We start from the raw sequence: 136,614 nt of genomic DNA on the forward strand, positions 1-136,614 counted from the left end.
CCACACGCCAGTATTACATTTCCAACTGCACCCATCGTATTAGTGCGTCATTCATTTCATGAATAAAAATAATCAACTTAAAGGCATCTTCATAGTTTATATCCCTGCCTGATTTGTGCCAGACATACCCTCATTCAGACACTCACACATGCATACAGACATACATATATACATTTACACACACAACGTATAAACAGTACCACACTCAGTGTGTTTCCACTGAACAGCAAATTATTCACCTCCCTCCTTGTGAACAGGTAACTCCAGCAAAATCTAGGAGGTAGATGAGAAAATCTTTACAAACCTTTACAAACTTAGTCTGTCTTTTTTTTTTTTTTTCCTTTCTTTCTTCTCCTTTGCCTCTGCTAAGTCCCTCTGTATTGAGTTGAGTAGCCAAAACACTAGTGGCCTGTTGCTAAAATAAAGGGAGCTTTGACAGCTGTCCTGAGCTTCCACAGGTACAGACAGTTAGTGACTTTACTGTACAGCATCAGAAACTGAACAGCGCAGGATGTCTCTACAAGCCTGGATGCCAACAGGACCATGATATAATTGTGGAGGAGTGACTCTGCACATCAGACGGGGTTTTACGCCACAGCAACAGCCGTTCTAGAACATTCCACCCACAGCCTGGCAATTTCTACAGGAGGCTGAGATTACACTTCCATTGCTATTCAATATAAAACACTCCTCATTCATCTACAGATTTTTCACATTATAAGAGAATTGTCAACACACTGGTATAACAAGCATTATACAGTATATTCTCAGATCCCAAAAAAAGCAGCAGATTACAACACTGAAAAAGGCCTGGACTTATTTACATAACCATACTCACATATTTGGGCACATAAGTGTCTATACAAATCTCTGTACAGGTAGAAATATACAATTTGCCACGAGAGACAGAGAGAGAGAGAGAGAGAGATTAGGCCATGAATCGTGCGTTCAAGACTTTGTTTTTATGAAAGTGGGTTTTTAATCAAGTCTAAAATGAGGCAACATTTAAGATACTGAGGCTGAAGCACTGGGAGAGAGATTCTAAAGAGGCACAAAAGGGAGGCACTGGTTCACATTCCTGAACTACTGAAACACACTCCTACAGCAGGAGGCGTTCACACAGCCACCTACGCACACACACAAATACACACTCTCTTCAATCCATACATACCCCTCCTCTCTCACACTAACCCCAAATTAAACCCTTACAGAAACTATGCAGCTTGCAACACTCAACCTACTCACTCTCTTTCACACACACCTCATTCTCCCTTGTGTCACGGCCAGAGAATAGGGATTCTCCCACTCTGTCCTCTACTCCCCTTTAGAATGGAGAAAGCACCATTTTGACAAAGCGTTATTACTCATTCATTCCCCTCTGTAGTCAAAAATAAGCTGTTCTCAATACAGGAAACATTTCTCTAAAGTTGAATCATGCGTGTTATAGAGCAGATTTGGTGGTTGACTCTGAGTCAGTCCAGAGAGAGAGAGAAAGCAGACAGAGGTGACAGACGGCTACCATAAGGCCTGTCAGGTGTGGGATGCCTTCAGAAATGCTTTTACAAAAACTAGCACGCAAAAACAACTCGGACGCTTCCCAACCGCACAAAATAATCTTACAAAAATAAATAAATATAAAACAGTGACCTCACATCAAGAACAGCATGGGGTCTGAATGAATAGCAAATAACGGATTTTTTTTTGTTGTTTTTTTCTGTGTGTTTTTGCTTATGTGATTTTTTTTCTTTGCCTGTTCTTTTTTTTTTTTTTTTTTTTTTAAGAAAGGATATTCATTGGTTTGAGTCGTACATGCAGCAGTGCACGTGTGTGTGTGTGTGGGCTACATGGTCTTGTAGGCCAGATAGTCTTGCATGCAGGCGGGGATGGAGAGGTTATAGACCTGCTGCGTGGACAGGACTCTGCGGACAGCCATTCGACACAGGTGCTGTAGGCTGGCAATGCTGCGTGGACACTCCCAGAAATGCACGCTGCCGTCTCGGGACCTGCAGAGGGAGAAAATAAATAGATAAAAATTAAACAAACAGTACGCGAGAAAGGTAAACAGAAGTCCAGGACCTTGTGGATATTTGATATTTACATATGGGCAGGACGGGGCTGTTTGCACAGTAACAGCACCGTGCCCCGTCTCTCCACTTGGCCTTGTGACAGAGTGCAGTGACTACAGCCCAGCAGGCAGGGCAGGGACATTACCCAAGTCATTTTAACCATTCCCAATAATACTTCATGTTAGAGAGAATTGTGATTTTTATTCTTATATACACCAGTTCAAAAAGCATACACATCAGAAAAGGCTTCTATTCATGACGACACACAGACAGACGGACAGCTCAGTCAGAAGTAACATTCGGGTGAAAGCAATGTAACTGAAGGAGCCCTGACTGGCAGAAAAAGCTAGAATAAACTGGGAGAAAAAAATGGGAGCAAGCCTGTACAATGGGTGCGGCCCACCTAACTGTATGCAAACCATTACTCAGGAAAAAAAAAAAACCTGTCTATGTGGAGAACCATGCAGAACTGGTTCTCCTCTCACGGCTGTATCTCTTCTATGAATAGATACAAGTGAGAAGGAAACAGCCAAGTTTGGCAGAAGGCAGAACTTTTCACACATCTCAAAGATCTGAGAGGAGTCTGAGAGAAGTGACACCTTTTTTTTTTTCTTAAGTGCCACTCACTGAGTGATATACAAAGGAGAGAAACTGCAAACAAACAAACAAAGATGGACATTTTGGTGTATGTTTCTATGGACGAAGGTGTGAGTGATAGAGAGACAGACAGACCAAAACTGCATTAAGAGAGAAAGAGAGAGAGAGAGAAAGAGAAAGAGAGAGAGAGAGAGAAAGAGAGAGAGAGAGAGAGAGAGAAAGAGACCTACCCAGCAGCCAGGGTGCTTCCGTCCGTGGAGAAAGCACAGCAGAGTCCATTCGTGAGAGGGGCAATGGCCTGAGGAGACTTCTCATCGATGCACCAAAACCGCACCAGCCTACAAACACAGCAGAGTTTTAACAGTTCACAGATAGGTCTCAATTTATCATCCATTTACTGTTAACAAAAAAAACTGCAGAAATGAAAAATGTTTGTCTTACAAAACTTAAAAAAGATTATGACAACATTTTAAGTCAGACTTGCTGTAGATGAGTCAGAGATACTTTTTTTTCTGTCAGCCATTTTGTAACACACAAACTGCCTCATTCTTCCCAAGCACAGCAGAAAAAAAAACACACACCCTGAGCAGACTCAGGCACTGACCAATCAGGACGCGAGGCTCGGCTTGGCTACACAGAGGCCTGGGCGCCTCCCAATGATTAATGGGAGTCATGTGAGAGGCATGTGATCTCCCCAATGGGAGATCCAGCAACAAAAGACACACTCCCCTCATGAACCCTTTTCAGCCCTCTGCTTTCTAACTAAACACATTACTACAACAGAAGGCAGCTCCGCTTACCCTGACCAGCCGTCTATCAGCACAACACACTCACACTGAAACAGGTCGCTAGGTCAGCATGTTAGAACATCAAAACGATAGGAATTAGTTATCCACCAGTCAGATGTGTAAGCATACCTGTCATCGGTAACGCTAGCGATGTGGCGCCCGTCGTGGCTGAACGCTACTGAACGAACCCAGCGGTCGTTTGCACCGCCTGCGAATATGGGGGAGGGTGGGGGGAAGAGATGCCTGGAGGGGGAGGAGGTGGGGGAGGGGGCAGACAGAGGTGATAAGACATCTGTATAGACCTTTACACAAGGTCAATATTCCTGCTCCGCATGCACACACAAAGGAACAGTTTGATAAAAAAAAGTGCTTTCAAAGACAAAATCAAAAGGACAGAACAGGAATGCAAGAGAGAGAGAGAGAGACAGAATAAGAAGAAAGAAGAGAGACAGAGAGAGTGATATCAATAGAACAGATGGGAGAATAAAAGCCCTCTCACCCCAGCTCCAGTAGCACAGTGCCAACGTGAGGGTCCCAGACTATGACGCGGGTGTCATAGGAGGCAGTGACCAGCAGGGCGCCGTCAGGTGAGAACTCACAGGACACCACATCATTGTGGTGACCCTCCAGCTTACGAATCAACGTGTACTTATCCATATCCCACAGGAAGACCTGCCAAAGCAAGACAAGCAAGGTTATAGCACTATGACTGAGCATGCTCCAAACACAGACACACAGACAGCTCCCACAGTAAGCCAAATACGGAAAATCAAAATAATACCACAAATCAGGCAATGAGATTTAAACTGGAATTTAACACCAACATCAATTAATGCTCAGTGTCATTTAATAATTACAAACAAACCAAAGGAAAATTCAGCACATGCTTCTCAAACAGCAAGGCTTAGCTAAAAATGCAAGTCACAAGCCACTGTTTTGGTCTTTACCAAGTTGGTAACATTTATAAAGAGTTTGTTAAATATTTAAATTACGTAATGTAAAATTAAAAAAAACAATAGTTCTCTATTACATGTGTAGCTTTAAACTTAAAATGATAAAGCTGAAATACTACAAATTAAGAATTATACATTGGTTTACACAAAATAACTAAAAATGCTACATTTCTTTTTATTTCCATGAATTACTTCAAAAAGTGGAAAAGAAATATATATGTATATATATATACAAACAGGTAGTAACTTAAGGTAACAATATGTTACTCCACTGGTATCCCCTTTCAGAGTTTTAGTTCACTTGTGTTTACAATAGGTTTCCACCGCCGGCGGAAGCCTACGAAGAGAGACTGCAAGAGAAGAGAACATTTGATGGCCAAAAGGTTGACGCCTTTGGCAAACACAAAAAAAAAACAGGAACATGTGACAAAAGAGGACACTCTTTCATTCAAACTCAGCCAAAGGTGTAGCTAAGGCTAATTTGCTCCAGCACGACGCATGGCATTCAGAAACATGCTTAACACAGCTAACCAAATTTCTGTTTTCATATTAAACAAGTAAAGCAGAAAAGCTGTACATTGATTGTTCAGAAGATTGCTAGAATTATTTGAACCATTGAGTCCGACTATGATAACTCATCTGGTCTTTAAGCTTTTTGGATTCTAATGATCTCTACTCATTTGTGTGTTTTTCACCACGTTCTTGCTCTTTTCATAAACACAAGCCCTAGTAACATTGCACTGGAGCAAAACACATATTTCCACTAGAGTCGCTAAATGTCGTGCTACAAATTAAGTTAATGTAAAAGACAGCGTGAGTTTTGGGGGCTGCGACATCGGTCTCTACATTTCTTCCATTTTCTCTTCATAAAAACAGCACCATGAGACGAAAGGGCTATTTAATGCTCCAGACCGCTGTCAGAGTTCAAACCTCCATGTGAACGACTCGCTCATGACAACGATGCGGCGGAGTACTGCGCGTGGCAGAAGCCTTTTGTAGTTTTTTTTTAAGTTTCTTATTTTAGCGGAATGGTTTTGCACCTGGTCAATCAGGTATTCGTCTTCTCACTGGCGCAGTCGGCGAGGAACTGCCTAGCGGGGCGCCGGAGCAGTGTGTGCGTCTTATTTGACTAGGGGTGAACTAAGGTTGGCTGGGTTCGGTCATCTGGAAAAGATTATTGCCACACAGAGATATTCTATTAACCTTCAATTTTTCTCCACCAAAATGTATACCGTCACCTGGAATGGTGCGACCTATAGCTTTGGCTGATTATGGAGCTATGGGGAGTTAGCTAAAAAGACACGTACGGTTGGACGGCACTGGCTAACTTACGGTGGGGAAAAAAACAGACGTTATGCAGTCTGTCGAGAGCACAAAGAGCCCTTTCATTTCTCATGTAATGTGCCCACAATGCGGCTGATCCTTTCCTGGCTAACTCCATTACAAAAGAGAGAAAGAGAGAGAAACAAACAAGACCCGCCGCAGTTCTGAATGCTTTGGGCGTCGAGAGCTAGCTATGAGTTAGAGTTACGGGCGGCTGTCTGATCTAATGACTCTTGTTGTGTGCACAGAGGAGGAGACACAAATGGACTGAAGTCCTGTTAAACTGACAGAGGAGAATAGGGATGGGGGGGGGGGGGGCAGGCAGGGTGAGGGATGGTGGTGCGACCGCTAATTAAAAATACTGATGACAGACAGGAAAGAGGTTGGGGGGGGGGGGGGGGTGGGATGGGGGAGGGGCTCACTGCCAGATAAAGTCAACTCCTAAAAGTTATCACATTTTCTCCACTTTTTCTCTCCTAACTGAAGAAGAAAAAATGAAAAAAAAAAGAGAGGAAGAACTGCGACAGCGGAGGTAGACAGACATGGAGCAGCAACCTACGTACAGGAGGGCCCCTTTATGCAGCCAGGAGCAAGTGATGCCCCTGCAACGCGGGCACGGGCATGGGCACGGGCACATGTGCGTCCAGCTGGGGGCGCGATGGCTGCCGTGCCCCACCATCTGCACCGGCTGCTCAAAGTCAGCGCGGCGCTTCCCTCAATACCACTCACACACAGAGCTCTGCCATCACCTGGGACAGGGAAAGCAAGACACTTATGGACATAACACAACCTAACAGTACAACCTCTACAGTCTGTTCATGGAGGGGGGTGGGGGGTTAACTAACTCTTTTCGTTGTGTTTATAGAGTGAAATAATCTTGATTTCTTTCTTTCTTTCTTTTTTAAGAGTATTGCTGTGAATGTGAAATAAAAGTTTGTATCAAGCTGTTTTCAGGGCACAAATGCTGAATGGTTGAATGGACTTTGCGTGCTGGTCACTATAGCAACCATTCTACACCCCAAAACAAACAAATATAGCAGGACGTCAGCAGTTTCCAAGAAACCACCAAGCTTTTCCTTTGATCTTTTCAGACTAGTTATGGTAGATATGACAGAAAGCTGTCATTATGTTTTCACTGGTTCAGAACAAGGAATGTCAGTTATTTAGGGCTAAAATGAAGACATGCATAAGAAGGTTGTGACACCCACTTTTCAGCCTTTGTAAAGTTACTAATGATTAGAATGGGTGGATTTTAAAATGAGGGAACAGGAATTAACTCAACTGCAATGCCATGGTCAGTGCATCTGTGTACACTACATGCATATTGTCCATCAGTCAGCTAGCTAACATTTCCACAAACAAAGACCAAAAAAAAAAAAAACTTAAAAAAAAGAAAAAAGACTCTATAGGCAGGGTTCCATAGATTACAATGACACCGAGCAGTATGTCAATACAATTCATTTACACTCTGATTGATTGGTCACTGCAGAACTAGACACAAGCAATAGCACACAGAGCAGCAAACACAGTTTGAAAGAGAGAGAATAAAGGAACGTGTGATGCGTACCGCTTTTCCCGCGCCCACTGAACACAGAATGGAGGAGTCTGGAGAGAAGGCACTGCAGTAAACCCAGTTCTGATGTCCCCGCAGCACTTTGACCATATTACCTACACAACAATAAACAAACCCTTATTACACAGGACAACAAGTGCACACCTCTGGACCTGTATGTGGGCTTCATTTCTCTGACAACTTTTCATTTCTCTTACTCTTACTGAAGTGTTGGTTTCAGAGGATGGCTCTAGCCCCTAACTCACGGTGTACATGCTTTAACACATGGGGAAATGAGAAATCAACCTGACGCGTCTTTCTCAAAGTGCACTTTACGATCTCTGTCTGACATTCCAGATATTTTTGGTGAAAACTTGGCCTGTATTGTGATTTGCTTACACATAACAGTGTCACATTCATTCTGTCTGTGTCAGATATGCGGGGGATTCACGGCAGACGGAGCATGGATCATGTGAGGCGGGCGGCTGTGTAGGAGAGACGGGTATTGTTTGAGACCCAAACAGAACGGACGTAAACACTCCACTGGATTCTGAGCTAGAGCACATGAAAACACCCAGATCCAACAACGTGGGCCGTTGTGTTTGCCCTGTTTTCCTGAGCAAGTCCAAGTTTCCAGGCATAAAGGTCATATTTTGTAGAATGAGACACTTTCACATCTCAGCTCTCCAGACCTAGGCTTCATTCTGTATATGTACTGTGTGTTCTCTCAGCCTCACACGTATATTATAGATAAAATAGACAGTAGTCATAACCCCACCCCCTGAAGAATGCATTTATTTGTATATTCTTACCATCGTCTTTGAGGTCCCAGACCCGTAGTGTCTTGTCTCTGGAGGCAGAGACTAATACTAGACTGCCGTCTGGGGCAAATGTGAGGTCCCGAACAATCTCTGTGTGATCCATCAGGTTCAGCAAAAGCTTTCCTAAAAAAAGAGAGAGAAAAACAAACAGCTGACATTTAAGTGACAAAGACAGGTAAATATGTAAAATATACACATACATCAATCTATCTGCTTGAGGCGCAGCATCTGCAAATATCTATTGCCAATTGCGTCATATAACTGATATGAGTAATTTTGGGGCTCCAGATGGCTATGAGCATGTTGGGTGTTGCATGTGTTTGATATCAGTGCCAGAACCAACAACAAAGTGTTAGCAGAGTCTACTGCTGTGCTCTACTTCCCTCAGCAGGATAGAGAGAGAGAAAATGCAGAGGTGAAGAGTTTGACCATGGCAGAGAGACAGAGAGAGAGAGAGAGAGGGAGAGAGACAGACTGTGAGGGTGAGAAAACAGGCCATAGAGACACTGTTACAGAAAATCTCCTTGGGAAAAAAAAACTGCACAAAGCAAACAAAAAAGGCACTTCAGTGCGAGGTGAAAAACAGCTCTTATGACCCAGAGAGTAGCTCTACTTATACACCTAAGCTTAGACACAAAGAGAGGAAAGAGAGCCAAGAGCAGATTAAAGACACTAATCCAAACTAATTCCCTGTCATGCACGCTTTTGTTCAAACATCTCCATTCATTTGTCTTAATGCGGCCTGTCAAAACACATCTGAAGGATATTCACTCCCTGTGCCAATTACAGGTGTGTGTACCACGCGTTAAATAAATGATCAAATCCTTAAGATACACTAACCAAGCAAGATGAAAGACAGTTTTATGCCCATTATGTTGCTCTCGTTTGAGAAGCTCTCATTTTGGCTGACATAAGCTCACAAGCCCTGAGGCTCGACCAGGAGATAAAATAGCAGGTGGGCGGGATCCATTTCACCGCTGTAACCCAGATTCAGCTGTCTGGCAGTAGCCAATGGCAGAGCAGGTGAAGGGGACCAGCCTCCCTTGCAAAAATCTCCCAGAGATTCAATCCATGTTCAACACAACTGGCAAGCAAGTATTAGCCTGCCCAAGAGCTGCCAGCTTTCTGTTTCTGCAAGCGAGCAAAGCAAAGTGAAGCCCCAAACAGAGCAGGACCTGTAGTCTGTGCAAAGAGTAAAAACACCACAATATTATATATCCCACCAAAAATAAAGCAATGAATTTTTTACCATGTTCTCTCTTTGTGTGTGAGGACAAAATGGGCGGTGGGGTGGGGGTAGAGGGGGGGGGTTGAGTTCAGTGGGTTGAAAAGGTGCAGTGATGGTCCAGTGAATGTTAAAGGGCACTGTCTACTGTGGGACAGTGCACTGACAACACAGCAGAGGATAAGTCAGGCCACGCACATCGGAAAGGTCGACGTCCATGGTAGGCAGCCTCAGAGCAAACACTATGCTCAGGTACATCAAGAGAAAGTGGGTAAAAAAAAAAAACAACAAAAAAAACCCCAAACCAAATCAAGAGGAAAATGGTTTGCGTCTGCTTGGACGTCAGCAGTTTATGTAACCCAGTGTTTGGGAGGAGAAAATGGGTGCCAGCATAAGGGCTGGAAAACAGGAAGCCAGCGCGCAGGGGTGTTGAAGGCAGAGGAGAAAAAAAAGAAGGGCTAGAGTCAGAGTGACCTTGTTTCACTTCAACTAAAAAACAGACAGTGTTCTCTTCACTCAGTTATTACAGAGTCATGTTCTCATCGTTTGCGCACTGAGAGGACATGGCTTGGCAGACAGAGGCACAAACAAGCAAACAACAAAATCTTTATTAGGGGTTTGTTACAGAGATTACACAGCAAACCAGAGGACTCTGTCATAGGAACGGGGCGCGTGACCCAACAACCGACATGACAACATTTTTCCTCAATGCTGGTATTGTAAGCAGAGTTCTGCAACAAACTGGGCAGCAAATCATAACAGCGTTCATTTGGGATTAGCCCCTTTTCCTCTAATGCACGGATCACTTCAACTAAGAAAAAGGGAAACACCCAAAACTACCTCCTGCATAGGCCACAAGAGCCCAACTGCAGTGCTGCTATGGCAGCTAGACAATGTCACAGCAGATTAGATTAGTGAGCAATGACGGATTAGATTAGGATTATTCTCAAATCCACAAAATGCAGATTCCAGATTGGATCTGTTTAACGAAATATCAGTAATTTTTTGTATTTGCCAGTAGATGGGCTACAGACGACCTCACCTGTGTAAACGTCCCAGATCTTGATGCGTCCATTGTTCAGGCCCGTGGCCAGCAGTAGCTGATCCTGCCCAAACTTGAAGCGGTGCCATTCGATGTTGACACAACGACTCTGCTTCTCGGGAACCGAGGAGCCGAAGGCCAGGCCCCACACAATGTCCCCGCAGTCGATGGTGTGTTCGCGCAGCTCACCCGTCGACAGCTGCCCGTCACTGTTCTGTCGAGACAGACGCCGCGGCCCCGCTCCAGGCGAACGCTCCTCCTTTCCCACAGTGCTGAGGGAGAGAGACCAGAGTTCAGTAAGGCCAGAGACATGACTGGTATGAAAAGCATGGCTGAGTAATGACACAGAAATGATACACTGTATATGTAACACCGTACAGAACAGAGGAGAGAGAGAGAGAGAGAGAGACAAAGAGAGAGAAAGCCTTAAGCATTACCTCAAAAAAGAGAGATAAAGCCTTAAGCATTACCTCAAAAAGAGAGAGAGAGAGAGAGAGAGAGAGAGAGAAAATGGGTTGAGAGTGACAGCTAATATAGTGCAACAATTAAACAGAGCTGGTAATAACTGCTATCGACGTGTCATGTGACAGAGCTCCCTTCTTCTTTCCTTAAAGAGGAAAGAGTTAAAAGGCAAAAAGAGAGTTGGAGTGGCTGTTGAGCTTGTTCACAATGCTGTGTTGTTTGAGAGTCTCTCACAGGGCATTACCATGCGGCCAGTGGGCACGCAGCGGGGACGGGCAGCTGATAATGCGTGCCACGTGGCCCCGGGCAGCCTTCACACACACAGTGGTCGCTTTATGCTCTTACTGGGAGAAGAGAGAGAAAATAAACTTCTGACAAATTCCACAGCCAGATAAACACAATCAGGCCTGGAGCAGTGTCTAAGGAGACCTCCAGCTTTCCATGCAGAGATGTAGCGGACGAAATGGAAAACGTTCAGTCAGCAAAAAATAAATAAAGCAGTTAGGAAAATAAATCTAATTCTGATGTTTTTAAATGTCCCATGTCCCAAATGCCTGCTAAGGGCTCTGAATCTAATTATTTAAAAACCCTGAAGATAATACTTTTCAATGCTGAGACAGCCATCTTTTTCCTAAGTTTTTATAGAAACAAATTTTTTTCCCCCCAGAATTAATTCAATTACTTTGCCAACAGATGAGAACTGGCAGCACCCTGTTTTCCAGTGGACAAAGACACAGTGCTTAAAGGCACTGTTTTCTGTAGCAGAACAATACAGTATCTGATGGGATAACAGCCTCATCACTGTTGACAAGCATTGAACCACCTTCCGCAGACTGTTTTGATCACAAGCCTCAGAGACAGGTTGAATTCAGCACAGAGGCAGAGTAACCCTACTGAAAAGAAAAAAAAAAAAGAACACTTCCTCCTTTTTATTCAGTCCACAGGTGGTTTGTTTTGTTCTGTCATACCATGGAGAGTCACTGCCCCTTAAATTAAAGATTATACTGAGGATTACAGATTAAACCAGAATTCATGTCGGTTCTTTCCTTTTTTGACTGTTTTTGCAACACACCTGACTGCATACTGCCACTGTATGTTTCCATAAAACTTCAGAATCTGTTTAATGTATAACATGAGGAGAGTTACTGTTGTTGTTTTTTTTTTAAACTATCGTCACTAGGGACTTGGAGACCATGCACATTGAGCACTGTTGCCCAACTTGAACCCAGTCAAAGATGTTACGCGGCAGATGTGCTGACCCTGGAGCTTCTGAGCCAAAGTGAAGCCGTGTGTCTCATTGTGCAGGGCTGAATCTGTGCTAGTCACAGTGAGATGCCTGTCTTGGTCCTCTATAGTGCCTTTTCAGGCTGTGCGGTAAAACGAGATGTCTGGTGGGAACGTTTTTGTCATTGCTGTAAAGGCCTGAACTCTTGGCACCTTGATCACACGCACATCGAGCAAATACCTGGCAAGATCCAGCACACACAACAACACGTTCCACTGTTTGCGGCCGTATCATGAATTAGACCCACACATTTAATGCAGTAACAGTATGTGTGGGCTGAAAGAGAAAACTAAATGGTTCACTGTATCTTTCCTGGGGGCACAGAACACTGCACATGTGTGTGTGTGGGGGGGGGGGGGGGGGGGGGGCGCTTAAACTGTGCAGATTAGGGGGTCTGCAGGTGCAGGAACAGAAATTGCTTCAGTAGAAAACTCAGAAGTTATACTCACAAGTTGGCCAAGCATTTTGCCCATGGTACGAGCCTCACAATCCGATGCCCTTGTGACCAAGCGAAATAGGAACCATCTGGCGCGAATGCCACAGTCCAGGTTTCCCGCCCGGATTTTTGGTCAAAGGGAGCAGCTGGAGCTAAGAGTTCACCTATGAACTTAGCTTTACCTGTGAAGAGGAGGTGACAGGTTACACAAACTTCGAAGTGGACTCCTAAATTCAAACTCCAGCATTCAACATAACAATCAAACAGGAAATTGAGGGGGAAATAAAAGCACCAACAACCACCACCACACGGATATTTAAATCTTTGCACACGCTGCACGACGTTAACAGTTTGAATTATTTATTAAACTGTGTGACCAGATGAAAAAAAAGGTCTGTAAGCCGTGCATTTCTTACCCTGCCTGACTTTATGTATAAGTGTGTCTTTGATAATGACAGCAAGTTAACAGCCAACTTTTTTAAGTGATTCTATTTTATAACTATAGAATGACAATAAACCTGTGTTCACTACCAACAGCGCTAAGAGATAAAGCAATGGACACGTTTTCCGTGAGTTAATCATTGACGCTTCTGCATATGGACTGTTTTCATAGATTGCTATTACGTCTGACTCATACTGCACCAATCCCACCAATGACGAGAGACGCTGGTGGTCGAGTGTGGGGGAGGGTGGAAGTAGGACATGCACAAAGTAACCTATTCCTAAGAAACGAGCAGAGTCGACTGAGTGGTATGGAAAAAATGGTATAAATAATGCAAATAGCGCAATGGGACCTATAAAAGCAGGAAAAAGTGAACTACGGATGCTAAATCTCAAATGCCGCCTAACTACCACACGAACACTAATGACAGCTAAAATACCCAGTTAGTGCTATAGGCAACTGATGTTAACGAAGATGTTGCTAACTAGTCAGTTACCCGAGAAAAAAAACCCAAAACAGCCTTTGAGAACGGGTTTGAAAAAATGACTCACGTCTAAATGGAATGCAAACATCTAGAACCACAGACGATGTATAAAAATATTACACGGAGATAAAATAACGTGTAGACAGCCAAACCCCTCCCCCCCACAACGCAACATGCTTATAAACACTGTACAGAAACGAAAAAAAAACAGGAACTCACCTATTTCATTTTCATTAACAAAATCTGGGAAGCTTGCCATCTAAATAGAACCGAGTTTCTTAAAACAACGTCTTCTAAGTTAACTAAAAAGATGTTTCAACAGTTGAAGAAAAACAGCAAGAAAATTCGCGTTACGTTGGTTAGTCAGACGTTCGGAATGCGATGAACCACACGTAGCCTGCTATGAAGCAACCAAACAGGCGTATGACAAATGTGATATATATGTATGTATTCAAAATTTAAAATCTAAGTTTCTACAAAAAGCGTGTGTAGTGCCTTGAAATGTGTTTTTAAAAAAGCAGTTCACCAAAACTAACGCGCAAACGTTTGTCTATGATTATCGTCGTGTTCTCTGACTCAATATCCGACTCCTACGTTCGAATGCTGTTTAATATAATGGCCGCTAGATCACTGGTAGCTGTGGTTTCAGAGTAGAAGGAGGGTTTATATACGTCATCGTAGTTTCCTAGGGAATAAAAGGGCGCCTCCCAATGAATTTGAAGGCTCGCTATGTACGTGGCTGTAATAAGACCGAAAATATGGATAAAAAAAGGTGAATGACTGAACTGACTCAGCGTTGCCAATCAACAGATGTGCCCTCTTATATGTTGTTTCAAATGACAAGAGGTTCTCATAGATAAAGAGGTGGACTGGTTGTTCAATGCTGTTATCAAATATTTTCTCGGAATCCCAGGAAGAGGTTATCGCCTCAATATTTTTGCGAATTCAGTATGCTCCAAGAAAGTTAAGAAAGTATTAAACGTCAAAAATCATTAAACATAACAGTTAAAACTGAAAGTTTATTAACTTTTCCAAGCAGGTGGAATCCATTCAATCCATGTTCAAATGACTGATTCGAAAAGAGGAGTTGAGACAAGTCACGTAAGCCACGTAACTTCCCTGATGACAAAGAACGATGTGGTCCGATCTGCCAGTGGCTATATTTCACATCTAGGATGTTTGTGTCATTCCTCCTACATTAAATCACAAGATTGTTTGCTCTGGAAGTATACGCTACTAGGACACTGATACAAGACATACAAATCAATGGACACGCAAAGGATTATCAGTTATCAGCATTATCAGTTATTTTGTGATAGTTCTTAGGTGATGATTATTACACTTATTACAGCATGTATTCCTATTGTGCTCATATTTGGATCTATTAACCACCGGACCGCACGTGCTAATATGTTTTTCGTGGAATTTTGTCTCTTTATCCTGTTCTCACACAATAAAACAACAATACAAAAACACTGAGAACATTTAGAACAGCGCTGTGCATTGGAGCAACAGAGCAATCGTCAATAGGTAAACAATTTTTTCGCTCTAAATAGTAAGCAAAAGGACTTCAAATGCAGCTAAAATTCAATGAACACAACGGCTCCGAAAAGTACACACACACTTTGAGGCAACTTTGATGGCCGATAACTTTCCATCTACTTCTCGAAAAGGGCGCTGCACTACTTTCGTATAATGTCCTCTGCTAGACTGAGATGTTTCATTTCTTTTATTTGATTAAGTACAATTTGTCATTTAACTTTAAGAACAACATTAGAACTGTCTTCACCCGTTATGAGATGAAATAGATAAATAAGTGAAAATGAAAATATATGAATAAACAACTGGGCGGATGAAGTCTTCACAGACTGTTGGCACAGAGACCCCTGCCTGTCCAAATTTTATAAATCTGAGCATAACAACTTGCTGCTCCCTATCGGTGTTATAGTGTAAAGAGCACTGCGAACACAGATGTATTGTACCTATTTTGGTGGTGCTGGCATATGTGAAACAACTGCATATTCACAGATACATCTAAGTTATTCTATTTTCCAAGATCATATAAAATAATTTGTTGCTTGAAAGAAAAATCTGGACTGAGAAATATTCTTAAGGGTGGCCAAATACAGTAACCCGGCATATTCTCGAAATATCCCAACTTGTTTTAGCGTCTGCTACGATGTAAATGTCTTAAAGTTCTCTTTATATTTACTATGAAACGATACTATTACCTGTTTTATTAAACCTGACTGTTTTAAACCCGTACACAGTTAGTATGATCCTGTAATGTTTTGATCCACAACAGCAAGGTCAAACACCGTAAAATGTCAAGTCATAACATCATCTGAAACGACTCCGCCTAGTTTCGTTTCAGTGTATTTGTTTTCGTGATAATACAGACAAATGAAGACTTTCTTTATTCAGAAGAGGAAAACATATCGTCAGTGGGCTTCATGCATACAAAAATTTAATTTTGCATGCAATATGACGCAGTTTTTAGGTCGCCAAACAAAACATGTAATTAAACAGGGACGCGTCTTTGGAGTACAATGAATGCTATGTTAAATAAACCGACGTTTGTTTGTTTGTTTTTTAACTATATGTGGGTTAGAAAATTTACATTGCTTTGGACAACATTACAACTTAATGAATTGTACATAACTTCAGAGAATGCAGAAGCCTTGAAACGTCGGGCCATAAAAAAACAAAATCTTTTCAGCTCTGTTTTCAAAGCTGTAGGCTACTTGCTTAATTTCACAGGACTGACAGAAATTATATACTCAGAAATCCCCTGTGAAGATAAAATACATTACCTACATTTTCTACAATTCACAGAAAAGTAATTAGGCCTGATGTAATATTTACCTAAGACCTCTCAATGAAACCATCTACACATTTGAATAATTTAGACTGTGGGAAGCTAATTGAATCACCAGTTCTGGACAAGTTTGTCCGAGGTTGAGCAAAACCACAGTGGATCAAAGGATGGTCCTGGCACTCCTGCTTCTGAGACAGTGTTCTCACGATCGTAGGCTGTCTGTGGGATCAGACTGGAGTCTACAGCCGTATGCCTGCAAAGAGAGATTCTGACACATGGAACAGGCCCTGGACATTGGAAACTGAGTGTAAATATATGAGTACTGTGACGGATCGGACCCTATTATGATGTGTGAAATGATCAATGTACTGTTTCTGATTTCTAAAGATGGCCGTCCTTTAGTCATTTGCTCCATGGTAATGTTTAATTATTAAAGGGAGTGTCCCTAGCAGATTTAGTTTTATTGTTTTCTCTGCTTCTTATTCTCACCCAGTATTATTGCCAGAGAGGGGATTCATGGCATTAGAAGTGATATATCAACCTAATGTGTTAGCTTGGACAACGAAAGCTAAAACAAACCCTAATGTTGGCTGAGACTCTTTCACTGTGACTGGATCACATAATCATGAATGAACTTTACTGAGAACTTCTCGTGTCTGTTAAATCTTATATTACGCAGCTTACCATGGCATACACAGCCTGAGGTCCACCAGGTGCCGCAGCAGTGTGTGAATCTATGAGGACATTTCCTTTTCATTCATAACAGAGGTCAAAGAGAGACATAGCTGTGGTTGTTTCATTATTCTGCTACGAGTTCATGCTCTCATTAAAACAAAACAAGATGAAAACAAAACAAAAGAAGCACATCATCAGATGCTTCATTGTTATCGCATTCAGTAAAACTAAAGGGATCATATGTTATGATTAGTTCATGTTTACGGATCAGAACCGATAGCGTGGAATGAAGGTGTTCGATTTCATTGTCTGACTTCTAAGCAGTGTCAGCCATAACTGTTTGATTGACAGGTTTTGATAACGAGGTGAACATCAGCCCAAGCAGCCCTCTCCTCCAGCTGAAGCAGTCATAGCCCATAAGGGATTCATCATTAGTGTCAATCTGTTAGCCAGCAGGAGTCAGTGGTGTGCAGAGACACTCTAAGCTGTTTTTAGTCAGAGGAGTAAAGACTTTCAGTCTTCAACTCTTCCTCTTTGTCTGAAGCATGGGGAAGAACAGGAAATATAGTGCAAAGTGTGGGAGTTAACCCATATGAGTCAAATATACCCAAAGCCAAACCATAAACAGTTTTTCAAGAAGGTTCCAAACATTTGTAGGAGTTTAAGATGAGGGCTTTGCACTGCTGTTGTTGAGTCCAGTTCCTTCCGTTTTTCCTCAAAAACATGTTTGTGCTCTTTGTCCTCTAATACCTTCAGACCGCTTCGTAGTAGCAGCTTCCGGAATATCATTGTTCCAGAGGCCTTGTCTATGACGAGCAGCTTGACCTGCACGAACAGCAGGGAGAAGAAGGCAGGGAGAGAGACAGAGAGAGAAAGAGAGAGAGAGAGAGGGGGGAATAAGCAGGAGGAGGGAGCATGAAAAAGGGTGTGCAATGGAAAGGAGCCATAACAGTGAGGATGACGGAGTGAGAGGTCTGGGGAAAAATTTTGACTACCCTTTTTCAAATCTCAGAGGATCACAGTGACACATTTAAAACTCCCACCTATTCAAATCTACAAATCTAAGTCCTGTCACGAACCTACCTTAGCCAGGTCCTGGTGGGTTTCTTTGGCAATCAACTCAGTGACTGACTTCAGTTTCCCCTCAGTCTTCACAGACAGACCTGTCCTTTGGTTAGGGAGCTGCTTAAACATCTTAAGTGCCTTGGCATCTGGGTTTTCAGGCACTTTTTTCCCCCCCTCAAAGCACCCTCTGCCATTTTCACTAGTACTTCATCACTGGACCTACTGTCGATCATTTTTTTCAGGCTGGTTGCTGGATAGGTATCCAATTTTCTTAACTTCATAAACAACCATTGTTACACACAAATTGCTATGTTAACATATCTGGCACACAGTGTTTCTGAACTTTTGAGGACTCTGATAGCGCTTTTCCACTAGGACGGTGCTGGTGCCCGTGCCCGTCAGAGTCAGGATCAATTGTGAGACTCTGGGAAGGTGACTAGGTACATCTCTATAGATATAACTGATTTTGCAGCGCGGGATGTTTCACCTGGACCAAAACAAATGGCATTCCTCCAGACGAACTCGAGTGGAAATGTAGCAGTAAAAAAAGAAAAGAAACAGACGAACTCAAGTGGAAATGTAGCAGTAAAAAAAGAAAAGAAACAGACGAACTCGAGTGGAAATGTAGCAGTAAAAAAAGAAAAGAAACAGACGAACTCGAGTGGAAATGGAGCAGTAAAAAAAGAAAAGAAACAGACGAACTCGAGTGTAGCAGTAAAAAAAGAAAAGAAACAGACGAACTCGAGTGGAAATGGAGCAGTAAAAAAAGAAAAGAAACAGACGAACTCGAGTGTAGCAGTAAAAAAAGAAAAGAAACAGACGAACTCGAGTGGAAATGGAGCAGTAAAAAAAGAAAAGAAACAGACGAACTCGAGTGTAGCAGTAAAAAAAGAAAAGAAACAGACGAACTCGAGTGAAAATGTAGCAGTAAAAAAAGAAAAGAAACAGACGAACTCGAGTGGAAATGTAGCAGTAAAAAAAGAAAAGAAACAGACGAACTCGAGTGGAAATGGAGCAGTAAAAAGAGAAAAGAAACAGACGAACTCGAGTGTAGCAGTAAAAAAAGAAAAGAAACAGACGAACTCGAGTGGAAATGGAGCAGTAAAAAAAGAAAAGAAACAGACGAACTCGAGTGTAGCAGTAAAAAAAGAAAAGAAACAGACGAACTCGAGTGAAAATGTAGCAGTAAAAAAAGAAAAGAAACAGACGAACTCGAGTGGAAATGTAGCAGTAAAAAAAGAAAAGAAACAGACAAACTAGAGTGGAAATGGAGCAGTAAAAAAAGAAAAGAAACAGACAAACTCGAGTGGAAATGGAGCAGTAAAAAAAGAAAAGAAACAGACGAACTCGAGTGGAAATGGAGCAGTAAAAAAAGAAAAGAAACAGACGAACTCGAGTGTAGCAGTAAAAAAAGAAAAGAAACAGACGAACTCGAGTGGAAATGTAGCAGTAAAAAAAGAAAAGAAACAGACGAACTCGAGTGGAAATGGAGCAGTAAAAAAAGAAAAGAAACAGACGAACTCGAGTGGAAATGGAGCAGTAAAAAAAGAAAAGAAACAGACGAACTCGAGTGGAAATGGAGCAGTAAAAAAAGAAAAGAAACAGACGAACTCGAGTGGAAATGGAGCAGTAAAAAAAGAAAAGAGACGGATGTGGCCGTAGAAACGAGAGATTCTCTACACCAGACGTCCACTGCGCCGTGTCCCTGTGGACTACTATTACTATTATTATTATTATAATTTATTATTTTCATTGTTGCTGTTATAATGCGTAAACTCCACTGCAATGGAATTGAGTTTGACACAGAGATACAGAACAGGATAAGAGCATTATGATTCAAATGTGCTTTGGCTGTTGAGGCGGGTGCTTCCCTTGACTGTCAGGCGTGTATGTATGTCTGTAAACACAGTGTATTGACTACAATTCTTTACTCCAAGAACATCTGCCTGTCCCCAAACTGACAGAAGAGCTACGACATGTTAAGGATGGAGCAATCTTTTCTGAAGGTGCTATCTGCATCAGGGACATAAAACGAAGAAAACAAGCTGACATGACTTAATGGTGACTGGTAAACCACACAGACGCAATGAAGACTGGGTCCACAGCTTGTATAAACATTTTTTTTAATATTTCATTTGCAATCCATTAAAGGGTTTAAATCAGGGACTCAAGGCATCATAGTTAAAAACAAAGGACATACGCACCAGTGGTTCTGCCTGGTTTGGATTTTAGTTTTCAGTAAATTTCAGCACTGTTCTCTGCACAAGTCAGAGGCTGCCCAAACTAGGAGTAAAAACAACTGAAAAGTTAATATTAGTCCAAAGGAAAACTATGAGCAAACTGGAAAAAGGTCCCTTTGGTAAATAGGGATTTTTAAGGAGTAAAATATGAAATAAAGAAAAAAAACTGAAAATGAATACTGTGTCTATTTTTTTTTACATGTGAAACCATATATTAACAAATAGGTATGATACAGTAATTTTAATAGCAATCAAATATAGGTACAATAATTCTTGGCTCATCAAGAGGCTGTGGTAAGAGAACTACACAGTCCATCATGTTTCTTCCAGCCTGGGCGGAGACTGTTCCTATTGAACCTTGGATTGGCTGGCTCTGGGGTTAGAGGGGAGGAGCCACTGAGCTATAAGGCCCACTAGCCATGGGTCATTCTGATGTCACCATGGAAACCCGAACAGGTGAGGGTCTGGAAGGATCTGCAAGGCAAAATAAAGATAGTGTTCTTCAACAAATGTTCCACAGCAGTAAAAAAAATTACATTATTCACTTCACAAGCAACTCTGTATCCACTCCTTCATCAAATATTAATGTGACAGAAATGGCAGAGAAATATCTCTGGGAGAAAGTCAGAAAGGCTCTTTTGACCCCTGAACACACTTTATATCTTCTGCTACCTTAACACACTTTACATCTTCTGCTGGTAAATGGAGCCATGTAACAGCAGAAGATCTACAGTGTGTTAAGGGATACGATGTGCTTTGATGCAGTGTGTTAAGGGGAATCATGTGGTTTAACACAGTGTGTTAAGGTGAATGATGTGGTTTGATTCAGTGTGTTAAGGGATACAATGTGCTTTGATTCAGTATGTTAAGGGATATGATGTGCTTTGATACAGTGTGTTAAGGGGAATCATGTGGTTTAACACAGTGTGTTAAGGTGAATGATGTGGTTTGATTCAGTGTGTTAAGGGATATGATGTGCTTTGATACAGTTTGTTATGAGGAATGATGCGGTTTGATACAGTGTGTTAAGGTGAATGATGTGCTTTGATTCAGTGTGTTAAGGGGAATGATGTGCTTTGATTCAGTGTGTCAGTGCGTTAAGGGGAATGATGTGCTTTGATTCAGTGTGTTAATGGAGACGATGTGCTTTGATTCAGTGAAGGCACAGACTCTGACCATGACAATGTTTCTGAGTGGGACTCCTCCTCTTCCTGAGCTGCCAGTCTTCTGAGCTGGCTGTCTTCCTCTGCAAACATGCACAGATCCACGCTTCAGTTAGCTCTGAGCACTACTCAGTTTACACACATGAAAGAAGCCAAACACACCAGACAAAGCTAGAGGGGGTCCTCAGAGACATGACATATGACTCTTATAAGATTCACTGACTCCATTTATCCATCAGAGTGTCAGCGTATCTGGATCAGAAATATTACAGTATTCTGGGAGGTAGAGTTAAAAAGACTATTACCACATGGATTCCCCTCGACGTCATCCAAAAGGTTGGCAGTGGAGTTGGCAGTGCCAAGTCTGAGAGAATGATCATAGGAAACAAAATCCCCCACTCAGTGCCTCACAGTAAATAACTTATTATAAATGAAGAAAGAAGAGTCAGTGGCAGCGAGTGGAACAGAAAAGATGGGAATGATGGTAGACAGATGGAGTGTAAGACAGGTGGAGTGTAAGACAGGTAAAGACAAGTGGAGGAAGCTTTGGGCTTTAGTAACAACACTGTGCAGGATAAAAGAAAAAAAAAGCAACACTGAGAATAGAGGACAGCTTTCCTCAGCTGCTTTCTGTGATCAGAGGATCTGTGAAATAAAATAATGCATCTCAACCTATTTTTGCTCCATGACCTTTTCTCTTTCAATACTTGTCTCATTCACCTCAGAGCTGGACACTGGGATCAAATGGAGAGGGTATTAAGTCATTGCTTAGTTGGCTCATTGTTGCTTAAAAAAAAGGGTAAAATCACTGTTCTCCATTTTACGGGAACAAACTAATTTAAGAAGGATACGAATGATGCCTCAGCAGTGTTCTTCTTTTTGACTTCCTCCTCTTTGTCTTTTCAGAGAAAGTTCTGGCAATTTCAAATAGCTTCTTTCTTGTTGCTGTGTATATTCGAACACAAAACAATCATTACTATAAGCTCACATCCAGAATCTGATTTGAGAGTGTGTGTGTGTGTATGTAAATTTAATTTCTTGGGGAGGATATCTTACATTTCCCCATGTGCTTCAGTTTGTCTCGGAATAATGCATCATCTGAGACGGCAGTGCCCCCCTCCAAATGTTCTCCTATATCATTTAAAAAAATGAAAGCCAGCCAGACAGACACACAGAGAAATAGGGTTATGAGGAAATGGCATTTAAACACAGTTCAAAGTTGTAATTATGACATGAATTAAACTTCTGACTATGGTCTCAATCCATTGAGGGTCTGCTCTGTCCATGGCTACTAACTCATCTGATAAACACAAAGAGCATAAAAAAATAAATAAAATTACACTTACATGTTCTTGCACACACACACACACACACATATATGCAAAGAAGCACCTGAATGACATGTACCTGCAGTGGAGTTCTCCATGCTAGCTGACTTAGATTTCTTTGACTCGTATTTCAAACGATCTGAAAACAGAGAGAGTCTGTGAGTGGAGGCAGGCTGCAGATGACCGTGTATTCTGACACTTTTCCATTTCCATACATCACAAACATGTAACATGCACTAAACTGCACTACAGGCCAGGAAAATTGTACATAACATTATCTTTAGAACAGACCATGTTGAGATTACCAACCCCTTCAAACATTATAGACATGTCCTGTTTTTTTCCTACAGTCACACCCCAGGCTCAGTGTCTATATAAGCCTTTCTCCACTAAAGCTTTAACTTAGTACTTCAGCGATGAATGGACATAGGCCAGTTTGTGGGTCACAGTCTAGATGTATAGAAACATGAAGTGTTACGCGTGCAGGAGGCGGACAGGCCATTTCCCTGTCTTTTCATTCTCTACCTCTCTCCAGCGCCATGAGGAACTCGCGGTTACGCTGCAGCTCCTTCATAAACTCTTCATTCTGTAAGAAGAGGGCAATTCGCTCGTCTTCCAGGTACTGCTTCAGCTTCCGCTCCTGTTCTGTGGCCCCCGATGACCCCACGCTCCCCGTGGCCCCCCTGCTCAGCTCTGAGGGGCCCTGCAGGGCTGGAGCATGCCGTGTCACGGAGGACAGCGAGGAAGAGGAGGACAACGAAGGCTGAGACAGACTGCTCGGCGGGCTCTGGAGAGGGGACAGGGATGACAGATGGAGTTTAGAAGGTGACAGTTTAATTTAAAATAGTTGTTTGGACGTGGGAATGACGGTGTTGTTGGCATGACAACCAAGCAGGGCCCCGAAACAATCATAAAACTTGAATGACAACTCACACTGTTCTGACAAGATTTAGCAGTTATGGTGTAAATGACAGCAAGATTGCATAAAATTAGCGTGGAAAAAATATATATCACAAACCACATGGTTTTGTGTGACATAACTAAACAAGTATTTTAACCTATTAATGCTGTTAACCCTGACTATTGGTCAAATAAGCATCACAAGAGTTGAGACTACTGGAAGATTCTGAAATTCTACCACTCTACCTGTATACTGTCCAGCTGCTGAGGCAAGATCCGGAGGAAGTCGTCAGGCAGGTTACCTAGTAACGGTGGGTTCCAGTTCCTGTAGCTTCGGACCTGCTGGTGACCTACAGCTTCGAACCTGTGGGGGGGGGGCATGGAATTTGGAACATGAAGGTCAGACGGCGATTTAATGAAACAGTATCACAGAGGCATCATATTCACTTCCCATCTCACATGAGTCATTATCCTTCCTGTGAATAGTGGGCTGGGGCAGGTACAGAAATAGGCGCCTAATGAGTGAGACTCACAGGACATCATGTCCTTGGCACCAGACTAATTAAATTACATTGCTGTTTTTTTTTTTAATCCTCTGGTCATAGTGTATTGGGCATTTGAGATTACTGAATTACAGTATGCTTTATTCTCACATTCACAGACGGACAACAACAGCTGAGCAGGGACACTAGGTGTAGATTCTGTAGTTCTAAATTACAAACACTAGGTGGCGCATGGAGAGCAAATGACTTCACATCACCACAGCTCCTCCTGAAATCTCCTTTCATTAAAGAGTACAGGGCACATAGCACTCAAGGACTTCATCACTACGGTTTCACAAGCTAAAAGCGCTGACAACAGAATTTTACAGCAATTAAGACTGAGTAAACTATGCGATGAAGCCAGCTATAGCTCGCCAGGCTGTACCTAGGGGGAGGAGTGGGTGGAGCATCGGGGTACTTCCTGTCGTATATATGCATGTCATAGGTGGGCGGAGAATAGACAGGAGGCGGCTCTTCATCCGAACTGTCTGGCTCAAGGGTCCTCTCCAGAATCTGAGAACAAAATAATATATTAAAAAAATATCAGGAGTGTATACAAAGGAGACAGTCAGCAGAGAACAATTTCTTTCACAAAATCATAGAGGCGAAACTTAATCTTAAGTGTCAGAGAGAGATTAGACACAGACTCTGATTTGATTAATTCAAACAAAGAATTTCTGAATAAAACAAAATAACAGCAAAAATGGCAAACTAATCTTCCATGTATAGCCAAGTGGATGCATCAGAGACAGAGATAAGTTCATACTGTATGAATTTTCATGTTGACATCATACCTCCTGTGTAAGATAAGAAACCAGTATCTGTTTGCATAGCTGCTTCCCTCTGAGGACACAGTCAGTTCAGGGTTTAGGAGCTTTTTTGTCTTCATGGTCAAGTAAAATGATGCAAAACAACACTGACATGGGTTTTTCCATACACAATAATCCTCAAGTGGAAATTCATTAATACTACACAGAGTAAACAAACCTATACATATATATATGTGTGTGTGTGTGTGTGTGTGTGTCTATGTATATGTATGTATGCAAATACACACACACACACACACACACACACACACAGAGTTAGTGCATTAGGGTGAGTGCTTATTTGATTGCAGACTGAATATGAGCCACTGCTCAATATTCTTATCAGTCTGTGGGGAAAGCTTCTCTCCACCTCTGCGCAAAACCACATCCATTAGACGTGTCTGAGAGCACATGGCAAAACGTGCATATCGATAGAGAGCTCTCTAACATTAGTGAAGCCTCGTCTGAACTACCAGTCAGTGGAGCAATCATACATCATAAAAGACCGTTTACTGGCAATACACTTCACTCCAGACTGATTGCCCACAATATTCAGCTACATAGTAATTGTATCTCCTCAAAACCAAAGCAGCTGTTCAGCTTTCCAAACAAACGTTAATATTGAAAAGCAGTCTTTCCTTCAGCAAAATGAATTATTACATACCATGATGTTCATATTTGGAAAAAAAAACCTTGCTCAAGTAGGCCTTTGAAACGATCAAAGTTCCTAGCATCTGACAAGCATTTCTTTTTAATGAGAATTTACCCATTATTACAGTCATAACTGCATTAAAATAAGATTTATCACGACTAGAACCCACAACAGGCCAGAGGTCACCCTGTCAAACATCTAATCACACTTATCACAGACTTGGTGTTTAACAAAAAAAAAAAAAAGGAAATGAGTTAATATCCTGTGTGGGGGAAAGAAAAGGAACACGTGTAAAGGAATCTGAGATTAGATGGTTTGCAGGGGGAAGCAAAAATGTCAGTTCTGAGTGAACGACCCTCAGCTGTTTAAAGGTAATACTGAACATAACATTGAGGTTAACTTTGAGGAAACACACTGAATACTGCACATTCTACATGCACTTTAAGCATGTCAAGGTAAGTCAGCCTTCAGAGTGTAACACTGCAATAATACCTGTCTCACATTCAAGCGATACTTTACATATGAAAAATCCTGTCAAGACCTGCTTGCACGAGATGAGGTCACTTCTAACAAAACAGTGGAAGCTGTTTAAAGAAAAAAGGGCAGAAAAAAGACAAAGAAAGATAATGATGATGGATGATGACAGTTAGGCTGTGTGTGTGTGAACTCTGACCTCCGGGGGGATGCTGTCGTCTGAGTCGGAGCTGTCGTCTGACCCCTGACCGTCGATGCTCATCTGTAGGAGCTGGTCGATGGTGGCGTCCACGGCGCCATTGTTGGAGCGCAGCACACACTCGATCACGTCGTAGTCCATGCTGGGGAACATGGTCTTAAAGTCCTCCATGGCCTGGTTAAACTCCAGCCGTCGCACCTGCCTGTTGGGCCTGCTGTTGTTGAGCTCTCCGGCGGTGGAGCCCCCGCTGCCTCCGCCTCCGCCCCCGCCCCCTCCCACTCTCCGTGAGCCCCCATTGTTATTGCTGCGTCGAAACAGGCTGGTCATCGCCACAGGTGACCCTCAACACCACCCCTGAAAAACTGTGACCCTCTGGACTTTCACGCTCCCGGAAGGAATCCAAACTTCCTGTTCCCTCTTGCTCTCTGTACAGTTCCTTGGATTGTTCCCCAAGCACGCAAGCCTCTCCAGGTATCTCACTCTCTCATTGTAGCCAACACGTGCTAGTCCGCTGGAGTAAGAGAGGGAATTTCTTTCTCTTCTTCTGCTTGGTGTTCAGCTGCATCCAACACGACAGTAGAGCTGCCAACGCAAGGGGGAGAAAAAAAGTAGAAAAAGAGCTGAAGTCCCAAAGGATTTATGAATCAGGATGTGGGGACCAGTGTCTCAGCATGTTGGTAAGCTGCACTGATCGACCTGAAAGAAAACAAAAAAAAGACAAAGATTAACACCAAGCACCACAGACAAAAACCCACTTGCTTTTTCATATTGAACTTTTCTAATGATGTGTCTCATTAAAGGACAAACATTTCAGAGTTCACCATTTTCACCGCGGTTCCAACACCGGCGATATCCCTTACGTTATTCCATTTAACATCCCTGTGAACTGTCCCGAAAGAAATGAAAAAAGGGTGAAGGGTCACTTTCTGACTTTCAGAGGAAAAAGCAGGATATCTTTCCTAAGCAGAAGATCCTGAGGAGTTTTTAGAGAAAGAGACCTCTCAGGAGCTTTCATGGTGAGACAAGAGCGTGTGTATCATGCGGAACATCCGGCCAAGGGTACGCCATCAACTGTCAAATTCCTCCTGCCCCCAAAACCCATGTGCCACAACTGCTTTGCGGTGCCATCCCAATCGTTTGCACTGACACATGGAATCTCAATGTCCGAGCAGGGGCTGGGCTGGAATTTAGTTTTCACGCGAGGCAGGATGACTCCAGGAATCACAGTTGTTTCCGAGAACTACGGACATGACACGGCATCACTTGGTGTTCCGGATAAAAAAAAAAGAGACCAGCACTCAGTTAACAGAGCCCGTTAACAGAGACGAGCTGAGATTACCTCCAACGTCATGAAACAAGGCTGCATCTGTGCTAATCACTGCCCCTGTAACCGCTGGTTAGTGCACAGGGTCAAGGAGTGAAAGCAGCCGTTGGCAGTGATTTCTGCTCTGGTCCACAGCCTGTTTCTCTCTAACATTTTACTCATAAACTCTCATTGTCTATGTGAACATGAAGGTCCACTACAGTAAGTGTCTATCTGGCTACCAAGTAAGCAATAATGGCAAATGAAACATGACATTAACATATGTATGCACAGACAATGTTTGTGCTGCAATCTTGTTAAAAAACAAAAAACAAACAAATGAAAAAAACAAAACAAAACAAGATTTGGGGTAGAACATAATGTGTCTAGTTTACGGCATATTTGGGCAGGTGCCATGTAGAACAGTTCCATGGCAAGCTTCCAGTTTAAAATACAGCATTACAGGCTGCAAATTCAGTACCAATAGTGCATCAATACAGTGCACTGAGACTATGCCTAATAAAAATCACTGTGTTGGAAGACACAGATACGGACGAGACAGTCGAGTCAGTGCACAAGCACAAGCAACTGTGACCTAAAAACATCACCAGTATCAGCAGATGCTGCAGCAGAAAGCTATATTTACCCTGTAACACCTCCAAACATAAACATCAGTGCATCCCCAGACATTCTGTTAACCTGAATCCAGTCTCAGGTGCCTCTCACACAGAAAACTCACGTTACCTCCAGCGTCTGAAGGGAAGTTCCCTCCGCAACTCTGACAGAATGAGGGATCGAGGAACAAGTTGTCTCCAGAACCAGACGCCTAGGATTCTCTTTCAGGACAGCTTTCCGTTATAATGATGCAAATGATCCCCTTAATTCTGAACATGCTTGAACCTATCGCAAAAGACTGCAACTTCCCTGAAAAATTCTGGCCTCTCTCTCTCTCTCTCTCTCTCTCGGGCTCTCTCTCTCTCCCCCCTACATTCCTCCCTCCCTCCGCTTGTCTTTCAGTGCTGGGTGGAGAAATCCCGGTTCTGGGAGAACAATACGGACAGCAGAGCAGTGGCCGGACCCACATGGCACTGCCAGGACCCAGACTGCCACACACGGGAATTCGCTCTCACCAGCCTAACGTTGGCATGGCAATATTATGTTTTGTAAACGAGAGGCATCGTCCTGCTGCAACATTAAAGTCTGTAAGAGTCTAACAGGTTGAGGTTAAAAAGTTTCGTGTTAGGTGGTTTTTTTGAGTTACTGGGTTCTGCAGGAGACATTTGCCCATGAGGCATGTAGTTTGAGAACTTTTTTTTGTTGCATCAAAGGGCATTGTCAAGCAGCCTCCGTGAACTGGAGCCTTGTGTTCTGCATCTAATTAATCATTCAGCGTGGTCGCTATGATCTCCTGGCAACGCATTAAGATCTGTTTTGGAAGGCAGGCTTCCAAATCAAGAGTCAACTTGAATGATCACACTTTTCAAGCAGTGTTCAGTGACCACTAATTCCAAAGAAAGCATCCATTTATATGAACTTGTTTTAATTTCAGGTCCATATTAAAAAACAGATAAAAAAAAAAATTACCATTTAGGGCTAATGAGAATGCACTTCATATGATTTCCTACTGTTTTATTTCTTTCTAAGCAATTTGGAGCATCAGGTTTATGCTTGACAAACATTAATTTCATTGGAAACCTCCGTTTAAAAAATAAATAAATAAAAACACACACACGATCAGTGAGGTTTTTCCAGCGCTGAATATAAGGATTCCGTGCAGGTTTGTGAAATGACTGAAAGACTCCAGGTGACTGCTACGCCCCAGGCTGTAGGGACTCACCTCTGATAATGCTCTACAGGCAGTCAGAGTGTATGCAACACAAAGGTGACATAGCTATATTTATTCCTCGTGTCATATAGGAATAACACCAGAGGACACAGAAACTTCTTGAAAAACACGGGTGAACGTGTGGCAGTGAGCGCACTCAGCACTGAGAGCCAAGCCTGTGCTAAAAGCCTGTGTTCCCTTAGCAGCCTGTTTGTGCATTCCTCACAGTTATTTTCATGGCGCTATATTAATCTGCATTAGAGATCCAGCTATATTTAGCCCTGGAATCCAGAGCCCTTTTGTGTCATTCTGCTGTGGCCACTTACCCTGCACATGGCAAAGGGATACTCTGCTCAACAGATTGGCCTATACTGTTCCGACAAACCCAGTGTGACAGGGAAAAGCCCCTATTAATAAAGAATAACAGTTTTAAAATTTTAAAACACACAGGTGAGGCAGCTACACAGGTCGTACAAAGCGCTTGGACGATAAGACAAGTTGAGAGTTAAGTGCCAGGCTCTGAAGTCATTGGGAATAAACGCACTTATGTCACCAGTGGAATCCCCCTGTCACATCCTCTCTCAACATCCAGGTCCCAAAGTCTCCATGATAACAAGTCTAATCAGTCCACCTGGACCATGTCCTGTGTTGACTACAGCTTATAAACAAGCGCCAGTTCTCATCACTGCAAACTAAACCCAACTGTAGAAGTTATGTTAACGATAAAATAAAAAAAATAAATGAGACACATGAACCATAGAAAAATAGAGTTTCGGTCACAGATAAAAGAAGAGCTGATCATTGGTCAGACCAAGCTGATGAGATTTATTAATATGATCTTTTTGCAGAAATGGTAGCCAATGAATAAGCATGTCTTCCAAATTACCCAAAAATTGTCTGGGTACCAAGAAGGCCTAACTATGAATGTAGCCTATGCAGTAAATTAACATGCTCCTGATGAAATGATGAACTAACCCCTGAACATGCCCTGGAGAAAACCTAGATCCCTCCACTAAACCACAGGAGGCCAATTCTTTTCTCACTGAGTCAAAATGCAGGAACCTTAAGGGAAGTCATGTAATTCTAGGTGTCTTCTCCTGTCGCCTGCCCCATACTAAGAAATTCACTCTGGAAAAAAAGGCCATTTTCAGCCTGTCAAATCACGTCTGCTCTGGAGTGGTAGTTAAGCTACGCTGACCCCATGAAAACACTCCCTAAATGAAGTTCCTGACTGTCTGACGGGAAATGCCGAGGACACTGAGGAGCTTTAGCGCATCCAGCCAGCGTATTGGATAACGACTGACATGCTGGGCCAATCAGAGAGAGCAGGAACACTTTCCAGGCCCCCTCTGAGGCAGAGCTCTCTCTGTTCCAGCACATGATATGAATTAGAGGTGGAGAAAAATCACATCCTGTCAACAGCATGGCAGCAGGCCAACAGACAACCAGATGTTGCAGTGCTTAAAAAACATCTTTAGAAAATCTGACTTTGAAAGCCACTGCACCCAGTAACACCATTAACCAACTCATTCTACCAGCAAGGAGACTAGTAAAAACAAAGTCTCAGTTCCCAGGTGTAGTAAAAACATCTCCGCTTGTATTTTATTTTTTATTGACTGAAATGTTTTATTAATAGAAAAAAACAGCACACCCCAGGCAGGGAATGACCCCGTCTCAAACTTAAAGCCACAGTGAAAGCATTGTATTCTCCTACATTACAGCAGGATCAGTTACAGTTTATAAGAGTTAAGATGATATGATGCGGTAGACCTCTGAGACCACTCAGTTTCACAAGCACATGCATTAGAAACATATTGTATTATGTCTATTCTTAAACACACAGAAACACATATAGTTTGTTCAGGGTTGATATGATATTGGCTCTAAAATACATAAGAGAATGCTATCTGTTTCTTCTTTCCTCTGTTTGAGTATTAACCCCATATCTCTCCACTCATTCATCCTCCAAATTTTCACTCTGGCGCCAGCTAAAGTGGGACTCTCTGGCTACAGACAGGACATTAATTCTGCTCCCTCAGCACAAAAAAAGTCAGATGTCTTGTTTTGACAGCTGATAAAGGCTAGAGAGCACACTTTTAAGGCCTGTTTTCACTAGAGTGTTTTCCAAGCCTAGGACTTCCAACCTTTTGTTTCAAGTGGGAAGATAGACACTGGCTGAGTGAAAGTCATATTATGTTGTTTCACTCATTGGGCACAAGTGAATGAATAGAATATTATGACAACCAATAAATGATTATCAGCAAGCTTGATCGTTATCAAACAATATTGCTGATAACTGATCCACATGCTTATATCAGACACTGGCAAATTACGTTTTTAACTTACACCACAGAGACATTTGACAATAAATGTCATATGTCAGGACTTGAAATTAAATGCAAAAACAAACTTTTCAAAAATCTGCATTTAATATCAAAGGATAGCATACACACCACCAGAAACCATATGTTCAAGTAGACACTTATTGTGGGACACAATGTCTGCCTGAAGAGGTAAACAAAACAGATCGTTATATTCATGCCCACAGTGTGGCGCTGTTTTGAGTTCAGAAGAGAGACAGCAAAGCAGCAGTGCATAACACCTGCAATGAAGCCCTGTCACAGTCAGTGTTGTCAAATTAGCAGCTTTGTTTACTCCCCTGTGGCAACATTTAGTGTATTTGGTGACTGTTTGGAGACCTAGCTAAAGCTAAAGCACATAGAGACAGAGGGAACTAAAACCACAGTACACAGTATATAGGCACACTTACAGGCAAGGAGAAGAAGCGTCAGGACTAGAGGTCTAATTAGCTAGCTAGCCTTAGATGCTCAGATGTGAGCCTGAAGTTAACTACCATCTAACATAGGAATTCCGACATGCAACAGAAACATTTGGTACTCCCTTTTTGAGATTGCAGTTATACATGACAGGTGTTATTAAATATATATGACATGCTATAGTAATTAGAGAGATTCATGGATATCTGCCTGCTACATCCTTGAAACCAGCGTAGACACACACAACTCGGGTGCTTTACGAGGAGATAGCTAATTTCTGTCTATCTATGTCTGTGTGAGTGTCTGTTGTATTACTCTACGCCCTCTGGACAAATAAACATGGCAGTCACTCAGTCACTTTGCTTTTTAATTCTACTTTTCATGCTGTGTGGATTACTTCTTGTGACCGGGACTGAGGTTTGGAATGGTGATTGCTCCATTCACGCCAGGGAACATCTGCTTGCGCTAAACTAGCTGAAGCCTATGTGGTTCGCAAACGTTGATTTCAGTTGGATCGTAACTGAGATAAGGAGGCACAGAGGAGTATGCAAAGGTGGAGACAGGACTCGGTTGAAGAAATGGTGCTTCAAACCGTGTCTGACATCAATCATTAGGGGAGATGTGAGGTCCCTCTGTAATAAGACAGATGAACTTGCCACTCTCATCAAACCACAGAGTGTTTCGTATCGGCGGCGTAATGTGTTTTACAGAAACCTGGCTAAACATTAACATCCTGGACGCTACAGTTACAGCGGCTGGATTTCATCTGATTCATATCGGCAGAGACTCAAGTAATTCTGGCAATCGGGGGGCGAGCAATTCTTGTGAACAACAGGCGGTTCAATACAGACCACTGCGCTGTAAAGACACAGACTTGTAATCTGGACGCTAAACTGATAGGAGTTGGTTTACAACCATACTGTTTACCAAGGGAATTTTCTGTGTATACTGGTGCCTGTGTATGTTGTGCCATCTGCCAATTATAGACCCGACCTGTGACAAGATCCACCAAATATTGTGAGACTTCTCATAGCTTCTGTGGCAATATCTGGGGATTTTAATCAAGCCTCACTTTCATCCAAACTGATCAACTATGACCAGTTTGTTAAGTGTCGAACAAGGGACCACAGGACACTGGATCTGCTTTTTGCCAATGTGAAGGAATTGCCTGGTCCCTGTGCCAAAGCATAGATGGCCCATTGGCCTTAATGACGACAGACAAGTTGCACTAACCTCACGTGTCACGAGCACCATGGAGAGAGACCGGCACTTGCCAATCTCAAGCCCCTTGTGAAACCTTGGCAGGGACCCATTACAGTTCACCTACCAGGAGAGCACTGGTGTTGACGCCAACATCTACCTGCTTCACAGGGCATACTACCACCCAGGAAAGGCTGGATATACTTTGAGGATCAAGTTTTTGTTTTTTGTTTTTCCCCTTGAGCTTTCAACACTGCCCAGCTGACCAAGCAAGGGAGTAACCTAAGGTAGAGGTTACAGTGGTTTTTGGATACTAGAATATTTCATTAACAGGCCCTAGTACATGAAGCTGAGGGACTGTATATTGGACTGGGTGATTAACCCCCAGGGCACTATGCTGTCTCCCTTTCTGTTCACTCAATTCAGCTCTGACTTCAAATACAATACTGAGTCCTGTCACCTACGGGAATACTCTGATAACTCAGTCACTGTAGGATGTATTATGAAGGAAGGGCAGAGAAGATGAGCACTGGGACCAAGCATTGAAATTCAGTGTATAGTACAGGTGGAACCACTCGAAGATGCAGGAGATGGTTGTAGACTTCAGGGCAAGAGATGCAGAGACACTGCACGAACTGATTAGGAAAGTTAGCTAAGTCATATGGCTCTGCTTAGACTCACTGGAGACAGTGGTGGAGGAACGAACGGTGACTAAACCGCTGCACTTTCAGACTTAACGGCACTTTTCCCCTGATCCAAAACTTGGCTAAAGGTGGTATCTTTTTATGATTGTATAACGTACTGCACTGTACAGCGCTGCTTTGTAGTGTGTTGTATTGCACTGTGTATATTGTATTGTTTAGTGGAAGCATATGGCAGCTTTGTATTACATTGTACAGTGTATGCTGTACTGTGTCTAGTGAACATCGGTCCATATATTGCATATTGTATATCACGTAGCATATATTGTATGGTATATATTAAACTATCTGTTGTATGCTATTGTCCCAATTTCCTGTCTTTATGTACATTTTCATGCCAGGGCACAAAAGAATGAATCTTGTCTTATCTTATCCAACATTGTATGACATGACGGCGTCATGGAACAAGCTATCAACTTGTAGCAATTTTTCCAACAGACAATGGCAACTTTCCTCAGAAGATAGTTGGTGACATGTTTCAGTGAGGTAGTTTCAAATACTAAGTTGGTAATCAATTCATGTTAAAAGGGAAAACGGAGAGAGAACGAACAGAATATTTTTTAAACTTTATATTGAGGAAATACTCATGGGTTTTGTTCTTCAGGGCCAAAGTTAACATACTGTTTGAAAACTAAAAAGTAGCCTACATAGGCTGAATGGATAACAACAAAAACGTCATTTATGGGACTTACGACCATACCAGACTTATGAATGGCTGTAGCCTTCAGGACGGGAAAAGTTTTCGTTTCATGCATTAAAGTTTACTTTCTTTTTATTATGGGCCAGTGTCTTTCACTGTGCCACTGAAAGCCTATTATGATAACTGTAAAACAGAAAAGTGACATTTATTTCACTGGAGCACCATGGGAAATTTGCCCAAAGAAATTGCTTGATATGACATTTGTAAAACCAGCAGCCAAGTTTCCAAATTAACATTACATAGGAATGAAATGACTTCAGCATTAGCATTGGTACTGCTATTCATACTGGTGTTTGAGAGCACCACAACTTGATGAACTACTGAACAGTGAATTAGTGGACAGTGGACATTTGTTCTTTATCACAAGCTTGTTCTAGCCAGGCATACAGATTTGTGCCTGAGATATTTCTTATGCAACCTCTGTGAAAAAGTACTACAACTATTTTATCTCAAAACTGGGATTATATCCAATACTCAGAGAGTCAGTTTAAGTGTAGCCTGACATTGTGTGTACGGGCCACGGGTACTCTCTCCATACACAAGTTGAGCCCACAGTCGCATAGAACCAAGGCCTGTCATGCCATTTGTCAAAGTGAGAATGATAACAAATGAGAAAATAGCAGATAAAGTTCCCTGAAAAGAGAGAAGTGAGAAGAGACTCCCCACATTGGAGGAAGAGAGAGAGGAAAAAACATGGAGTTAAGGGAAGTCTCCTAATCATGGAGTCAACGGAACTTCACTACTGATTTCAAAAGTGTTTACTCAGATCAGTGCGAAATGATACTTTCAGTGAAAGGATTAATCACAAAGTCTGCTCTACATAAATGATAATTTACTCAAAGGACTGTACAAGTTTTGCACAAAATGACGTAGTGACACAAAGACACACACTACCCCCCCCCCCCCAAAACACAAAGTTTATAATACAACAGGCTTCTGTTCAACCACCAGCGGTTAGTCTTTTTTTTTCTACTGCTTTGTTTTCCACCTACTGCTTAAAGCAAAATATACAAAACGTGAAACTCGTGAAAATAAAAAGAAGCTGAGTAACAACATTTAAAGTTACCATGACAACTCTTCCCTTCAGCCATATCTGCTCAACAGTATTTCTTGTGATGAACTGAACACGAAGGAGGTTTTTTTTTTCTAATTTAAGCAAATCTTGCAAACGTTGTTCACTTTAATATAATTTGAATAGCAAAAAAGATAGTGTGAACCTCCAACCACCACTAACAGTATTAGTCTTCACACTAAGGATACCAGGTGAGCCATACAAGAGACCAAAAAGCCAAATGGGGCCAAACAACACCTGGACAAAATAGCAAAAATACCAAACAATACATTAATAAGCAGTTGGATAACCCCATGCCTTCAGATGAGCCCCAGTCCATCCTGGAATCACTTCTGGAGAAGCCGGGACAGGCCTTTGTCATCAACCCAATCTTCAAGAATCCATTTTTCAATCCAATAGTGATCTGTATTGGGGTGTTCACGTCTTTTGATTTCAGCAACATTTTGGGGTAACTATTTTTGCACCACAGGGTGTGCCTGGTGGCCTAAGATGGCTTTGTGTTGCTTGGCAAGAATTCTACTATGTAGTGTAATAACTGCAGCCAATGCCTGTGCTATAACTGATCTGCTGGCATGTTTGGTTGCTGGGAACAGCAGTGTGGGTTAGAGGTTTGGTTTTCTCCAAACATGCAACAACCAAGGCACAGGAGGAAAAAAAAGAGCAAAACACAACTCATGAAGGCCACACAGTCCTCCAGTTGGGTTTTGTGCTTATAGCGGTTAAGCTTTCTTGCTCCAGTTTTAGTTTGACTGTATTTCCAAACAGCAGCTCTACCATGAGTATCAAGTTTGAGAAGCTTAAGACAAAACAGCTTTCCTCAAGACTGTGTTACAAAATCATACATTCGGTTTTCTTTTTTTTTTCTACCAAGTGCTCTTTTTTGTTTAGTGCTTCCATTATAGCATCTACCCTAGTATTGGAAAATGTTCTTTTTTTTCCTACTGAGAGTCTCTTCCACACATTTTGGTACAGGCTGGCACATTGTGAAGTCTTGGCAGCCACACCAGAGAAAGCCAACAGCCAAGCCAACCCACAACAGCCCTGTAAGTCAATCAGGCCTTCTGCTCTTTCCAGCCGCCGCCTCCCTGTGAATGAAGGGTGAAATTACACAACCAAATGTGTGAAAGTCTGCATGACGCTGCCCACGTAGGAGTCGAAGGATGGCTCTTCCGTATACTCAGCTGACTCATTGGGCTTTCCACTGAATCATTTATCAGGCTAATCAAAATAAAAACACTTATAAACAATATGATTCAGCAGACACCCTGAATTTAACCAGCATAGTAATCTCCCAACCCTTCGTGACCACCCAAACCCCCCATTGAAATATCGAGGCTCGACATTTTGTAGCAGTCCCTACATTGCAGTGTCTTGCAGTACCTCTCTGCTGTTCAGTATCTGGTGGGAGGCCTGTATTGGAAAATTTGATGGAATGCCTCATTTGGGAATGGCACCTTGTTCCTGCTGAGGCAAACATACAGCCAGTCTAGATATGACTGTGGGGGTGGTAACAGATCTAACGCACTGAGAAAGCAGTAATACAGTCATCCTTCCTGCTCCCTGCTGACCTGGTTCCACAGAAAACAGGGAGAGGGGGAGGGAGGGAAAAGGCAGGGGTGGTGAGAGAGAACCAGAGAGCTCAGAAGGGGTAGACTGATTTCAGGAGCCTGACTGGAGAGCCTGGTGTGTCCAGAGAGGCTCCAGACCAGCTCCCTGGTGGATCTGCTGGCGCCTGCGCTGTAAAGCTAATAAGCACGGTAATGATTGCAGCAGACCCTTACCAGGCCATCTGCCACTTAAGCACCAGAGGCCTGCTTGACTCCCCTGGGAAGCAGATTCAAATACACAGGGCTTTCAAATGGTTCAATAGCACCGGCACCAGCTTAAAAAAAAAAAGAAAGAAAAAAAGAAACCCTTTCATACTCTGCTGAAATAGGAAGGTAACAAACGAGGAGAAGACTAAGATCCTTGCATGTTTTCAATATCAGGCTACATACTTAGACTCATTTTCTTTATTGGTCAGTTTTTAAACGATTCCTCTAAACAGTGGCTATTTCAGCCACACAGCGATTACAGACAGTAACAAGGGGGAAAAAATAACCTGTAGCCTGTATATGAGAAACACGCCGTGGGAGGATGAATAAACAAGGTATGGATTTTTAAGATTATCCAGACACAGTGTTCCCATTCCTGAGGGGATTAGGGGTCTTTTTTTATGAGGGACATCTGATGACCCCCTGATTGGTGAGGGGTACACAGGGAGGGGAGAGAACAAGGGAACGGACCCACTAGGGCCATTTGCCTTCCGTGGACAGGCCAAAAATGAGGTCAGATGCCATGTGCAAATGAAGACTCTTCAAAGGAGAAGGGAGTAGCTCCAGCTGTCTGACAAGCAATTCTCCAGTAGACCTTCGCCATCTTTATTACAAACTCAAATGGGTAAAGGAAGCCTTGACAATATGGCTGCCAATAAATTGACTCTGCTCTGTGATCTTGGGGAGTGTGTTGCTAAAAACGCTCTTTAATTCATAGTCTCTGCTTTCAAAACGTCATGTCAAATTTCCACGCAATTAAGAACACAGCTCTGTTTTGTGTGCTAGTGCTCTCTGTTTGAAACCCCCCCCCCCCCCCCCCCAAACAATCTTAGGTTCTTATAGATGCACTGTTCTTTGTTCCTTTAATTAATCCTACAGTATACCCAAAGAGCAGTCAATTTCCATCTAATTTGTTCTTAGCTCAGTTCACTGATAAAGCAACTCTACAGCAGTGGCTACATGGTAGTGATGAAGACAGCAAAGACAAAAGACACAGGCAAAGCCTTAGCACATCATTGTTTAGGGAGGGACATCTGATACATTACAGAGGATGTAAGATTTGAAAGAGCATAGAGGATATGATAGACGCAGTTATTTTATTAAAATAATTAAATATAGCTAAGCAAGGTGCTCAGTTGATCACAGAAATATCTGACTATCTATTCAGTTACTAAAGGTCTAGCTTTCTGTCAAGAGAAACTGTGCTACTCCCAGTCAGTCACACAACTGTTTTGTCTGGGTGAGAATTACACGATGTCAGTGCATGATGCTCTAAAAGTGAATATAATGGGGTTGGTGAATCAAAGAATATCCCCTTGAATTTCTTAAGGCAATTGTGGTCCGCTTGGAAAAAAAATATTTATTTGTTTGTTTCAAGCCTTCGGGTGAGATTTGTGGTCAGTTTTGTTAGCGTTATTATCCGCAGCGGTGCCTCAGAGTTTATCCTAGTCCTCCTACACATAGCATATGTAAATATGAATAAAATACCGGGTCTTTAAAACTAAAAGGGCAAAATGGTACTATATTTGCTTTTAAGTGTTCTTGCACTCAGTTTTACACTTAGACAACGCTACTTTGCGTACTGTGACAAGCCCTATAAATACAGCGTACAGTTCCACTAATACATGAATGGTCATTAGAAAGCGACAGTACACGACGCAGCTTTTCGTCTCAATGAGAAAACTTTGACCTCACATAGTCTAAGTGAAGTTTTCACGGAGAGTTATCCACTTTGATCAAATTGGTCCGCTATGTGGCTGAGTTAGCTTGGAAGACAAGCGCCTGTCAGGTAGCTTACGTTAACCAACTGGCGTTCACCAGCCGTCTGAAAATAATTGTGTTGGTGCCAAAATATAAACAATTTCGCGTTAAACAAAGACTTTTCCAAAACAGCACAGTATAACACGGTGTTAGTCAACGCAATATCAGATTAACTAAGCTCTTTATTTAGTCAGCTGAGAACTGTTTTCAGGACAACTTGCCGGAGAAGGCCGCACCAATTCCCAACATTCCAAGATAACATGCGTTTAAAAAATTCCCAACAGATTCCCAGACACACTGAGGATTCCCTGGGGTGAGTTACAACACATCTCTGCAAACTAAGGAAATAAATCGCAATCCAGCGATATTCAGATTGGAACAAGAAGGAGATTTGTTAAACTGCAACAATGTTACGCTTATTTTAAAAGTCGCCGTGAATGTGTTGTTAGCAAGCTAGCTCGGCATGTATGTTCAAAACAAGGCTACTTACTCCGGTGGACAGCTAGCGACCAGCTCACTCGAGACCGCGGTTCCAATCCGGTATGTTTTTCAGTTTATCGTGTATCCAACATAACAAACTACACGAATGATTACTAATCAAGAGATTCTGGACTTCGACATGTCTGGTTTTAATCTGTTCAGTTCACCTTGTGTAGGAAGATAAATGCCTCATCGCACAGACCTCAAAGAGGGGCAGACTACATTGTGTGGCGACTGCTGGATAAATCAAAGAGATGGGAAAAAATCTGTCACGGCCAGATATGTTGAGAGAAGGAAGGGAACAAAGAACCCGACAGCTTCCTAGCGGAGAGATAGATGAAATGCATCTGTTGTGGTGAAAATTCCACAATCCCATTCTTCGTAGGCACTGCGCATGAAATACATGTTCTGTATATGTTTCATTCCGTCGTGGGGGTGTTCTATGAACGTTCTCTATTTTTTAATTTAAAAAAATTACCGTCTAGTGTATAGAAATAATAAAGTCAATTGAGCGTCTAAAGAAATGGGAAGTCCATAGTATCATAATTATCATCTCTTGCGGGACTTAGGCCTACAGTCCAAATCCGTGTTCTGACTGTATTTTTGCTCTCTCCTCTCCTCCTCTGTTGACTCTCAGTAGATAAGTTAATTTGCATGAAAGCTGGATGTGATTGCGTATTCTTAGTTTTCGCGTATTTTCCCTGTTAGGCATGACCATTCTGCATTATACTTGATTTTGGTGAAGTACCAAGCCCCTGAAATTGACCAACAAAATTTACATTGCTGGACGCAGCTTGAAATGTCAAGACTTTATAACAGAATGAGAGACAAAATACAACCAAGAAAGAATTTAGACTTCTAAGTTTTTCGGTTTAACATTGCCAGATAGTTGATGTTTGTTGATGCCAATAAAATGAAAGTCTCATAGGACTCTGAATAGCTGAAGGACTGTGTTCCTTAAGACCGTCGCAGCGATGAATAGCTTCATTATACTCCATATGCCAATGTGACAACAAACGCTGAGCAGGGCACGAAGCAGCTGCCAGGCTCCAACATTCCTGTACTGAAAAGATCAGCAGAGCTTATTCAGATTCACATCCATACAACAACCGGCAGTCAGACCATTCGCTTTACACACATTATGACTAAAACTGGTGTGGTTTCACTAGAGTTTCCTCAAGTTCTCTCACAGAATAGCCTCTCCGTCAACACGTCTGAGTTTAAAATGTTCAATAAAAACACGAAAAGAGAAAGTTATGCACCTTCCAAGACACTGCTTTTGACACCATTCACTCTGAGCTGATTTTAGTTAAAGTGGGCAGGCCACTGAGACAGTGACTCGTTTCTGTGCCACAGACTCCTACTGATGTCTGATAACTTACATCTGTCTCACTCACTCACTCATTTTCAAAGCCGCTTACCCTAATTAGGGTCGTGGGGGGTGCTGGAGCCTATCCCATTGTTCATTGGGCTAAAGGCAGGGAAACACCCTGGACAGGTCGCCAGTCCATCACAGGGCTGACACACAGACAAACACACATTCATACCTAGGGGCAATTTAGTGTCTCCAATTCACCTAGGCTGCATGTCTTTGGACTGTGGGAGGAAACCGGAGCTCCCAGTGGAGCACGTGCAAACTCCACACAGAAAGGATCCCGGCCGCCCGGCCAGGAATCGAACCGAACTTACATCTGATTTCCATAAACTCCTCTTGGTGAAGTATCATCTCTGATCCAGGACCTGTTAACCCCTTGGTGCGTGTCGACAGCATGCCAGCTGCTTGCTAAGCAATGTCTCGGTCCAAATTTCACAAATAACATCCTTTCTTTTTTCTTTCCAAAGCCACATAAGACTACACTCAAAATGTAACCAGTGGGTTATGCTAATACAGCAGCAGTTCTGGTCAGACTATCTATGCCTGTCCTACTTTTTCTCCATAGATGGAAGGCAAGGAGATCAGGCTCCTTAGGGAATGTTGGAAATGAACAAATGGGAAGATTGCACCACTCCAGGGATAAGAGGTCCTTTGGACACAGTCTGGTACCCATCTTTAAACCATTTACTGGCCAGTCTGGTACTCATCTTTAAACCATTTACTGGCCAGTCTGGTACTCATCTTTAAACCATTTACTGGCCAGTCTGGTACCCATCTTTAAACCATTTAGTGGCCAGTCTGGTACCCATCTTTAAACCATTTACTGGCCAGTCTGGTACTCATCTTTAAACCATTTACTGGCCAGTCTGGTACTCATCTTTAAACCATTTACTGGCCAGTCTGGTACTCATCTTTAAACCATATCTGGGCCAGTCTGGTACTCATCTTTAAACCATTTACCCATCTTTAAACCATATCTGGGCCAGTCTGGTACTCATCTTTAAACCATTTACTGGCCAGTCTGGTACCCATCTTTAAACCATATCTGGGCCAGTGTGGTACTCATCTTTAAACCATATACGGGCCAGTCTGGCAGGAGTCATGTTTTATATTTATCTTTTATTTAGACAAACCAAATAAAAGGCACATAAAACATATGTTTACATATTTATTCTTGACAGACATACATTTTAAAAAAATGTAGGAATGTTTTACCTTTCTAACAAAAAGCCTAGTCTTCATATATACAAAATTACCATTGTTAATGTTCTAATACAAAAAGATTTATAAAAGGTTATCTTTTTTTTCTTTTTTTTTTTGTCTTGCACTTATCTATTGTAACTACCACATCCTCTGAACTGTAAAGTTTTGTACAAAGATATACATTCATTGGCCTTCACACAAGAGTCCAAGAGTTGCCAATTTCTCCAATGAGATAAATGGAAGAGATTCTGATTTCATTTTCCAATCTGCACCTGAACAGAAAAATAAATGCCTTTACCTTTTTTCTGTAGAGAAATCATTAAACGTGTTTTGTTAAATGTTCTGAGATTATGCACAAAAAGGTGTGGCTTCAACAAACAACACTTTGTTGTTTAAAAAAAAAGAAAGAAAGAAAGAAACAAACTAAAAAAAAAAAAACAAGCATTCTTGAGTTCTGAATTCAAAGGAGAAAATAATGTTTACATTTGCTACAGCCAAGCAGATTTAAATTCCTCCTCCAGACACTGGAAGGCTTGTGAAGGCTATCATCACTGAGTACTGTACCTCTGTCTCAACAAAAATAATTAAGTGTCTCCATTTCCTCGCATTTGGGCACAGCAGTGCCACTACTGTGGAAGGACAGACAGACACGAACCACAAGCACACTCCAAAAACCTAATGTCTTAGTGTTTTCTGCCAAAAAATTCAGTCACATTCTTCAAATTCCAGTTTTCCAAGCTCGGCCAAGACAGAATGTCTCTGCTCAACGGGCAACACTGGGGGAAAAAAAATAAAAACTAAAGAAGGCTCATTTGTTGCTTAGGTCAATATGTCATTCAAGCTCAGGAAACATTCCATAATGCAACATCCATGCAAGAATCAAACTGCTGCAAATCAAAACTGGGGAAAACATTGTGCAGGGCAGGCAGGTTCAGGACCTCTTCAACATCTCCACTGATGAGAGCTTGTCACACACGCTGAGACCTCATTCCAAACAGTCCCAAGGAAGTCATGACATCACACTGTGAGTACAGACAAGCTCTGCTATAAGTGCTTCCTGGAATTCCTGACTTAATGGACACGCTGAAGAGAAGAGCCGTGATAAAAAAAAAAAAAAAAAGAATTAAACAGGGACTAGAAAAGTAGCCAGCTTCCATCATATCCAGCGGGCAAAATGGACTGGAAACATTCCCAATGTTCCCAACAGTAAAGTTGTGTTAGGCTGTTTCGTATTTCACGCTCCGGTCATTCCAAAACTGTGAAACGAGAGAGCAGGAAGGAGAGCAGGCTGTTGCTTTTGGTGTCCAATCCTTCAGTGTATGAATATAACACACACACACACACACACACAGACTCAGCCTACGCATTCACAAACTGGAGGGGAGAGGGGGTAAAAATGTTGCTACTGCAGTCACCCTGATAATACACCCTTGAGAGCGGTTTTGGTAAAACGGGGATCAGGAGAAACCAAGACATATGCAAGATATGCTAAGAACTGTGTAGCTTTATGTTTTTTTTCTGTTTAGGTTTCGTTTTTGTTTTCCTGTGATGGACGGCCATATCAGACAAAGTTCTTAAACCTCTAAACAGTCAGGGACCTCTGGGGTGATGTCTTTTAAAAGAATATGAGGAAAAAATAAGAAAATAAAAACAAAACTATCAGGTATTAAATACTTAAACATGATTAAGTTTACAGTAATGTTCAGAGGAGCATTGTGTTAGGCATGATACAACCTTTACATAAAATCAGATGATCAGGCTATCCTCAGCAGAGTTCCTGAGTACAATTCCATTCAGTTAGAGTCCTCTTCTTTCAGTAAGGGGGGTGGGACTATGTACGGGGGGAGGATAATAATTCTTACAAAACTAAATGCTCTTAATATATGATGGAAGTTCATGACGAAAACAGTTACCGTGGCGATCGCTCTCTCTCTTGCTCTCTCTGTGTTTTACCTGTTGGCCACTAGGTGGCCACAGCATATAAACGTAAACCAGGCTTTGCACCCAACTTTTAAAAAAATTTCATCTTTGATAATACTGACGTGCTTAGAATTTTAACCAAAGGGATATGTGTTCAGTGCAAGACTCCTGTAAGTTCACTACTGAGATGTCTGATAACCACTAAGATAAAAGCATATCCCAACTATTTCAAAACAAAAAACAAAAACAAAACAAAAAACCCCCCAAGAAATAATCTCGTTCTCCTACTATGAAAATTGACCATTCTACTAAACAGCTACAAACAAAGTGGCAGTCATTCATTTAAAGTATGGCCACTTAAACAAGCCTTAAAAACAATGCTCCCACACGGAAGCCTCATGTCCCTTTTGTTTACCTTGATTCATTAAACTGCATTAAAAAAACTACCCAATACTGATTAGCAAGCTACATAAACAAAAACAAAAAAAAAGGAATTCACACTTTTTTTGTGTGAGCCTTTAAACCATTAATACCAGCAATGCACACTTTAAGATGGGGAATTTCACTCCACATGTCAAACGGGATCTTGGCAAATGTCTTCTGATAGTAGCAAAAAGGCCGTGACCTTTTATTCAAGTTGGGCGCCTACTCAGTGCATCCTGCGTTTCCTTATCTCATTGTCTTTTTCCGCACTTCACCGACGTCTTCGGCAGCCCACAGCCAAGCACCCTTTTGCCACGCTTCCTCCCGCTCCTGACCTCCTCTACCACCAATGCCCTTCTCTGCACTACCCCTTCTTTGCCATCTTCACAACCAGATCCACAAAGGAAGACGAAACCAAGAAGAGAAATGTGTAAAGAGAAAAAAAAAAAGGAAAAAAAAAGGGGGGGGGGGGTGGAGGGAGGTCCAGAAAGATGATGAGAGGTTTGGGGGGGGGCACGCCGTCACATTCTACCAGGGTGGGGAGGAGGGCAGGACCTGGGAGAGAAAGGGCATGCTCTCCATGGGTCTCATGGCGATGTTGAGGGGTCCGGTGATGTTCATGGGCATTGGCGTGGTGATGGCCACTGGGTGGGCGATGTTCATGGTTGCTGTGGCGGGGATGTTGACGGAGGCAATGTTGACAGGCGTGGTGATGGTGACAGGGTGCTGGAGGTTGACGGGCGTAGTGATGTTGACTGTGTTGGTGGCGATGGTGACGGGGTTACTGGCGTTGCCACGATTAAGGGCAGTAGTGTTGGTGGCGGAGGCAGTGACGGGTGTTGCCGCGGCTGTGTTGCACAGGTTGTTAGAGTCTGAAAGAGACAATGAAGAACAACAACAAATAAAATTTAACTTCAGTTCCATTACTATCAACTCATCCCTCATATACTGCAGATAGACTATTTCTCTATTTCTCTCTATTTGTCTCTGTTTGTGCTCTCTTTTGTTCCTGTTTGAATTGTCTCCTACATTTGACACCAAATGTCATTCTTTCCATAACGGATCTGTTAACAAGGACATTAATGTAGAGAACTCTGTGTGACTGTGGGAATATTCTAGCAAATTGACGTTCCCTCAGCAGAGCAGCCATGATGTTTACAGACCTTACTGATACATTATGCTGCTGTGTGTGACATGTGCTTTCTCACATTCAGTACACTGTCAAACAAGCTGCATTACAAACGGACAGTTGTGGTCATGAAGTCCACATATGTAGAAAGTGTGAGAGACAAGAACCACCAACCCTATAATGAGACATGCAAACTATTTCAAGTGGTTTCCCAGCAATTCTTCCACACATCCCAACTCACCTTACAATGGGAAAGCAGGGTTTACAGTGTCAGGACAATGAAGAAAACTAACTGTTTTCTAAATTCAGGTAAAGGCTGTGTTACTGAAATTCTGATAGAATTGATCCCAAAAGAATTCCCTGAACATCTCTTGTCCGAGTATGGTTACAATGCAGAGAACGAAAATTCAAAACTACGACAAGGTCACTGTGACTGGTCTGCAGACATTTAAAAAGACACAAGAGATTTTACGGACGACTATAGCCATGAGAAGACAGACCGCGGGGGAAAAAAAAAAAAAAAAAGACAGCAAAAAAAAAGATGATCGAGAGATAAACAAGCAAGACCAAGAATGGGAACAGCAAAATGCCAGTGGTTTGCTGCTAAACTGAGCTTTCTGTCAAATAAGGTATCTAAATAAAGAAAACCTTGAATCAGGTAGATCAAGATAAACCAAAGCAAGGATTTCGACAACATGTGACTGAACACATGAACGTTGGCTGAAGGATGAAGGGATACCAGTGGAGACTCAGATGAAGGGATACCAGTGTTTGGTCAACGGGACGTCACGGTGCCAGACAGGATGCCCACCTTGGCGTCTGTCAGTGTGGGGGTTCCTGGTTTGAGGCGAGCGACGCGTGCAGAGGCCGAGGGGTGGCGGTGGTGGAGGTGGAGGAGGAAGAGGAGGTGGTGGGAGGAGGTGCGAAGGCTGGCGTACCTTTGTTACAGGAGGAGTTGAAGCTGGCCTGCCCGTGTGTCTTTAAATGGCTGGTGATGTAGGCGGCACTCAGCATCTTGCCGCAGATGTTGCAGGTGACCTTCCCCTCGTGTCGGATCATGTGGGAACGGAGTCTGTCTTTGGTGGCAAAAGCGGACGTGCATGCCTGCAGGGGGAGGGACAGAAGATTAGGTCACTAGTGTGTTTGTGTGTGTGTGTGATCTCCCTCACTACTGTCATAAAGAATGGTGAAATACTGCCCTGAAAACTGCAGCCAGTGAGAAACAGAGACTGCACTGTTCATGCCCCAGACAGTGACACAGACGTTTGCATCCCTACATTACACACTAACCCAAGGGGAGTCTGAGAGAGAGAAATACACAGAAATGACAAGGAAACCTCCTACCGTTACTTGGCATTTGAAGGGTCGCTCTGTGGAATGAACGTGCTTCACATGACAGCTTAGATGATCTGGCCTGTGGAGAGAACACAAACAAGGAAACACGCCTTTCATCATGGCACTTCAGACCTTCTACATAGTCATGTCCAGTTACGGAGCACAGTTTATTACTGCCAGCAGACCTTAAAGAGGAAGACTCCCAAAAAGAAACAATGGACTAGTCTGCTCACAATCTCTCTAGGGGCATCCTAGACAGGCTTTGTAGACCATGAAAATACTGGGAGTGCTATCACAGCGTATAGAGACTCTGCTAAAAAAAAAAAAATCAATCTTCAACACAACTTGGGACTTAAAGAAATCCTCTGTCTAGAATGCAGAGTTACACCCTGTTCTCTAGGCTTACAGTGTGAAAGCATTGGGCACTGAGTGAATACCCGAGAGGTCATTGACTCCTGGAGAGAGAGAGCACAAACCATAAAATTATGAAACAGATGATACCTTGTACCTTTTTTGTGACCCTAACGGAGCTAGCTCCACCCACCTGGAGAAGCCCTTCCCACAGACAGAACAGATGTAAGGTTTGTGCACGCCGCCATCGTGCGAGCGCACATGATAAGTCATGCGGTCTTTCCTCTTGAATCGCTGCTGGCAGATGGGGCACTCGAACGGTTTCTCGTCGGAGTGAGACAGCTTGTGTCGGTTGAGGTGGTAGACATCGCGGAAGGCCTTGCCGCACATCTCGCACGGGTGGTTCTTCTTTACGGGCTTCGGCGGTTTCTTGGGGACACTGGGCTGCGGCGGGATGGCCGACATGATACCGGCGGCCGTGGTGGTGGAGGTGGTTCCCGTGGTGAGGATGCCAGCGATGGTGGAGATGTAGGAGGGGTTAGTGTTGTTCTCCCGCGGCACCGTGGAAATGAGGGGCACCATGGTGGGCGCCGTGGGTGTCTTCTTGGGCCGTGACACCATCTTGATGCCCGTGTGGCAGGACTCATGCCGCCGCAAGTGGTAACTGTCCCGAAAAGCTTTGTTGCAGTAGCCGCAGATGAACGGCGTCTTGGACTTGGGCTCCTTCTTCACCACGGCAACCGGGACCGGGCCCCCGCCACCTCCCCCTCCTCTACCACCCCCCGCCACACTGGCCACATTGTCCTTGAGGAGGTCGGCGGCACTGACCGGGGGCTTCTGGTCCAACTGGATAGGTAACACAGGCTTCTGGTCCTGGGGCTCGACCCCAGAGTTGAGCAGCGGAAGCAGGCTGTTCTGGGGCACCTGGTGCTGATGATGAAGGGCTTCATTGGCCTGCTGGATGGGTAACACAGGCACATAGATTCAAACACATAGATTCAAATACACACAAACTATATAAAGGGCACATATCTAATAAAAAAAAAAAGGAGAGAGATCAAAGTAAGTCTGCTTTGTCATCTTGGAGGTCGCTAGAAAAGGAAGATGAAATTATAAAATCGAACTTGACATTTCGAAATTTCAGTGACAGTGACATTTTTGCAATTTTCATGTTGAATTCATTGAGTGAGTCATTTCAGGATGTTCCGATTTTGTTTTGACTCTATTCTGAGTCATCACGTGGTTCTCATACATGCTGATGGTGGTAAAACAGATCTCGGTGTTACTCATTTTGCTCCCTTCATTTGTGCACTGTGGTATTTTCTCTTATTCCCCTTTTCAGAAATGATAATGTCAGATCATTTTGAACTGGGAGAAAAACAAGCCTGATGGTGAAATGCGTTCGTCAGTTTCCCGTACAGACAGAAAAGGACAATAGGCCAATGACAATATTTAACAGCAAATTAACTTGTCAGTGGCTTGTTTCAGACTCTATAAATGTGAAGAATGTTTTCAAACATGGATTTGAACATCTTAACAGAGGTTATAAATAAATAAATAAATAAACCCTCCCAAAACTCGATCAGTCCGACACGCAACGGATTTCAGTGGAGCAGATCATTCTGTTCTGAAACAGGCTTTTGTGCTTATCGACACACATTCGCACCAGCCACCGGTTGACCTTGAAAAATTAATCTTCTGCACATCCCTAACATGACTAAGGCTCCATCAGCGTGTGCTTTCGCATTGCCTTTTTTCTTTAAACACCAACGGTAAAAAAAAAAAAAAAGAAAAACGGAAGACAGGTTAGGGCCAGTGAGATCACGGGGTGGCGGTGCTATTGGAGACGATGAGGTAGATGACCTGCTGTCCCTGCCACCAGCGGTAGATCTCTATCAGAAATAGAAAGTGACTCATTTCCTGAGCATGCCTGCAACTCCGACAACAAGAGCAGAGCTGGCGGTGACTTAGCCGAGGGGACCCGAGGGTTTGTGTTTAGCGAGGTGCGGAGAGACTAATGAACCATGGCAGAGCAGAGAACAGCACTTTATCTTCCAAACCAGGTGCAGCCTGTGCAAGGCCAGACCCCACACTGAGCTGGGACCAGGAGACCAGGCAGGTATATAGGTTAGAAACTGTTCTCTGAGTTTGACATGACACAACCAAACACATGACTGTGCCTTTATGTCTGCTTCTGACAATCGGACTCAAATGCTCAGAGAAACTCACTCAAACCTTAATTATGAGAGGAACGCACACCTTGGAGCTTAGCAGGACTCTCACTGAGCCATTAAGTGGAATGGGTCATTCCAGTGGATTCGCATCCAACACACTCAGCCAGCCTAAGTGTGTTGGATGTGTCAGTGGTATCTCTCTGCAATGAGAGGAAAGCTTTCTGAGAGCAGGCTGAGGAAAGGTCTGCCTCACCCCTCTGCGTGTCACCATGACCTGTACACACATCTGCTCTTCTCCGAGACAGAGCAGGGGGTCAGAGGGCGGCGTGGAAGCACATCACGTCACACAGAGGGAGGGGGAGAGAGAGTGTGTCAGCATGATGCAGAGAGAAAGAGAGAGTAGTCTCAGGCCAGAGGAAATGCATGACACTCCCAAAGAGGTGAGTGTGCCACAGGCCACAGGCCACAAACAAACAGCTCCAGATAAAACTACTAGAGCTATAACAATTCCAAATGTTGCTGTACAATTAACTGTCCCAGAAATAGTTGTGATTAACAATATAATTGTCTCTTTCGGTCAAATTTAAAAAAATATTTATTTATTATTTTTCAAACAAATTAAAGTTCTGAATAAATCTAAGGATACATCTTCTGGTTTTTCACTGTTATGTGACCCAGATAATGTAATAACAGGCTACTGTCCATTTACCGAATGCAGTGTTAAACTGATGCTGTAGCGACTTTTTTCACCAACACTACATGAAAACTCCAGTGAAAACCAAACGTGTCAGTTTAATGCTATGGGCTTTTCTCAAAGGTACAACACCGCTTCTCACAAAACTGCCCAATTCTGTTTGGATTTTTAACGTTCGAAAGCTGACTTGACTTCACAACTGTAAATCAATGTGGCCGGGGCGTCCTCTGATAGGATACCTACTGCTCTGTCGCACTACAGGGTGCACGCAGGCATTGGAAACGTGTTTGATGGATGCAAACAAAAGTGTGATCACGCTTTGACCCATCTCATTAAGAAAAAAAAATAAAAACTTTAACCGCAGTTCAACAAAGGAACCGCGATCACGTCAGAAAATAATTGTTAAAGGCCTAACGACTACCAAGCCTCTGTACGCTTTGTCTCCATCAAAATGGTTTTCTTATTAAAGTCCAATAAAAAGCTTCTTTTCACATTAAAACCAGCACAAAGTGAGAGGTATGTCCTAATAGACAGCCAACGTGTACCATTAACATGATAAGGGATGATTTGCAGTTCTCTAACCAGCGTATTAAACCATTACCACAGAGAGACACATTATCTCTTCACCACAATCTCCACATGAGAAACACATTCACGTCAGAGAGTGTAACTCACAGTCGACTGCCTGCAATCCTATCGCGAAAATCCTTCTCAAAGCAGCACCATGTACCTTTACCACAAATAAAGAGTCTGGAATGAGAGGGAATCCAATTCTCACCACCACTCTGGCCTCAGCATCAACATCCCTGACTTCTCATTCTTTCTTTTTCCATCATCACGTGTCCAATTTGCATACTTTCATGGAATTAAGTGTGTGAGTAGCCAGAGGGGAGTGTGGGAAAAGAGGAGCTGACAAGGCATGACTTGGGAGAAGTAGAAACAAGCCAAAACAGAAGGCTAAAACAAGAGCAGCCAAAAGCAGAGACTACCGCTAAAAAGCTCCATTCAGCAGCTGCTGTCATTGTGTGACTGCTCATGGACGGCCTCCACACACAGCAGGGGCTGGGTCATACGAGAATCTAGCTCTGTGTCGCTCACAGAAAAATAAACTCACACCACATTCAACAAATCACTCTGCTCTGCTGCTTACACCTGCTAAAAAACCCCAGCCAATGATAATAAACCATATTTCTCCTCTAAGGCTAGCACAGCTAACACATAGCGGTAGGCTCTTTTAAAGCTCTTTCATGGAGAACATTAACCTTAGCAGTTGTGTGTGCTAACCAGACCTTGTGGGGTGGCTCTGCAAACAGTTCTTCTCTAGTGTGTTGGTCTCTAGTGTGTTGGCTTAAGGGCTTTGTTATTAGGCGTTAGCTACAGGGAGCAGATCAGACCTTTTACTGCAATTAGCACTTAGCAGTCTGGCAAAAACAACGTGTATGAGTGCACGAGAGAGTGACGTAAACAGCGAGTGTGTCTGAGAGCTATCATTTGGGACAGAGTGTTGATATCAATCAGTGTAGTAGTGTGAGGGGAAAGGCAGTGTGTGCCAGAGACTAAGTTCACACAGTAAGAGTGTGTGTGTGTGTGTGTGTGTGTGTGTGTGTGTGAGACTGTGAAGCAGTCAGACGTTTGGTGAGAGACAGCGGCAGGGTTGCCTGCTGTGCTTTCACGCCGTTCTGATGATTTTGACAGAAATACGTTCTGATGGCTGAGGTCACATGTAACTAAATAACTGGTCTGCTGAGAAGGGCATGGAAAACAACAGCACAAATACACTGGTACAGGCCAGAGAACCAGAGGAAGCAAAAAACTGCATCTTCGCATGGAGGAAAAGCTGAACCAAGAAAATGACCCTCTGACAGACCCTCTTGTGCTTTGTGATTCTAAAACCTGAATCTTTTTCTTTTCAGAAAACAAAACTGGTGTTCAGCTTTACCTACAAGATGACCACTCACTGAACATTGTTCATTTTTCTGTTTGTCATACAAATACCTAATACAAAAAAAAGGTTTCTTCAGCAAAGCAGCAACCTAAAAGTTAACATCAAGTCATAGCCAGCAAGCACTTCTCTCCACTTTGACATTCAGCTGGGGAAAAAACACATGGGTGTATATATATACACATATGCAGGCTTAACATCATTCAGACACAGGCTGATATTTTACCTGTGGCCCTGCTATGAAACACAGGAACATGGAAGCACAAATGCGTGACAAAGTGCATTAAAAGCAGCATGTGTGCCTCTTTTTTTGGGCTCAAAATATTTTCCATGTCAGCCACTTTCAGACTAGCAGCTTAATCCCATGCCCACTGAGGAGCCATAATTCACTGTAGCGTAATTCTCCCTCCTCTAACTCAGGTCCATGGAATTTCAGTGATGGCACATTCACTCTGCTGTCAATCTAGTGGTGACTAAAATCAATGTTTTCTGGTTACAAGTGTACTAACTCACTTCTGATGTTTGGTTTCAGTAACTGAGAGATATCAGTGGAAACACTCGGCTGTCTGTAGCGCCGGCAGAAGAAAAGAGTTCCTCGAATCGGTTTCTCCTCCTCAACCTGAGAGAGGATTAGGAGAGGCCTGTTGGGAAGTGTGCGATCCTGCGTTTCATGACAGAAAACTCCCACGCCAGCAGAACAATGACGGGAGATGCACTAAACCACAGTATTCATTGGATGCTTTGTAACAAGGAGTGAGTGGAGCTGTTTCTGAAGTCTCTGACCGTGCTTGGGCAGAGATAGCATAGACGACACCTCTGTGATTCCCCTACACATGAAACTGAAAGGCAGAACATCTGCACAGCAGTGAGAGACAAAAACCATATTACAGATGGCATTCATACCAGAGAAATCAGTTTTGTTTTTAAATACAATATAAAGGGTCATGTTTTCTTTGAGAATGAATGCAGAGAGATCAGTTGGGAGACATTTTAAAGTTAAGACTCAAAGCCTTCAAGGGAAAAAAAAACAAAACACAAAAAACAATCCAATGCTGTGACATTCTACAATTGGTGCATTCCTATCGATCATTTGAAACAGTCATTAAAATTGGCTAAGCCAATTACAAAGTAACATATAGCCTATATCAAAACACAACACTGGTCCAAAACATTGCTTGGTTGCCAAGCTGATGGAACAATTTGTTTATTTTGCTGATATGCATAGTTTAGCCAATGCTGTATTGTGTTCAACTAGGCAAGACACATCTTGGTTAGATCATCACACCCTCACTCACACACGCGCCATATGTCTGTCTGTCTATCCTCTGTACCAACAAATATCTGTTTTCTCGAGTATACATGTGCAGTACATCTTTTTACTGAAGGACCATATGACCGAGATACTGTGAGGACAAATGAGTTCTTTGATCTTTTCGATTGTGTTACTGTGTTGTGTGTCTTATCCAAACTGTTTTTAAATTCTTGCGTGTGTGCAGATGCTTTGAGAATCCTTGTGGTACACTTTGCTTGGACAGCATGGTGGGAACATTCTCCTGTTCTGCTTTTTCACCATATTTTAAACCGTTTATTCTAAAGAGTGCCTATCAGTCTACTGCTTGATCAACCTGATCTCAGCCCATCTAAAAGAAGGACATTTTTAACAGTACACAGGACTGAACAAAGCAGCTGTCCGAGAGTCAATTTTCTGGTTTGGATCGCAAAAGAGAACATTAGATTATTTGGGTATTGGTAGACGTGTGCAATGACGGTCCTTACAATGAGTATCATCTTATACAAAATGTAGAACTATTATGCCGGCAAGTCAATCAGGCATGCTGATATACCTTAACTAGGTTCTTCACTCCACAGTCTAAGAAAACACTTTTCAGTCCGTCCCAATATCCAATTATCTTTCACGTGTAGCGCAGAGAGAATGTACCTGATATCTTAAGATCGAAGTAAACTTTTAGTCTATAATCCTATAGGCAGGGCAGCAGTTCAGAGAGCTGAGCTATGCCGCTGAACCCGGCAATTACCATTTATCCTGCCGTCCCGAGGTGTGTGGTCTGCAGAAAATGCGTTGTCGTCTACCTTCATTAAATTCGACCACTTGTTTTTGTTATTGGCAACGTTGCTACTGAAGAACACGGAGCGAAACCTACTTCAAAGTGCCCTGGCAGCTTCGAGGTTCTGTCTTGCCAAATTTTTAGCTAGCTGGGCCATTAGCAAACGAACAGTGTAAACTTTTCAGGGACAGGAATACCGGGAGCTCTGGATAAATACGGAACTACTTGGAGGAATAGCTCATATTTATACACAGATAATGTGTATAAAGCTCAAGTAGATTACACAGTGTGATCTAGCCGATGGGAACATATATTCTTCCATGTCACCTAGCTAGCTATCTGGTTAGCTGAACGGATCTGAAAACAGGTTTGAGTAAAGACGACACTCGCTTTCATTAAGAAGAGCTTCGTGACGGTTTTGTAGTTTCCTTAGAAATATGCACATAGCAATAGGCCATGTGCAAGTGTATTGTCTGCAATACCTGAAGTACTCCAGATAGGGCCTCAAACAGTTGTAGTCCGGATTCCATGTTGAACCCGCGCAGACAGGTTACATATTTTTGAATTCCAGGGAAAGGGGAGGGAAAGTTAAAGAGGCAAAAAATGTTGCTGGCTAACTAAACTTGCTGCCCCTTTTTCCATGCAACTCTTCCATGTGCACAAACGCCGTTAAACATGTGACTAAGTAGTGCTGTACTGGTTACTGCATTCAGGTCATGTTTATCACAGAAAAACTTCAGTAGCCAAATCAGTTACTGTTGTAAACTGTAAATGCGACCTTTGTTTTCATTGTTTTCATTACTTTCTTGCAGCAAATTTAAACAACTGCCAGTGTAACGCCCCTAATATCAAAATTTTTTTATCCTGGCCTAAAGTGAATAATTTGTTTGAGTTAGTACAAGAAAAAAAGAGCGTACGAAAGAAAAACACAGAAATCAGATCCCCCCCCCAGCAAAGCGTCACCCCTATACATCACAGCTGGAAGTCTGTGGCTGATGTAGCTAGCATAGCAATTTGCTAAACTTGCTAGCTAATGTATGCTAGCTTGCTAACTGGCTAGCAACCATTGTTTTGCTGAGATAGCTTTACATAAATTTATCATAATAAAACATAAAATGATCAAGATATAACAAGACTTGGAGTTACGATTTATGTCGACCAGCTACGGTTTGTTAACAGTTTGCTTACCTGAAATAAGAATGTACTCCAACTCGGCTCCATTGCTACACTTAAAAATCTGCAGGAAACCTACAAGAAATCTACAACAAAGCAGCCAAACATGGCAGCTGCTACAACTTCCTGTAACCCTTAGGACTAAACCATTCATTTGAGAATTGGTACAATTTGATATTAGGACACTTTGACCGTTAAAAAGGATTTTGTAAATTCACGCTCAAATCACAACTTATTGGACGAATTTGTTTCCTCATAGGAAATCAACTGAGGGATGAAAAGAAAATGCGCAGGAGGCAAATTAACGAGCCCCTATTTTGGTCTAAGTGTTTACACCTAGTGACAAAATAGTGACAAAAATGTTAATTTTGCGCGCAATGTAAATTAATACTTTTTAATCCAGATTTACGTTACTATTTTCCTTTAAAATTTGTACATATATATAAGTTAATTTATCTGTAATTTTTTATCGCATCGTTCGAATAACAGCAAAATTAATTCAGTGCATAAAGTATTACATTCCGTAATTTGATGATTTGCTCAGCTACTCAGAGTTGTACCGAAACCTCAGCCTCAGACTTTTCTTTCCTTTTTTATATGTTTGATACCAGTGGAAGATAAAGTACTTCTTGCGGAGTGTAATCGCCACAGACTTGTGCGCTCCAGTGTTTTAGTCTATAAACTTAATTGCATGGTGTCATCGTTTTATAATTTGTTTTTACTCTCAATAATCGTAAAACAGAGAGAGTCTTCACAAATTGTAACATGGAGTGCAAATACATACCTGGTAGTATAAAATATGGTTATGATCTATGTATGCTGCCTGCTTCAGTCTTACACAAGATCAATACTTTTTTTTTTTTAACCGACTCCCTTCGTTTATTCTTAATGTACTTGTTTTGTGTCTTAAGTGTAGCAGAACACATGTAGTTGTAACTTCATTCATTTAAAAATACTTCTTTTTGCAATAGGGTTTCTTATGTCAGTGTTTCAAGTATATCTTAATAGATGAAACGTTGGTAGACTATGTCTGATAAAATCAAACTACGGTGCTCTCATGCCTCGGTATGACAACTGCACAAGCATTGACACGTTCTTTGGAATACCGCGGTAGAATGTATTTAATTAATTAGTTAATTTATTGATTGATGCTTATTTCGTTTATCAGAACATACCTTTATTTCTTGATATAATACTGCAGCATATATGTATATATGCTTATAAACTCTCGGCCTAGCGCTGGAATTAATTTGATTTACACATTAGTGTGTAAATTACACATTAGTGTTCCGTAAATAATAAAACACCTTGATAAGCTGCTAACGATTTTCGGTTGGGTAGCAGGCTAGAGCCATGCATAGCTCAAAGTACACAAACGCAGGAGAGCTGAGTTCACTGATGATCCTCTTGTGGCTGAGATTTACACACAAAAAGGATATCAGATATGGATATGGAGTAATCCTTTGAACCTGTGAGAGCTACTCATTTCCACCTGGAAGATTAAAAGTGTAAAGCTATGTCCAGAAGGAATCCAAGAGATACTTGAGAAACTGTTACCAGAGGACTGCGGAAGGCTGCCTGCCTAATCCAACTCAGTTTAGTTCACTTTAGTCCAAGTTTAAACTGAACTAAGCTGGGTTTCAGTTCAGTTTAGTTTGGTTCAGTTCACTTCAATTCAGTACACTTTATTTCTCTATTTCCTGTATGAGACTACCTTAGGACCTTTTTTGCCAGAACATTTGTCACTATGGTTCCATGGCTGAGAATATTTTAGTGTAATTAAAACTCCCCATTTGTGCTCAACAAACACATAATCACAATCACATCCATACTCACAGTTAGCTTCAAGAGAAATCTGACACCCTTCCATTGTCTTCCTTACTTTTGTTCTTTTGCCTCCATCTCACAATTTACCTCTGTAATTTCTGCAATTATCCTAAACTCATTGTTCTAACAGTCACTTTTCACAAAAAAAGTGGCATGAAGCCAAATGTCTCTGTCTATGCAACACCATCAGGTCTAACAAGATTAAACCCCAAGGAGCGGGGAGTTCTTTTCCGTTTCTTTCTCTTCAGAGATTGCATCATCAAGCTACCTTTCAGAAAGCAGCTTCTGGATTTCTAACCATCGGACATGGTTCTCCATTTTCTTCTCTGCCCTTTCTCATTCCTGGCTGTTTTCAGCTTTATGAGATGGAGGTCAAAGCCATTTGCAACAGACATCAGTTGGTAAAATTTTGAACAGCTCTTCCAGGAAACAATTTCCCTCAAATCTGTGTGACACATCTAAACCCACATAGTGGGATAACAGAAAAATTAAATTTAGAATATGTTTCATGGACAAGTACATGCTACTGTAAATGTAGCAGGTAATCATATCACAGTATATGAGCGAGCACTTACTGTAACCAGGATTCAGTACACTTTTTCTTTGGAACATGAAACTTAGACCTTATCGATCGATCAAATATCCGGCAGTTCTAATAAACTTGTTTGATAAAATCTAAAATCATAGATATTCATGGCATCTCTTTCCTTCTTGATGATGTGTAGATTAGCCATGGATTCATCAACTGTAAAGGAGGTGGTTTGTGGAAATTAATTTATTCTAAAAGCTTTAGTAATATATTCATAATTTATTGCTGACTTTACTGGTGGCATTTACTTTAGCTTAGAGTCAGCAAGCATTGTAATGCTTCCAGCAAAATACAATCTATTATAAAAATATTCACATTCACGTTTGTGGGGACTGGATGAGAGAGGTATTTCAAATAAGATTTAAAAACCTATGATTCATGGTAACTGTTATGAATATACAAAGTAAATCTATTTGTAAAACAGTTCAGTTTTATGTCAGTTCATACATCTACAGCGTAACCAAAAGCGGTAAATAAGGACTGCTAATATGCATGTCAATAAAATGCTTCTTCCTCAGTATTTTATGGGTAATTCAAGTGTGGCCCGTATTTGTCCTATTCATTTAGTTGTCAAGTAACCAATCTAATTGCATCAGTACGCTACCCGAGGACTGTGTTTTCCATTGATATTCATGCAAGACCTGTGTTTCCGTAGACCAGTGGCACAATGGACAGACTGAACTACAGCCTACACATGAAAACAAAGGTGTTTACCACACAGAACCGACAGTACTGCAGCACTCTACACAGGACAGGTCCCGGATGAGCCAGTATTAATACGAGACACTTTTTTTCCCCATTTACTGATGAGCAAACCAACAAAATCATGCAGCGAAGAACAGACAAGCTGTAAAGCGTGCATTTTTCCTTTACTGATCGTTGCGTGGACTGGTTTCACTGTGGTCAATGGTCCACACAGATCTTCAACTCTCCATCTGTAATACGTCTGCCGTCTGGGAAATTGGAGTTTTATTTGGATAACTGATATTTCTGTGCTGCTATGGTGACCATGAGAGAAGTTGCTGGATGTTTTTGGATAAAGAAACCCTGACAAGAGGTTCCAGAGGTGACTATGTATCCATTGTGTGATTCAGTTTCACACCTATTGTTCAGAGCGGTTGACCTTTTAAAAAGATAGATGGACTCTTTGTTGACATTTTATACCATAGAAAATATTTGGGATAATTTTCATTTTCCCTTTTTTTAAGTAGACAGCATAAAGAATTTTTCTTTAAACCAACAGCGCTTCCTATTTCTAGCAGGTTCTTTAGAACAATTTGTGTTTCTTTTTTTTTTTTTTTGTTCAGGGACATTCAGAGAAGTTGCCTCCTATTGTACCTTTGAATCTTTGTTACATTGTACAGTGGTCTTTGTCTGTATACAGTACAATGAGAGTTTTAGATAGAGAGAGAGAGTGAATATGTGTGGTCAGCCCATTCTACCTCAGCTCGCTTAGTGGAGTTCATTCCGTTTAACAAACAAGATCCTCTTCAAATGTAGCTATGCAGATTGAATGTTGGCTCATTTTGTCAGATTTCAGGCAAAAACAGGCAAATTATTCAAAGGTGAGTAGTCTGTTCTGTTGATCTTCTTTATATGCATGTTTGTAGGTATAACTTTGCCCTGTTCTTACTTTAGGGCCACAGACTGTCTAAAACTGTTAACAAAATATTTCCAAATAGCAAAATTAAATCATCAACATCTTTAACAAAAGGCTATAGAGTCTATGATTCTTCTGACCTGCACATATAAAGAGACAATCCCTGATTTTTTTTCTAAATATACGGACTAGTAAGTTTTTTTAAGAAAAAAAATGAATATGTTTTCATGTGTGTTTGTGTGTTGTGTGTGTTTGTTTGACTGACTTAAGTTTTAAAACAGTCCAATGAGGCTAAGACATTTCTTTGTCCAAACGACACACTCAAGATGGTAAGAATTAATTAGGCATTCATGCAATGTTAAGAGATAATGGTATAGATTTTTAATTGCACTGTTCAGTTGGCAGTTAGAGACAGCCCACAGATCACACCTCTGTCCCTGTGCTATGTCACCAGGCTAGAGGATGGCGGACTGGTCAATTCTTGGCCGATTCCTGACAGAGGTACAGAATCACTCCACGGTGATTGGGAAGATCTGGCTGACCATGCTGTTAATCTTTCGCATCCTGCTGGTGACACTGGTGGGTGATGCAGTCTACAGTGACGAGCAGTCCAAGTTCACCTGCAACACGATGCAACCCTGGCTGCAACAACGTCTGCTACGACACCTTTGCGCCCGTCTCTCACCTGCGCTTCTGGGTCTTTCAGATCGTCCTTGTCTCCACGCCATCCATCTTCTATATTGTTTATGTACTGCACAAGATTGCCAAAGATGAGAAGCTGGAGATCGAGAGAGTCAAGCGGCTGGAGGCTGAGAGACCACTGGGGGAGTATCTGGGGCAGCTGGAGGTTGGCAGAGAAGCTTATAAAGATAGCATGCCCACCTATGGGCCCCAGGGTGAAGAACTTGGTCCTCATGAGGACGAATGTGTGGAACAGCACCTCCTGGGGGAGGATCCTACCCAGCTGTCCAGTAATGTACTCCTCATTTACATTGTTCATGTGGTACTTCGCTCCATCCTGGAGATCACATTCCTGGTTGGTCAGTATTACCTGTTTGGATTTGAGGTGCCACACCTGTTCCGCTGCGAGACCTACCCCTGCCCAACTCGGACCGACTGCTTCGTGTCTCGCGCCACAGAGAAGACCATCTTCCTAAACTTCATGTTCAGCATCAGCCTGGGTTGCTTTGTCCTTAACCTGGCTGAACTACACTACCTGGGCTGGGTCTATATTTTCCGTATGCTCTGTACGGCTTGCTCCTTGTGCTGCCTGCCAGAGAGAGCCTCGGGGGCAGAGCGTGCCAGGTGGTACACCCACCACAACCCCCTCCGACTCCAGCTCAGGCACTCTCTGCGAGGCAGGCTGGTTCTGCAGCCCTCCACCACTGTATCTCAGGAGAAGGGAGCTCCTGCCATGCTGTCCCACGGCCCTGCTATCTCATTTGAGACTGACTCAACACTGGAATGTACCTCCAAAAGGAACCTGGAGGAGAGGGAACGCATGAGGCTAAAGCTCGCCAACATGGCCAAAATGAATAGCAAAAAGTCTTGGCTCTGATTGGTCTTTCATGGGGTATCAAATGTTTTTTTTTTTTTTTTTTTAATCTTCAGAGAGCTCCATACACTGTTGTAGCAGCACTACAACATGATGAGTTTGACATGGTCAAATTTTCTGTGATTGGTCAGTGATTATTTGATATTTTATCTGTATCTATTTCGAATCTTTGAAATTATGTTATTCATACCTGACCAAGAGCAGAATATTTTTAAGATTTTAATGACAAAGTTGTGAGAGTTTCTGTAACAAAATGAAAGTAAAAAATTAATAATTGAACCTGCGTTCTTAAAACACATGATAAGAAATAAATTTCAAGACAACTTGGATTTTGACATCAGTGCTTTTACATAAACAATAAGTTCAGTGGTAAATGACTCCACTGTTGCTCCTTTTTACTTACTATTAGTCATCTGAAAAATTGAGAATACATTAATGATTTCATCTTTTATGTTCTGTATATTGTAACATTGAAGTTCTGCAGTTCCAGTGTTAGACACTTTTCTGACAATGTGAACTTCTGACACTTCCAGGAATAATTCACTCCATTGCATACTTAAGCACACACACACACACACACACACACTCAAAGAACTTCACTTGGTGCCTGGATTGCTCTATTAACATACGTTTATCTGGCAACTTTTTTTTTTTCTTAGAGATTCCATGGTAAAAGTCAAGGAGCAGCTTGCTCAAGATGCACTGTCTGTGGACATTTATTTTACACAAAGGAAAAAATTAAACTCTGAAACTCAAGACTAACTTTGTAACCACTGAACTGATATTTGTTAAAGTTGGGGTTCAGGGTTGTACCTCCCAGCTCTGGATCATCACTCATTAAGTTAATTAGTTTTGTCCACATCTGCTAATTCCAGCAATGAGACATCAAGACCACAGCATGAACAGCGAATCCGGGGACAGAGCAGGTGGAACAGACTGATGGTGTGGGCCAGCCTTTCGGTGGTTGACATGCTGGTTTAGTCAGAAACAGCACTCATGCTGGGATTTTCATGTCTCACCGTGTCATTGGGTGTAACCCCAACATTCCACTACCCAAAACCAATCCGACGGCAATCCTGTGGTCAGAGATATGCTCGCTGAGGAAAAAAGCTGAAACAACTTTGGAGAGTCACAGACAAGCTACAGTCAGTCAATGAAAAACTGAGAACAATGCCAGCACCTCATATCACACGACCTATTGTATCATGACATGCATGGGTTATGGCAGTGGATGACTTAATTAAGTTCCACTGAAAAATCAGCCACTTACTCCATTCCCCATAACTGTGGCTGATCACCTGAATCAATTATTTTTGCTACGTAAATTCACATAACACATCAGATATATGTTGTGTTAATAGAATGGGGTGTGTGGACAGATTTAATTGTTGACTACAACACAATTTGAATCTTTGCTCAATTCTTTTTTTTTTTAAAAAAAAAAATCTTTTTTCAAGATTTAAATCAGAGACCCTTTTCACATGTTCAAAACACATTTATTTATGCTGGAAATAAACAATTTATTTATTCGGGAGCTTTGGATCTATTTGTGGGAAAGGTGTTTCCAGTAAACATATTGTAGCCCATCTTGTAAAGGGATCGAATTTGTCAAAATAAAAGTCAGCTTTCCATTTTAGGACTATAAAACATTTCATTGTGCCTATACAATAGTATCTGTTACACTTCAGCAATTAAAGGACAAAGGACAGCAATTAAATCAAGCAATTAAAGGACAAAGCTGCTGTAAGTGGGGAAACAGAGAAAATTGTTTCAATAATCTTTTCTTAATCTTTTGTCAAGCAATCGTCATTCACTGCAGTTTTCTGGCTGTATTTCAGTATTAGGATGTGAGAGTCCTGTTACAATAGTAAGGTGCACCATGATGACAATAATCAAACTATTTAACAGAATAAAATATAAGCAAAAAAGACACATTAGAAGCCAAACTGCCAAATACATCTCAGAAAATCACCATCCAGATGTGATTATGAAACACACAAATAATTTATGATGTTAAAAAAGATATAAATAAGCAAATAACCCCTAATATTGTTTGTTGACAGGTACAGGAAACAATTATCTCAAAACATTTGCTTTTCTCTACACAAACACACACCACGTTAAACTAACTGAGGTCTTGAAGACTTTGTGAGTAATAACTTAGGACAGTGCCAGAAGTTCTGTAGGAGTTTGGCCTGGTCCACCATTGAAAATTTCCACGCTATTGTGGTACTAACAGCAAGAGTTGACCTCTTCAGCTGCTGCCTTTTCTCCTCCAGGCCACAAAGGGGCACTGTTTATTTTTGACCCCACTTTAACAGTCTCATTCTGGACATTGTCTGCTGCAATCCGCTTCTGTATTTCAGCAGCCATTGTTAAAAAGGCCTTCTCCACATTGGTGGCATTTTTTGCACTAGTTTCAAGGAAGGGGATTTTGAGAGGGGTGGCAAATTCCTGGAATTCACAAATCAAAGACAACCCCCCCACACACAAAAATGACCATTAGTGTTGTCACAAAATACAGTTTGTAAGCATTTCATGAGGAACTAAATGTCATCAGCCAGTCCTGGAAACTTTTACAGTTAATGAAATGTCAATGACATTTTGGTCACAAAATCTGCTCATTCTAACTTGAACAAGTTTGTTCATAAAACCATTAGACACTGTAGCCATTGAATGCAGACCTCGTTCACATAGTCTTATCCACGTGGTTAGATTATGGTGAGATTACCTGTGCCGTGGTGAAATCCACCACCTTTTTGGAGACCAGATCACTTTTGTTGCCCACCAGAAGCTTCGAGACGTTTTCACACGCATAGCGGTCAATCTCCTCCAGCCATTGTTTGACATTATTGAAAGACTCCTAAAACCAAAGATGGTCACATCAGTGCTGGGTCAGACAGTCTGTCCCATTGTTCCAGCCTACAGCTGAGCAGATCTACCTGTTCAGTGACATCATATACGATGATGATTCCGTGGGCTCCCCTGTAATAGCTGGAAGTTATAGTCCGGAATCTTTCCTGACCAGCAGTGTCCCACTATGGGAGAGTAACACAAGCCTTTTTTTTTTTTTTGTTAACAAGGCAAAGCAGAGCAAGGCAAACTGAATGTGCTGGTGCAGAAAACAACATAACACTAACCAGTAACAAACAGATTACGAAGTCATAATGAATAGAGAATGACCTATAGAAAACAAATAGCATTTGTCTAAAATTTTTACAGACAATTTGCAGTTTGACAGTCTTCCCGTCCATTTCGATGGTCCTGATCTTGAAGTCAACCCCAATGGTGCTGATGTAGCTTTCAGTGTAGGTGTCATCCTGGGTGGAGAAAAATAACATTTTGAAGACCGCTTTGAGGCAGGTCCACGCATCATCTACAAGTGTGAAATTACATTTAAAAACTCGACTGTCAGAAAGTTGACAGACTCAGTATCACCAGTCAGCAGTCATATAACAACTTTCTCAAAGTATCTGAACAATGTATCCAATTACAACACCTCCTTTTGCGGCTTACCCCGATTGGGTGGGTCAAAGCATTGTAAAAGGCTAAACACAGTACTACACTCAAGCCTTTGAAATACTGCCTCATTAACCAAAGTCTGTCAGGCCCCTTTATTCAAGAATATTAGACCGCATGCATTCCCTCAATTACTCTACTAGCATTGAGAAATGGCCTTTGTCACTGTAACATCATGTCCCACAGCTCTGAAAGGGGAGCCAATGGGAAAAAAAAGACCTGGGCCACTGGCCTGTAGTTTCCAGATCCAGTCCCGACTAAGGAGAGACAAAAAGAGAACCCCTTCCACCTTACCGCAAATCGCAGGAGAAGGCATGATTTACCGACGCCAGAGTCGCCAATCAGAAGCAGCTTGAACAGGTAATCACTATGGAAAAAAACACACTTATCAATCCTAAAAAATGTTTTTTCCCCACATTGCCTTATGAGGAAATTTGGACAGCTGACTCACACATAACCCTTTTTTTCTTTTTTGGCATCTCACACTAGTTTCCAGGCTCAAACCTAGACTAACAATGTAGCTCAATTTCCTTAAACATGCTAACAGCTATCCCCACCCCCCAAACATGATATGTATCAAGCTAGATTACAAAATTTAAGGCATTTATGTAGTTGGCGTTCAAACATAAAAATTAGCAACTCAAAAGGAATGTGCCACTCAATTGTGTAACAAAGGAAGGTTTCCATAAACAATGAAGTCTTTTCCAATAACCCCAAAAAATATAAAACAAAATAAAACAAATGGGTCTCTGAAGTGACCCATGTACTTACTATTCAGGATTCATGATCAGATCAACAGATGCTGATGTAAGGAGGATGTGTGAACACTCTTAAATTTGGTCTGGGAGAGACTGTCTTGTGTCGTCAGAAAAAGAAAACAGTCGTGGGGCTTGTTAGCATGAATCCAGAACCAGGCACATCATTTATTAACATGAGTGATCCAGTTACACAGCGATCATCACCTGTGTCTTAAAGATACAGCACAGAGCTGCACACAACTCTAGCACCTTTCAACAACTCAACAGAGCCTTTGTTAATACGTTCATTTACCAAACTGATCAAAATGCACACCAGGAGATGCTTCATTCTTATAAAAGCAACATAAAATGTAATTCTTGTCGTTTTGGAATAACACAAACTGACCAGATATTAAAAAGCTAAATAAATGTGTTGTTACCAGATAATGTTGTAGCATGTGGACTATCCATTGGGTTCTGACAGATGTAGATATAGATGTTGTGGTCTTTGGGTCATTAGAGTAAACATTGGATGATTGCTAAACTGACATGTAATGAAGTGGGACAGCCAATCAGGAGTTCACATCTAGGGCTATTCGCTGTCATCTTCTAAAGTTACCACACAATAAATCATTTTTTCTTTTTTTTTTATATCTTTACCCCCATAATTTAACAGATATTAGCACACACACTTTCAGTCATTAAATTACATTCTGTACATATTAATTCTTCACCAGAGGAGTTGATACAGTATGCCTCAAAACTAGATCTAAGTTTACTACATAAAGTGTCATTATCTTCACAATTCACCCCAAACCTCTCTACTATTACTGTCCACTTCTTAAAAAGATTTTAGTGTCAGTCCTCATTCATGCTGGCTATGTCAGTGGAACTTGCCTGGAGAGCGGAAGACATCCAGTTGACAGGCGGCAATGTGTTTTCTTTGTGATCCACAGAGCACCAATGTATGTGCTCAAAATTTCACACTTTACAGCACATACCACAAAACCAGTGATGTTCACTCTCATGTAACAGGAAATCTTATCATCTAGTGTTATCAGAGGCACCAGCAACAAAACGTACGTACTGTCAATTTTTTCAACTGCATTTCTCATTTATGTTTGTGCAGGATGGCCAACAGGCTGAGGTGGAAACACGTCAAAGAGGCCGAATATGCATCATATAATCAGTATGACTGAAATCTCAGAGAAACTTTGGCTGTGCTATATTTATCAGTGCAGTACAGAGAAGGGAGAGAGTGTGAATATGTACGATGACACAGAGAATCACAATGCTGAATCAGTTTGAGCTTGTCTCTTTCATCATTATGCCAATGACCTTGAAAAGGCGTCATGAACTGGATTGAGTATTAACACGTGGTTTTGTTAAACACGGGAGAAGATGAACAAAAAGCTACGGATGGCCACTGAGCTTGTCGTGCAGTATCGTTAGCGCGCTGGCAGAGAAGTCATGTAGCACATGGAGTGTGTCGCGCTGCATGCGCAAAGAGTCGCGCGCAAACTCCTGCTGTGTCTCCACCAGTCTCTGAATGGACCCGGCCAGTGACTCCAGTGACCGAGAGAGCGTCCCGATGAGCGCGGTGGTTGTCTGCTGTTCCTGTAGGCTGAGTCGTGCGTTGGTGGCTAGCTGCTCCTGAAGACACCCTGGCTCAGCCGTGGGGCTGTTGGTGACCTGATGGTTGTGTTCGGCCTTGGGGATTGGCTGGTCTGAGAAAACAGACGGGATCTCCTGCTCCTGGGAGGGCTCATGGAACCTCAAACCTTGCTCTGCAGAAAAAACAGGAACTGCATAAACTACCCGTGTGTAACATTGTCAATATTGTTGAATGCAAGAGATCCAGTGACATGTAAGCTTTTGTGCTGACTCTGACTATTTTAACATTGCACTGGTTGGAGTACATGCAGCTGACTCCAAAAACGAAGTCTATTAAGGGATTATTAATCATCCATCCGTCTATGCAAGCATAATAAGTTATAATGTTGATTCATGTTTTACCTTCTGTGCCCAATGTGTCAAAGTGTAATTCATTTGCTTGCATGGAGGAGTTACCTGTTGAGAAAAAAAGTGTTATAGTAATATTGTAATGCAATACATCTGTTAACTGCAAAAACACTTATTGGGTAAAAGTAGGAAAAAATGAAAAATTATTGACTGAAAGGTCATGGAAAACTCACGCCTGTACATCATGTCTGGAGGTGGTACCAGTTTGTCAGGGGGCACTGGGGCTGGTAAGGCTTTGCCCTTACCATGGGCAACCAGCTTGCCATTGGGAATGCGCACGGACCGAGAGGCTATTCTTATGGGACTGATACAGTCTTCATCATCATCGACGTCATTATGGTCATTCTGGTTTGACGTGGGGCGGAGACCGGACGGGTCCTCGGTCACAGGCATCTGGAGCACCTGGTGAACCATGCTTTCGATGGGCGACAGGTCGAGCATGATGCGAGACGGAGACGCGCCCGACGCTTTCATCGCTGCCACCTTGCGCTTGGTGTCACACTTCAGGTCCGACCACTTCTTAATGATCTCCAGGATCTCCCGGTGACACTCGCTGATTTCGTTAATGCGAGCCGTGAGTGCCGCCCACGTACGCTTCTTCACATCACTGGAAACACCCCGGTTAAACTTTCCTGTTTCAAGCAATGACAAAAGGCAGAGGAAGTTTGGATAGATCCCCAAAAGACAGAGACACAGTTCAGAACAGAAAGATCTAGATTTGAGTACAGTTTCTGTGATAATCACTGTGATCCATCTTGCCTTTAAAACCATGGTTTTGCTTTTATTCATGCTTGTGGCAGAAAGACATCACAGAAGGACACAACACGCACCCACAAGTATGTGTCGGTTTTTCTTCACTTCGCTCAGAAGCAGTCGGACTTCTTCAAAGGAGAAGCGTGATTTTCTTTTCTTGAAGCGCACAGAGCTGCTGCTTAGTCCCCGAAAGTAGGGGTGCCCGGACATTTTGCACCCCACCCCACCCCACCTCACTTCCCTCAAAATGTCAGCAGCTCTGCTTCACCCCACAACCCTTCACAACCAGCTCCGTCTCCAGGGCTGCACCTGACTGATAAACATTGGTTTAATTCATTCATTCATTCATTAAAATGAACAGTTATAATACATACAACATTGAGATCATGTTTTTTTTTTCCAGAGCTGATGACAAAAAGAGAAAAGGAGATGGCTCAGAGCTTAAACCTATTCAGAAATGTAATGGAGGAATGATTGTAATGGATACTGTAGCATGATCTAATTTGATTAAATCAACTGGTGAACGAGGAATAACACATTATGCAGTGAATTTAAAAATTATTTTGTGTGCAGTACATAATGAAAATTATGTCCCGAAACGGATCCATTCTTAAAGAACGTTGTTTAAAAAAAAAAAAAGATTTCAGCCATCGCTCACGAAAACCCAAACAAATACTTTGATTCCTGAAGCAGCAAAAAAATCGGTGAATATCTCTGACGCCTAGAGCTGTGGCTTCAGCTCAGTCAACGTCTCTTCATTTCTTGAACTGACATCAACAAATTTGAACACATTGGGATATTTTATTTTTCAAATCCTATTAAAAACCTAATAAAGTCTTTATGGTGATTAATTCAAACTGAAATCAGGCTCCGCGTGATCAAACTATCAAAACATATTCTTTTAACAGGCCAAACCATTACAACCAGATTCACTGTTCGTTTTTTCAGGAGCCTTCTTCTTTAAATTAACCATAGCATCTAATTGCGATGAATGATCACATCGATTCGCCAGTGCGGAGACGCTTCCTGGTTCTTTGTTATGTTAGCTATGCTGTACGTGAGAAACATCGAGGTCACAAACATCTGCCGAACGCCATTGCAACCAGACATCCAAGAATTGACTCCTAAACGCTATTTCGCTGATTTATGCGCTACTCGGCAAACTATCGTGAATAGATAACCATGCGTTATGTGTTGGGTGACCCTTTGGGATGTGCATACTTTGCTATTTTGGGACAGTGCGTAACAGCCTCCCCTACGGATATAACCTAGTTGCCTCTATCTAGCTAACTAGGCTAGCTTGCTAATCACAGACTACGTTAACGTTATCTATGTTCGTTGCGCTGTTAGAATACAATAACGAATGTTAACACAATGTAAATTTAGCGTCACTACAGAGGTATTAAAAGGGAAAAACTATTCTGCAAGCCACAAAATTAAACTCCATATAATATTTTGTGGTAATTACCAGTGAAACGACGAATTTGTCCTCTGCTATGTCGGCGCACTCTACCCGAGAAACTTCGTATTCGAGAATCGCTTGAGTCGCGCAAGCTCAGCTACAGATTTTTTCTTCTATCCGCACGCACACCAGCGCAAAAAATAACGTTGGCATTCCATACAATGCGTGAATCGGTTTAACGACACAGACGCAAGGACTTAGTACACAAACTACTTACACAAAAGGAGTTATTCTTTATTTTGGAAATAAAGTATAATTTCCTATTTGTAATGTAGTTTACTTCTAAAGTGTATTAAATTAACTGAACAATTGAAAAAAGACAAAACGTTTTATTTCACTACTTCATTTCCACAGTAATTTTGAACATTGAAAAACACGTTTCCGTAACCAAGACAGATACCACCAAACACTGCAAAACAAAAGGGATGAAATAAAAGTTTAATACATGAATATCAATGTCAAAAACGAACTGTACATGTAGCACAGTTAATTACACTCCAGTCTAAATCTAGATCACTTTATAGCAAGAGCTAAATATGTACAGAAGACCTAAGGTAGCTAAGCATTTAACCCGTCTCAGTTGGTACTGAAAGGCCACACAGGGACTAATAAAAAAAAGCACTGTGTGCAGAACCCATTTGAGTAGCCTGCAATTTTTTTTCTTTCTCTTCTTTCTGCTTTGATAATTTTCCGTAGCCTTAAAGTGTTCTTATGAAAGCAGGTCAAACCAATCTGCACTTAGCATTTCAGCACAGCAATACAGAGATGAGTCACAATAGATCATTACATCGAGTCAAATATCATAGAAGCTCATTCTAGCGCAATAATTTCATTTGGAGCAGTAAATTGTAATAAAAACGAATGAACAATGGACTGGAGGTACGGATCTAATTATCACGGCAAAACATGGCTGTTGAAATTGCTGAAAAAGGTCTGACCATCTGTCTCTCATTTTAAATGAAAGGACAATAGTGTTTTTCTCATTGTCTTACAAGCACACAAAGTTACCCAACGAAATGCACAGGATTTTATATAACTGACAAAAACGGATGATTGTTTCTGGTCTCTACCCTTTGACCGACTTTTACGTTTGGTAGATCGGTAGCCTGTGGGTGGCAATGAAAAGGTAGTCTTATTTTGAAGTCTCCATTTTGAGATTGCCTTGTATGACGACGCAAGTTAGATCTGCAATAAGATCTGCTTTATAACCAGTAGATGGCAGCGGTGAGTTCGTCTTGACATGCTTTAAGAAATGCGTAGCTTAAATCACTTTGCTCTACAAGAAAAATATATTTCGTGTGGCCTGACAGTACATCTACCTACGTTGACAGCACAAAGGAATATTATTACGCATAAAACGAAAATGGCCTTGACGTAGTCAAAAGAACAATAATAAGGTAGCCATAGCACACATTTCAGTCACAGAAATACGAAGTGAAAAGACAAAGCACGAGCATTAATTCCAGCAGGTAAATGCGTTAAACAAAATCCAATAAACAGATCAAAATCGTTAACATTTATCATTCTGGTATAAAAAAAAAAACTAATCAGAGCTTAAAGGCAATAATATACTGCATGCTAAGACCAAACAGAACGACGAAGTTATGAAGACTTCAGAATGCTGTCAAAAACACCACAGGTCTTTTCTACATACCCCATATCCTTACGTGTATGGTCCCAAGGTTAATATAATAGAAGGCATAATATAAACAAATAAAGAAAAACAAGTGGTCCAGATTGTAGCAGCAGAGAAAAGTAAGCGGACACGCGCAGGAAATTCTATAATATATTGACAATAATGATAAACATATACACCAGAAATTAAAATAAAAGGAGAAAGAAAAAACATAATTGGTCTGTTTCTTTCATATGAAGCGAAAGCTCTTTTGTTTGGTTGGCTTTCATATTGGGTCTCATTTTAATATGTATTTTTAAGACTCTATGCTCCTTTATCAGAAATGTAATCAGAATGGCCTTTAAGCTCAGCCAAATATTGAGTTGAGGTTGTTGATATATTTTAATTTACAAAATTATTCTTCAGCAGTGGAATGAAACGAAGCTCATACAGACTCAGAATGTGTTCAGGTAACACTTGGTACATTTCAGCGTCTGATAGAGCTGCTCCTGGAGCAGAGATGGTTTACAGAGAAAGGAGGTACATTAGAGGATGTCTTGTAACATCAAGTGAGAGAATAAATAGAGAGTGGGCAGCAGAAACAGAGGGACATCTCTGTTTTTATCTTGCTATCAGTTTGTGGGCTTTCTGATTGGCCTCAATGATGCGGGACTCGTTGACAATAGCCTGTAAAAATATAGGGAAATATGTGTTAATAACATTTCAAACTCTGGGATGGCACATCATAAAACAGATTTTATAGTGACCTACAAAGTGACCTTCCTACAGTGACCTTTATAGTGACTTTCCTCCACCTAAAACAGTACTGCTAGGTTTCTATTCTTAAGGACTGCGCTTCTTTACATGCAAACTGGCTCAACTATCCAAAAGATTGGGGACTTTAATTAGTGAATGAATTGAATGATCTTTCTTAATTTTGGATTTGATCAAAAACAAACTGTAGTCACTGGGTCTGGATTTGAGAAAGTCTGCTTAAAAACACTGACCTTGCCCTGAATGCGGTCAATCTGGATGTTCTGTGTGTCAATTTCATTTCCCATGTCCAAAGCCATGCTCCGCAGGTTGCCTAGGATACTGTCCACCTGGGTCAGGTTCTCCTCCATTTCGTCCTCCCGAGCATCATTCGTCACTCTGACCAGTGGACACACACACACACACACACACACACACACAAAGGACAAGAATGAATCCAAAAAGTGAGTGAAAACAGCATTAAGAAATTTGCCTGTGGAGGAGTCAATAGAGATGAAAATAGACAAGTGTCTTTGAGGTCAAATGAAACTTTTTTAAGAACAACCATAATGGACATGGGGTAACAGTTATGCAGATTTGTCAAGGATTGGATGTTTCTGATTGGCCAGTGAGCATTTCCAACCTTCGGATGTAGCCCCCGCTCATGGTCATCCTCTCCCGCTCGTCAACCACACGAGAGGAGGGCTGACTGGACACCACGCCATCTTGGTTACTGCCCCACACCTTCTTATAGGCTCCACTTGCCTCAAAGTCCTTCAACCTGAGTGGGTTACAATAAGGCAACAGAGGATGAAAGAGATACCATGTCTGTCTTTTTAGCCGGGACTACTTTTCAGTCTCCTTTGGAAGCTGATTTAAGATGGATATAAACATCTAGATTGGACTGACAGATAAATGTTTGTTTCTTTCACAAACTTTAAAGTATCTAAAGTCAGGGTCTCTCAACTTCAGTCCCACTGATTAATTTCCGCAGTTCTCTTGTGGCCCAGCATCAACACACCAGAATTAACCTCTAGTCATCAAACCTATGATGATCTAAGTGTTGTAGTGTCAGGGCTACATGAACAATCTGCTATTCAGTGGGCCATGGGTGGCAGAGCTGGGAGACGTTAATTTGTATTTTTTTCCCATAAATCACATAAACTTGCTTCTCCCATTTGGGACAATATTCATATTCCTATTGTTTTCTTCAACAGGTAAAAGTATCTGATATTATATCTGATCTGCATAGATACTGAGGTCACCATGATTGTTTGGTAGGCAATCAGATCCTCACACTCACAGATATGTTTGTCACAGGGAGTATGTCACAGAAGGATTCATGAATTAGCTGGACAGCTAACATAGATGGTAATGCATCAAAATGACACAAAATTACTTCAGATTGACCTTACGTGAAAGAAAGTTAAAATTATGACTGAATAATGCTGAATTTGTTTACAAGGATTCTTACAGAAAAACACATGCTGTGCATTAAACAATATCTACTCTGTTCATCCAGCTAATTCAGTGATCCTGCATCGTAATATGCCTCCCCTTAGATAACTTGAGCGTTGAGACAGGGTTTGGTGCGGTCAGGGAGCGGACCCTGAGAGCGAGCTGAAGCTGAGAAAGAGTGTAAAGGCAAGCTTTGTTTTCATGCAAGGCACAGACATGCGCGTAGCCAAGGTTCTGGAACCTTCCCCCACATACTTTTCACAGGAGCACAGGCCGCAGCATTTGCCCAGGTCTGTGAGGTTCTTTTCAGCCTCCCTCATGTCCTGGTTTATCTGGTCAAGACCTTCCTCAATCCGCTCCAACTGCTCTGGACAACAGGAAGTCAGGCCAAGGAATGGGATGGGTGGGTGTGGGGGGGGGGGAGTAAAGGGGCAGGGGTGTGGGGGGTGTGTGGGGGTGGGTATATGAAGTTGAAATATGTTACAGTTTTTTGTGTTTTGCAAAAAAAAGAAAAAGAAAAAAAAGCTGTACTGCACAACAAGCAACTTTTCTACAGCAGCTACTCAAAACTGGGCAAGTACAAAACATAACGATATCTCCAAAATAAAGAAAAACATCAGATGATATCAAATGAAATATACACATCACACATCAAAACGGTGCACACACGTCCAAGGAAAAAATAATCTAAGGTGAGTAGAGGTCTACTTGAGTCTTTATTTTTCTCCAAATATTGTCTCCATAGGCATCGAGTGGACATCTTGCCATTTAAAGTAGGGAGTACCGCACCTCTACTCACACAAACAAAATGAAAACCAATGAAAGGCAAGAGAAAATGGTGCATGGTCTCAGGGGAGAACCAGGAGGTAGAGGCAAAAACTCAGCAAAGCCTCGGGCGGGGCCGGAGGAGGATGATGGGAACCTGAGGCCCCAGGGCAGGGAGACCTACTTGGTGCATGGCCAGACACAGAGTCCACAGCACTTGGCCATGTCGGTGAGGTTTTTCTCTGCCTCCTTCATGTCCTGGCTGATCTGCTCCATCCCCTCTTCAATACGATCCAGTTGCTCTGCCCAGTCAAGGGCCAAAAGCAGGGGAAGAGTGTGTATATGGCATGGGGAGTCAACTTAGTGGATACACACATGCACTGATACACATACGTTTATATATATATGTCTGTGTGTGTATGTATATACACACACACACACACATACATACATAAAGAATGTAAGGATAGATGAGGTATCCTTAGAATAAACACTCCAATTAAAATATACATTTAAAATTAAATTCAAAAAGCCTTAAAATTTTCTCAGTAAAGCTCAGTTAAAAGCCATATCAGTACTGCATCATTTCGCTTGACTTTGATGACATTTAATTGATGTGATGAAGATGTAAAATAACAGGTCATGTACTGATGGTTTGTATTATGGTGTAATGGAATGAACACCCTGTGCATGACTCCACTGTCCTTGCTCTTGTAATGGGAAATCCAGGATCAAAATAGGGGTGTTTTTTTTTTCGTTCTAGAAGATTGTTTTTTTGAAGTACTGCGGACTAGAGTAGGATTGGGGTCTTTTTTTTGGTGCAGTTTTCAGTAAATACAACCACAAGGTAAAACCATGTGAGGTCAGTTGGGCTGTTAGGAGAGGAGACGGCAAAACTCGCTGCTTTGAGACGACTCTAATGATGCTTGATGGGGGTTTCCAGAGGTGATCATTCTGTGTCAGGGCTTACATAGACCAGCTCTTTCTGTGAGTCACTATGGGTGAATTTTCAGGTGAGTCACTGCCGAACTACCATAATGCCAACATCACAAATAAAAAGATCCCAAGAAGCAATTGTTTTGCAAACTGTGTAAATGTGAGATGTAAAGTGCTCGTAAAGACATACAAATATCAGCAAATGTTTGCTGACCTCTGAGTGTTGGATGTATAGTATGATTTAATTTGGTCTAAATATGATGTTTATTTACTTTTCTAGTATCTTCTAGAGTTGGTACCGCTCATTTGTTATTTGTCATTTGTTGTTTGCTGTAACCAGACAGTTTCATTCTGGGATCAATAAAACACTGCATCCGTTCACCCATCCATCCATTCATCCATCCATTTATGACCACTTCAGAAAGAGTGACTATGGCTCGTATCCCTCTGCGACTGAAACTGGTGTGAAGTTGAACCAAAACAAATCTGACTGAGAAACTAGATTACTAAACCTTGTGTCATTTTCAGTTGTTTGTGTGTGTGTGTGTGTGTGTGTGTGTGTGTGTGTTTGTGTGTGTTAAAAAGACCTCAATAAAACCGAACAGGACACATTTTTCAGATAACATTGACAGAAATGAAAAATGAAAAATCAGTCAGAGATAATATAATTTCATTATTCATCATCTTTCATTTCCTGAGAGACTGTGAACATGAGATCACTAAAAAAACCCCCCACACATTTGGATTTTTCTCCATTCACGCTGGCAGAGAGGAGAGTTGCGCTGTTTTTACACAATGGAAATGACACTCATTCTGACACCAGTATTAATTTTCCACAATTACCTCCTTGTTCATCCAGCATGACCAGTGTTCGAATGCCTGCATCTTTACTCTGTTGACATAAAACAAGATTTTACCATCACAAAGAGACAACATACAAAAAATAAACATATAAAGAATAAATCAATAAACACATTTATTCATCTCAAGTGCCAGTTCATCAACAACTTTATGTTTGATGTTTACAGATGACAGATGACACCTTGGTAAAGTGATGACCGTCTTACTTCCACCAACAATAACATTGTTACAAACTCAAACATTAAGCGTATTAAAACCAGCAACTGGCTGAACCTCTATTGTTTGTCTCCTTGATTGCCATAATATTACAATGTCAAAAAATAATTAAGTAGCTACAGCAATTCAACGCAGTAGGAGACCATATCTGATTAATATTGTGCTTGGTGTGTATGTGTGCGTGTGTGTGTGTGTAAGAGACAACAGCAGGCTACAGATGTAATCTATTTTAAAAGAAACAAAGCAGTGGTACCAATCTGTGCCTTTATTTAGTTCTTGTGAGCTGAGGAGGGCACTAAAATGCACTGGCCACTATTTCACTGTCATGAACTATTGTTGAATAGTCCAGTCTGTTATGTGTCAAGTTATTTCAGCTTTGGTCCTCTATGGCTATGAATCCATTGTTTTCTTGCTTTCTAATTAACCCTGGACATCCAGTGAGGAAAGCCTCAGGTGGTTTACAAACTCCTTAACCAATCAGTGAGGTCCAGACCAAAGACGGACAGAACTGACAGAGGTCTGGACCGGGTGTTTGAACTCCTCCACAACTGCCTTAAACGCAGTAGGCGATTTGTAGGGGTATGAGGGGGGGATGCCATTCCCCTTGTTAGCAAAATGACCAAAATGCATCCCCCTTGTTAACCTGCCATCCCCCTGTATACTCTATGGAGTAGTGTCAGTGACCACTGGGCCATCTGCCCCGTTGAACATTGGGCCATCCCCCCGTTAAAAAACAAAAAATCATCTACTGCTTAAATGTGACCCTCAGTCAGACACATCTAAGTATGAAATAGCTTCACCCAAGTGATGATTATGGAGACATTTTATAGTGTTTACAGTAATTTGGTGGAGTGACGGCTTGGTCTCTCACCTCCTCCAGCAGAAGCCTCATGTTCCTGGTGAGCTCCAGAGACTGTAGAGAATCACAAGAGAAAAGCAGAATCAAAACAAAACCATGAGATTCACTGGGGAAATCCACTTGTCAAGCAGTGTGTGTAAGTGTGTAGGGTTCGAGTTCTGCCACCACGCACAGTCCACAGTTACCTTAGAGAAACACTGATAACTCTAGAGATGTCAGAGAGCTTGTCTGGATTTTTCTGTCATACACAAGAATTAAGACAACATAACCTTGATATCTGTAAAACTACCATCGGTCAACCTTCACCTCTCCACAGAATATATGCCCTCACAGTTTCTCAAACAGATCACACCCAAACTGACAGTTACAAATTTGTCGTGTAAACAATAGCCAAACCAGCTCTTCAAGAAAAAGCTGAAAGCGTTATCCAGTTTGGCAGTCCAAAGCTGATTTGCACTGATGTACATTTACCATGACTTCACATGCTGTGGAAGTTCAGAGTTATAACCTGCACATTCTGAGGCAAAATGGCTTTGTCTCAGATCCTCTGTAATGTCTCTAACAACTTTTAATTGGCTTTCCTCTGATTGTTCTATATTATCTATAACTGGTATTAACCATCTGTATCTTCTCAGTGCAACATGAACTAAATCCCTGAACCATGCTGTTGAGTCATGTGAGTTTGTTGATGCTAACATAAAACAGCTAGGCCTACCTAGCTAGGGCTACCATGACATGACATGGGTTGATTTGGAATATATATTTATGATGAGTAAAGCACATTGTCCAGAAAAATGACATAAAAATGAAAAATCATATGGTAACAAACACAAACTGGTGATAGTTTTGAGTGTTCTCCTGTTTGAGTTACAGCTGCTGATTCGCCTGTCATACGCAAAAACCATTATGACATCTCGCCAATTAACCTGGTGAAATGTCAGATTTACACCCGTCACATCTTAGCCTTTACCTCTCCAAAACTGAGCATGTGCAAACCCAGCTCCCCCTGCTAAGGTGTCACTGGGGGGGATATACTGACCTGTAGTAACCTTTGCCCAATGGGAGAGCAAGCAGAGCACTGAGATGATGTCATTGTTGCTAGACAACTAAACTAAACACTACAGTGTCAGACAGACAAATAATCCCCTCATTATAATAGATGACTGTTTACATACGGCTTAAAATAAGCCTACTATGTGTGCTCACTTACTGTACAGAACATTCATGTTAAACATAGAGATGGTGATAATCAGCATTTCATTATGAAGCACTACGGCTGATCTCACAGAACCAAAAACAAAACAAAACAAAAAAAAAAAATAGCCCCCAAGCAAAGAACACAGTGCAACAGAAGTCAACATGTTGAAAGTTTTACTGAAAGTTTTTCTTTTACTTTTTTTTCTTTGAATGGCAAATGACAAGTGTGCACCTTTGACATTACCTCATCTGTCACCTGATTGGCTCTCCTCTGCAGCTCCTCTACCTCTGACCTCACGGCTGAGTCGGCTGCCATCTTGGGGATGGGGGGGGGGGCGCCTCTGTGTCAAGCGTCAGGGGGAGACAAAAAAGATGAAGAAGAATGTGGTGTTATTCTTAGCTTGGGACCACAGCAGGGTTAGACAAATCGTTGGCTGGTGAGACTGACAGAGCACAGTGTAGCTGATAAGGTAAGTACAGGAACATGTGGACATAACAAACATAGAAGGTTTTAATCCGGCTCCGGGAAGAGTTGTCCCCTCCCATATTCTCAGCACTGCACACACACCATTCATTAAACACTAGGTGAGGGTTAAAACCACTGAGCCTTAAAACTCAGTATTACAGCTGGAAACACTGATTAATTACATATCACGTCAAACTATTAAAAATCTTTGTGCTGCTCACAGGGCATATTTAAGCAGTCAGACTTTTCCCATTTCTGGGGACATGATGAGAAAACACAGCACCAACCAGACCTACAGCTTGGAAATACAGAAAATTGCTGAAGTAAAGGACATGGCCATGGAAATGAGGGACTGACAGTAAACTGGAGTGCAGAGTTTTTCACATAGGTCTGGTTCCTGTGTGAAAGCAGCTGCCTCCAACTATCATCCACTCACCCAGGGCCCTGAATAAAAATGCTAGGTAAATTCAGTAGCCTGTTATTGTTCCTGCCATCTAATGGAAGAAATCAGAGTGGGGTTGAAGGAACGGTGATTGTTTGGGGTCTATTTAGCACAGATTCAGCGACAAAACCTGCTCAATTCCCTCATGTTCCACAAAGATCAGACGCTGAAGAGGAATGTTGTACATCGCTGTTTGATATAGGCATTATTATTCACCCAGGTCAGCTATAACTGAAAGTTCAAACTGTCCAACCATGATGCCCCTGCACTGGCTTGAGATTCAAGACAAAACAGATAAGCAACCCTGAATCAACCCTGCATCAGCTGATTACAAATTTCAATCTAGGGTGCAAGCACGCAGTTTCCCCAGTAATAGCCTTTAACAAATGAAAGAGGAACACCATTATCTGGTGTCACTGCGTAAATCCACTATTACATCCAAAATTGTGTGTCTGCGAGCAAACTGGTACAAAGAACAAAGGCTGTGATCTCGTGTTCTGCTTACTCTCTTATCATGTGGGCAGTATTCTCCCAGCATGGCTTAGGTCCATTTAACCTCTTGGAGGGGAAGGTAAACATTAATAAATAGACAGCCAGTCTGAGATATCACCTCATCATGTGTTTTGGCTTGTTTTTCCTGATGAAAGTGGTTTGTTCTCATGCACGATGAAGTTCCCTTCCACATGGCATGAGTGATCACTGAATAGTTTATGAGCTTGAAAATATAAACTATACTATTAACCAATCACAGTGTGGTCATCACATCACCAGTGAATAATCATGGGAGATTTTGGGGTGGAGCTTGACACAGCATTTTACACTGCCATCAAGAAAATGGCAAATGAGGGAATAAGTCAGAATCCCTTTCCCCCTATGAGAGAGCCCTGTGTGCTCTGAACAAAATACAGGTTTTCACAGCATCTGATTCTTCTTCTCATTTTCTTCAGAGACGCTGCCTCTGAATACAGTTATAATTACACACTAATCACAGACTAACTAGCTATTGCCTCCTTCTCCACGGCAACATGCTGCGTGTAAGACACAGAGAGAGAGAGAGAGAGAGAGAGAGAGGAAGGAAGAAAAAAGAAAGAAAGAGAGAGGAAGAAAGAGAATTAGTATGGCATTTTGAAATGGTAGTCTGCTACTCAGAGAAACAACATCAGTATAAATAAATTAATTTTCCTTCAGTCTAATGGATAAGAGCAGGCCGGTATGCCACTGTGAGCCACTGTTCATTTGTAAAGAGACAGGCAGAGGGGTCTGTCCCTATGAATTACATCCTTATTGAATATACAATACACTACTTTAACTGGACCAGTCGTGTTTCAGTCAGATCTGGGTAAATATTAGTCTGTAATTCTGTATTCATTCTTTCCTGTAAATGTTACATCACACCCCCATTACACAGATTCTGCTGTATAGAGAGCAATGGAAAAAGTCATTATAACACAGGGCAGAACATGTTTGACAGCTTATTGTTGACTGGGCTTGTGTTTTTGGGATCAAGAGACCATCACAAAGCATGCTATACACTCCATTTCAATTATTCATCATCTACATTAAAAAAACAACTCATGGACCTCAGTTGAAGAGTATTTAAAATCATTTTACTAGCTAAACCCCCAAAAAGGCAAACCATATGCATGCACATGTGCATGTGTGGGGGGGGGGGTGTCATGTTTTTTTTTTTTTTTTTTTTTTTTTATCTGCAGTGTATTGACTGTAACTGTCATATTAAAAATGAACAGGTTTTTAGTGTAGCCAGTGAGTATCTATGATTGCTAATAGCATGTTTATCTTGACTGCTAAAAATACACACATACAGTTCACTGTATGCATTTAGACTCACTGACTAATAAAACAGCCTACAGCAGTAAGCCTATTGTTTTATCAAACGAGTTTCTAAACACAAACTGACATCCGAGTAGAATAAAAAAAAAAAAAAAAAGCGGGGACACACTGAACCACATATTGGAAATGAAGCGTTTCAGACCAACATGTGGTTTGATCCTTTGGGAGTCCAGGAACACCTTTTCAACAGAGCCAGGAAGTGAATTCACTGTTTTCAGTGGAAAGCAGAATGCTCTGGAAGAAGACACAACAACAGCTGTCCCCCAGTCAGACAATACAGGCAAACCAAGTCTTATCCTACCCTGAGCCCCACCCCTACAGCCAGCCCTCAGACCAGAACAGGCTCACGTACAGCCAGAGATCTCATGACGAGCAAGATACAGGGCTGATTGCTTCAAGCTGTGATGGCACCAAAATTTTCTGTGACCAAATTATCCTGTTGATTTGAGGGGATGTTTATCAACGTCTACCGCAGACTGGAAGAGTGTTTGTTAAAATCATTGTAAACATTACAACAACAAAAAAAGGATGAGAAAAGTTTTATTAAAAATGTGAATACACAGTCTGGCAAGAGAGGAAATTAAAGAAAGTTCTGCTTTTCAAGCTTTTTTTTAATGAGTGTGTGTGTGTGTGTGTGTGTATGTATGTAATATCCAGATTCTCATTAAATGGCTATATGTGGCAATACCCAAGTCAAGCAACTTCACAATAGAGTTGGGACAATATGAATCGCTGTTTGACACTGAGAGATCTCTGCATAAACGAATTACTGTTCATTCCAATAATCTTGGCTTTTTTTGGACAAATATATACAAAATGTTTCACAGAGATATTTCAATCAATTTCATGACGTCATATCTACACGCATATTAATAAAATCAACGTCACGACAAGTATATTTGATGCATATTTAACGCGCTGCAAGAGCAAGCACACAAATCGAACATGCTCTACATTTAAGACCCTCAAATGTCAAATGAGTCTGAGCAGAAAAGGGCAGAGTCCATAGCTCAGAACATTGAATTCCCCAGGGCATAGCAACTAGTTGTATAATTCATTGGACCTGATTGCACATTGGTTGGAAACCACAGGTGGACGCAAACGCCTAATTAAGCGCTTGCGTCTTCATGGATCAGAAAGAGCACGGCAGCATTCAACCAGTCTTTAGCCGCGTGTAAATAATCCGCCAATAAAACAGTTTCTCTCGGATGGAAATTCTCCCTTTGATTCAGTTTAATTAAAGGAAAAAAAGAAGACCCAATTAAATAGATTAAAGTAAAAATGGATTTAGTGTTTCGTTGCTCACCGTATTCGTTATAGCCATCACCTCGGAACAACGCGTTATCAGTTTACAAATTTAAAACTGTTTACCAACGCTCCCTTAACAATGTGCTCGTGTGTTCAACTAATAGTCTGCTTATGCAAATATATGACTTGTTGAGTTCTCTCATTGAAAACAAACAGCTCATCATATTACCTCTGACGTCAACACGCACACAACGTCTTGGAATATAATTATTTAAAACGCATGTTTAAAAAATTTGCAAATACGGCTATCACATTGACATAATGAAAAACAATAACAACAACAAATTTTCATACAGTGTGGTTGCATTTTTGCCTAAAAACAGAAAGACGTAGTAGTTTGCGCAATATTTTGCAATGGATTAAATATTTTTGGAAACCTTGAACGCATCAACTGTTTGCCAGAAGTTTCATCAGTTATCAACAACTTACCTTACACTCTCAGACTTAATCGATGGACCTTGTCTCCGATTCGTCAACCTAACAAAGAAACTATATGCAGCGGCGCATTCAACACTCGTGTTTGCTCACTGATCTGATTTCAGCATCATCTCCCCCGCTGCATGCTCTTCTCGATCTCTTTATCTCAGGTAACTCTAAAGACACGCCTCTTCTCATAGTTATTTTCCTATTCGATGCTGCTGTACTGGCACAGTGCCAGACCAGCGACGTTACATTTTACTGGCCGGACGAAAATCAGTCATCTTATTATACCCTGCCCCTTAATATGATGTCCATGTTGCTCTAGCAACCGGTACCTGCACACGTCAAAAGCGGACGTGTGCTTTTTCCCCTTGCTTAGTGCAAATAAAGTTTATTGGTGAGCAAGCTTAATACACCAAAAAAGCGGCAATATATCGCTATCTTGAGAAACTAAATATTTTAATGGAGAAGCGGGACGTATGGCTCTCCTACCTATTTTCTAAATTAACCATTTTTGTCATTCTATAATTTAAATGGATATTTGCACAATTCAAATCACCAAGGCCCAAATTCTAGCATAACAACTAATCTGTAAGAATACCACATATGTGGTTAAAGAAATGAAGTCTGTTCAAAGTTCATTGAATTTTTGGATTTAATGACCTCCATCCACTTCCAATGTGACATTTCTTCTTCCTTCAAGACTAGGAGGACAATCTTTAGGACTACAAAAATCAAATCAGTTATATCACCCCCAAGTAAGAGGATCCTCTAAAATAATGTTCTTTGGTGTTCACTGGTATCAACTCATTCAAACAAAACACTTCTACTTTAGAACACACAAATTTAAGTGACAGGAGAGTGTTTTGTGTACAAAGTGTAGTGTATTCAAGCATTGTCTCAAAGCTGCCACCTGGTGAAAATGTACTGTATCTTCTTGACCTTGCCAATTAGCTGATAATATTTACATGGGCTAAAACTGACGGGACAAGCGATCTTGTAAGTACATAAAAACATGACAAAGGGAGAAACGTTTTGCTCCAACAAAGTTCTTCGGTGAAAGACTTAACGGAGAAGATACAGCTGATTCCTCTGGATTTAGGAGTACATGGTCAACTGCAACCACTAGAGACGTGACCAAGGAGAGAGAGAGAGAGTGAGAGAGAGAATTTGTATGGCATTTGCTGCTCTGAGAAACAAAACAACCATGCAATGAGGTGACTTTCAAGTACTTCAGACCATTTGAGTTTTAAACACTCTTTCTTGTATCTAGTGATCTGTGTTGGCCTTGAAAGTATATATTACTACTGGCTACAGATCATTTTCATCTTTTGTTTAAATAAATGGAGTGCTCTTACTTCCTGAATGTTGACCTTGATAGAGCCATTGTTGTCCTTGTCAAGTGTCTTGAAAGCACCTGAAAATGCATAAGAGATCAGTGGCTTTGGATGAGGAAAAAAAACACTGCCTGAAATAACTACGCACAGGGAAACAGACAGAAATGAGTCCAACGTACGGCACATGGCATCCAGTCGCACCAGGCATCCGATGAAGTTGTCAAAATCCATGTTGCCGTTCTCGTCGCTGTATCGCCGAATGATCATCTGGAAGAGCTGGTCGTTGAGAGGGAAGCCTGGAGGATGAGGCAAACAGACAACACGTTGGTCTGACTGACATCTCTGGACAAGATTCTGAATGTCTGACACACTCTCCAGAATGTGTTTCATAACAGCACGTCTCACATCCTATCCCATCCTCCACTCATTTACAGTTCATTTCCTGATGTAAAGGCAGGACAGCTCTTACATGTATCTCAGGTTATTCTGTCTCAAGGGATAGAGAGTAAAGCCAACACACACATATTATCATTTCACAGCTTTAGGAGTCAATGCAAGTTCCATAAATTCTGTCACAGAGAGCTCTGTCAACCTGCCTAGTTATGCTGATCTGTAAACGTCTCAAAATCAGAGAGGCCGATGTGAGACTCAGAGAGAAAGGCCTTTCTGAGTGTGGTCAGTGTACTCACCAGCTGCCTTGAAAGCACCAGGCAGCTCATCAGAGCTAATGAACCCGGAGTGATCCCGATCATACGACTTGTAAATCCCCTGTGTGTATGTGAACACAATTCAGACATTCATAAAATAGCTGTGACTGGAATAAAAACAAAATGTTAGCTTAAGAAAGAAAGGCTGGCAAAGTCACAGGAAAGAATGACCTTTCCTATACCCAATACTGAAACTATTTCCCTTCTTCTTTTTTTTTACATTTTTGCTTCGTTTCCTGTGCATGTAGCCCATATCTTTTCTGCTTTCACTGTGAAGAAAAATCAACACCCAGTAGAGTAAAATCTGTCCTAGATCAACAAGATCAAAAAACATTGAAACACAAGAGAATTTAACTGCTGACAGTTACAAGTTGCTTACATAACACTTATTAGCCTGAAGAACGTATTACAATTCCCAGATAGGTTTAAATATAACACTTAGACAGACTTGCTGCTCATGACTTAAAAAAACAAATCAAGTTAATGGTTCATTTTTGTAAAGATTTTTTTTTTTTTCCTGTTAATCTGAGTTGGAGATTTTTGGCAGGTTAACCACGCTGCTCTCTCACCTGCCACCTCTTGATATTATTCCACAGATACTTGAACTCATGAAACCCCAGCTTTCCAGTAGAGTCACTCTGTTAGAGAAAAGTCAAGGAAAAAAAAAACAAACAGGAAAAATAAACAGGAAAAACAAACCAAGCCAATGGCCAACAGCCTACTCTATGAAAACACAGCATTGCATGAACTGTGTCTGAAAGACAGAACTATGTGATCTCATAAGACTGTGCCTCCACTGAAAACCTTCCGGAAGGATACATCCATTACTGCCACCATACTTCTGCAGGACTCGATGCTGAAACCGTCTGTCTTGAGGTCGCCATCTACGGTTGACATAAGCAAAATATCTTTCTGTTATTGAGTGATATGTTTACGGTTTTCTAAGCAAACATCATGTCGAGGTAAACAGAGAGAGAGAAGGTTTTTGTGGGTTTTTTAAGAGGGTAATTTAATGCCAAAAGAGCGGCAGCAACCAGAAAAAACATTTATTCAGAGATAGCCACTAAACTGTCCTTTTGTGATTCTAACAGTAGCAAAGCCTCTGTTAGAGCCCAGTCTGGTGAGAGAGTGAATTTCTAACAGAGCCCAAAGTAATATTCTCTCTCTCCCTCTCTGTCACACACACACACACACACACACACAAAACCTACATACATTTAAACAAACTGACAGAGCCTCATATAGCTCTATAAACTCCGTTTAAAAAAAGCTTACGTTTAGAGATAATCTTGTTGAGGATGTTCATCAGTTCATTGGGGCTCACCTCCATATCCTGTATTGAGCAAAATGTGAGACAACTGTGGTTTAGTGCTGCTGTTCTCTAAATGGAGTTACAACATCTGACAGATTAAATTTGCAGTTTGAATCTGATATGTTCCATCAATTAACATGTGATTACATGTTAAATATAACAGTGCTATCCCATTACATATCAGCCACTGCGGAGGTGTCATTATGTGTGCAAATTAGCCAGTCTCCACACACAGAGACCTTTGAAAACTAAAAGTAATCATAAACTTACTAGCATTAGAAGTGAGGCCCCCTCTCCAACAAAACCCAAAGAAAAGAAACCAAAACCCCTTAGAGGATTGTGTACATGTACGATAAGTGAGTACAAACATGAGTTGTGTCAGATCTGACTCATCCAAACTCTGTGGTATTCACAGTGACACAACAAAGAAGAGAAAAACAGGTCAACAAAAGTTTGCCTAAAATTCAGTCTATTTTCTGTATATGTCAAATTCACACTGGTCTTAAAAATGCCCCTGTGTCAATTAAAAATGAAAAAAATAGACATACATGGTTCATAAGGTGTGGGGTTCCCCACCCTTTGATGAGAATGAGATTGTGAGATAACTGCTCAGCTGAATAGGCCTCCACACCCTTTTATGAGTCACTCTCTACGGGCCCTTGGACTTTTCCACACTGGCAAACCACACAGAGCTGCTCAGACGCCCTGCACCATAACGGCAGGAATGTGGAAGAAGATGAACCAGTCCCACTTCCTGCCCGAGGAGCTTCCAGTGGCCTTGCATTGTGGAACCTGCCACACCCCTGTTGTCTGATCAGGGACCAGTAACTTTTACAGGGCCCCCTAGTGCACAAAATGTAAATCACTGATCTGGAACCAGCAGGAATTTCAAGTGTGTGGGGTGGAGGGAAGGGCTGGTATGTGAACCGCTGGTCTGGAATCAGCAGGAATGTTGAGGGTGTTGGGTGGAGGGAGGGGTTTGGAATGCATTTAATGCACTACAGATGGAGATATTAAAGGCCTTGTTATTGCAAAACATGCTCATAGTTTCATAGACCGTCTGCACTGACTGTCTTTAGACATAAGCATTAGAAAAAAATTTCCACTAGTCAAAACTGACATTAGTCAAACTCAGCATCACAACCGAAAGCACAAATCCAAAAACAGTATTACTGTATCATCAAACGCATAACTGAGACTTGGGCAAGGTACCATACTATCCATCATAAACTCATTCCTACTGAAGCAAGCACCATACATGTATTCTCACTGACATATTCTCCACATTCACAGCCCTGTCTACACTAGAAAATGAAAAATGTTTTCATCTCCCATAACCTGTTCTCCAAGTAGCAGAAAAGTTACCATAACTTCTAAAAATCACAAACCCTCTGTTAAACTGATTTCCAGCAGTACTGTTGTACTTTGTTTTTTTTGCTTGTCACTGTACAATACACCCAACCCCTGACCAAGACAATGAACTCTGACCACATTTTATTTTTTTTCACCAACTCCTCTGCTGCCATGGGTTTTTTTTGCTTTTTTTTTTTAAGAGCTATGAGCCACTGCCTGTTCGCAAAGAGCAAGTAAACAGAAAAACAACACCATGACTGAGACAAAACACACCCCTACCTAACACAGGATAACAAAGACATGTCCAGTCATAAGGAAACACTGGAGAGTAGGGGAGAGCCACAGACAGGATGTGTCTAACAGGCTGTACTCACATCCCCTGCAAGCTGATGGAACACTTTGCGAAACTGTCTCTCCTCCTCGTTCTCATGTTGCTCAGCGTAAGCCAGCGGTCTTTGGGGTGGAGGCTAGGACAGACAGAGCGCATACTGTGTAAGCTACATTCCTCTTAACAAGCCAAAGCAAGCATCCAACACAGCAAACAAACTTGTGCAATTCGGTGAAACCACAAAAGGACAACAATTATTTAAAACAAATTCCCTCGTACTGACATTCAAATACAAAACTTACAAAATGTTGATAATTGTCACAAGTGGGACCGTATCATCAACTTACGGGATCAGAGGGAACAAACTGGGAGGGATCGATGTTGCTATGACGAATAACGGGAAAACAAATGAGCAAATAACTTGGTTAAAATCACAGAATTAAAGTTGACAGCGTGAGTTTGTGTTACAGATCATCTATCATGGATAAATTGTCATTTTATGTGTAGTATGTGTATTGCTTACTGTTTTATGTGTATTTCTATGTATTATCTTCATATTATGTGTACACAAAAGTCAGTTTACAGTGTAAAATCCCCACCTTACAACATCCAGAATTCCACCAATGAGTCTTTTAGCCAGAAACATATTGACTGTGATGCAGAGGATCCAGAGATGAGAGCCTGTACACACATACACACACACACACACAGACACACACACACACACACACACAAAGACTAGACTTAGAGAGAGAACAATCACAAACACACGTTGTGTAATACTCCGAAACGTATTTCTTTTGTTGATAACAGTGCCACTGAAATACATTCAGCCATTATTTGAAGTCTGTTATATTATGTGACCAGACTACCTGCGTGCGATTCATCGCTCTGTATCAGAATGGCTAAAGCTGCGTCACTCATCCCTTTCAGCGATTTATGGACCACTTTCCATAAGCTGTACGTTCGATCCGACATCGAAGACTATTAAAACTACATTAGAGTCTCAACTTGTATCTCGCTTCTGTATACATATTGACTTCTGATTTTCCGGGAAAACAAACAAATGAGATACATGAAAAAATTCCATTCGGGCAACCAACGCTGGCTCCATTGAACACCAATCCACGAAGTAAGAAAGGCAAGCACAGTTCTTTAAAAGTGTTCATTTCAAGTAAGCTTTCAATCCGAAACTTAACGAAAACCGACCACGAGCTAAAAGCAAGCCGTGCAATACAAGGTAATATCTGCTGAATTACAGGCCCGGCTAATGAGTTGTACAGCTCGTTGTAAAAATATAAACCCCTTCAGTATAAGAAGAAAAACAACATATTCTCCATTGGCAACAAAGGCGGACAGCCAAAATGAGACACAAGAAAATTAAATGACAAACATTTAAGAGCAGATATAATGTACCACCAACACTTACAAGCACAGAGACGTCCGCTACGCTTAGGTGAGAATACACAGACGTCAAGTTTGTTACTCCCTCGTCGTTAAAGACTTCAGAAACCAGTTCCACAGGACAGCCAAACTCTGACAATGCAAACTATGTTTCTACACCACGCCCACATCTGCGTCAGACAAGCTATTTTGCGTGCGTTAGACTATAATCGCGGGGTCCTACGAGCGCTCGTGTTCCCAAAAAAAAAAAAGAAGTTGAAATGGCACATGTAAGAAAAGTAAGAAAGATAGGCATTCAAATGTACATGCATGTGCACAAGCTCAAAATAGAAGAGCGTTTATGCCTATGAACTGATGGAGCGGTGAAATGGAAATTTATCAGTGTTCTACTATTACATATGTGTATATAAACCATTTAATACATATTTATTCTAAAATATAATATATAGCATTATAAAACATCATAAAATCCATATATTATATATGAATACATATCTATTTATTATAAGGAACATTATATATTTGTTTGTTTGTTTGTTTGTTTTTACACCAGGAACTCCCCTTTCTAGGGGCTAAGGTGGTGAGCTTTACAGGGTGTGGATATATGTGTGTGAGTGTGTGTGTGTGTGCGTGCGCATGCACACACAAATTCAAAAGAGTATTTAATATGTATAAAGACATACACACACACACACGTATACATGCGTGCGTGTGTATATGTGTGCATATGTGAGCGCACAGTCAGTGGATGTGTATACACACATATACTCTTATGAACTCTGTTGATTTTGTTCTGTGTTTCTCTCTCTCTCTATCTGTGTGTGTGTGTGTGTGTGTGTGTGTGCGTGCATGCATGTGTGTGTGTGTGTGTGTATTTATGCTGTACCTTGTAAATTTCCACTGACTACTGACTTGTTTCTGAAATGCCAAAGGCCTTTCCACACTGGCATGTACATCTTTGGGTATTTATCATGTTATGAAATTAAGCAAAGCTCCAAAAGTCAGTGTTATAATTATAAATCTTTTTACTTGGTCTTTGAGAGGCAATATAAGCAGTGACACTTAAAACCAACCATTTATCTGATAACAAAAAAGCTGAAAAACACTGGCTTTTTGTAATGAATTCGGAAATATTCTTCTATGAATATTTTGTACAATGATTTATACATCTTTCTCTTCTCTTTCTTTTAATCACCTTATTGTTTGATTTGTGTTTATTTTTCTGTATTCTGTGTTATTTGCTCCACTTCTGCAAATACATTTTTTAAAAAGGATTTGTTCACACTTGAATCGATTCAGAGCTTTTCCGGAAAAGTCACAAGGTCTGGTCCCGCAAAATTTATGGATAAAGTTTTCCAGAATTTAGACTCCAGCTTGCATACACACATGACCATGTTCCAGAAAACTGGGGGAACATTTATGGTTGAAACCACGTGTAAAAGAGGTTTTAGTATGCAGCACTCATCCTCTGAAAAAGAGATCTCTTCACAACCACTAGTTAAACCTTTTTGTGTTTTTTCAACATCAGGTTTAAGAGTGTACCTATCTCTGTTTTTTCATCACAGTGACACCTAAATAGATCACCCTCTCCTTAACGGAGGACAGTCTTTAACAACTTAAAGCTCATATTTCTTGACGTTTAAGCAAAGACCAGATGGTTTTGTGAAAAAAATCAATAACAGTTATAGAGTAGCATTCCTTAGAGAGAGAGAGAGAGAGAGAGCTGTATAGTCAGCTAGCTGGATACTAACTACCTCTTGTTCTGTGACAAAAATGTTTTAAATGTGGTTTTAATGTACATACAAAAAAGCTTGGCAGCAAGAAGAAAAAAATAAGGGGATATTGGGCCATCTTACCTCATTCTTTTCCCTAATGCAAACCACTTAGAAGTATCATGTTGCAAAATAACAAAGCTATTTCCATTTACATACAAAGTTTTCATGGCTTTTCAAAAAAAGGCCCTCAAGCCCACTTTTTTCTTCCAAAATACTGGGAGATAAAATTGTACTCCACCGTGCCAAATGCCTTGTAGAAATCTGAAAGCGTGAGCAAAGCTGATAAGAGGATGATGTTGCTGATGAAGTATCTCTGTGCCTTGAATTTAGCAGCTTCATCCATGCTTCTCATATTCTCATAAACTTTCTGCTTCTCCCTAATATATCGACAACCATTTTTCTTTTAAACCTCAGTCTTTCTGTACACTTTCTCTTATGTAACAACATCAGCTGTTTACAAAATATGTTGTAAATTAATAATATTGTCAGCCAAACGACATCTGTTCACCCAACACTGTGGCCGCAGCTTACGCCAACGTCACATCCTGCCTTTCCAGGATTTTCGTGCCATGTGTGAACATTCTTGGACATGTCTCACCGGCAATCTTCTGGGAATGGGGTATCCTAGGTCAACTCTTTGCTTCTGCGTAGCCACAACTTTGGACGAGCTGTACAGCAACATGCTCACGGAATGCTTTGCACTTAAACTTTCAAATGAAAAAGGAGCAAGAAAAAATATGGCATCATTATGGTAATTTTAGTAATTTGCTACAATCGTTTAACTTAGACACTATTACTGATGTCGACTAGCTTAGTCATGGATTCTGGGGTATGCCAGACTCATTAGCCTATATATTCTGTGATATTTCCTAAACCTCCAAAGACCCGGCAATTCATTTTTATCCTCTGTGGGGGACATGAGTGAGACCTCTAAGTAAAGCACCATTTATGCAGTCTATTTGAGTCCTGCTGCGCTGTCAAGAGGGCGGCACGGTGGCGCAGTGGGTGTCTTGGGTTCGATTTTCGGCCAGTAAATTGCCCCCGGGCATGAATTTGTGTCTGCCCTGCGATGGACTGGTGACCTGTCCAGAGTGTTTCCGTGCCTTTTGCCCTATGAGTGCTCCAGCACCCCCCGTGACCCTGATTAGGATAAGCGGCTTAGATAATGACACTCACTGGGCTTTCTAGCGATGCCATAGTTGTGAGGGTGTGGCTAACAGAACACATGGACTTTCTTTTCAAAATGGTGGGAATCGCATCTTCCACATTTTATGGCAACAAGGGAGGTAAGTGATCAATTATCTGCAGATATTATGTTTCTGTTGCGAATAGTCAAATTGTTTCTTCAAAATGAGTGCCTGCATTTTAGTAAGATTTCAGAAATGCACAATTATTTTAACCCTTTCAAAACACAACTTTTATTCAAGGTCCTCTGTAGTGGACAGCTGAATTTTCCACACTTCAGGAAGCGGAGGGCTGAGTGAGGCGGAACGGATTTTACTCAGAGTTGTAGAAGGGGAACCAGACTTAGAGCTGTCAGGAGATCAGGTAGAGGAGGGCCAGACAGTAGGAAGGTGAAAGCTCAGAGGAGGACATATCAGCTTTCGAGGAGCTGGAAGTGGAGGAGAATACTTTGCAGGGCAACGCTGGCCACAACCACCAAGACTAGAGGCCTACATTATGCTAATGCAACTCTGTCCAAAATCACCAAACATGCTGTCCCAAATTATCAAACATGTCACTGAAAAAGTTTTGTATCAACTACAACAAAATGGTGAGCCATGCTTTGCAAAAAAATACCATACACACTTAATTTCTTCACATAAAGAAAGCAGACACCTTGAGGACTTCAGAAATGTATCATAGTTTTTTTTTTTTTTTTTTAATTGACGACAAAAACACGATCACAAGATAGAATTACAAAAACTGTCCCAATGTAGCTGAATTCACCTTATGATTATTGCTACTGGATCTGATTAGCTTGTTATAGTCACTGTTGCTTAGCAACTAGTACTGCTAGTTAAGTTATACACTATTTGCGCATGGTAAAGAGATTAACGTAATTTAACATTATGCAGTGTTCCGTTTTGTTGTCGTTGGTAAGGTGGTGTTAACAGTGTCCTCTGTGACTGTAAATAAAACGCTGAAACAATCACGAGAACATGAGGCCTTGAATTCATTCCACTAAAAATTTCAAAATGGATGAGCAGAGGCTAATGACTGAGGTTGAGCAATCCAGAGAAATGTTTGAACCGTGGTCAAAATTTTAGAAAGGTAATGGGAGGAATGGCATTGCCTGGCGGTTAGGGTTGTTTAACCAATGTGCTGTGACGATAATTACGGTACGAGATACATGGGAGTGTACAATGAAATTTTGTATATTAAGTTAATGAAAATGGACATGATTTTTTTAAACAGCTTTACATTGATCTCAACATCACTGTAGTGATGTGTCGTTCATGAGCAATTCCTTCATTTTGAACTGATCTTTTGTATGACTCGGGAGTAATGAGTCGTCTCAGTGAATGATTCGTTAATTTTTCTCTGGGCAGTGCATGCGTCCCATTTATTTCATTCATCTGAATTGTGACAGCTACAGGCTTGTTCGCGATTTGTTCACGAACGGGTCTTTCGGATCTGAGTCTCCCGTTCGCTTGTCACATGACCACTACTTATTCTCAGTGTAGGAACGACTGATCCATTCACAAATTATAACTACGGGTCCTCGGGTCTGAGTCTCTCGTTCACTTGTCACATGACCACTACTTATTCTCAGTGTAGGAATGACTGATCTGTTCACGAATCATAACTACAGGTCTTTGGGTCCAAGTCTCCCATTCACTTGTCTCATGACCCCCGCATATTCTCAGTGTAGGAACGACTGATTTGTTCACGAATCATAACTACGGATCTTCGGGTCCGAGTCTTCTGTTCGTTTGTCACATGACCGCTTCATATTCTCAGTGTAGGAACGACTTGTTTGTTCATGAATCATAACTACAGGTCTTCGGGTCTGACTCTCTCGTTCAATTGTCATACGACGGCTTCATATTCTCAGTGTAGGAACTGCTGATTTGTTCACGAATCATAAACACGGGTCTTTGGGTCTGAGTCTTTCATTCATATTTCACATAGTTACAACAGTAACGTGACCAGTGAGATTATTACTGGTGAGGTGAGCTAGCTAACATTTCTGTAGCTAGCTAGCTGTGTGTAACGTAGCTATTAAATGGACGTTTAATTTGTCTTTCCATTGGAACGAGTTCATACACAATGGGTTTTCAATGACCACGTAGGCTAAAGTGAATAGCTATCATAGAATGAATAGAATGATATTTTCTATTGATAGGCGCAGCGCTCTCATACGGGCAATTGAAGTAAGCAGTCATTTCAACTCAATGGCTATGGTCCAAAAGGTTGCTTAAGAGCTTAACAAAAGTGAAGTTGTGTATTAAGCCGTGTTTTAACCAAATGCGATATGAAATTTGCGAGTGATGCAAATGCATGAAAAATCAATGGCAGGAGGCAAATGGGCGGAGTTAATCACTGGGAAACTGTGAGCAAGGCGAAATGGGTGAAATGAGCGTTTGCTTGAGTTAAAAAATGTTCAACTCGAGGGGAAATTTCATCTAATGAAAGCCAGTCACCTTCAAGTAGGGCTAGAAGCCATGCCCCCTTCCCAGAATTCTCTTCAGTCAAGATGGAGGATAAGCTGCTTGAGTGTAATCTGATTGGTGTAATCAAAAATGCTTGCTGTGAATTCGCTTGTTCATTTTTCAGTCAAGCGATAAAGCCCGAGCGAGGAAAGCGAAGCGAAATTAAAACGCAACTTTATACTTTACCAAGTGAAGCAAACCATGTTGCTCTCAGTGTTTGAGAACCATGCTCCTTCTGTCATCACTCAGATGACAGCTACAGTGCCACACGAGTTTGGTGTTTGGCAGCAGGTGAACAGAATGTTGTCACCAAATCCGTGTACAGTCACAAAGGTTCCTGTTCACTATTTAGTAAAAAGCAAGTTCAACTTGAAGTCTTAATGCAGCGCCACTGTAGTGGTTTTGAGACAATTGCCTCCCCACTACACAGATCAAGCATCACTTTCCACAGTCCAATTTATGGCATTTATGCTACGATTTGTGTTTGAGTTCATGTAATTGTAATTTTTTTTCTTGTGATTCTTATGGCCAGGTTACAAACCTTTAAGCGGTAAATTAGTATGATAATTATAAGAAATGGTGTTTGGATGTGTTAGAGTGAGTACGTGGATTTTACGTTCAGTGGATTTCCACTGAAATGCTCTTACCAATTGCATTTGTTGTGCACTGTTAGTAGCAGCAAATGGGAAGTCGGCTTCTGAGGGTCTTTTGCTGACAACACTTGTTACCGAAATTTCATTACCACTGGAGCCGTTTGAAAGAGCCCCCTCGAGGACTAAACATCCGATCTGTCTGACTGAGTCGAACAGCTCACTCTCCCGTAGGCAGCTGAGACTATAAAAGGAGTGGCTCTTCGCTTGTCAGGCATTTGTTCAGTTATCTCCGATCGGAAGATGGGTCAGGTGTCAAGAAAGCTGAAAACAAGAAGAGGATCAACAGTGCAGCCATTCTTTCAAAGATGGCTGCCATGTGCTGCTTTGGACAAGGGTGTCCCCTTGTCCCGAGGTGGTCACTAATTCCAACCAGAACTTGAGGCCTTCCTCTGCCTCTCATGACCTGGCAGTTAATGGGATTCCGGTGCAGGTGTTAACAACACCTGTTACCAAAATTTCATTACAGCCAGAGCCGTTCCAAAGAACCCCCTCGAGGACTGAACATCCAAGCTGTCCGACTGAGTTTCAAGGGCCCAGGATGCCGGACTATGTTGACAGCTCAGGCAAGGATCTTGTCGCTGAGCTCATTGACCAGGTCATCAAGAATGAAGCACAGGGATACAGCAGAGTAATATTAAAGAAATGTTTTCAATTAAAATAATGTGGTTCTGTGTATTTTTTCATTTCACTTCCTTATGGGTCTTGTCAAAACACTAGCGATCAACAGATTGGGCAAAGGATGCACTCAGAGACTTACTTATAGAAAACACAATAATAACAATAATAAGTTCTTAACTTTTTGCATAAGAACTTTGTTCCTATTCTTCTTAGTTGAGGTAACACACACTGGTGGCGTGTGTTGTGCGAAGGAGTGTCACCAAGAGACAGCTCAGTTATATTTATTGGCATATATTAAGAGGGTTGATCGTCAGTTCTCTTAGCATATATTCACATATATCCCGGTGGCCTGAGGGTCGTTTTGGCCTGCCATGAACAGTTAACTTGACCAGTGATAATATAGCAAGCAGGAATGAGTTGACGGACCTCTCAGAATCCATGCATCAGGGGTGACTCTGAATCTCACCACAGTGTCAAAAATGATGTCATCACATTTCTTGACGACGCACATAGCAACCGTCTACCTGCTTCTCCACCAATAACATTTTAGACAAGTCGCCTGGCGAAATGGACGGTCGTCATGGTCAGACGAAAAGGAAAGGTCGAGCAGAGAGGGAGAGAATAAAAAAGAGACAGGCTCTTGCCTGGAGCTAAATGCTGCAAAATAAGCAACACGATCACCAGTAAGGGACCAGGTCAGTCAAAAACTTTAGCTAAAACACACACATACATAACATACGAAGCATAGCTAGCTAAGTAGCTAATAACAGTGTGACACAATGGCCCGCAAGCTACACAGTTTGCACGTCTTACATCTCCGGGGAGGAATTATATCATAGCAATTAGGGGTGGATGGTATAAACAGTATTGAAAGTACACCAGTATGAATTGCCCTACAGTATGGATCTTGACTTTGCCATACTGACCCGTAGAGCCCTTAGTACACTTCCATTGCAGTAAATTTCGCTTCGTTCTCATTCAGGTTGTATGGGAGCGAAATTCGAGCCTAAGAGTTCATGGGCTGGCATTGATTGTGCCGTGGTACGGCGTTAATATTTGCCGTTTCAGAATATTTGGAATATCAGACATAATCTTATATGTCTATTGGATAGCCCCGCGGGATTTTAAAGGAGTGCAAGCATGTCAGTTATCGCTGCTAGTCAGTTTATTGACGTTTGGTGTTTGGCAGTAGATGAACTCGCTAAGAGTGAACCATAAATTCTGCTAATTAGGGCCCGAGCACAAAAGATGCTGCGCCCCCAGTGTCCACCGGAGGGGGCCCTATTGTTTTCATAAAGATTATTATTATTATTCTTTTTCCTCAAGACTTGGCCATTTTGAAGTGGTTCCCATGGGCGAAAACTCGTGAAATTCGGTACACACAACAGTGCTTGTGACAGTTACTCAGAGACGGAAGCTTTGCTCTGGGTGTGGCCCGGGGACTCCATAGTGCCCCCATATGGCATCGAGTCTTGTGCACGGCATGTAGTTTCACCTACACACACCAAATTTTGTAAGCATGTGGGTCTCCCCAGGACAAACAAATTTGCAATTACATTGTATTAGTCATTCCCAACAGGAAGTGAGTTATTATGGAGTTTGGCGTTTTGACACGTGTTACGTTTTGACATACTCCTAGACAGTTCATCGGATTCATATCAGATTTCCTATGTAGTATATCAAGATGTTGTAGATTTTAAATTGCAGAGGGATTTGTGATATCTTGAGAGGTGTTGAAAAAATGATTTTATAAGTCTCACCACACAAACAGGAATGCGTCATAAATTCTCCATGCTGTTTGATACGGCTCAAACGTCATAGGTTACTGGTTATGTGACACCCTGGTATAGCGCCACCACCCGGCAATAGAAAGAGTGGCTTTTTCATCCATCTCGGCTATAATGCTCCGTGGCGGTTCATGGGATTCACTTAAGATTTTGTGTACATGAAGTCATGGGTGTATTGATTCTATTCTGCGAAGGAATTTTTGATACGCTGAACAGTGTAACCATGGGTAAAGGATGAATTTGGGTAACTCTGACCAGATTTGTGACCCGTTTGACCAGTCTGATGAGTGTCAGGATGTTTCACCAATCAAATTATGAGTTGGGGGGGGGGGGGGGGGGGGTCGTATTGAGGTGGCTACGTAATGATGTACCACTTGAAACATTCTGACAAGAGGAGCGGCCATGTTTGTTTAAATTAAGTTAAGCTCCGAGTGGCCTTTTAAGAGAAGCAGACATCGTATACAGTTACCTCGGTTAATTGTGGTGTTGTGTTAGTTTCGTGATTGGGATGAAGGTTGACAAACTGTTTTAATGTTTGACGTGGCACAGGAAAATTCCGCCTCAAGACGTGGAATTAGCTCCGCCAATGCATTTCACTATACATTTAAGCCTATGCATTTACGCGTGCGTACAAAGGAAATGTTACGGTTAATATAAAAAAGCCCACCTGTTAGTGGTACCGCTTTTGGGAGACTGCTTGGTTTACGTAAAAATGATTCAGTTAATAAGCTCGAATCCTTTTAGCTGCCGCTATGACCATGTATCCTGATGTCATGATCCGCAACACTCGTCGTTCTAATCTCAGCATATTTCAATATGAAACACTGCTGTCTCAAATGAACACAATATGTATGGATGATTAATTACTATCAAATTCAGATTGTATGATCATTAAAGCTAATATAGTTCAAAGAACGATTAGCATGTTATGCTAGCCGACCGTGTGCTTTAAACGTAAGCTACAGCTGAGGCTGTAACATTATGCTGCTGTGGTATCTAACAGCAAATTGAAACAGCTGAGACTGTAAGATTAGCTTGCTATAATATCTAACTGCGAACTATGCCTATACTGTTAGCTGGTTTAAAACCACGTCTTTAGGCTATTGTGATATGGATTGTTAAATTAGCTTCTATTCTAGTACATGACCATTTTAAGCAATGGGAGAATGACAAGTCTGTTTACTTTATGTAGCTGACGCTTTAGGGCCATCACTTTTTTTGTTCGAAAGGCAAGTCGCTGCTGTCCCAGGTATGTCATGAATGACCTCACGCTATGATGTGTAACCTTTTCTATTTATATTTTCTCTTGATCAATGAATTGTTAACGACGTTGAATATACAGTGTAGCAAATAAAAACCTATTGTACACAATAGTTTTGTCCATATTGCAAATGTGCTCCTAACTTTACAATCTTTAACGTTGCATGTAGTGTGACGCGGCTCAAGAGGGGTGTGGTAGTTCATTACACACTCGCTCAGGAAGGTTAAACTGCACAAAATGTTTAGAATTTGCACATTATCAAGTTCAAGTTTCAAGTTTAAGTTTATTTAAAGCCCAATATCACTATTTACAGTCTCAAAGGGCTTTACATGCCCACAGGATTACAACAACTGGAGCAGGGTGGCACCCCCTGACTTGATCCTCATAGCGGGCAAGAAAAAACTCCTCAAAAAAACCCAGATGCTAGGGAAAAAGAGGAGAAATCTTGAAAAGGACCACAGAGAGAGGAGACCCCTTCTAGGCCAGCCAGGTGTGCAAAAGGTGCCAACCCAGTGGGCAAATTACAAACAACACAGCAATAATGAAAATACAACTAGTGTTAAAGAATGACAAGACAGCATGGGGCTCAGTTGGGGTGGACAACACAGCCACAGCAGCGCAGGAAGCCACGAAGCTGCAGCAGCCATCAGGACGAAGATGAAGAGAGAGATGACAAGGAGGGAGGGAGGAAGGGGGGGGGGCACACCTAAGAAGAAAGTAGCCACATTCAAACCAGACACTCATGCTGGAACAGATGAGCCACAGCCATGCAGGAGATGAGGGAGGGAAGGAGAGCATTATTTGAGTATCAGCACTTAACAAATGAAATAAGGAAAATAATTTTATAGAAGCATGAATGTTGCAAGACTAGTGGCTGTGGAGGGCTCAGGAGGAGCAGGGCCATGCGGGGGGAGCAGGGCCAGGGACAGCAGGGCACAAAGTCAGTCAGCCGGCCAAGGGAAGGCGCCACATCCAGGAAGTAGGCGCACCACTCACACAAAGAGAAGAAAGCAGGTTAGTAACAAAAACTGACAAGGTTAAGATAAAAGCAGAGGAGAGGGAGGAGAGAGAGAAGATGAGAGGTATCTAACCCGGCAGCTACTAGGCTAAACTATGCCAGGAGAGACTATGGCAGAGACTGAGCCTCACCGGATGGTCAGTTTGAAATTATGCTATTCATATGATAGAGAATAAATGAGTCTTAAGTTTGGCTTTAAAGGTAGCAAGAGAGTTTGCTCTTTGATTTCTATAGGTAGGCTGTTCCAGAGAAAGGGTGCGCAGTAGGCAAAGGCGCGATGGCCAGCGGACTTCTTTTTAACTCTTGGAACAAATAATAATTTAGCATCCTAAGAGCACAGGGTGCGGGGGGGTGGGGGGTTGTCATAGGGTGTAATTAATTCGGAAAGATAGGCTGGTGCAAGCCCATGGAGAATTTTAAATGTTAATAGGAGGACTTTAAAAGCCCTCATGTGAATTGGGAGCCAGTGAAGGGAGGCCAGGACGGTAGTGATATGGTGGAACTTCCTAGTTCAGGTCAGGATTCTGGCAACTGCATTCTGGACGAGCTGAAGACTTCTGGTACTAGAGGCGGCCAAACCACATTGCAGTAGTCAAGGCGAGACGTGACAAATGCATGAACGATGGTTTCTGCATCAGCGATACATAGTAGGGGCCTAATTTTGGCGATATTGTGGAGATGATAAAAGGCCGTTTTGGGAGTGTTCTTGATATGAGTGACAAGCGAGAGACTAGAGTCAAAAATCACACCAAGGTTTTTAGCTGTGGAATTTTGCGAGAGAATGCAGTTGTCAAAATTTTATGTAAGATTATTATAAAGATGCTTATGCGCAGGGGGACCAATGACTAGCATTTCCGTCTTACCTGCGTTAAGCATCAGGAAGTTTGTAGACATCCAATTTTTAATGGCACAAAGACACGTGTCATGTTATACTTCATTCTGTGTTTTAGCACCTCCTACCAGCCATTTCTTAGGGCAGTGAGGAAAGCTGCCTTAAGTGAGGTCACTTTAAGAGACGGCATCTTCCTCATTGGCGTGACTCATGCACGTGACTTCTGACATCACACTTTGTTCTGCCATTTTGTCTCCAGCATTTAGTGTAGAGGTCATTTACGGTTCTGTCAAACAATCTTTCTTTCTGTTTGTGTTAAGCCTTGGAGAAGCTTCATTTGTAAGTGGCATTGTTCATCTACACTATTAAGTTGTATGTGTGTGCACATTTAGTGATCGCATACACTTCGTGATGCTGTGTAACATAAGCAGCTCACCACTGTGTTTGCTGTACTGTTACATTAGCTCAGTCGTTAGCGCTCTCGTATTCAGCAGTACAAATGATAGCCTAAGCTATACAGCGTTAATCTGTATCATTTTCTTTACGTTATTTGCATTTTACATTCTGTCTGTAGCAGATCTCTTAATTGTTTTATACTGTATGTCCCAGCTTGATATTAAATGCTTTCTTTATTGTTATTTCAGTTTCACAAAAATCAGTGTTAGAGAAAGCACATGATTACCGAAGAAATACAAGTAAAAGTGGATGAACTTTACTTCTGCGCCTGGGTCTTCATTCAAGCCTCTCTACATTGAGTGTTTATCTATCTGTCAGTTCGTGCACAGTAGACACGCACGCAAGGGGACAGAATAACACGCCTCAAGGTTGGCCAATTCAGAGCGGTCACTGTGCTTGACTGGTAAGTAGATCTGAGTATCATCAGCATAACAGTGGAATCTAATATTATAGCTGCGAATAATGTCTCCAAGAGGGAGCATGTAAATAGAGAATAGGAGAGGGCCAGTGTGGCAGGGTGAAACCGAACAGGGGTTCGGGTCGCCCAAAAATGCACCAAAAATAAACAAAAAAAAATGGCTCCGCCGCAAATAGCACGTAGGTGCAGGGTGTTTTATTTACAGTGCAACAAAGAAAAAAACCCAGTTCCAACCAAAGTGAAGAAAAGTGAAGAAAAATGTCCAAAATGTCAAATATTTACAGGAAACAAAAAAAATGTATATATATTTACAAAAAACACAAAAAACAAACAAACAAAAATATATATAGGTAAACAAATAAATAAACCAATAAACAAACAAATCGCTACTTTCAATTTCACTTTCCACTCACTTCAATTCTCCACAGCTACACTCTGTCACTCTCCTGACTCCCTCAACATACAATGATTGGAACCCCTCTTTTCATTCATAAGCCCCTCCCCCAGAACATACCACATTTGTTCTGTTTAAAAATAAAAATAATATTGCCCATCCTAATAATTTTAGTGTCCAAACAGAATTACCACAACTTTTATATACATTTTATACACATAATTTATACATTCACAATTTCACCTATCTCCATAATTTCCATAAATCATCACACTCGAACGAAAAACCCCTTTTCACTGGAGTGGCCCCTTCCCCCGTGGGCATCACGCATGCGCCACTCCAGCTAAACCAAATAAATGAACTTGGGTTTCTGCAGCTCTGTTTGGTCCTCCCCTGCACCGGTAGTTGTACCCCGCTGTAGTACAGACAAACAGACACACGGAGAGAGGAAACGAGGAACGGAGGAAGACAAGACAACGAACAAAATCCTATAACAAAACAAAAGACATTTAAACCAAACGCTAAGTACAATAAAGATGGGACCAAACATTTCAATGAGTAATTGTGCGTGTTTGTAACATGATAAAGATGGTAACGGTAAAACAAACAGTAAAGACGCTAACAAACATTTAGGTGTAATTTAGGGTGTTTGTGGGGTGTTTTAACCTGTAAGATTGTGAACGTGAATTGGAAATGTTTGTGTGTATGAAACCGGGTAACCTGCTGCGCGCTTCAAGTGTGCACCCTCGAAGCTAACGCATTATGTTATCGGAATATGTGTATTATAGATATGTATGAATGGCGTACACGTAACAGGACATAAACACGAACAAACAAAGTACAACTGAGGGAAGTGGCTAGTTTGTGGGGAAAAGACGCCGCCCGCGGCCTGAGACAGAGCCCTCTGTCACAGCCAGGGACCGACCCCTGAGGGACACCACAGTTAAGCTCTCGGTACTCAGATGTCACATTATTGTAGTGGACACACTGCTTTCTCTCTGAGAGAGAAGATTTGAACCAGGAGAGTGCCAGGCCACAGATGCCAATTTGATTTTGATTGACTTAAATGCCAAAACTGTGTCCTTTATGAATGTAAAGTAAGGGCAATGTCTGAAAATGAGATCTTACGTGCAATTCAGCATCCTGCATGGAAATAAAGAAAATTTGTGCACACAAAAGGCATTGTGGTACTATTGCAGGTTACATGAACATGTGTTGTGTAAACTGTTAGTGTATGCAGTCATTGAGCATTTGACATTTACATGTGAAACGGTTTTCTTTCTTTCTAGTTTTATTTAGAATCACAACACTGATGTCTGTATGGTCTAAAGACACACATGAACATTAATTTAACAGTAATATTTGCGTTTGTTTGCTGATACCTCAGCAAGTGGGTTGGGCATATTATGTGGTTTTGTGGTTTTAAGCCCAAATCCCTTTAGCTGTTGCTATGACTGTATAATTTGGCCACCATCGCCACTTACTGCTATATTTCATATGGTTGTCGTTCTTTTTCTCGCGATTCTTATGGCTATCCGATTCATGACATGTCACAACCTGTTTTTTATGTTTCCGATATATGTGCCTCCTAAAAGACTCATATTTTGTAAACGTACATTGACAATCATCAAGGCCACAGCAGATGGAAAAACCTGGCTCATGAGCATGAACTAAACCTATAAGATGAATCAATTTCAGTAATGTGAAAGCTCTACGTGAGCACTTTGGACAAGAATATGGGCGCGGCATCCTTTTTTTGTTATACCAACATGTTAATTGCCCTGACGACAACTGTAGGCAGTGGCTCAGTCACGTTTAAGACATGTCTTTGCAGGAAAATCAGAGTATTCTTGTTGTGGCTAGGGTAGTTCAGGTGGTAGAAAAAATACGTGCAAAATGCTGAGAGAATACGATCTTCCACACCAACCGCATTGCAGACCTCAGTTCTATCCACTTTGACAGTTGCAGCCAGTCTCTGTTCACTGAAGACAAGTCTCCAGTCTGCTGTACCAGGCAACTGCACGGTGGGGTATGGTGTGGCTGGGTCTCCCTAAACAAAGAAACATTCAATGTGGATATCATTAAAATTAAGATGAGGGAACAAGTTCTCTAAGATGTTCTCTTATATGAAACATCCATGAAAATTACTTGCTTTATACATATATATCACATAAGATATCCTCCCTCAACCTTCAATATTAAGTCTGTCAAAACCCAACGCTCCCCTTCCCAGAATTCTAACGAACTCTTATTTTGATAGTAGTCTTGTGTATGTGTGTTTACTTCCTGGTTTGTTTCATTGACCCTTGCCCACTTGTCTCTTGTTAGCAAGTTAAGTCTTGTGTATTTAAACCTCTGTTTTTGCCCTGGTCTTTGCGAAGTCTTGTGCTCTCTTCTGGTAACATTACTGAACCATGTTGCAATTTTGACTATCCTGGTTTTTTGATTCTCTTGCCTGCTCGTTTGGATATCATCTCTTGGATTTTCTGTGAAATTGGATTTTCTTTGCCCCTGATTGACCTGGTTTTTGGATTTGTATATGTTTTTGGATCATCCTATTAAACTCTGCAACTAGAACGTATCATGATTGGTGATCTGTGACAAAGTCTTTCCAACTCAAATAAGCACTGAAATGGTAAGAGGCTCCTGATGAAGGGTAAACTTACCTCATTCAGTGAAATGTAGTTGTCAAGCTTCTCTCTGAAAATTGTTGGCAAAAGCACCAAAGCTGCTCGAAACTCTATGTCTTCCAAAACAACAATTAAAAAAGTGAGAGAAGAGGGGAAAATACAATCGATGAATTATGGCAAATAAGGTAAATCACAAAGCATCACAAAAGTATTTTGATTAGGTGTATATAGAGATAAAGCTTGAAACTTTCCTTTGGTGATGCTGAATGATTCCAGATTTAAAATAAAAACTTTTTAAATATCACACCATTTAACCATTCAAACACACATGCACCACTAGGAACTCCTGCAATGTCACATTACCTGCAGTGCTTGGAAAAATTTCCCCATGAAGCACATAATTTTCAGAGAAAACACACAAAATATGATAGGAGTCTACCATTAATATCGCTGTGATTAAATACCGTTTACTTCCTCTGAAGTTGCTTCGGCTCTTGCATCCAGGTACTGTTTCTCCAGACAGGATTGCCCTTGGATTGCTTTCAGCACAGAGGGTACCAGACTTTTGAACGACTTTCGGAAGCGTTGGTTTAAATCTGTGATTCTGAAGATCCGTCCCATTTCTTGATACAACTACAAATAAAAGAGTAAAATATAAGCCAATAAAGCGATAGCAGAACCAAAGTCCATATTTGTACTAACGATGCATCAGCCTGAATATATTCTAATCAGTGATCAGTGTAAAATAAAATCTTTATATTTTAAAACAGGGAAACCCGCTCCAAGCTCTTTTTTCACATACTGACTAATACGTTTCTTTCTGTGTAAAATGTCAGATATGTAATTACTAAAAATGTGTCCAAAAACACTTTTTGTCGTAAAGAGGACTGTGAGAGTGTTATTTTCAAGGGCATAATGTACAAAGCACCAAACTGTTTCAGACATAGCCCGGACTGTGTTTTCAGGAAGGGGTACTTGCAAGCCGCTTCAACAGCAGACATTCCTCCATGTAGTAGCTCACGTCTTCTCCAGAGAAATGTGCGCTTCATTTTCTCCATCCACAGTGGCACCATCTGGTCGAGTCCACTCATAATGCATTTGCAAAACTTTTACGTGGGCATCAACAGAGACAGCGTCTTCACCAAAAGGAACTTCCTCAGTTTCATGATACTGCCATATACAAGTGCGCGTACAAACCCACACACACACAAGATTGCAGACTGGTCAATGGGATGCTATGCTACCTGAAGTGCGACCATTGCAGCAGATACTGTTGCAACACTCTAGACATACCACTTCACATCTTGTTTCACAAGTTGATGTTGTCTGGCTTGGTGCCTGTTTGGACCTGCCCTTGCAATGACCAAATTTTGCATCGTTTAACCTCTTCTTCATCCACAAGTGGTGAACATTCCGTTTTGAACTTCCTTTTTAATTACATGTGCCAAGTATGCTATGCAAAACATAATGGTTATCAAAGATTACTTTACCTTGCATAGTTAGTGATGTTATGTTGCATTTCATTTAACTGATACCTCAGCTCCAGTGACTGAAATAGAGCATCGAGCATTATCAGGAATCACCAAAGCATGTCGAGAGCACTTCAGAGACTAAATACTTACATATCTATCCCCCCCAAATCCTTCAAGAAAGGGTATTTGGAAACAAGCGCCTTGGCAACCTTCACATAATCTTCACCTGAAGGATACCCGTCACAAACCATTCATTAATTTAGACACGGTTTAGACACAAAAGACATCTCGTGTTATTTTTCCACTGTTTAACCGTTGAGCACTTTTCACCATATCTACTTGAGACAGAGGCTTACTTTAAGAATACTTACATTGTATACTGAGCCATGGTCTCTTGAGGGACACAATTTTGGTGCGATAAAATCCAGTATTACGACATGGTTCTTTGTTGTCTAATTTTGTCTGGATGTTTTTGGGAAATTTCGGCACAATAAAAATGTCAGGGAATGACGCCAGTGGACTTTGAGCACAACTGTATAAAAACAGAAGAACCAAGTCTTACACCAGGTGTTACAAGAGAAACGTTCAGACACCTAAGTTATCCTATAATGTGGTGATTATAATGTTTAATATATGAATCTACCTTGGAAAAAAAGGTTCAGGTGTCAGCCATTATGATAAACTGCCTGAATCTTTCAACTCACCTCGACTCAGACACTGAAGCTAGAGCACTGTCACAAATGCCTGTCTTCAGCTGACAGATAATTCACTTGCTTCTTGAAGGGCCCCAAAAACAGTTGTGAAATCATGTGGTCTGTCAGTCCACCACGTTTCTCCATCCACCTCATATTCTGCAGAGGAAAAAATGAACATTTTTAAAAGAATAACTACTTCTGAGGATAGGTCGAAACAAAATTAGGAAATTCTAAGTGTATTTATGCAGTTAAACTACTATATATAACTAGAGATGCATTTCCGCCAGAACATGCAAGTGTGATTGCGCCACAGCATCAGTTTTTGATAGACGTTTCCTTGACTTTACATGGTTTGACTCGCTTCGCGGGGCAAAAGAGCATTAAATCCAACCACCTACTGCCGCTATATGCAAACACTCGTCACACCACTAGAGACCTAAAACCTTCGCCATTCATTTTCAATGGGAAAATAAGCGATTAAACACGGCAGTTTAAAAAAACGAGTGGGCCGGTCAGTTAGCTGTGTGTAAGCACACTACAAAGCATTAAGACTGACCCGTTACCGCTGCAATGGAAACGATTTGGTAAAAACTGCGGGAGTAGAAACGGTGACAAAAACGACAGGAATACAAAAAGAACAATATATACAGATATATAGAAAAGGTTATATGGAGAGAACATTCGCAGTATTAATTTCGTCGACGAAAACTGTGACGAAAAATGTTCGTCACAAACTTTTTTCTACAACAAAAACGAGACGATAACTAAATCAAAATGCACCTTTTAAAATGTCAACTGTGAGGAAATATATTACCATTTTCGTTGCTAAGGAGAAGATAACGTCATAGACAGACGAATGGACAAGCAATTTCACTACCACAGGCCTATATTTCTTCATCCAATTACATGCATGCACTCAATTTGCAAGATACGTACAGCCATATATTGCATGCTTATGATTGGTTGATACATACTGGTAGAGTTGCTCAGCCAATAACCCCCCCCCTCCTCTGGAAATCGAACTCGGCAACTCAAATCATGGCTACTCTCGGAAGAAAAAAATAGAACGAACTTGTGGACACATTTTAGCTATAAAATAACTGAAAATAAAACGCACTGAAAAGAATGTAGGTGCAAAATCAGTGGGTAAATACCACAAACTTCATTTGACGAAAACTTGTATGGTTTTCGTTGACTAAAAACTAGACTAAAACTAACAATGATCAAATGACTAAAATATGACAAAAATTAATATGTATTTTAGTCAAAAGACTAAATCAAAGTCACCTGCCAAAATTAACACTGATTCTACGTCTATATCATAACTAGTAAATAACTAAGTTAATCTTTTCTGAGCTAACGTTCGTTAGCTGGCTAAAGCACAAGATACTGGATGAAGCCATTAGCTTGCCAGCTCAGTCAGAACTATAGATGCATTTCCGCTAGAAAATGCGAATGTGTTTGAGCCGCAGCATAATCGAATCTTACCTGTAGAACAGGCCTACTCGATCTGTCTCCAGCTGAAGTGTAGTCACGGAGCAAAAGACCATTGAATCCAACTATCCACAGCCGCTGTGTGCAATCCGTCGTCGTAGCACTAAAGACCTAAAACTTTCCCCCATTCATTTTCAATGGGGAAAATAAGCGATTAAAACGGCAATTGAATAAAAATTGGTGGACCGACCAATTAGCTGTATAAGAAATAGTCGATGTGTGTCCAGCTGAGGTGTAGTCACGGAGCAAAAGACCTTGAATCCAACTAAAGACTGCCGCTTGTGCAATCCGTCGTCCTACCACTAGAGCTAAAACTTTCCCCATTCATTTTCAGTGGGAAAATAAGCGATTAAATGCGGCAATTAAGCGAATACAAACGAGTGGGCCGATCAATTAGCTGTATACAAGAACACTACTACGTTAAGTTACCTAGCATCAGCTAGCAAAGTTGACCGTTAGCGCGCTGACTAAGGTTATCTTTGTAACAATCATTCAGTTATTTTCAAGTAATAAATGTTATTTATTTAATCAGCTGGCTAACTCACCTCCTTTTCTTTCTTTTTTTTTCACCTCCAGTCCACTTTCACAAAGTTTACTGAGAAGTTCCTCGGTTGTCAAGGCGGGAAGGGACATCTCACATTCTTCTTTGCGTCTGCCTGACCGTTGCAGCTTGCTAAATTGCGCGCGAATAAGAATGACTACAGACCAGTGCCGCGAAACAAAGTCATAGATGGAGGAGTTCCTTCCATTATCCTTGACAGATGAGATGTAACACCAGAGATACTCCCTGTAAAGTCTTCGATAACACATAAAAATTCTGTAGCCTATTTGAACGATATCATGGACATTATAACCATATTTTGTATTTTTTCGCCTTCAAAACATTTTCTCAACGGCCTTTGTTTATCGTTACCTTGGAAACCAGAAGTCAAGTTGTCGATTAAAAAATGATTATTTGTATGATACACTTGTTTAACAAGAGTAAATGTGGAATTGTTTATTGTATAGATATAAGTTGTTAGTTGAACACAAATGACCCAGAGATGAAGCCAACATTTACAAATGTAAAGTGACTCTGCTTTCTGCACGAAGTGAACTCTAGGCCAATTTCACAACATTCTAGTCCAATTATAGGTGTTACTGTAGTTAGGTAGTAGGCCTAATAAAAGGCTAAGTAGGCTAAACATACACTACAAGTGCTTGGTTCATAGTTCATGGGTACACACGGGTACACAAATGTACCTTCCCAAATCTTGTACCTTGAAAGGTACAATATTGTATCACAAAGGTTCTGTCCTGTACCCTTCAAGATGGAACCACTTTGTACCTGATGGTTTGATATTTGTACCCCCGCGTACCTTTTTTCTGAGAGTGTGTGAATGGCCTAACCTGGGTTGCTGCGTCAAAATCGCCTAGGAACGCGAAATTTCGTTCACATTGTAACGACCATAGACGCAATGTAGACTACTAGTAAAAAAGGGAAACGCTATCGAAGACGTCTGTGAAACAGGACGAAGACGTCGCCTCGGACGGTAAATGTTAATGAAACACCAGACAGTAGTAACTAAATTCTTCTGAAAAACTAGATGCGTCTTTTGACACCGTCGTTCCTTGATGAGGTCGAGCTCGCACAGTTTAAGTATTTTAAGTGACTAATTTAATGCTTAATACGCTAATAGTGGGTGATCTGCAGTTTCATCGGCATAGCACATTTGTTATTTGCCAGCGTGAGCTCAATGCACCATACTTAAAAACTGGCCTGGATCTGTAAGAAAAATTATACCTGAATTTGATGATAAGTAGTCTCTCAGTGAAACTTGAATTTAGACTTTTACATATGCAGCAAAACACCTTTCAGAGATAAGGGGTTGCATGTTTACATGCTCTCTTTTTTCTTTTTTAAAGAGTTTTGTGTGAGAAGTAAATAAATGCTTGAAATAAAAATCACATAAATGGTCGTGCAATTTTTCACTGCACTTTTTCACTGCACTTTTTCACTGCACTGTGCAACATGACCATCTTAACAGTAGGATATTATTTTAGCATCATAGTGCAAAAATGCTCAAAAATCCTTAAAATTGATATGAGTTATTGTAGATTCTGGAGTATGATGATTACATTTTTGGTTTGGGCTTAGAGCTACATCTTGGACAGGGTTTTACACTGACCCATTCAAACACTGGTGATGTCTTACTTAAATCTATTGTCAAGTGAATAGTAATACTTTAATTTTGTTTTTAAACTTTATTTTAATTTCTTTAATTTCTGACAGTTTTGATATATGCACAGAAAAATACAAATAGACAAAGAAAGGAATAGCAGATGGAATAGACTACTACTTTTTGTAACAGGTACCTCAGTGATACCTGATTAAATGCAATGCAAGTTTCTAAAGTTAAGAGAGAGGTATTTATATTTTCAGTCTAGTTATTCTCTAGAAAATAGTCTGTTCAGAGCTATAGTAATATTATATGTTTATTAAACAGAAATAAATAAACTGATCAAATATACTACTATTTAATCAAATATCCGGAGTAAAGGGATTCAGTCAGATGTATAAATAAACAAGGCAATGGGTAACAATTAATCATACAACGTTATAGATTAACAACAGTTATAAACAAAATTCATCACACACAATATTCCCAATTCAAATTACGATTTCAATATCCAGAATAAATTAGGGTGATACTAATCAGTTTCTAATTAATTCAGTTCAAAAAGTCCAGCACACCCGAAGAAGAATAGGAGGAAATAGCAAAGTCTGAAGGGGAAAAGCTCTCCAACCTTGGAAAGAAAAATCGGAAGAGAGATCCCACCGCACTTGCTCAGCTGTTTCCAAGTTCACTTCAATGGATGCCGTCTAACGTTAGTACCCTGTCCTCTCGTCTAAGGACAGGGAACTCCGTCAAACTCCTTTGAAGTCACTTTCAAGTCTTATAGCATTTTTTATAGTTTATTTCTTTAATATCCTTTTACTTTATAACCTTTTGATGAACATATAGCCTCTTTTTTTAATTTGTAAGTTTTATGATTAATATTACTCAATGTTTGTAATTTCTCTAATAAATAATATAAAAAATAATATTTAAAAAATCCACAACGGCATAGCTCTAGCCTTAAAACCCAAACTTAAAAAGGTTAGGGGGCTAAGAAGTAGCCTGATGATTCACGTTGGCAGTGATGAAATGCCTTGTATGCATTCAGTCAATATAGGAAATATTATTAGTCTAATTACAAATACTCGGAGTCGGAGGTACTATAAATTGAGGAGTCGGAGTTTTATATAATAAGGTTTTATATACCGACTGCCCAACTTGCTTAACTGTGAATACGTAGAAAAGACTGCAAGTTTTTGCAATTAGGCGGCGCCGTCGTACCAACACATTACCTATGTACTGTATAAAGCTTTCATAGCACGAGTGTGCCTGCCCTCTGAGTGACGTCACACAATATGTAGGACTGGGCAGAGAAAGTGGCCTTGTTCCCATCAAAACTGTTACTCGAACTGCGGTTCTATGGCAATGGCTACTGCTTTTACCAAGACAGTACTATCACGCGATTTTGGGGAAGCATTAACAATATTCGTCCTATGTCTGATAATCCGACCGTTGAATGCTGTGTCTGAACCGGGCAAATGGATTGTAAAAGTGAACAGCGTAAGTCTTCCTGGCATGCGCGTATGATGTTACAAGCGGGCAGTGTGATATCTTGCTAAATGATGGGAATAATGTCATCCAGTACAGTGGCATCCTGTAATTATTAATAGAATAGGATAATGTAATTTCAGTGAAGAGAGCAATACGAGGCTACAATTTTTCTACGTTTATCAGCTAATGTTCGTTCTGCTACGTCCGCTAGCGTTTAGCTAGTTATTTACCTTTTACAACCGAACTATCCTAGCTGTATCTGTTACTCGCAGTTTGAACATAATGACAGCAAACACCGAACAATTGTCGATGTATATTTCCACATTTAATGATGTAACAATGTGTATTTGCAGAACGTGTTTACCAGTGAAACAGTATTTGCAATGTATAGAACTGCACTGTAAAGGTAGTGATATGTATTTCCTGGTCAGTAACTTGTCTTATAGAAAGAAATCAGGTGCATTGTATGTTCTCACTTCCTGAACATTTAGTTTGTCAGCCTGGACTCTGACACGTCACTTACAAACTTGGAAACGCATTAACTCATTTAAAATGATTTGTTTCGGTCTTTGTCTTGTCAAGCTTCGTGTGTATTTTATTGAATTGTTGATAGGTATTCAGACCCTGAAATGCCCTTATGCGGAAATGCTGTATTGACAACGTGGAATTTGCTCTCATTTTACAGAGAACCCCGACACCCATCTTTTTTGCAAAGACAATGTTTAATGCATCCACAGTTGAAATGAAATGTAAGTTGCAGTTGTAACCGTGACATGTTCATGATCAAATTCTCTTGCACTGTAATTTTGACTCTTGTGGCATATCCACACCATTTAGGGGATAAATTTGTGAATCATTTCCACATTTGAAAATGTTTTCTTAAAGTCACAGTTCATGAGAGTTCTTGAAAAATATTTCAGTGAGTTCATCGACTTGTGACCCTCCCGTAAACCTGAGTGTATCCTGGTATCTTCGGAGTTCTCGTTGCTATGACGAGGTGTTTGGTCTGACTGTGAGTTTTTTGTTTATTCACTAATAAGAAGGGTTTAACCTTTGAGTCCTTTTCTGTAAAGCAAATTGGCTTAATTGATACTAAAGAAGCACTAGACAGTTCATTCACTTGTGAGCACATATGTGTTAAAGCATACCAGTTTGTTCATATGTGTACTCAGCAAACTCCCTGAACAGTTTTTAACATGTGTTTTTGTGTGCTTCACTTTCATAAGTCTAAAGCTGCAGATGATTACTTTGGCTTGGAAAAGCAGAGTCGAGAGGGAGCCAAGGGTTACTATATTTTTCATCAGTACAAACCCATAGAGTGTAAAACACATATGACCCCTGATCAGGTATGTGAAACCCCCTAATCCAGTCTTCCTGCTGTTCTAAGACTGTGTTTAGCCCAGACAGTGCCAGTGTAAGATTGCCTATTATGTAAATATGAAACATAAGACTGTTTGGTACTCATCAGTTTCTCACTGAAGTTGTTGTTTAGATGTTTTTTGAAGAGTACAGTAGATGAAATGTGCATTGGCATAATATGTTGTGATTTAATAAAGAAGCAGTGAATGTTTTCTTTCCACACTACTACCTCAGTTTGTTGATATGTTTGTCTGGACTGTTGTTGTCTGATATTTACTGCCTGCTGACTGTTTTCATGTTGTAGTTCACGGTATCAGAGCCTCTGGCACCGAATCCTCTGAAGCCGTTTAAAGACAGACAGGTAAGCTAACTCTTCACCACCGGAGAATTTATAGCACTGAGATGTCCGTGGATGGAGAAGCTGAGATTTCCTAGGTACGATGAGAATGCTGAAGTAATGAGCTAATCCCTTACTTTGTTTTGTCTTAGGAACCTGCTAACACTCAAGGGAGGAGAAGAAGAGAAACAGAAAAGGCAGGAAAGCCACAGAAAACAGTATAAACAGAATACACTATTGCAATGTGTTTTAAATGTTTGTAAAAACTTATGAACTGTAGTGTAAGGAATGGTGTGGTAATGACAATATTGTTTACTGTAACTCCTTGGTACATTAACTATACATTTTACAATTTTACACTCCACAGTATCTAGTTCAGTTATTAACCTCAAGTTCAGAGCTGCACAGCTGAATAACTGCAAATCATTGTTGCTGATTGAACGCAGGGGAAAGTTTACTACGTGCTGCCGAAATGCGCTGTTAATTAATTGTCTCTTTTAGGCAGTGAAGGCTGGCGAACAAAAAGATCAGGGCAAGGGGGCAATGAATCAGATGAATGCAGCATCTCACGGCCCGGTGAGCAGGACCTGTGGAATGTCTGGGCTTTTCTTTTTTTGTTTATTTATTTATTCATTTTAAAGGGCCCTGATTCACACAGTAAAGTCACTGACTTGTGTCTGTCTGTGTAGAGATTGTATGAAGTGGCCAGGACATGGGAAGATGCTCCGTACATGTTCATGGTGCAGATCAAGGAGACTGATGGGCAGAAGAATTCAGACTCAAAGTGGGAGATTGAGTGTAAGATGTCTGACGATGTTTTGTAATATCAGAACCAAATTTGAGTGGAGCTAAGGTTTCTTCTTATATCTGACACAACCGGTTCATCTGCGGCCAGGCCACTGAAACTTTCAAGGCCCTGAATGTGAAATAACCAGATGAACAATGTTGTACTTTTATTTATTTATATGTTTATTTATTTATTTGTTTGTTCATTTTATTTTACAGTGGAGGTCTGTATGCCAGGCCCTCATGACTACATCTCTGCCTCAGAGTGGCCTTTGATGATAGTAAGCCACGAATTTCATTTCTGTTGTTTTCTGAAATTCAACTGCACGGGTTGGTATGTCTTTCAGTAGTAGTGTTACAGTGTAAGATGCCTAAAAGACCAATCAGCACCTAACAGAGCTTGTTCTCCAACTGTAGTGACCGGGAAAAACATGTTGTTGGCTCTTAGCAATAACAGTGCCTGAACCTGTTTTTCCACAGACTTTTGTAGTATGTTTGCACCTGTACAAATTTCTGACGCTGTTTCAGTTCTGTAATCATAACCAAGTATTCACAGTTTTCTCTAGCGCTGCGTGTCACGTCTGCCGCTCTCTGTATTGTGACACATCTGTGCTCGATATGGGACATATTTGCACTATATCTGTGACATATCTGTGACATGTCTGTTGTCTTTACCGTAGTTCTACATGGTCATGTGTATCATCTACGTCCTGCTGGGCGTGCTTTGGCTGGGCCTCTCGGCCTGTTACTGGAGGGACCTGCTGCGGATCCAGTTCTGGATCGGTGGCGTCATCTTCCTGGGAATGCTGGAAAAGGCTGTTTATTACGCTGAGTTCCAGAGCATACGTTATGATGGCCTCTCAGGTGACACGTGCTAGAAGTTTGTTGGCTTGTCTAGGCCAGGCATACGTGGCACTTCTGGTTTATTCAGTCTTCTGGGAAGGTTTTGTTGACAGAGTGAGGGCGAGACTGTAGCACACATGGCAGTCAGGGGAGTAGTGGAGGTAAAGATAGACATGAATGATAATTAGTATTCTGTGGTCTGCATATAAACCTGTACCTGGCATACGGATATGTCTACATTGTTGAAAGAGGATCAAACTTTTGCAAAATTGACTTTTGGCCAAGTGGTTTGTGTCATCCTCAAAACCAAACCACAAAAACATTTGACAAGCTCTCAAACATTGATCAAACAAATCTAAAATGTTTGCAGGATTTGTGTTGCTGAAAAACAAGCATTGGAAATAGCATTACAGACTGTGAGTGTCTGACAACAAATATGTAAACCTTTGATATATTTAAGAAGATTTGGTGACTCGGGGTTGAAACGACGCTGAACTCCAGAATCAAGTGTAGATCCTTCACCATTAATATATTGCTATTGGTAACCCTGGTCTGTCTTGCATTTGTACTGTGAACTGAGGAACATTAGAGTGGTTTTGGTTTCGCGTTGTGCTGTGTTTGGCAGTGAGTGTTAAGACTTTAAGACTCTGTCTTTTGCCATGCAGTGCAAGGTGCGGTGGTGTTTGCTGAAGTTCTGTCGGCCGTGAAGAGGACACTGGCACGGGTCCTGGTCATCATCGCCAGCCTGGGCTATGGCATCGTCAAGTGAGTTGTCTTCAGCTTTTACTCCTGCTATAGCAATGCACACCACACAAATGAACTCTAATGTACATTTACTGTTACTATAGACTTACATACACCGTACACATGAACTCTAATGTACATTTACTGTTACTATAGACTTACATACACCACACAAATGAACTCTAATGTACATTTACTGTTACTATAGACTTACATACACCACACAAATGAACTCTAATGTACATTTACTGTTACTATAGACTTACATACACCACACAAATGAACTCTAATGAAATCCTGTTCAGATTTGAGATACACGTCTCCTTGTTTGGACAAACTTCTTAAGGGAAGGGTGTACTGCTATCCAGTCCCAGGCACAAATTAAACGTATGGCAATTTTGAATAAAAAAGGCTACCCTACACCAAGCCCCCTACCAAGTCTGTCTGTCTGTCTTTCTTTCTGTCTTTCTGTCTGTCTGTCTAGAATGCAGATAGATCTATCTATCTGTCTGTCTATCTACATTTTTAATCTGTCCAGGGATTACAGATGAAAAGTAGCCCTGTTTAACTTTGACACATTTTTACAGACATGAAAACCAGACATGCTGATTAATGTGCGCTGTCTTTGCAAATAAATGGAACAGTAAACAACTGTTTTTTAAGGACCTGGAAAAAACGTGGTTTTTAAGGCATCATGTTAACGCGATGCTGTCATGTCATAGGCCCAGACTCGGGGCATTGCTACACAGAGTGGTGGGAGTTGGTCTGCTCTATCTCATCTTCTCCATTGTGGAAGGAGTCCTGCGTGTTAATTCTGTAAGTCTTATGCACCAAAACAAACCATTTATTCCTCCCTCTCTCTCTCTCTCATACAGAAACACACACACACACACACAGACTCTTTTTCTCACCCTCTCTCTCTCTTTCTCTCTCTCTCCCCCATCTCTCTTTCTCTTTTTCTCTCTGTCTCTCTGTCTGTCTCTCTCTCTGTGTCACAAAAACAAATAATCCGGACAGTGTCCCTGTTCACCATCAGACAAGAGCTTTTAGAACCCAAGCTTCCTCTGTGCTTCTGATTCTCTCTTGTTTTGACCCTACAGCGTCAACACAAGGCCATCTCTGCCATGCTCTAGACTGAACACACAAACCCATCTCTGCCATGCCCCAGACTGAACACACAAAGCCATCTCTGCCATGCCCCAGACTGAACACACAAAGCCATCTCTGCCATGCTCTAGACTGAACACTCAAGGCCATCTCTGCCATGCTCTAGACTGAACACTCAAAGCCATCTCTGCCATGCTCTAGACTGAACACTCAAAGCCATCTCTGCCATGCTCTAGACTGAACACTCAAAGCCATCTCTGCCATGCCCCAGACTGAACACACAAAGCCATCTCTGCCATGCTCTAGACTGAACACACAAAGCCATCTCTGCCATGCTCTAGACTGAACACTCAAAGCCATCTCTGCCATGCTCTAGACTGAACACTCAAAGCCATCTCTGCCATGCCCCAGACTGAACACACAAAGCCATCTCTGCCATGCTCTAGACTGAACACTCAAAGCCATCTCTGCCATGCTCTAGACTGAACACTCAAAGCCATCTCTGCCATGCCCCAGGCTGAACACACAAAGCCATCTCTGCCATGCCCCAGACTGAACACACAAAGCCATCTCTGCCATGCCCCAGACTGAACACACAAAGCCATCTCTGCCATGCCCCAGACTGAACACACAAAGCCATCTCTGCCATGCTCTAGACTGAACACTCAAAGCCATCTCTGCCATGCTCTAGACTGAACACTCAAAGCCATCTCTGCCATGCCCCAGACTGAACACACAAAGCCATCTCTGCCATGCCCCAGACTGAACACACAAAGCCATCTCTGCCATGCCCCAGACTGAACACACAAAGCCATCTCTGCCATGCCCCAGACTGAACACACAAAGCCATCTCTGCCATGCCCCAGACTGAACGCACAAAGCCATCTCTGCCATGCTCTAGACTGAACACTCAAAGCCATCTCTGCCATGCTCTAGACTGAACACTCAAAGCCATCTCTGCCATGCCCCAGGCTGAACACACAAAGCCATCTCTGCCATGCCCCAGGCTGAACACACAAAGCCATCTCTGCCATGCCCCAGACTGAACACACAAAGCCATCTCTGCCATGCTCTAGACTGAACACTCAAAGCCATCTCTGCCATGCTCTAGACTGAACACTCAAAGCCATCTCTGCCATGCCCCAGGCTGAACACTCAAAGCCATCTCTGCCATGCTCTAGACTGAACACACAAAGCCATCTCTGCCATGCCCCAGGCTGAACACACAAAGCCATCTCTGCCATGCCCCAGACTGAACGCACAAAGCCATCTCTGCCATGCCCCAGGCTGAACACACAAAGCCATCTCTGCCATGCTCTAGACTGAACACACAAAGCCATCTCTGCCATGCTCTAGACTGAACACTCAAAGCCATCTCTGCCATGCCCCAGACTGAACGCACAAAGCCATCTCTGCCATGCTCTAGACTGAACACTCAAAGCCATCTCTGCCATGCTCTAGACTGAACACTCAAAGCCATCTCTGCCATGCCCCAGGCTGAACACACAAAGCCATCTCTGCCATGCCCCAGGCTGAACACACAAAGCCATCTCTGCCATGCTCTAGACTGAACACTCAAAGCCATCTCTGCCATGCTCTAGACTGAACACTCAAAGCCATCTCTGCCATGCCCCAGGCTGAACACACAAAGCCATCTCTGCCATGCCCCAGACTGAACGCACAAAGCCATCTCTGCCATGCCCCAGGCTGAACACACAAAGCCATCTCTGCCATGCTCTAGACTGAACACACAAAGCCATCTCTGCCATGCTCTAGACTGAACACTCAAAGCCATCTCTGCCATGCCCCAGGCTGAACACTCAAAGCCATCTCTGCCATGCTCTAGACTGAACACTCAAAGCCATCTCTGCCATGCTCTAGACTGAACACACAAAGCCATCTCTGCCATGCCCCAGGCTGAACACACAAAGCCATCTCTGCCATGCCCCAGACTGAACGCACAAAGCCATCTCTGCCATGCCCCAGGCTGAACACACAAAGCCATCTCTGCCATGCTCTAGACTGAACACACAAAGCCATCTCTGCCATGCTCTAGACTGAACACTCAAAGCCATCTCTGCCATGCTCTAGACTGAACACTCAAAGCCATCTCTGCCATGCCCCAGGCTGAACACTCAAAGCCATCTCTGCCATGCTCTAGACTGAACACACAAAGCCATCTCTGCCATGCCCCAGGCTGAACACACAAAGCCATCTCTGCCATGCCCCAGACTGAACACACAAAGCCATCTCTGCCATGCTCTAGACTGAACACACAAAGCCATCTCTGCCATGCTCTAGACTGAACACTCAAAGCCATCTCTGCCATGCCCCAGGCTGAACACACAAGGCCATCTCTGCCATGCCCCAGGCTGAACACACAAAGCCATCTCTGCCATGCCCCAGACTGAACACACAAAGCCATCTCTGCCATGCTCTAGACTGAACACACATTGCCATTTAGGTTTCTTCTGTAAGAATCCCTCCTGGAGGCACAATAGTATGTCATATTGTCATGAAATGTTGTGTGTGACATAAACAGGCTTCATACTATGCAGTGAAGAGAGTAATCTCACATAAAAGTATCAACCCTTTCCCAACAGAGGAGAATATCATCTTGCTCGTTGGTCTAACACACGTGAAACAGTGAAACATGGTCAGTGATGTACCTCTGTCTCACTGGAATGAGAAGATGACAGTGCAGATATTAGACAAATATCAGATATTTTACTTACGAACTTTATCTAGCCTCCCAGAAGTAGCTGTGAGGAGATGTGTGTGTGTGTGTGTGTGTGTGTCAAATTGCTATGGTACCAGCTGAATTCACTAACAGCCTCTGTGTGTGTATCTCTGACAGGAGCAGGGGGGGTTAGGCAGACTGCTGTGTGACTTTGTCCTGGCTGTCACTGACTCTTGTATTGTGTGGTGGATATCCTTTAACCAGTCACTCGCTCACTCAGGGCACCAGAATGCCAGTATGGGTTATCCAAGTCTCACCAACTACACACTCACACTCACACTCACACTCACACTGCACAACACCTGAACAGTGATATGTCAAATTTCCCCTCATTTGAACTTTCGTCTGACTTCTTTTTTATTGTGTCTTGACTAGGATTGGCTTCATCCATTTCTCATTTACTCCTGCTGTTTTGTCTTGCGGCACCTTTGTGTAGTCAGTTTCTCTGTTTCTGACTGACAGCTGTAGTAGTATAGTAGTAACTACACTGCTGATTATAAATTATAAGGTGTTATTTGGCTAATGCATGACGGATAGAAGGAAGGGTTACACGTTGAAAAGTTGAAGTGTTTATTGGCAGTCAGTCAATGGCCAATGCAGAGATGAGAAGGTGGACAAACCTTTCAATGTTTCTATTGGGTTTTTTTTGTTTGTTTGTTTTGTAATATCTGCATATCCCTTGCTAGTACTGCCTGTTTCCATCTTTAGGCTTGTGCAGTTTCCTCTTTTTTCGATTTGCCTTTCCATAGCATGTGGATAAGCTTATTCTGGAGCACTGGCCTGTTTGGGTTTGAGTTTGAATGGTGGTTTAGTACTCTGTGTGTGTGTGTGTGTTTGGGATGGTGCAGGGTGCTATGCCCCTTCTTTCCTTCTCTTTATTCCCCTTTTCTTTCTGTTCCTCTCTGTGTCTCGACCAGGCTGAAGATGACCTGGTGTTGCTGGCTGCCATTCCCTTGGCCGTTCTCGACTCTGCCCTCTGCTGGTGGATATCCTGCATTGCAATGTTCTCTTCTCTTTCTCCCCCTTTCTTCCTCCTACTCTCTCTCTCTCTCTCTCTCTCTCTCTATCTCTTTCTCTCTCTATTTCTTTTGGTCTCTCCCTTTCTTTCTCTCGGTCTCGCCCTTGGTATCAGTCTCTCTCTCTCCCTCACTCTGTGTCTTTCTCTCTATGGCTGTGCAGGTCTTCCCTTTTCTTTCTTTTTGTCTCTGCTTGTCCTCACTATTTGCCCAGAATTCTGTCGATGGAAAATTTTAGTAGGCTTGACCTTCATCAGTTATCCCTTCGACACCCATAGACCCACTGAGCAGGAAGCTACAGGGTGGGATGGGTAATGATCCTGTTTTAGCCTTTTAGCTTCTTCTGAATTCAGAAAGATTTCAATTACATTGAGTGAGGTCCGTTAAGTATCTAACAGATGTCTTCACTGCTTACCTAATAAGCAGTGAGCCCCCAGAAGACGCTGCTTCAGCCTCAGGACTGCATTTCAGTTTCAGCTCCACCTCACCTTCACACAGACCTTCAAACAGAAAATGAGATCTAGGCGTTTTGCAGTGAAATAAGCAATGGCAGTTTTCACTCTGAGTCTGGCACGTGAAATGCTTAAAGACACCTGCCACTGCAAAAACCTCCCCCTTTGTGTCAAGCGCTGTGGAATAAACTGGGAATAAACCAACTGCTACAAGGGATTGTAGTAATTGGTAATTTAATCAGGGGAAGACTTGGTTGGAAATGTCTGTTTTATTTTTTGTTTTTATTTTATTTTTAAAACTCTTGAATGATGAGACGTTCCTTAACAGCCAGTCACATCTTTGTCAGCCTTGCTCAAACAATGAAGCTTCTGCGTCTGAGAAGAAATGTGGTCAAGCTCTCCCTCTACCGCCACTTCACTAACACACTCATATTCGCCGTCATAGGTGAGCGATCCGGAACGATCTGGAGCATGTCATCATTCCCACTGACTACTTAATGAACAGCTGCCAGTCAGTGATTAAGCACTTCTTCTCTTTCTCTCTCCCTCTTGCCGGATTGTACTATTTTTCTTCTGTGTTCCAGCCTCCGTCGTTTTCATCATCTGGACGACGAAGACCTTCAAACTGTCCCAGTGCCAGTCAGTGAGTAGAGTTTAAAACGTTAGATTTTCACAGAGGAGAATTCTGGGTAAGGCTGAGATGGGCAGAAGACAGAGTCTGTCAGACCTGGGGGGCCATGTAAGGAAACGTGTGATAGGACAGTGAAGTTTAATTAAAATTAACAACTGTTACCCAGCTCAAATGGGATGTTTAATGGTGGTGTTTTTACTTCAGCTGACTGTATTTTACTGAAACTTTCAGTACTAAATCATTTCAGGGCTGTATAGCTGTCAAGGATCTTCTTGGCTCGAGTGTAACTCCATAACTGATTATAAAAGGGACTCAGCTTGTGAAAGACTGTTTACTGTTATTCTCAGCCATTACAAATATCTTCTCTTGTGTCTTCTTCTTCTTCATCATCCCTCTGTCATTTTCTTTCTTTCTTTCTTACAGGACTGGAGGGAACTGTGGATAGACGACGCTTTCTGGCGTTTCCTTTTCTCCCTCATCCTGCTGGTCATCATGTTTCTGTGGAGACCATCAGCCAATAACCAGAGGTCAGAGACACTAACACTCAGCGTTTAGGCTACTGCTGTTGTCCTCGGAAATGTCTGTTTTATTTTTTGTTTTTATTTTATTTTTAAAACTCTTGAATGATGAGACGTTCCTTAACAGCCAGTCACATCTTTGTCAGCCTTGCTCAAACAATGAAGCTTCTGCGTCTGAGACGGACATCGGTGTAGGAAAACTGGAACTGAAAACAGTTGTAGACACTGTGAGACACTGTCTAGCCTCTGTATGTATATTTGTGAGCTAGGTCAAGGCATTGTCCATAACCAGGTTATCGCCAGACAAAGGACATCTGTATGCCTCTTGTTTTGAATTGAATTCTTGGCCTGGTATGGGATCCATTGGTGGTGGCGATAAGATCCTCTCCTGTCCTTCCAAATTCAGGTATGCCTTCAGCCCACTGGTCGATGAGCTGAGTGAGGAGGAAGAGGCGGAGAAACTGATGAACGAAGCCTTCGGTAAGACTCCACATGCTGGCCCTCTCCTTCCCACAGATGCCCAGTTTCTTACTTTATACTGAGTAAAGTTTTGAAGCTTTTACTTAAACAAGTGAGACCAAGCAATGAGCTAACAGTGCTTCTCCACGGTGCTCTTTTTCACTGGACCTCATTCCATGCAGTTTACTGTTTGCTAAAGTGAGTGGTAGCAGGAAGTGTACTTGGAGGCACCTGGAGCCCTATTGAACCTGTTATCAGATCACAAAGAAGCACAAAGCCCATCGTGGAAGAATAGCAATAAAAAACAGACTCCAGTTTTAAGAAGTGATTCCTAGCATTCACACTGGAGTGAATTTTTGAATCGTGACCTAAATGTTCGTTTCTCATCCATCCACAGAGGGTGTGAAGATGAGAGGGGTGAAATCGGAAACCAATGGGAGTGCCAAGCCAAACAAAGTGGTAAGATGCTTCCTGCATTTACAGCACATTCAACAGGAACAAAAGCTCTGTTCAGCACCTGGCCCTAAGGACATGAGTGTAGTTTTAAGCCATATGAGCTTTAAGAACCATGAGACAACTCCACAAATGTCTGGAATCTTGTTAATATGGTGAAAGATTCAAAACACCAACCTGTTGTACCTTTGTTTTAGTGTAAGATTAACATGTTAATGTGGACTTTAAAAAAAAATAGATAGGGTCATTGTAATTGAAATATTAGTTTTCAAAGGCTAAGACATTTTGTTACACTAAGTTAAACAAGATTCTTTTACTTGCACTGAACTGGCCAAGCAGTGAGAGGTTAGGAATTCTGATTTAAACATGAATAAAAATATTAGATTTTGATCAGGATTTAAAATAAACGCAAGAGAAGACAAACTGACAGTGTTTAGAGGAGACTAGGCTACCTCTTGAAATCCTGTTTTGGATTTGCACTGAGTTGGCAGAACAGTGGGTATTTGGGGTGGGGGTGGGGGGTTCACAGAGGGACATGGTCTGACCAATCTATTCTATGTGCTCTGTTTAGGATGAAGACCTTAAATGGGTGGAGGAGAATATTCCCTCCTCGATGGCCGATGTGTAAGCCCAGATTTATTTGGATATTAATTCAGTCATGCTAATGACATGCTTATTACATAAAATGATTAATATTACTGTCACTATTGCTGCTACTACTACCGTTAAGAATAGTAATAATAATGGTTCATAACATTAGCAGTTATTACTGTGTCAACACTGATGATTACCGTTACTGTTATTATTGTTATCGGTGTTACTGAGTGATAGAGTTATTGTTTCTGGTGTGTAATTTATGTCTATGTCGGCAATACATTACGTAGTGAACCATGTATTGTAAACCTCCCAGTCAATAAACTCTGTCTGTCTTTCTTTGTCTGTCAGTGCACTACCCCCCCTGTTGGACTCTGATGAGGTAAGACATCTCCTAACTCTCCTGAGCTTGTTGTACCATGTCTGTCCAGCAGTGGGTGCTGTTTGAGTTCATGGAGTGCAGTCACGTCACAGTGTTTATCCTCTCCGGCCCCGTTGTTTTTCCTCTGTTACAAACAATGGGAGTGCAGGAGCCTTGGGTGCAGGGGGGTGGGGGGGCTTTGGTCTGGCTTAAACAAACACCCTAAATCTTGCCTCATCGCATGTATTTATTTATTTTTATGTCTCTTATGAGAGAAAATCGGAAATCATAAGTCTACAGAATATGCACACAGATAATGGTTCTGAAAGGCTGATACAAACGCATGTTACGTGGAGAGTCCCTTTCTGTACTTCCCACCACTGATCAAGTCACATCTTATATCTCCACTGGCCTCGCAAAGGATTGTTGTACATGTCATGAAATGTCATATTTCATTACATGTCAATTGTGATGTCACTGACATGTCAGATGTGATGTTATACACGTTACTAAATGTGTTTATTTCCATGTGGCACCAGGTTGGTAATTATCTCTTTGGTAATTATTGTTTCATTTACAGGAGACCATGACGACAAAATTTGAGATGTCCAAAATGGAGTAGGAGACTGTGTCTGTATGTATTGTAAATAATGTGTGTTTATGTTTATGAACACTTGTTTTACCCTTTGAACACAAGCTTTATACGTGACATCTGTAAATAGAGTGGGAATAATGCAATGAGAGACAAAAGGACATCTTTGATTTGTATTCCATTGTCTGTCCGTATTTATATTTTCACTGGATATGGTTTCAATTGCCCTTTGCCTACAGACTGTATGATGCCTTTTGACTGTTGTTTACATTTACCTGAAACACAAAATGTGATTAAAAAAACCCTCTACAGTACGGAACACTGACTTTTCATCCGCAAGTCTGTCTGACAGTACGTTTACCTTGGGGGGGGGGGGGGGGGTGTTGGAGGAAATGCCAGTCTCTCTCCATCTCGCTCTCACATCCTTACTCCCTCACAGACAGTCCCTACCTCAGCCTTTGATTAATGTGGTCAGTGGTATCATGTCCCATTACACAGATTACTCAACAGACTTTACCCTAAAGCCAGTTTAAAGCTGTGGGCAGGACGGCCCATAAGGCACAGCACGATTAGAGCGTGTCGCTACGTTTGGCTATGCTGCTTATCAGTGCTTAGTTCATGGACATTGATCAATACCTGTACAATCTGTGTTACACTCAAAATCCTCTCAGATCTGCCCCAGTTTACATATTTCTAACATCAGCTAAATAATGTCAGGAGAATATAGTGTGTTTATGTTGTCTGCTCTCACTGTCTTTATCGATGAATGCAAAAGTTTTTTCGTAGGGCTGGGGCCAGACTATATCGTAAAACATTATTAAGCCTTAGAGGCTCAAACAGTTTTCGGCTGTCAATATGTATTGATCTCCACCAAACCTGGGTTTGTTTTGTCCTACATGGAAAAACTATTTATAAATTATATGCCAATACACCAGCAGTTATTGTCTACCCGTTGCATCCCAGTTAGATCTGGAGATTAGCCTGCCCACCCCACCCCATCCAGTCTATCTCTGAACTCATCAACTACAATTAAAAACCAAGACCTTACAGGAAATAGGGTTGGAGTAATAGAAATTTTTAATATTCGGTGTAATTCCATTTGGGGGAGGGGGGGTGAGAGAAAACAGAGTTCATGCTTTTGAACAAAGTCTGAGATAAAAAGAAAAAATGCCTCTAATTTCAGTACAATTTCCACTAATAAATGCAAACTCAGTAAAACCCAATATTCCAAATAAAGTTGCACCATTAAGTGTTTTCTTTCATTTTGAATGAACTGAGCCCTGTGTTTAATTTAGTGCCAGTCTTTGACATCCAATTAAATATGTATTTGTCTTATGGCCTACCATTCAGTGAAATTAATGTGTGTACATGTAAGATAACCTCAGATGATGTCTTTAGTTTGTCAGTTTTCAAGCTGAATTCTGTTTCCTGTAACTCCAATTTTCAAGTTAAATTCAGTTTCCTGTAACTCCAATTCAGTGGCAGTTCTGCATCAGCGCCCATGTTAACTCCAAATTACAAGAACTGAGTTGAATTAACCATCAATTCTCAGTTCAGCTCAGATTTCACCTCAACTCTGCTTGGCATATAAACCACATGGAAGGGTGTCTAAGTACATGTTACGAGGCATACTCGTAAGCTGTCATTTCCATGCTAATTACATAATCCCTGAGAATTAGAGTGAATAAAAAGGAACGCCCTGCTGGTCACTGACGATGCCACTTTGTTCACATCAGCAGAACAGCGGTTCCACTCTCTGTTCCAATAAATAGATCATTTTTACAATCAGACATAGCAAAATCACTATGAACCATTTCTGTCTATGAGACCCCCAATATGGGCCAGCGTCTCTCATTATGTAATGTTTACAGTTACGGTCTTACATAAGAGGAGCTCACGTTTACAGTTTTTAACTTCTTAAAAAAGATTTCCTTTTTTTGTCACATTAACAAATAAAAATATTTCTGCATTTCCCTGAAATAAGCAGACATGCTGTGACCATAATCTCCAAAACAACATAATGTTAGTCTCTTGTCTTTCATGATCTACAAACAAAGGGCTTTGTTCACACTCTGCCACTGAACATAAGAAAGCCAAAAGACTTAACATTTTATAGTGGTTTATTCATGTACACAAGATAACAGTCTAAAAACATAAACACATAGCTTAGAACACATTCTGTATTGAATCCACAAGGGGGGGGCAGTCTTCAGGGCAGTTACCTCTGAATGTGTCTGTACCACACTGAAATATCCAGTCAAAGGAAAACTACAAACAATGGCAATTAATTATAAAACTAACAGTCTTTATGATCGCAGCATATGTGATCATTGAGATTAACAATTGAAAGGAATGTAATTTTTTTCTTTTTTTTTTTTGACAATATAAAATTTCACTAGAAGACAAGCAAAACATTTACAGTAATGGAATGGTAGCAAGGACTGCACTGACTCATGATTCTGAATTATTGCTTTTCGAGTAATTTTTTTTTTCAGCTATATGGATTGCATCTCTCACCATGGTGACTCATGACGTAAACATGTGATTACTCCATTTTTTGGGGAGAGTGGGGGAGGGGACAAAAGCTCCTCGCTGAACGAATCCCATGCAGATCTAATCCTCTTTGTGTGGCGTCACACGTTTCCCGCCTTTTTTTCTGGTGAATGATAACAGAAGAGATTAAATATATTACGATATATATTTAAAAATAACATTCATTTTTAAATGTTTTACAGCTATATATTTATACACACTGCAGAGACAGTTAATAGGGCTGGTATTGTAAAGGTATTGTCTGCCTTGAGGTGAGAACTATTAAAAGAAAAAGAGCAGTACACAGTACATACCACCACCAAACACTAGACAAGGGCAAATCACAATATCTCAGATTAGCTTCTCCCAGACATACGGCCTTCTTACTTGAAGATATTCTCTATGAAACTCACAGCTTTGTGAGACCATCAGCATAATCTGAAACCTAATGTACCCTGATCAAACAAAATGCTTCTATAAATGTCTTCATCTGAACATTTTTGGGGGGAGTAACTTTGACACAAAGAATCTGCACTGCCGTACGTTATCTAAAGACAATAACGGTAGAGGACACTTTGAAAAGCCATCAGAACTTGACTAGCACTGAACAAATTTATAGGGGCTTTGGAATAGGGCCAATGAGTAACTTCACAAATTTCCTTAGATTCCCATATACACAGATACAGACCACACTTGGAAAGAAGCACCTATGACCAGCAAATAAGGGAGCCCTGCTGTAACTGCTCAGTGACAGTAACTGATGTCAATTTCTGGGTAACTGCCATTTCTGGTTGACTGAGAGCATGTCAGGCTATTGTCCAAAATGTCCGTCTCCTTGGCTAACTGCTCAGTAGCTGCAGACACCACCGTTTGGACGATGGAGGCCGCTGCCTCGTAGAACATCCTCTTCCGAGCCTCCTCTTTGTCATCTGGCTCAGCGCTGGATTTCCATGAGCCAGAATGGGGTCCTCCATTTTGTGGAGGCCCGCTCCCCTTGGTCTCTAACTCACAGCTAGCACCTATTTCTAAATTAGATTCTGCCATGTCATTTTCCAACTGTTGGAGGTCACTGGAGTCAGTTTCTGCTTCACACTCACCACTTTGGGCAACTGTATTTCCAGTGCTGCACTTTCCATCTTGGTTCATGATCTTCCCATCTGTGGCGTTGCTTGAACAGGTTTTCCCACTAGAGTTGATGTTCTCCTGGTTGGGCTCCTCTCCGGCTCCCTCTTTCTTGGAAGGCATCTCATGATTGTGCGCTGTGGTGTCCTCTGACACAGCATCTGAGCAACCGTTCTCACCATTAGCCTTTGGTTCAGCTGCTGGCTCCACCAGGCCTCCTCCGCCCGATGCTGGATCTGCCACATGAGGCGTGTCAGACTGCTGACCAGATGGTATGCTTGCAAGGGGCTTCTCCTCTCCATTAGAGCCCTTTTCACTGGCAGCCACCTGAGCTCCGTTGTTGCTGTCACTCGGAGCGGCAGCCTGGCCCTCTGGTGCACCCTGTGGGAGGTCTGCTGCCCCAGCTGTGTCAGTGGGGCCATCCATGGGGTCATCTTTGGCGTCCCCTTCGCCTGTGTCATCGTCCTCTTTTTGTGCGGCTGCGCCCTCCCCCATGTCCATGCTGGAGCTCTTCCCCTTGCGCAGTATGAAGTTCTTTAGCGACACAGCACGGTTGAAGTGTGTCCTTTTCGCCTTGGCTGTCTTGCCCGAGTCTTTACCCGCCTGTGGCTCATCAGTCTGCTCTTGCTCGCCTGTCGGTTCCTCGTCTCCACCACCGGCATCTGTTGCCTTCTTAGACTTGGGAATCACTCTCTTTTTGAATGAGGTCCAGATCTCATTTGCGTGCTGGTCTACAGATTTTCCACGCTGTGAGGCTGCGGTCGCTCCTTTCTCCTCCTCTCCCTCTGCAGCGCTCTTATCCTGTGTCTCTCCTTCATCTACAGCCTTTGACTCTTCAGACACAGTGGTGGCCCCCTGGTCCTCCTCTGCAGCCCTCTCTTCTTTCAGATTATCGGTTGAGTCTTTGTCACTGCCCTTTGGTTTATGGATTCCAATGACAGAGGAATCTCTCTTCAGTCCCTGGAATGTCCAAGACCGCTTCAGTTTCCACCTTTTCTGCCCGCCCTGTTCTGACTTAGCCGAAGTGTCCAGAATCGCAGTATCCCCAGGTGCCTCTGTACTGGCACCCTCTCCACCCTCTGCTTCCTTGGACTCTTCTGTGCTTTTCTTGTGACTTTTTTGCGCCATAAGCTTTTTGAAGGAATGCCAGCGTTTCATGTGTTTCACTGTCTGAGAAGCTGACTTGTCTGGTTCATCTGCTGCCTGGGGGTCCTCGATTTGGTCCACCACAACAGTGCTTGCGTCAGCATCCTGCAGTCTGTCCAGGGATTTTGAGCGAACCTTGCTATGTTTTCTGACCTCGCCTGTACCATCCTTTTTCTCTGTGCTTCTGTGTGAGAAAATCCTTGCAACAGGCTTGCGGATGAAGTCTTTAACACTTGATTTCTCCCCTTGCTTTGGCTTAGCACCAGGTTCTTTTTTCTCCTCCTCATCATCAGGTGCTTTCTCTTTAGCCTGACCTTCGGTTGTAGCCTCGGTGGTATCTGCTGACTCACTGGTTGCCTGGTCGTTAGGACTCACAGCCTCACCCTGATCAGGTTGGTTTAAAGTTGCTGTTTTCTCTTGCTCATCCCCTACAGCATCTTCAGCCCCTGTGCTCTGTTCTTTCTTCTTCTTCCCACCCATCACCTTTCCAAGACCACTTTTGTTCAAAAAGGAGTCCCATATTTTCTCTGAGGCGGGCTTAGCTTTGCTGTCAGCTGGCTGCTCCGCACTCTGTGGTGCCTCTGTGGTAGTTTGTGCCTCCTCAGCTGGAGCTGTTGCTATCTCTACATTTGTAGGTTCTGCCTCGGCTTTAGTGTCTACAGTGTCCCCTTGGACAGGCTCTGTACTAGCCTCTGTTGCTGCCATATCCGTAAAAAAGAATGCACTCTCTGATTTCCCTCTTGCTTCAGCTCTCAAGCTTATTTCCTTTTTTCTGTTCTAATCTGAGTTCATTGATAACAGACCAAAGCGTCTGATAAGATTCCCATCCAGTTTTCCTTAAGGAATGAGGATATCTGCATCATATTCCGTACTGAGAAGAAGGGCCCACAAATCTAGAGAAAGAGAAGTGAGAGGGCACAACAAATGTAAATCATTCACACAGACCAATCCTTTAAACTGGTGTATGGTTCAATTATTCAACACAGTATGTCTGAAATGACGTCACCACGAAGCGTAAATAAATTCTAGATGAATTCCAGTCTATGTTCTCTTTGTTGAGTGAACACAGAGAATGGTCTAGATAAGCATATGCTGATTGTAAAGGTTTTCATTTCTGTCATCAAGATGTTTTAGGCGCTGCTGTGCAGATAAGTGGATCATCTGTGATTCTGTTTAGCAATCAACATTATTTGAAGGATTATTTGAAGGATTGTAAGTATCCTGTCAACGGCAAGCTGACAGCCCTGAAGGTTGACTAGGACGAGTCAAATGAATGGCTGGACGGAGAGACAGAAAGAAATAACTCTGTTTTCCTCCCACAAAACAACCAAGAAAGCTCAAACCTTTTAAGCCTGTTATAACACGTTTATCCCTTGCATGAGACAAGAACTCAACTGCCACTTGTGAAATTTTGAAGCTATTGCATTTTTTCCCACGCCTCTTCGATTTTTTCCCCAACACAGCCAACAGGCAAACAAAATGAGACGTATAGTTTCCAGGCATTTAGTGCGAAAATAGTGCGAATAAGAAGTCTTGTGCGGTGAAAGACCTCATTATGAATAGAACGCTGCACCCCGAGTCAACTCTTATCTCCCACTAAACACTGACCTTGTTTTTCCTCAGTCGACAGAGGGTTCTTTTGTGGCTAAATATTTCATCTTTCGCTATGCTCCTTCGAAGCTCGTACCATTCTTATGTTATCTACGAATCGACCGGGACTTAAATTTCCACGTTATCTCTTCCATCTGAGACACTCAGGGTGCACCTCATGATAAGCACATACTTTAGTATATTCGATTTATCAAAGAAACCTTGTGAGCGCATGTAACGTAACACGAATACAGTAGCGTACACTGTGAAACAATTTCCCTGTTGATGCATGAGCGGTACGATGTAAATAACACGTTTTAATTGGATTTTGCCATGGCTATGCTTGCGTAGCGTCTTGTCTGTGCACTGTTTGGGGCTCTGGACCCCGCTTGCCCATCCGACTGACATTAGGACAATTGAGCTTTGACGGTTTTGTCCCTTCTTTTCATGGACAAGCCCCTCGTCTTTTGTTATGCTAAAACCAGAGCAGAGCGGGAGAGGTTTGGAGAAGCTCCCGGGATTGCGTTTAACTGTGAACTCAAACCTTGCACTGCAGAAATAGAACATAATTCTAATGAGGGAGCAGGGAAAAAGCCAATGCAAATGCTCAAGACAGCAGGTGCCCATGGTTTTCAAAACCTTATTTGCATTGCTGATGAGATCCCCAAATCTACCCCACCCCCATTTTGTGGATATATCCACATTTGCTGTTATAAAATGTATTTACATTTTGGCTAAACGAATAAGCGTACGCAAAAGTCTACTTATTTTTTCCCATTACGAGGTATCGCACGTGTTCTGTAGAGCGCATCAAACACTCAGAACAATGGCCAGTTGACCGAGCGCAATATATTCAGAATTACTGAGTTTACTGTAGTAAATTATTTCTTATGTTTCGAACGTATTTCCAATTTAGAGTTCTTTGTATCACGTGCGATACATCTTTCAGGTTAAATTATGACGACGAACTGATGAAATCATCATGCAGCGGGAAAAAAACAACTCGACCGCCACATAACCAATGCAGACACTGTCTATTGTGGAAGAGCCATGCTGGCAAAACAGACTGTTTTCTCGAAATCTCTGCAGCAATTAAGTCGTCGATTTCGTCAACAGAGATAATCTGTTGTTTTCGTTTAAATATGTCGAATTTAAATGACGGAACTGCGGGCACGGTCCAGTCTAAATTCACACATGAGTGACTTTAATTATAATGTGCGAAAGGGCAGTCTGGCGCGGATGGCGAGGAAGTTGATTGAATGGACGAACTCGTTACAGTTGCTCGGGCAAACAAAGCAACAATGCGGTTTCTTCCCTCCGATACAAGTTTATACATCGCGCGAAAATGAATTGCGCATACAACGCGTATTTTATGTAAATATATCTAAATACGTATTCAAATTAACGGCGCATTCTTCATGGCGAGGGTTAGTCTGTTGTCCTTCATATTAAACCTGTGCACTTGCCACTGACATATTCAACCAACTTAGCTTTACCACAGACCGCGAGTACAGTGCCATGTTTAGTCTCGCCAAGCAAACAAACAAATAGACAACGACGACTATGTGACCGCCGTTAAGCACTAGGAAGAAAACCACATACCAATGGCATGTAAAATGACCAAATCTAAACAAACAAAACCAAATTCCTGTTAAAATTAAAGTAATTATCTCCCAACCTTATATTGTGTGTCCAAATCCGATCCTGCGTGTTAGAGAAAGGCAATAATCTGCTTCAGACGGAAAAAGACACTGAAACTAAATCCCCGCTTGCATCCTCATGCCTTGAAGCAGCCAACCTAGTGTGGAGAATTGCGCGGGGACGTTGAGGGTCGCGGTGGTATTAGCAGACGCGCAGCTGCGGCTCAGCAAATGCACACCATCTATCTCAACCCGTTGCCCTTAGCAACCAGGGAGACCACCCCCACCCCGCAAACTTACACACACCCGCCCCCATTACTAAGAGGGTTACTGTACGGGGTCGAGATTGTTTCGCTTAGTTACTAATTCTTCTTTGGAGTAATAGCTACTTCCCCTGATTTGCGTAATGCTGGGTAATGGCAATGCTTCAGTTGCGCGTTTTTAAAAGAAACCAATTCTAATTGAATGGCGTTCGCTGTTTATTGTTGATCTTTTATTTGTATATCTCCCGAAGGCACAGTTAACAGGGTCTGCGTTGTGATCAGACAGATCAAGCAAACAAGCAGTCAAGTAAATCTCAAGATTTTAAAAAGATGTAGTACTGATTGTGAATTTGCTGGTCGAACTCTCTGATAGGCCTTTTGGACGACAAAGCATTGAGAAAGCTGTTGCTTGCCTCTAGTTTTGTAAATTAATTTTTAAAAAACAAGCGTCGTTTGTGTCGCTGCGCAGATTGGATGAAAACTGTAGGGTGAAACTGTACTGGAAAATAAGACGAATTAAAGTGTATCAAGAAAGAAGTCAGAAAAATTCCATTAGTGTCCCTGAGGCAAAGCCGAAAAAGACACGAAAACACTGAACAAAGTGCATTCTGAGCGGACGTCAGCATTGTTTGTCTTTGTGTCCATTTTAATATCGGGCAATATTTGCCCCCTGGACAGAATAAAGTTTTACGCAGGAAAAGCATCGTTCCGTGATTAATATTTCATAAAACAGAAGATCTGAAAACTCGCTTTTCCTCTGAAAACTCCTCATTTCCTCGCACTGAGAAACCAGTGGCCGTCTGAAGGTCTGGGCTGATGCCCTTTGAACAAGGGACCCTGTTTCTGGTTCATTGCAGAAATGGTCACGTCCAGTCGCGTCATAAAAATTATTTCCATTTATGGAAAGTGGGATGGTGCGTGGTGGATTGGCTAAATTCGTGATTCATAAATATGTAGAAAGAGTTAGTCCAGCACTTTTACGGTAATCTAAGGAATACTAGGACAACAACGAGCGCTCACTGAGTCAAGAACCATTCTTTGGTCGTGTGAGGAATATGTTATAGCCACATGTGCATACATGCATACTCGCACACATATACGTATGCATTTTCGAAACGAAGGTCTTGTGCCTCAGTGTCACTGATTACACATTATCACTAAGCAGTAACGAGGGAGTATAAATGTCGAAGTGAAATGACTGCTAACATCTGTACAATATTCCTGTTTCTTGCACAGACATAAAAGGCAGAAGTGTCACATCAAACGCTTTTAAATCTCATGACTCATAAAAGAGCATCTTACTAAAAGAAATGGTTACAGCTTTATCAGACGGGGGTGTAATCTACCATGTAAGACTAAAACTCTGGGACCTAGGACATGCCCAAACAGGCTGAAGCTACGCAGGTGTTTTGAATGGCCAGGTCAGGATCATGGAAGAAGAGTGTTTCTGCCTCTCTAATGCCTGGTGACAGCGTGTGCATGTGTGTGAGCGTAGGGACGAGGCAGGGGGTGGGGTGCCGCTGCCCTGACAGGCTCAGATGAAGGCCATGTCAGGCTCACGGCACTGACTTGTCAACTTCATTTCCCGCTCCCTCATCCGCCACGCACATGTCTTATTTTAAGAAGCCGGTGCAGCGGCGAATGACCAGCACGTGCTCCGTCATGTAAACAACGTAGCTGCTCGGGATCAGTTTTTTTTAGCGGTTAACAACCATCGTCAATAGATGGTTGTTAACAGCATCTTGACACAGTTTGTTTTCTAAATGTGTGGGCGACAGCAGTATTGTTCCAGCAATTTAATGAGTTCAGTCAGTCGGAATCAAAAGCCAGTTTAACGACGAGGGGAGGAAAAAGATCCTGAATGAGTGCTGTAGTCTACTGCTCCGCCGCTGCCAGCCCTAAATATTTCTTACAAGATATCCATTCAGAGGAATTAAGACCGTGGGTAAAGAGGGAGGCATGGCAGGGGAGGGAGAGAGAGAGAGAGAGACTCATCCAGGCTTACTGTCAGTGTCAACTGAAGTGCCCGCGCAGGGGAATTAAAAACTGCTCAAAATCCAGCATAGGAGAAAGTAAGGACGTAGGCCTACGTTTTAAAATGTTGATTTTGGACGGCCGTTTGCATTTAGAATGGGCTTCCGATGTGCTGCCTCTTCTCTTTTTGGAGGCCATTTAGGTAATGACACCTTGCATGGAATTAATCTGCGTAATTATTATTACCCCCCCCCCCCCCCCCCCCCCATACAGATTTTGGCAGCATGCTTCACACTAATCCCACAGGTTACATCCTTGAGACGACAAGACAGAAGTAGGAAAGATAAATCCGACATTTTCTCGTCTATTCACGTGCCCTACTCATCTATGCACTTATTTATTTACTATTGCTATCCATAACATTGGGGTTGATTCAGTGCGTTTAAAACAGCGTAAGATTCTGGAGGCGGGCACGGCTGGCCTACTTTGAGAGGGCAGCGTTGTGTCATTGTTGGCCCATTGTCATGATCCTAATTGAGGAATAACGTGAATCTCATAAGCACCTTTTGGGCTAAACGGGTTTCCGGCATACTTTCAAAACATTCAGGTATTTCATTCAAATGCCCGACGGACGGTCTGGGCAGTCTGCGCAGCTAGTTGACCCTTCACAGCGGTGCTGATTGGCTGACATGGCCCACATAGTGAATGCTAATACCAAAGGCTCACTTCATGCGCGGACGACCTTTGAGTTGTAACAGTAATGGCCACCAAAACGCTCCTGTCCTGAAGTGTTGCCCTCCAAGGGATTTCCATCGTAATCTGTTTATGTGTGCACAGCATGTCAGTCTCGATCACCGCTGTTGTTGCGCTAGTGGAGGGCGGGACAGAATTCGGGGCGCTGGCCAATGGTGAATCATCTTGTCGATTAGCTACACGCTATCTCATTATGTTTGTTTACTGTCCCAGCCTTGCGCTGGCAGAGAACAGAGACAGTAGAGCATCCAAAGAGGACATTTCCTCATTATACCCTTTAAAAGTCCATTATGCCGCGCTGTTATTGTTGTGTTTACTGGTGATCAAGGGAACGGCAGGTGTGAAGCCTTCAAGGCTGATTTGACAGGTTGTAAAGCGTCGT

At 41.8% G+C, this 136,614-nt stretch overlaps 10 protein-coding genes across 12 annotated transcripts; 2 read left to right on the top strand and 8 right to left on the bottom strand.

The window, feature by feature from the left end:
* Nucleotides 1-238: 238 nt before the first annotated feature.
* On the bottom strand, nucleotides 239-14,087 carry wsb1 (WD repeat and SOCS box containing 1). Of its 3 annotated transcripts, XM_030776918.1 has the most exons (9): nucleotides 13,696-14,087; nucleotides 12,564-12,732; nucleotides 10,368-10,639; nucleotides 8,092-8,223; nucleotides 7,295-7,395; nucleotides 3,951-4,123; nucleotides 3,581-3,694; nucleotides 2,894-3,001; nucleotides 239-2,003 (listed from the first exon to the last, which is right to left on the bottom strand). In XM_030776918.1, exons 1-9 carry the CDS (start codon nucleotides 13,733-13,735, stop codon nucleotides 1,841-1,843), a joined length of 1,272 nt encoding a protein of 423 aa, XP_030632778.1. In that variant the 5' UTR covers nucleotides 13,736-14,087; the 3' UTR covers nucleotides 239-1,840. The 3 variants fall into 3 exon arrangements, with proteins under 3 accessions (XP_030632778.1, XP_030632779.1, XP_030632780.1); XM_030776919.1 differs by lacking the exon at nucleotides 3,581-3,694; XM_030776920.1 differs by lacking the exons at nucleotides 10,368-10,639; nucleotides 12,564-12,732.
* A 6,074-nt stretch (nucleotides 14,088-20,161) lies between these two features.
* Nucleotides 20,162-40,196, bottom strand: cuedc1b (CUE domain containing 1b). Its single transcript, XM_030776838.1, has 11 exons — nucleotides 39,985-40,196; nucleotides 26,342-27,037; nucleotides 24,593-24,720; nucleotides 23,912-24,029; nucleotides 23,291-23,552; nucleotides 22,845-22,904; nucleotides 22,494-22,568; nucleotides 22,289-22,382; nucleotides 21,743-21,801; nucleotides 21,451-21,520; nucleotides 20,162-20,748 (listed from the first exon to the last, which is right to left on the bottom strand). Coding segments are annotated over exons 2-11 (1,194 nt in total). The 5' UTR covers nucleotides 26,669-27,037; nucleotides 39,985-40,196; the 3' UTR covers nucleotides 20,162-20,747.
* A 5,197-nt stretch (nucleotides 40,197-45,393) lies between these two features.
* vezf1b (vascular endothelial zinc finger 1b) lies at nucleotides 45,394-55,859 on the bottom strand. The gene is made up of 5 exons (XM_030777715.1): nucleotides 55,775-55,859; nucleotides 47,904-48,667; nucleotides 47,369-47,438; nucleotides 46,963-47,128; nucleotides 45,394-45,767 (listed from the first exon to the last, which is right to left on the bottom strand). Exons 1-5 carry the CDS (start codon nucleotides 55,805-55,807, stop codon nucleotides 45,424-45,426), a joined length of 1,377 nt encoding a protein of 458 aa, XP_030633575.1. The 5' UTR covers nucleotides 55,808-55,859; the 3' UTR covers nucleotides 45,394-45,423.
* A 4,378-nt stretch (nucleotides 55,860-60,237) lies between these two features.
* LOC115814916 (gap junction delta-2 protein) lies at nucleotides 60,238-61,333 on the top strand. Its single transcript, XM_075353581.1, is given in 2 exon segments — nucleotides 60,238-60,411; nucleotides 60,413-61,333. Coding segments are annotated over 2 exon segments (1,095 nt in total).
* A 2,229-nt stretch (nucleotides 61,334-63,562) lies between these two features.
* Nucleotides 63,563-65,634, bottom strand: LOC115815805 (ras-related protein ORAB-1). The gene is made up of 6 exons (XM_030778817.1): nucleotides 65,621-65,634; nucleotides 65,144-65,216; nucleotides 64,555-64,650; nucleotides 64,273-64,368; nucleotides 64,062-64,193; nucleotides 63,563-63,784 (listed from the first exon to the last, which is right to left on the bottom strand). Exons 1-6 carry the CDS (start codon nucleotides 65,632-65,634, stop codon nucleotides 63,563-63,565), a joined length of 633 nt encoding a protein of 210 aa, XP_030634677.1.
* A 1,328-nt stretch (nucleotides 65,635-66,962) lies between these two features.
* On the bottom strand, nucleotides 66,963-68,571 carry LOC115815182 (nuclear apoptosis-inducing factor 1). The gene is made up of 3 exons (XM_030778146.1): nucleotides 68,439-68,571; nucleotides 67,782-68,240; nucleotides 66,963-67,373 (listed from the first exon to the last, which is right to left on the bottom strand). Exons 1-3 carry the CDS (start codon nucleotides 68,569-68,571, stop codon nucleotides 67,000-67,002), a joined length of 966 nt encoding a protein of 321 aa, XP_030634006.1. The 3' UTR covers nucleotides 66,963-66,999.
* Nucleotides 68,572-72,059: 3,488 nt separating this feature from the next.
* LOC115814584 (synaptosomal-associated protein 25) lies at nucleotides 72,060-78,799 on the bottom strand. Its single transcript, XM_030777478.1, has 7 exons — nucleotides 78,728-78,799; nucleotides 77,299-77,340; nucleotides 76,194-76,242; nucleotides 74,599-74,716; nucleotides 72,835-72,972; nucleotides 72,446-72,590; nucleotides 72,060-72,125 (listed from the first exon to the last, which is right to left on the bottom strand). Exons 1-7 carry the CDS (start codon nucleotides 78,797-78,799, stop codon nucleotides 72,060-72,062), a joined length of 630 nt encoding a protein of 209 aa, XP_030633338.1.
* Nucleotides 78,800-83,617: 4,818 nt separating this feature from the next.
* capns1b (calpain, small subunit 1 b) lies at nucleotides 83,618-89,524 on the bottom strand. Its single transcript, XM_030776873.1, has 11 exons — nucleotides 89,437-89,524; nucleotides 88,607-88,688; nucleotides 88,355-88,391; nucleotides 88,054-88,146; nucleotides 86,290-86,347; nucleotides 85,834-85,898; nucleotides 85,584-85,652; nucleotides 84,997-85,075; nucleotides 84,487-84,603; nucleotides 84,329-84,387; nucleotides 83,618-84,095 (listed from the first exon to the last, which is right to left on the bottom strand). Exons 2-11 carry the CDS (start codon nucleotides 88,651-88,653, stop codon nucleotides 84,069-84,071), a joined length of 651 nt encoding a protein of 216 aa, XP_030632733.1. The 5' UTR covers nucleotides 88,654-88,688; nucleotides 89,437-89,524; the 3' UTR covers nucleotides 83,618-84,068.
* Nucleotides 89,525-112,064: 22,540 nt separating this feature from the next.
* Nucleotides 112,065-125,493, top strand: zgc:162698 (Transmembrane protein 87A-like). Its single transcript, XM_030777048.1, has 21 exons — nucleotides 112,065-112,229; nucleotides 112,906-112,969; nucleotides 113,141-113,232; nucleotides 113,447-113,566; nucleotides 113,884-113,940; nucleotides 114,069-114,134; nucleotides 114,418-114,492; nucleotides 114,606-114,714; nucleotides 114,922-114,983; nucleotides 115,383-115,566; nucleotides 116,211-116,310; nucleotides 117,012-117,105; nucleotides 121,054-121,122; nucleotides 121,941-122,049; nucleotides 122,189-122,247; nucleotides 122,659-122,762; nucleotides 123,160-123,233; nucleotides 123,610-123,671; nucleotides 124,237-124,289; nucleotides 124,611-124,641; nucleotides 125,201-125,493. Exons 1-21 carry the CDS (start codon nucleotides 112,089-112,091, stop codon nucleotides 125,240-125,242), a joined length of 1,767 nt encoding a protein of 588 aa, XP_030632908.1. The 5' UTR covers nucleotides 112,065-112,088; the 3' UTR covers nucleotides 125,243-125,493.
* Nucleotides 121,216-130,717, bottom strand: LOC115814279 (uncharacterized). Its single transcript, XM_030777050.1, has 2 exons — nucleotides 130,034-130,717; nucleotides 121,216-121,251 (listed from the first exon to the last, which is right to left on the bottom strand). The coding sequence occupies exons 1-2, from the start codon at nucleotides 130,715-130,717 to the stop codon at nucleotides 121,216-121,218; spliced, it is 720 nt and encodes a 239-aa protein (XP_030632910.1).
* Between the last annotated feature and the right edge of the window lie 5,897 nt (nucleotides 130,718-136,614).

The sequence above is a fragment of the Chanos chanos genome, chromosome 6 (genome assembly GCF_902362185.1).
Source record: "Chanos chanos chromosome 6, fChaCha1.1, whole genome shotgun sequence".
NCBI classification, from domain to species: Eukaryota; Metazoa; Chordata; class Actinopteri; order Gonorynchiformes; family Chanidae; genus Chanos; species Chanos chanos.

Excerpts from the sequence above, each read along its gene's own strand:
- cuedc1b (XM_030776838.1), bottom strand. The coding sequence starts at position 26,668 with ATGACCAGCCTGTTTCGACGCAGCAATAACAATGGGGGCTCACGGAGA. Across the intron at positions 22,569-22,844 it reads CATGGAGAACTCCACTGCAG|GAGAACATTTGGAGGGGGGC; the intron begins GTACATGTCATT and ends TAAATGATATAG. Across the intron at positions 21,802-22,288 it reads ACACTGCTGAGGCATCATTC|ACTTGGCACTGCCAACTCCA; the intron begins GTATCCTTCTTA and ends TCATTCTCTCAG.
- capns1b (XM_030776873.1), bottom strand. The coding sequence starts at position 88,653 with ATGTTTCTGGCTAAAAGACTCATTGGTGGAATTCTGGATGTTGTAAG. Across the intron at positions 85,899-86,289 it reads CAACAAGATTATCTCTAAAC|ATGGCGACCTCAAGACAGAC; the intron begins GTAAGCTTTTTT and ends TGTCAACCGTAG. Across the intron at positions 84,604-84,996 it reads TGGTGCTTTCAAGGCAGCTG|GCTTCCCTCTCAACGACCAG; the intron begins GTGAGTACACTG and ends CTCATCCTCCAG.
- wsb1 (XM_030776918.1), bottom strand. The coding sequence starts at position 13,735 with ATGGCAAGCTTCCCAGATTTTGTTAATGAAAATGAAATAG. Across the intron at positions 12,733-13,695 it reads TGTTAATGAAAATGAAATAG|GTAAAGCTAAGTTCATAGGT; the intron begins GTGAGTTCCTGT and ends TCCTCTTCACAG. Across the intron at positions 10,640-12,563 it reads GCAAAATGCTTGGCCAACTT|CACTGTGGGAAAGGAGGAGC; the intron begins GTGAGTATAACT and ends TCTCTCCCTCAG.
- LOC115814279 (XM_030777050.1), bottom strand. The coding sequence starts at position 130,717 with ATGGCAGCAACAGAGGCTAGTACAGAGCCTGTCCAAGGGGACACTGTA. Across the intron at positions 121,252-130,033 it reads ACAAGTCAGCTTCTCAGACA|ACCGAGAGAAAGAAAGGGAG; the intron begins GTGAAACACATG and ends ACCAAGGGCGAG.
- vezf1b (XM_030777715.1), bottom strand. The coding sequence starts at position 55,807 with ATGGAGCCGAGTTGGAGTACATTCTTATTTCAG. Across the intron at positions 48,668-55,774 it reads GGAGTACATTCTTATTTCAG|CAGGCCAATGAAGCCCTTCA; the intron begins GTAAGCAAACTG and ends TTACCCATCCAG. Across the intron at positions 47,129-47,368 it reads CCTTCAAATGCCAAGTAACG|GCATGCACGTCCGCTTTTGC; the intron begins GTAGGAGGTTTC and ends CTCCCCCTGCAG.
- LOC115814584 (XM_030777478.1), bottom strand. The coding sequence starts at position 78,799 with ATGGCAGCCGACTCAGCCGTGAGGTCAGAGGTAGAGGAGCTGCAGAGG. Across the intron at positions 74,717-76,193 it reads CATGCTGGATGAACAAGGAG|AGCAACTGGATCGTATTGAA; the intron begins GTAATTGTGGAA and ends TTGACTGGGCAG. Across the intron at positions 72,973-74,598 it reads TGTGTCTGGCCATGCACCAA|GTTGAAGGACTTTGAGGCAA; the intron begins GTAGGTCTCCCT and ends TAACCCACTCAG.
- LOC115815182 (XM_030778146.1), bottom strand. The coding sequence starts at position 68,571 with ATGTCCGGGCACCCCTACTTTCGGGGACTAAGCAGCAGCTCTGTGCGC. Across the intron at positions 68,241-68,438 it reads AAACCGACACATACTTGTGG|GAAAGTTTAACCGGGGTGTT; the intron begins GTGCGTGTTGTG and ends TGCTTGAAACAG. Across the intron at positions 67,374-67,781 it reads TCCAGACATGATGTACAGGC|AGCAAGGTTTGAGGTTCCAT; the intron begins GTGAGTTTTCCA and ends TTTTTTCTGCAG.
- zgc:162698 (XM_030777048.1), top strand. The coding sequence starts at position 112,089 with ATGGCAATGGCTACTGCTTTTACCAAGACAGTACTATCACGCGATTTT. Across the intron at positions 114,493-114,605 it reads ATGCAGCATCTCACGGCCCG|AGATTGTATGAAGTGGCCAG; the intron begins GTGAGCAGGACC and ends CTGTCTGTGTAG. Across the intron at positions 121,123-121,940 it reads ACTCTGCCCTCTGCTGGTGG|ATCTTTGTCAGCCTTGCTCA; the intron begins ATATCCTGCATT and ends ACAGCCAGTCAC.
- LOC115815805 (XM_030778817.1), bottom strand. Across the intron at positions 64,651-65,143 it reads GCCTTCTCCTGCGATTTGCG|GATGACACCTACACTGAAAG; the intron begins GTAAGGTGGAAG and ends TTCTCCACCCAG. Across the intron at positions 64,194-64,272 it reads TATATGATGTCACTGAACAG|GAGTCTTTCAATAATGTCAA; the intron begins GTAGATCTGCTC and ends CTTTGGTTTTAG.